Raw genomic sequence first — 119580 nt, 5'->3', positions numbered from 1 at the left:
TGCCGATCACAAACTCCAGGAGCACCAGCAGTACAGAATCCCTTTCTACGGTAGAGTGTGGGAATGGCTCACAACCGTGAAACAGAACCAGAGCAATTCACAGTTTACGTGTGTTGTGAAGGGTCCCAACTCAATCTAAAACATTATCAAACTGGCTACTAACTGAGGATTCCTTAGCTGTCAGTCCCCCCCATCAACAACCCTGGCTTTATGGAAATGCGTACATTTCTTTCTTTTTTTTTTTTAACTGGAAATTTAATTTTATTGGGTTAGGTTTTACCAGAAGATCTCACTGGGGGGCATTTAGAAAGTTTTAATTAGCTAAAAAATTGCTTTAAAAATTAGATGTTTTGGGGCGCCTGGGTGGCTCAGTGGGTTGAGCCGCTGCCTTCGGCTCAGGTCATGATCTCGGAGTCCTGGGATTGAGCCCCGCATCGGGCTCTCTGCTCTCTCGGGGAGCCTGCTTCCTCCTCTCTCTCTGCCTGCCTCTCTGCCTGCTTGTGATCTGTCAAATAAAAAAAAAAAAAAGTTAGATGTTTATTGGGGCACCTGGGTGGCTCAGTGGGTTAAGCCGCTGCCTTCAGCTCAGGTCATGGTCCCAGGGTCCTGGGATCGAGCCCCACATCGGGCTCTCTGCTCAGCAGGGAGCCTGCTTCCTCCTCTCTCTCTGCCTGCCTCTCTGCCTACTTGTGATCTCTGTCTGTCAAATAAATAGATAAAATCTTAAAAAAAAATTAGATGTTTGTTAAGTATTTGAGTAAATCAGTTGAAAGGTGCTATAGCTTACTGTATAGGTAAGATTTGGTGTCTTGGAATTTCAAACACAAACCCCAAGGTATGGGTGTAGCTAGAATGTCATTCTGCATTTCTACTTACACAAAACTAGCGTCACTGTTTTAAGGTTTTAATTGGAAGTCATGCCCTTTGTGTCTCACTTCTATACATACCCCCCCCTTTTTTTTTTAAACCAAACGGTAAGGGTTAAACACAAGTGCCGTTTGGTTCCCTCTCTGCCACTTCCAGCTATTTTCCCACCGATCGCGGTTCCACTTGGAGCAAGGACTGCTGTGCCCTGGGCCCTGAGGACAGTCCCCCAGGGGAAGAGGCTGTGCTGCAGAATCGGGACTGCCTGGTGTCGCAGTCCCGCAGCTGGAGCCGCACGGTGAGGTGCTGGGACGCTGGCTTAAATCTAAGACAGGACAGTTCTCATCAGCCCCAAGGACTTCCGTCCCCCAGACGGTCCAGTGCATGGATGCACTCCCGTGCAGTTAGCGGCTGATTATGCGGCATGCACGTGATCCTGAATACGATCCGCTCTCCTTGGGCCAAAGCGTTGCCGAGGCTGCCAGCTCACGGCTCCTCGAGGGAAAGGGCCCGTCTCTGGTCCTTCATGGCACTTTACAGGTGTGAGAAAAAGATGGTATGAACTTAACGTGACGACAACAGAGTAATGTTCTAGCACTTTCTCTTGGACTATTCTTTTTATTTTGGGGGGAGGGAGCAAATAATTAAAAAAAAATTTTTTTTTTTTAAACAAATACACTACAGAGAATCCTGCCACGCTGCCAGCCCTGGACGCACTTCTGGGCCACAAGTCTGCACACTCCTTGGTGGCTGGTTCTGCAATGGCGGAATCTTTAATTTTGCCTTCATTACTAGGACCATCGTGTTATCCTCACAAGAGAGAAACACACCATCTTTTCTCCGGTGTGACTTTTGTTGTCCAGTCCCCCACTGCTGGATGTCCCTCCCTTCTGACTCTGGTTTGCCTTTCCCACTGTGGCCACCACCACGTCACCCCCACCAGCAGTAGGACGTCTGTTCGGCGGTCCCTCCATCCCCTTCACACAGACAATATACAGATTTGGGGCTCCTGTGTTGTCAGCACAGTTGATAAAGGCTCCCACCAGAATACCCAGGGCAATCGGGAACTTCGCCCCAGAGGACCTACCGTGTCCTCGCTTTGACACTGAATGCTAGGATGACTATTATCTTAGATGCGACGTGTCTACAGTATTCTAGGTACTGAGAAATAGGTTTGCCTTTTTTGGTGTTGGTTAAGGGATAGGATATTTTGAGTATCCTTCCCCAAAACACAAGCCAGCATGGTTCTTAGGTTAGTTTCTAAGGTTGTAACAAGAATCTTTGCTACCAGCATTTATAAGGCCAAGTTTAACCTCCAACGCCCTCACAGTTAATGCACCGAACGAAACAACCACCGTCGAGCTCCTAGATGGCCAGGCCCTCTTATCGCCTGGTCACTAACCTTCCCAACTGCCCTGTGAGCTCTGAGTAGTACCCTCTGTTCTACTGATGAAGAAATGGGCTCAGGAAAGGTGGAATGTCTTGCTCAAGGTCACATGGCTGGGAAGCCACTTCTGTCCCGAGCTATGTCAGGACTTGACCAAGCGTTTTATGGACAGTCTCATTTGACCCACGGGACTCTGTGAGGTCGGTATTAGACTGGCGGCCCGACATTTTACACAACAGAAGAAAGAGCCGAACTTCTGAAAGATTAGAGAGGGTCCAGCCAGGCTATGTTCCAAACCGGTGGAGGCGGCAGCGCCCCCCGCGCCCGGTGTGCGGCTCTGGTGGGCTGTCGTCCCGATCTTCCTCCCTAGTTTCAGATGGGAACATGGTGACTGCTTTCCCACGGGGGAAGAGTCACACTTAGTTTTTTTCCTGCTATTACGAAGTTTAGTTTTAAACATTGTCGGGCTGTATGGCTGCTTCATCAGCATTTGCTCACCGGGATACAAAGCGGCTCCAGCTGGGCACAGGTTCTGAAGAGCTTATTTTAGATTTTTTGACCTATACGGTGATACTGCACATGGACTCCAGTATCAGCATTCTAGAAAGACACCACCTCACCAACTGTGCTCTGCTTCACCCTGGAGAAGGCCTGAAACAACGAAGGTAACCTTGAAACCACTGGTTTACTTAATTATTCTGGGAGGACTTTTTTTTTTTTTTGGTACCATGTTAGCTATAGAAGATAAATACAGCTTAAGATTTGAACCACGTCCTGCTGTACTTTTTCTCAAGCCTGAAATAGAATTTTCTAACACCTTTTGTGGTTGGAAATGCTGAATTTAAATAGGACTGCAGATATAAACAAAAAGAGCAAGATGTGGATTGATGTGCCTATTTCAGTAGAATGCAGCCACATTATTTCTGAAATACAGATACAAAAATTGACAAACTGACAAGTGGGAAATACAGAAATCTGGAGATGTGCACTGCAGTGACAATAGGCCTTTAAATAACGCTATTAGGTACTAATAAAAGACCTGAGAAACGAGTAACTTATGTTGTCGAGGGTCTCTCCAGGTCACAGTTTTTAAGAATAGTAAAAACCCCATTTCATCATTATTCATACCAGTGGCAATGACACGGATAAGTTTTCTTTTCATTTTTCTTTTTAACAAAGGATAAAGCTGAGAAATCAGATGACGTAACTAGGTGAGTCTGAGCTTGTGGTCAAGGATTCATTTTCTTCTAATTTGTGGAAGTCAGACTCCATCTACCTAACGTGCAATGTCCTTTCCAAACAAAGGACCCAGGTACCTCAGTATTACCGTGGAAGTCCCTGGCTTACGTTCGGTTTTGCAACGTGTTACGCGATGGTAGCTTCACTGTCTGGTTGAAGTGACAATTGGTGTGAATGTGGTTGAGTTAGGAAGCCAAAAGACAGCAACATTTGGTAATTTAGTTATGAAATGGTAAGAATTTATATTTAGGTGCCTAAAATCAAACTCTTTAATTCAAAGGAAGATCTACTATCTACTTTTGTAAGGCAAACAAGTGAAGTGGTGATTACCCATTACTTGGAAAAATACTCAAGGAGACCAGAAAAACTGAGTAGGTCAGAATCTTATACTTAGGGTTCATGTAGGAAAATGCAGCGCCACAACATGAGGTCCAGTCCGCAGTGCGGTACACGGACTGGGTCTTGCTGCGCAGGTGGGACTCCGGAAATCGATCAAGAACCTTACTTATAGTCATTTGGATTTTAAGCTATAAACCCAAGCACACTACCTAAGCAAGCCTGTCCTATGGCATCAGTGAGAAACTTTTCTAGAACCTACAGGGCTGAAAATGTCCGTTTTACATTTTGGCGGCTGACGTGGAAGACATCTAGGAAGGAAAGGACTCTTCACTCTGCCAGTTAGGTCAACAGACCGACACTCGAGCGCGCCACAACCTCCGTGAACGTGGCATTAGACTCGGACAAGCTATTCTCCATCGCCAAGAGGCGCATCAAACACTCTCTTCTCTGGATCCTGGATTCCTCTGCCAGCTGCCGGCAGGGTGAGGGGCTCAGGTCCCGCGGTTACCCGGTTACCAGGCACAGTGGTCAGCCACGAGGGTGGAACAGCCAGGCCGGCTGAAGCGCCCAGGCCGCCGAGAGGGTGACGCAGGCAGTGGACGGGCAACACTGTCAGGCCGTTGGGAGAAAACAAGGCAGGACTTTTTATAGCAGCATTATTTAGTTTCTTATTTAATCGTGCACTGTTATTTTAAACAAATTGTGTGTGGCTCTAAATAGCAGAGATGATGAAATAGGTTAAAGTCATAAATTATGGATAAGGGCTGTGGAAGAACAGGAAGACTTTATAAAAATTACAGAGGGAGAAATAATAATGATTTAGCTAGAAAACAGTGCTATAAAAAGCTTTCTCTATAAAAAGGTTTTTTTTCCTTTTTTTCTTTCTGGTAGTTTTAAAGCACGGGTCATACCATTGTTCCAGCTCAGAGGTCAGCCAACTTTTTCTCTGGAACCATTTATTGTCCGACAAATGGTACGTAATTTGGGCTTTGTGGGCCACACGGTCTCTGTCTCAACTCCTTGACGCCCCTGTTGGACCTTGAAAATAGTCATGTGCCATGTGGAAACCAACGGGTGTGGCTTCACTCTAGTCACAAACACAAGTGGCAGGCCAGAACAGAAGCCAGAGTGTAGTTTGGTCCAACAGACCAGCACAGTCCAACAGGAAAATGATGTCGGCCACACGTGGAATTTAAAATCTTCTGATAGCTACATTAGAGAAGTAAAATCAGGTAAAATTATTTTAATAGTCTACTTTATTTAAACCCAAGTGTCATTTCAACATGTGCTATAAAAGCTATTAGTAACACTTTACTGGGGTGCCTGGGTGGCTCAGTTGTTAAGCATCTGCCTTTGGCTCAGGTCATGATCCCAGAATCTTGGGATTGAGTCCCACGTCGGGCTCCCTGTTCTGCAGGAAGCCTGCTTCTCTCTCTCCCACTGCCCCTACTTCTGTTCCCTCTCTAGCTGTGTCTCTGCCAAATAAGTAAATAAAATCTTTAAAAAAAACCCACCACTTTACCTTTTTTGTACTAAGTTTTCAAAACTGTGTGTACTGTACACTCACAGCGTATGTGTCAGGTCTCAGCTGCTCGAAAGCCACACATGGCTCGTGGCTACCAAGCTGCAGTATTATGTTCTGGAACTTCCATGCTGGGCTTTCCACAACCAGTGTGGGTTGATGACAAAGTACTGGCATTTGCTTCTTACAAAATAGGGATGGAATTACGTTGCTGCAAGGGACAAAGGACAGGATTACAGCTACTGAGAAGAAGCATGTGGCCTCAGACACTTTAAGCTGAGCTGGCCCAGGATGCTGGGGCACAAATGGGTAATGAGAGCAACGACAGAGTCGGATGATGTTAGCATCACGTGTCAAAGCAACAAACAAATCTGGTTTAAAAAAAAAAGTCGTGATATAGACCACAAAATGATCAAGGTGTAAATACACCACTGTAGTTTTTGGCCTTCAGTAAAAAAAATGCTGATTGTAATTAACATAGCTGGTCTTCAGCACTGTCACTATCAGAATTGAAGGTGTCTAAAAATGATTGGGAAGATAAAATGGAAAACTGTGTAGCAGGGAAGAAAAAGAGCTTCAAAAGTAGACTGAATTTTTAAAATGATTAAAATGATCTAAGTGCTTTTCCAATTATTTTTGTATAACAGGGTTTAATGCTAGTTGATAATTTACCAAGTTCCCAAAGGGTAATCTTAAGCCATAATCGTAAGCTCAAGCCTTGAGAAGTTCTTCAGTATTTAAACCTAACTTTCCAAGTGATCGAATCAACATTTCTAAGATAAAAATGGATAGAATCTTTTGGTAAGAAAACGTAGAGGCAAGTGTTTTTAACAAAAAATTTATTACCAAAATACAATATTAAAGTCAATACATGACAAACTCCTGTAAAGCAAAATAAATTATTCTAACATTGTAGAGTATTTCCAAAGGTAGTTAAAGAAGCACTATAGACCTTGCTTCACTGTTTGTGGAACAGATGAACTGTTCTACCATGAACACAATCCTAGAGTTTTAGGCTTTAAGGCATGCAGCTCGATGTGCAGGATAATTTTACAAAATGCAAATCATCCTATTTTAATAAGATACAGTGTCAGAATTAACTGTAGTCTTTACATGTCAGTGTTCCAGAAATTTTTAGACTTTGGCTATAGAAGCAATGCCATAGTGTTACACAATACTCATTTCTTAAAAAAATACATGTATTCATGTCCATGAATATCAAACTCAAATTTCTATTAAATATATTTTATAGAATATTACTTAGAGCACCTTGCTGTACAATAAAAAAAGATTAAATAAGTGTCTATGAAAACTAAAAATATAATAAGTCTCAATAGAGAAGCCTGCTTGTCTTTGTCAAGCCAAGTACATTGTGGGAAGATACAATGTAAACATGGGTGCCCACCATCTGCTTTGTGAGAAAAGACAGAAAATAAAGAAGCCACCAATAACTACCTCAAATAGGATGAGAGATCTAGAACAAAGGCTTCCATCAGTGCCTGTACACTGCACTGGCTGGACACAGAACTAAAGTCTACAGGCAGGGCACTGGGAGAACAGTGGGGCCGCCCATCACCTTCTGGGTTATTAGAGGAGGAGAGAAAATGCTGGCCCCCTGGAAAGTATTACTTGTAATGATCAGAATGCATCATTCTTGCCCCCTTTCCACCTTTGCCTCATACTTAGTACATTTCTTTTAAAAACTATTTTTACTATCAAATCTTAGAACTCCAAAGTGGAAAAACAAATACTATGAGCTATATTATGGCAAAAGATCTACTACAAGTAAAATGTTATTCCTATAAGGAGAATTCCTGCTGATTATTGAAATAGCTATCTCTTCTACAATTAAAATTTCATACTTAGCCTTCATTATTACTTTCAGAAATGTTCAATTGTTTTTAGTAGAGACACTGTTCACTTAAGGCTTGCCACAAAATGCTAACAGGAAGCTACAGAACACCCATGCCTTATGGGTCCCCCTGTTGTCCTGGGGGAAGCGTGTGAGGATATTCTAGGCTAGAATCAGATGAATGTGAAAGATTCTGAACTTCTGGATTAATTTTTTCTCCATGAGTTAGGTAAATTTCAAATCCATGATTCCAAATGGAAAATTTAAGTAACAATCAATGGAAGTGGTTTAGGGAACTGAAGGTAATTTAGAAAGTCACTATTGATGTTTTTGGGATTTTTGGGGGTTATTAATATTTTCCAAATGATTACATGAAATTAAAACCAAGGAAACGTTATAAAACAAAATCTGGCTACTAAGGTTGTTAATTTTCAAAGTAGGTGGTAAAAATGGAACCACTTAAAATACTTAAATTTGAAATGAAATATGATTGTATTTTAATTCTGAAAACAGGAGAAAATATAAATCCACATGCAGTGAATTTGGGTAATATAATTTAGTATATACATAAATTCATTTTATCTTTTTAAAAACCAACTATCAGAAATGGAGTAACTCTCATAAATAAGTTAAAGCTACCTAAATCAAACAGCTGCAAAGTTAGGATCAATTCTGTTTCAATATCATCAACATGAGATTTAAAAAAAATTTAAACAATGTTTCAAGATGGCCTGGGCCCACTTGAGTAGTTTCTGATGTGACCTTAAAAACATTCATTCATTCAACCCATACCTGGAGTTTGGGAATTCTCTCCTAAAGGTGTCTACAGAGTACTCCACTCAAGAAATTGTTTTCAGTGTGTTCTAAGGTTATCACAGTCACAGCCTCAGCACTAGAAGGTGTTAGAAATCAAGTTCAGGAAGAGCACCATGAAGATGGTGCACTGCGTGGTGCACCCGCCTTTTGACTTGTGTGCGGAATTTGACAGAACAACACAAAAATAAATGATCAGCACTACAAAAGCGAAAACAAAACTCCCCTGTTCTCTTCACTTCGAACACACTATAGGAAAACGGTGTAACTGATGAGAAGCTTACATGTATCCCGTGGCGAGTTTTAGAGCAAAAGCACTGGTAGTTGGTCTTCCACATGTCCTACTGCCCACTGACAAAATGGAATATCCGAGCTGGGAGAAACCCTGTGGACTTGCCAAATGTTTGTTATTAAAAGTTTTATAAACAACCTGAATTTTCACTAGAGTTTAGCCACATCTGATTATACCGCTCATGCTAAGTACAACTAGATTAATAAGCTTCCGGAAGGGTCAGATCTCCGCAGCGGTACTCATTTTAAGAGGATTCTGAATTTTACCACTCTTCCCCCAAATGATTTTTATTTAAGAGTTCCAAGTACTTCCAAGGCCTGATGATCAAATGCAGCTTTTCATACTTTGTTGCCTGAATAGACCTTTGTGATACCACACTTGGTCTGGTTTGGGAAAGAGGACTACAGAGCCCGTGTAGCTACGGAGAAAACTGTGGTGTTCTGTCAGGCACTTTGAAAAGAGCCTTTGGGAATGTGCTGCGCTAAAGGAGTCCCCATTTTCACGAACCTTCTCATTTGGTTTGAGGCTGGTGGGAACTCACCTATTTTCTCCTTTGCTCACAAGAAATTCCCTGTTAATTTAAGACAGTAAGTTATGTCTTAAATGCCTACTTACACTCTGGATTTGGATTCAGAGGTTTCTTTCTTTAAGAAGTAATGTTTCTTAAAAAAAAAAAGAGTAGTACTGATTGAGCATAGGATTAATTCCTATCAATTTGGGGGAAGATTTAGGTAGATCATTTCAAAGCCCTCTGGTGATCTTTTCCGTTGACTCTGTTGGTGACAGTGAAAACCCCTCAGAAAGCAGCCTCCCACCGCCCCCAAGAGGCCTGTCCCTCTAGAGCTGGCACGTCCAAGTTCAGAATGAAGAAGAAAAACTAAACTCTGCTTAAGATTGTGACACTTCTAAAACAAGTTTTAACATAGTTCCAGAAAAGCTCTTTCTTAATTCTTTTGCTTGCATTTCTATACTATGATAAGCTTTGAATAATAAATACTCAGAAGAGGTAACAGGGTTAACACAGGGTTACGTCTTTGCTTCCTCCTCAAACCACTTCCCCTCACTCAGAATATTTAAATATCACTAGTGTGTATCCACTTGGAATTTTTTTAATTACACTGCAAATTTGGTTCTGAAGTCACATGCATCTCCTCAAAAAAACCAAAACCCAAAACCCAAATACCACACCAACTACTTCTTCTGTGTCTAGTAAGTTACTTCAGTTACTTGACAGCGCAAAGGGGAAACCGTGCTTTAAAGGATTTCTCTTCTACTGTGTTCCTCTTCAAGACATTATTCAACCTAATTTGTGTTTAAAGTGGTGCCGTGGTCCTTATTTAGGATGATGTTTACAATCTCACCCTCATGCTCTTTCATGTGATCCAAGAGATTTTCTTTGCTGGTAGATTCGAAGCCGCAGATACAACAACAGAAGAGTAAGACACAATACTCCATGCCAGGAGGCGCCAGACTGGAGTTTTTTTCTAAACTATATGAGGTATTACTTGTAGGGCTCAGTTTCTCATTGTCGTTGGAAGCAACGACTTCACCAGGAGCCTGGGAAATCAGCTCTGAGGATGATACCAAATTTTCCGAACTTCCAGTGACAGGATCGGCTCTTTCCTCGCTGCTGTTTAAGAGCGTCTTTGTAGGGGATCTCCCCAGAACTCTTAAAAACAAAACACAACACACCAAACGCTGAGCTGGTTATACTGTAAGACTAGCATGTTTAATGCTCACTTTAGCTTACGTACAATAGGGGAAGGGGTAGGATCAGGTACCTGCCGCTCTGTGAAATGGCGTCATTGATGGCCTTGTTCACTTGTTCGTAGTTGTAATTTTGGTCACTTGCATGCTTCCACATGTGAGACTTCAAAGACGGAGGATGGCTGCACACGTACCCACACAGAGAGCATCTGAAAGACACATGTGAGAGGCAGAACGATCCCATGACATCACTCGAAGAATTACAGTGATTCTGTAACAGTTATGAAATTCCTTTTCCGGAAGCCTCATGAGACATCCTATCTCCCTAAACCTAAGACGTTACTGATTGTAAGAGACATATTGATTTCAGAGGCTAAAGTGTCCTAGAAGAGATAGCTGAGAATCAATAAAATTAAGTGTTTTCTGTTATAAAAAATTTATTAGCATCATGACAAACATCCCAGATTACTTCGGCTATTACAGTTATTTGGAAAGATTTCTAATATAGTAAAATACAATATCTTTGCTCTAAATTACCTAAATAACTACACAAAGAAAGAAAAATACATAAAATCAATACTCTATACCACTCTATCTTTTAAGAAAGTAGAAAGGAGGGCACCTGGGTGGTTCAGTTGGCCAAACGTCTGCCTTTGGCACAGGTCATGATCCCAGAGTCCTGGGATCGAGCCCAGCATCAGGCTCCTTGCTCAGTGAGGAGTCTGTTTGTCCCTTTCCCTCTACCCCTTCCCCCCGCTCATGTTCTCTCCCGCTCTCTCAAATAAATAAAATCTTAAAAAAAAAAAAAAAAAAGACTGTGAAAAGGAATTAAATAACTTTAACATGAACTCTGCTTATTTACAGATACACAGAAAATGGAAGTAGTCCTTAAAAGCATCAACAATTTAGATTTCATAAATAAAACTGTTAATTAGTTATCTTTAAAAAGTTTCTATTAAAAAAAAGTTTCTATTCAAAATAACATTTGTTTCACATAACTGGTTATACTTGGTAAAATCGGAACAGAATGAAGTATTAAAAAAAAGACTTTTTGGGAATAAATTCTTTTAGCACTTTTAGGTTTATCCCTTTTCCCCTGCATCCAGTTCCCCCTCTGAGTAACATCTTGCATTAGCGTGAAGTACCAGTTAGAAATAGTGAACCAAAATGGATACACCATTATTAACAGCTGACTGTTCACTGTTGGTGTTACACAGTTCTGTCACAGTTCTGTGACAATGCATAATGTCATGTATCCACCATTACAAATCCTAAAGGATAATTTCCCTGCCTGAAACATCCCCTGTGCTCTATGTATTCAGCCCTCCCACCCTCTTAATCCCTGACAGTCGCTGAGTCTTTGGCTATCTCCACAGTTTTGCCTTTTCCAGAATGACACAGTGTTGGAATCATACAGAATGTAGCCTAAGGACTGGTTTCGTTCATGAAGCCACATGTAGTTAAAGTTCCTTCACGTGTTTTCATGCCTGAGAGTTCTTATCACCAAATAACAGTCCACTGTCCAGATGCACCACAATTTGTTTATCCATTCACCTTCTGAAGGATATCTGGGCTGCTTCTGTATTTCGGTGATCATGAATAAAGTTGCCGTAAACATACGTGGGCAGCTTTTTCGATGGATATGAATTTTCATCTTTTGGGTCAACTGCTGGAGTGGATGGTAAAATTATGTTTATTTTTTATTTCATTTTTATTTTTCAAGATTTTATTTTTAATTAATCTCTATACCTAATGTGGGGCCTGAACTCCCAACCCTGAGACCAAGAGTCACATGTTCTATGGAAGGACCCAGCCAGGTGCTCTGCAAATATACTTTGTAAAAGAAATTTTTGTAGAATACTTCAGCAGAAGCCTAACAAATCAGCTAACTTAGCTGAACTCTTCACAACAGTAAGAGACATGCTCACTAATAATGAAACACAAAGAAAACAAAAGGGCACAAGTAAATACAATTAAACAGCCAAGGTCTGAACTCTCCCTCTAACTTGCCTTCAACTTTATGACAGATGCAGCAGTATTAGCTTTTATTACACATCCTGAGGCATCAGGTCCAAGGCCAGTGAAGGGCCTTCTACCTCAGGAAACACCAGGCCATTTAAAGGCAATAAATGTGCAATTCCTGGAAGAACTTCCATAAATTCAAACATAAAAAAGATGTCCAATTTTCATTAATAAGCAGAAAAATGCATCATGCCCACAAGTCTGACAGAGGTGAGTAAGTCTGATAATGTCATTTTTTTTTTAAAGATTTTATTTATTTATTTGAGAGAGAGGCAGTGAGAGAGAGCATGAGCCCTCGAGGAGAAGGTCAGGGGGAGAAGCAGACTCCGCATGGAGCTGGGAGCCCGATGCGGGACTCAATCCTGGGACTCCGGGATCATGACCTGAGCTGAAGGCAGTCGTCCAACCAACTGAGCCACCCAGGCGTCCCTGATATGTCATTTTTGTAGAGATGTGAAGAAATGGAAATGCACAAAGTGTGTGTCTGTAAGCACCACACTCTGGAGAGTAATTCTGTTAAGACTGAAAAGGGGCACACATCTGTGACCATGTAGTATAGTTCTAGGGGGCTACCCTAAAGATATTCTTGTTTTTACCAGGGCACATATGCAAGAATCATCACCACTGTAGCCATGACCAGTTTAAAAAAAAAAAAAAAAAAAAGATGCAACTCACAGCCACTGTTTTCCCACAAGAAAATGGAAATAAAATGGTTTATTTTCTTCCTTCCTTACTCCTTCCTTTCTTTTTAAAGATTTTATTTATTTATGTGGCAGACAGAGACACAGCAAGAGAGGGACACAAACAGGGGGAGTGGCAGACTGAGAAAGAAGCATGCTCCCCGAGAAAGGAGCCCGATGTGGGGCTCGATCCCAGGACCCCAAGATCATGACCTGAGCCGAAGGCAGACACTTAATGACTGAGCCACCCAGGCGCCCCAAAGTGGTTTATTTTCATATAAAGGAACATTATACTCTGCCTAAAATGAAAGTACTAGATGTATACTTATCACTATGAACCAATGTCAACAATGATCAATGAAAAGAACAAGTAACAAAAAGATTTGTTTAGTATATCATTTAAATAAACTGTGAAAATACCAAAACCAATATATATTAATATATACATATTTGTATACACACACACACAGAGTCTTGAAAAAATGTTAGGAAATGATACATATTAGTATCAGGACAATGGGAAGGAAGAGGAGAAGTTTTAGCTGTCCCTGTTTTACTTCTTCAAAATGTGGGAAGATGTTTAAAAGGTTTTAGTATTTAAAATATTTTAAAACTGGCAGGCCCCACTGGCCTAATGGATAAGGCACTGGCCTCCTAAAATATTTTAAAACTGTTATCCCAATCTCTTTAAGACTTTATAGCTTGCATAATAATTTTATGATTGGCCACACACAAAAAACTAGCCTTAAATCATTTTATATCTGGGATGCAGTACTTTTCTCTTTTTAAGTGGTCTCCACACCAGAGCCCAAAGAGGGCTTGAACTCACGACCGTAAGTTCAAGACCCGAGCTGAAATGAAGAGTCGGACACTCAACTGACTGAGCCACCCAGGCGCCCCATGAGCGCAGTACTTTTCTGACACATCCCAATAAATCTGTTTCGCTAATATCTAGAAAAGGGCCGGCAGCTGGCGATCACTCCCATCTCTAAGCCATTAAGCTCAGCGTCCATGTCTGACTATACTTGTTACACTGTGGGCTAAGTGTGCTCTGGTACAGTCCCTGGACTGGCCCCTCGAAAGGAGAGACTGCCCTGCACCACTGTGGCCTGGCGCCCAGGTCCACACTGAGCAAGGAGGACTGAGACAGCCAAGGCCAAGAGATGCCCACTCACTCCCACCAGAACTTTCACCAAGCACAATGCCTCGGTGGATGTCAAACACTTCCATAGAAATTTATAACATACACACCTTTATATTTGTATTAGAAAAGCGGGAAATATACATAAACTTCGGACTCTTCAGATTACTTGTCTCCTTGTATGGATTAAGGCTCCTGCCCTGAAACCTCCCTGGGAAACTCCGTACCCAGATGAACGGCAGAGCGCTGCATGTCAAAGCGTCCTCTGAATGAAAAGTCAGTCTTATCCAATGAGAACTTTATACTTTGAAAAAAATGGGCCAAAAATAAATGTCAGAAATTGCAAATTTATCCCACTGGAACGTCTCCAATGTTACTCAAATTTTTAAAAAATAAGAGCGGGGAATTATTCAGCTAAAGAATAGATTTTTTTTTTTTTAAAGCAAACTAACTTTAGAATAGTTTTAGAGTTTTACAAAAAAGTTGAGTTCCTCCTATTGTTAACATCTTTTATTGCTGAAGTATATCTATCATAAATAAGAAGCCGAAGTTGATACATTATTATTAACTAAAATTCATACTGTATTCAGATTTCCTTGGTTTTCTCCTTTTTCTACTCCAGGATCCTATCTAGGACACCATGTTACATTTAGTCATCATATATTCTCTGGATCTTCCAGACTTTAACAGTTTCTCAGACTTTCAAGAATACTGGTCAGATATTTTGTAGAATGTTCCTCAATTTGGGTTTGTCTGATGTCTTTCTCATGTTTAGGCTAGGGTAATGGGCTTGTTGGGGGAGGAAAACCAAGGGGGATAGTGCTATTCTCATCACATAATACTGTCACAACATGAACAATGTTGGTGCTGACCTTGAGGTCAAATTTCCCCACAGGAAAGTTAGGCTTTCTTATCCCCTTTCCACCCTGCACACTTTGGATCAAAGTCACAACGTGCAGCCCACACCTCACTTAAAGGAGCGGGAATTTATAGTCTACCTCCTGATAGCAGAGTTATCTATATAAAATCATGGGGAATTTTGCACAGGAGCTTTCCCTACTCTCATCCATTTATTTATTCAATCATTAATGTCAGTATGGACTGCTGCATATTTTATAGTCTGGGATATAATTCAATACTACATTATTTATTTTACTGCTGAAATCACTGGGGGCTCCTCCAACTGGCTCCCATGTCCTGCTGACATACTCCCATTGTTTTGTCTGTTGAGCACGTCCCTTACTTTTTGGCACTACGAGATGCTCCAAGCTTACTTATCTACCTATGTGGATCAGTCATTTTTCTAAGCCATTTGTCTTTTTCCTTTTATTGGTATTAGAAACCAAGATTTGGGTGTTGAACCCCCCCCCTTTTTATAGACTTACTTATTTTAGAAAGAAGAGAGCTTGCAAGGTGGAGTGGAAGGTGCAGAGGGAGAGGGAGAATCCAAGCAGACTCCCCACTGAGCATGGGGCCTGATGCGGGGCTCGATCTTACATCCCTGAGATCATGACCTTAGCTGAAATCAAGAGTTGGATGCTTAACCGAATGAGACACTCAGGTCCCCCTGAATTGCTTTATTTTTATAAATAACTTATTTCCTGACTTCAAAAATTCACTGTAGGAAATTAGAAATACACAAAAGTATACAAAGAGAACAAAAATCACTCATAGCTTAACCATTAGACGTAACCAGTATTATTTTGATGTGTGCTTCCCCATCTTTTCCTCTTTTCTTTTTTTAAAGATTTTATTTATTTATTTGACAGAGATCACAACTAGGCAGAGAGGCAGGCAGAGAGAGAGAAGGGAGGAAGCAGGCTCCCCGCTGAGCAGAGAGCCCGATGCGGGGCCCGATCCCAGGACCCTGGGATTATGACCTGAGCTGAAGGCAGAGGCTTTAACCCACTGAGCCACCCAGGTGCCCCTGTGCTTCCCAATCTTAAAATAGTTTATAAAATTGGAATCATGCAGGTTAACTGTTTTGTTAATATTCCTCAATATGACTTAAATTTTCTACGATAAAATATTTATGGCTGCCCACAATTCCATTCCTGATGGAACTGGTGAAATCCCATCCACAATTCCCTATCAAGTTATGCAAAAAAATGTAATTCTAAAAAATGACAATTGTGACCCTCTGGTTTCAGGTCCAGCCCATAAGAAGACTGACAGTAACTGATGACTTGCTGGCTGTTAGACCCAAGTATAAGAGTTAAAAACATGAAGGGACGCAATCACAGGGGGCCCTCCATACTTTTTTGAATTTAACTCCTGGATTTCCATCAAGCCCTTAGTGAATGTTGGAGAAAAATCCTTCTATGTTTTGGCAGGTGGAGAGTTAAAAGAACCACTTCAAAATATGCCACATCATTCTGTCCTTAACATGGTCCAACCCTAGGACAAATGCTTTAACCAGAGCCTCACCTGCTGGAGTTTACCGAAGCATCAGTTGCCTGAGGGGAGGCAAATACCCAACTCCAGCTCACTCCAGCTATCTTGTCCCACAAAGATGGGGACTGAGAAGCACACGTGAAGTTCTGTCCGGAGGCACAGACTCACTACACAACTGACACCCAATCACAGGACTATAGAATGCATCCCCTTGCCCCACATAGTACCCACTACTAGGGGCCTATTTACAGCCCTGCTGTTTACCTAGCTCATCATGCCTGGCTATCAAGAAAAAAATGACAAGATTTAATACTAAGAGATAAAAACCGAAGCTTAAAGAGACACAGCAAGCATCAGAACAAGACTGACATATGGTAGGACATTGGAATGATTTGTGATTTACACAACTGGTGATTTACACAACTATGATTAATATGCTGAGAGTGCTAATAAGTACAATACACAGTGTGCAATAACAGATGGGTAGTGAAAGCAGAGAGATAAAAAGTCTAACAAAGAACCAAAAACACACACAAAAACCTGGAGATAAAAAATATGTCACAATAATGAAGAATGCCTTTAAGGGGCTTATTAGTAGACGGGACATGACTGAGGAAAGAATTTCTGAGCTTAATGATATCTCAGTGGAAATCTCCAAAACTGGAAAGCAAAGAGAAGAGACACTGGAAAAAACAAACAAAAATATACAACCAAAAAAGGTGTAACATGAATGTAACAGGAATAGAGAGAAGAAAAGAAAAAAACAGATGAAATATTTTTAAACAATAATAACTGAGAATTTCCCCAAATTAATGTCAGACATCAAATTGCAAGTCTAGGAAGCTCAGAGAATACCAAGCAGAATAAACGGCAGAAGAACTACATGTAGGCATATTATTTTTGAACTACAAAAAAAAAAAAAAAGAAAAAAAATCACAAAAGAAGCCAGAGGGAAAAAGTACTTTAACTATAAAAGAGTGAAGGTTAAGAATTTTATCTGACTTCTCAGAAATCAGGCAAACAAGAGAATGGAGTGAAATATTTCAAGTATTGAGGGAAAAAACAACCAACCTAGAATTCTGTAGCCAGCAAAATTATTCTTCAAAAGTAAATCAAGGCTATCTTAGACAAAAAAACTGAAGCACTTTGCTGCCAGCAGACCAGCAAGAAATTGTCTTACAAGAAATGTTAACATTTACGAGTACTTCTTCAGAAAGAAGGCAAGTGATATAGGCCAGAAATGTGGATGTACATAAGGAAAGAAAGAGAAGATTTAACAAACCCTCACTTTTCTTATTCTTAATTGATCTAATAACAATTTGCTCAAAATAGTATCAACAATGTACCCGATTATATATGCTTATGTATGTGTACACACACACACACACACCCCATTATGTATAAATGAAATTTTTTTTCTAAGTTTTTTTTTTTTTAAGATTTTATTTATTTATTTGACAGACAGAGATCACAAGCAGGCAGAGAGGCAGACAGAGAGAGAGGGGGAAAGCAGGCTCCCTGCCGAGCAGAGAGCCCGATGTGGGGCTCCATCCCAGGACCCTGGGACCATGACCTGAGCCGAAGGCAGAGGCTTTAACCCACTGAGCCACCCAGGCCCCCCAATTAATGACAGAAATGATACATGGATGGGAGATAAGAATTAGATTATTATTATGATTTTTAAAGATTTTATTTATTTATTTGACAGAGAGAGACACAGTGAGAGAAGGAACACAAGCAGGGGGAGTGGGAGAGGCGATCCCAGGACCCTGGGATCATCACCTGTGCTGAAGGCAGATGCTTAATGACTGAGTCACCCAGCTGCCCAGAATTAGGATTATTTTATTATAAGGTACTTGTATTCCCCATGAAGTTGGTATAATGTTATCTGAATGTGGATCTGGATTAGTTGTAAATGTATATTCCAAAGTCTAGGGAAACCACTACTAAAAAGTAAAAAAAGAAGTATAACTGATAAGCTAAAATAGAAAAGAAAATGAAATCATACCGTATCTTCAATCAAAAACACAAATGGCAGAGAAAGAGCGAAAGAAAAAAAACAGGAACAAAGAACAAAGGCAACAAACATAAAATAGTAACAAATATGGTAGATACAAATTCAACGATAGCAACAATAATTTTGAACAGCAGTGGTCTAACAATACCAATTAAAAGACAGGAGGTAGTTGGGAGAGGATTAAAGACAAGAATCAACCACATGTCCATAAAAAAACCATTTTAACTACAAATACACACAGAGATGAAAAGTAGATGGGTGGAGATACATATACCACACTAATAATCGCTTCTCGGCCTTTTGGCTAAGATCAAGTGACATATACCACACTAATACTAATTAAAAGAAAGCAAGAGTCCTCTATTCATTTTAGACAAGGCTGACTTCAGAGTAAAGAAGAGTGATCATGACTTGAAGAAAAAGAGGGGTACTACATAATGATAAAGGGGTCAATTCTCCAAGACAGATGGTTGTTAATACGGTGTGCCAAACAAAAGATAAAACTCTATAAGGCAAAAACTGATAGAACTGCAAGGAGGAACAGATGAACCCACTATGGTAGTGGAAGACCTCTCTATCACAGATCGGCAGACATCACTGAACTCAGTGCCGCCACTAATCAGCTGGGAATAACCGATATCTATAGACTACTTCACCCAAAGTGGCAGAATACAAATTCTCAAACTCACATGGAATATTCACCCAGACAGAGCACACCTTTGGCCATGACACCCCTGAACAAATTTAACAGAAGAGAAACTATGCTGCCAAACCACAATGGAATTAAGGTAGAATAACAAAAATAGTGGAAAATCTCAAAATATATGGATCTTAAACAACACACTTATAGTGAACAAAATGGTATAGTATTTTGAAATAATGAAAAAGCAACTATCAAAATGTTGGAATCCAGCAAAAGCAATGCTTGGAGGGAAACTGACAGCACTGAATGCACAGATTAGAAAAAAAGAAAAATCTAAAATCAATCATTTAAGTTTTCACTTTAGGAAACTAGGGGAAAAAAATAAGAACATACTAAACCCAAATAGGTAGGAAAAAAAAAAAAAAGACAGGAAAAAGATCTAGAATAGCCAATAGATACTGAAGGAGTACCAAGCTGAAGAAGGGACACTGTACAACCATGGAATCAGTTAAGAGATCAGTGGTCACTAGGAGTTTGGAGTGTGTGTGTGTGTGTGTGTGTTCGGGGGGGTTGACGAGCAGGGGGAGCACAGGGGATTTTTAGGGCTATGAAACTACTCTGTGTGATACTGTTATTACTGTAATGGTAGATACATGTCATTATACATTTGTTCAAACACACAGAATGTCCACCAAGAGTGAACCCTAAAGTAAACTATGGACTTTGGATGATAATGATTTGTCATTGCAGGTTCATCAGCTGTAAGGAATATACGACTCTGGCGGATAATACTGATAATGAAAGAGGCTATAAATGTGTGGAACAGGGATTATATGGGAAGTCTTTGTACTTCTGCTCGATATTACAGTGAAACTAAACTGCTCTAAAAAATAAAGACTACAGTCTTTAAAAAGACTGACAGTCCTATACTAAGAATTTTAGGCACTTAAAGCTTTTGATACAAAAAGTCACTGAGAACATTGCCTGTAAACTCTAATATTTGTACCAGTATGTGATCATTCTTTTAGAAGAAAGATACTTAGACTAGAAATTAGGGAAAGAAATGAAGTATCAATGTTCTTTTCAAAGGACTACCAGGTCCTATGTCTAAAGTCAACAGAAAACAGCCAGTTTCTTTGCATTCAAATTAGCTTGGGCCTTCAAGTTTCAGAGTTTTTAAAAAAGTTATTCAAAGTCTTTCTACAAAGTTAGAATCACACTGATATGGAAACTTGGCAAGGACAATTGAAAAAAACAACTACATACCAAATCTCAGTTACGGATATCAACACAGATTATTCTGAATAGAACGCTGGCAAAGAGATTCCCACAGTGCATTGAAAGAATAATATACCATGACGAAGGGAGGCTTATTCCAGGAATACAGAGAACTCAGTATTAGGAAATTTATTATTATCATTCACCATTTGAAAGGATCAAAGAGAAGTCGTATTTTCCCTGTTGTCGCTGAGACTTAATCTAAAGAAATTCAATAACCATTTAAACAAATTTTTTTTACTATAGAAATCTTTTTTTTCCCCCCGAGAAAGAGTATGCTTGTGTGTGTTGGGGGACCGAGGGAGGAGGAGAGAGAGAATCCCAACAGGCTCCATACCCTAGGCAGGGCCTGATACAGAGCTTGTGACCCTGAAATCATGACCTGAGCCTAAATCGAGAGTTGGACGCTTAACCAACTGGAGCCCCCTCAATATCTTTTAATATGAAGAAGTCCTTAAAATCTTTAAGAGAGGAAGAGAGAGAGAGAGAGAGCGAGCATGTGCAAGACCAGTCTATGGAATGATTAAGCCCTAATCCTAGGAGCATCGACCTTAGGTTGGTAGGGATTTTTTTTTTTAAGATTTTTATTTATTTATTTATTTATCTATCTATTTATTTATTTTATTTGACAGAGAGAAATCACAAATAGAGAGGCAGGCAGAGAGAGAGAGAGAGAGAGAGGGAAGCAGGCTCCCGGCTGAGCAGAGAGCCGGACGCGGGACTCGATCCCAAGACCCCGAGATCATGACCTGAGCCGAAGGCAGTGGCCTAACCCACTGAGCCACCCAGGCGCCCCTATTTATTTATTTGACAGACAGAGATCACAAGTAGGCAGAGAGGCAGGCAGAGAAAGAGAGGAAGAGAAGCAGGCCTCCTGCCAAGCAGAGAGCCCGATGCAGGGCTCGATCCCAGTACCCTGGGATCATGACCTGAGCCAAAAGCAGTGGCTTTAACCCACTGAGCCACCCAGGCGCCCCAGGTTGGTAGGGATTTTCTGAAGGGACACAAACAATGGTAAATATTCACAGAAAGATCCAAATATGAAAAAAGTGGGAAAATATTGGCTAACTGGTAAATAAGGTTTGCACTTATTAAAATAATTTTCAACTGATTAGAGAAGAAGGATACTATAGGAGAACCCCAACTTTGAAGTTTGGTATAGGCAGCTTACACTTATTTCTACCCGCTTTTTAAAGAACAGGTTTGGGCGCCTGGGTGGCTCAGTGGGTTAAGCCGCTGCCTTCGGCTCAGGTCATGATCTCAGGGTCCTGGGATCGAGTCCCGCGTCGGGCTCTCTGCTCAGCAGGGAGCCTGCTTCCCTCTCTCTCTCTCTCTGCCTGCCTCTCTGTCTACCTGTGATCTCTCTCTGTCAAATAAATAAATAAATAAAAACTTAAAAAAAAAAAAAAGAAAAAAAAAGAGCAGGTTTCCTTTAGCTAAAGCACTATTTCCCCACTTTCCATTCCCTCTGCATTTTTCCTCTACAATTCCATGGAGGAAACCAAATTCTCCTAGTTTACAAAAATGAGAGTGAACTATTATTATACAATCTTGTTTTATTCACTTTGCTTACCATACACTTATTTTTCTGAAATTCTGTTGTTTACTTATTGTCTATCTTCTTTCATGAAGGTATTGTTAACATAAAAAAAATAAAGCTGCCAGTTATTTATCAGGGAAAAAACTGGGTTTATTCAGGAATAACAGAGAATTGCAATCCAGGGCAAATGAACTTTGGCAAAACCAAGTCTTTTGAACAAAGGATAGGGATGCCCTTTCACAGAGGAAAGCATGAAGTTAGGAAGACTGTTATAAATAAAAAATCCACTGGAGTAAACTGGGAACTGGAAGCATAGTGGCTTTTCAGTGGCGGAGCTGTGACTATCTGTCACTGCCTGTGCTGGCTGGGTGGTGGTGAGGAGGTAAGCCTTTCTTTCTCCTGCTGGGAGAGTAAAGTAGTATCCACCTGCAAGGTCCTTGTCTTCCTGCCGGGGTCTGCAACTGACAATGAGCGGTAGGGCCCGAGAGCTCCCCCTGCTGAACCTGCAACTCCATTCTAGTGAAGCTTCCCTTTACTGACCTTCCCAGTATAAATGCCATCAGATAGAAAACGCACAGGTGACCCTGTACCAACCTGACCAAAATACATGCAGTACCGCAACAAAATATGTTTTGAAACAGAGGGCTATCTATGTCTAACAGATCATTTCTAACCATGTTACCAGGAGACCATCAACATCCCTATTTTCCAATTACTCCATATACTGGCAGAAAAAAAAAAAAAAAAAAAAAAAGAATAAAACCCAAAAAGCAGGGACGCCTGGGTGGCTCAGTGGGTTAGGCCGCTGCCTTCGGCTCGGGTCATGATCTCAGGGTCCTGGGATCGAGTCCCGCATCGGGCTCTCTGCTCGGCAGGGAGCCTGCTTCTCTCTCTCTCTCTCTCTCTCTCTGCCTGCCTCTCTGTCTACTTGTGATCTCTGTCAAATAAATAAATAAAATCTTTAAAAAACAAAAAACCCAAAAAGCAAAGCAAAAAACCCTACTGACACAGGAACAGCAGCATCACACTTCCATGACATCGCTTATCACAATTTTGTTTTGCTTTTTTAGTGGACCTACCTGATGCTCTGATGACAATCCCCTTTGGTACCTCAGTTATTCCAATCTATCAAGGCAAAGTGTACGTGCAACATTCGGAAACAACGAGCACCCTAACAGATCAACTGCTGGTGCAGCTTCTGAATAAGGCTGGACCAAAGCTCTGGAATACCAGAAAGAACCCTATTACTCCGTAGGCCAGTAAAGTCACATCCACATTTGTATGAAAAATGAGATTTCTTCCCAGTGCAAGAAACCTACATTAAAACCTGTGATATTGTGATTTCTAGTCAGAAATATATATTTGGGGGACGCCTGGGGGTGGCAGTCGGTTAAGCATCTGCCTTTGGCTCAGGTCATGATCCCAAGGTCCTGGGATTGAGTCCCACATAGGGCTCCTTGCTCAGCAGGGGACCTGCTTCTGCCACTGCCCGCTGTTCTCCCTGCTTGTGCTCCTCTCTTCATCTCTCTCTCTGACAAATAAATGAATAAACAATCTTGAAAAAGGGAAAAAAAAAAAAAAGATATATTTGGTCTTTGTCCCCATTCCTAGCAGAGTTCCAAAACTCTTGGAAGTCAAGTCGGGAGAGGAATCTGATGTCTTTTGTTATGTTAATGACACAATCTTCTGACCCCCTCAAGGTAACCTAAGGATGGGGGCTGGTTGCCAGAGGAGCCAAGCATGGGATTGGAAGGTGAAAGGTTGGAACTTTCAGTCTCCCCTTCCCGGGGGAGAGGGGCTGGACTAAGTAATGAAGCCTCCATAAAACCCAAAAGGATGTTCTGAGCGCTTCCAAGTTGGTGACCACATGAAAGTGCTGGGAGAGTGGTACCCTGAGAGGAAATGAAAGCTCTGCCCCTCTGGGGCCTTGCCCTGTGAACTTCCTCATCTGCCTGCTCATCTGTATTCTTTATATCCTTCAAAAGAAACTGGTAAATGTAAGTAAACTGGTTTCTGTTTTGTGAGCTGCTCTAGTTAGGAGCACAGGTGATGAGGAAGTGGGGACAGTCTTGTTGAATGGAGCCCCTCACCAGTGAGACCTGATGCTATCTCCAGGATTCAATTTGTAAGACCCCTCGCCCAGTCAGTGTCTGCTGAGAACTGAGTTAATTGCTTGATGGTGTAGAAAAACACGCATGGCTTCTCATAATTTGGCTAAAAACCTGAAAACAAAAAACAAAACAAAACAAAACAAAAAAAACCCAAAGACTGAATTTTTCCATGGGCTTTCTCTTATTGCTCATGGGTCAGTTACCAAAAAAATAAGAATGTGGTTCACTCTCTTTCCCTGGCCTGGGACTGTACTCGGACTTACTCCAGGTCTGATTCAATCAGAAACAGCAGCCTTGAGGGATCAGGTAGAAGAAGCAGAACTTGGGGATGTTCTACAAGATCTGAAATGACCTGAGTAGGATTTGAATACGCACGAAAAGATGTCGATAAAAATTCTGCAGTAGGGTTTGTCTTACCACATTTGTTTCCTATGTTTTCAAAAGAATAAATAACTAAGGTTCAGAAAAGTGGCCACTTTAAATTTTGTGAAGAACCCAAGAAATCTTTATGCCACTGTGAGAAACAAACTTCTTTGGTCCTTCCCTTTAATACAAAACATATTGTTTTCCTTCAAATTAAACTATCTGTTCTGTTTCCTTAAAAGAAATTCAAGTTTTTCAAAGACTTGAGCTTTTCCCCAAGTCAAGAAAATTGACTGAAACATGCCTTCATATGAGACTGAAGAAGTTTGTAACTAGTGGAAGTGATGGTCTGTGACTTCTAAGGGGAGTTCATAAAAGTAGTAACAGTGCCTGCCTACTGGTAATCTAAGCATTCACTCTGGGGCACTGGCACAGCTGGGATGTCCTCATGGAGAAATCGTGCATATGGTTCCTGAGGAAAGCCCTGGCCGAGGCCCTCGCCAACAGCTAGTAGCAACCACCAGCCTGGGGAGGGAGCCTTCAGATGGGGTCACCTCCAGCCTTCAAGTCTGTGCTAAGGCCCCAGACCTTCTGGAACAGAGACAAGCCATTCCTGTAGTGCCCTTTCTGAATCCCTGAGCATAATAAAACTGCTGCTGTTTTATACCACTAAATTGGGGTGGTTTGGCATGCAGTGGCGGGAGGCATCTCTAAGAGTTTTCTGGCATACCTGAGATAGGCAGGGTGGCACAACGTGTACAAGCAAGGGCTCAAACCCTGACTCAGCCACTTGAGAGACCCGGGGAAATTTTAATCTACCCAGGTCCTGTTTGCACATCTATGAAATTGGGACAGTAATATTTCTAAGTTCGGGGCCATTATAAGGATAAAAAGTGAGCTCACAAAAATAGAGTGCTTAGCACACTGCTTGCCCCATGTTAAAAAAAATGTTGACCGTTATTATAATTTCTACTATTTTTATAATTATAGAAAGACCAGACTTTATTCAATGACTGACTATAAGGAGAGGCAGCCTTGTCATTCCAAAATGTCATTTCCACTGCTTAAAACATTCTTGGATTTTGGGCGCCTGGGTGGCTCAGTCAGTTAAGTGTCTGCCTTTGCCTCAGGTCATGATCCCCACATCAGGCTCTCTGCTCAGCGGGGAGCCTACTTCTCCCTCTCCCTATGCCCCTAATCCAGCTTGTACTCCCTCACTGTCTGTCTCTCAAATAAATAAAAAATATCTTAAAAAAAAAAAACAACTCAAACTTTCCTGGATTTCGCTTAAAAAGTATTTTTCTTTTAGTTTTAGTGTCATATTAGAAAACTAGGCTCATTAATACAAAAATACAGTATTTTAGATCCAGCTGATGTGCATCCCCGAAAATCAGAATCATTATCCTATGAGCACACATTTTCACTTCTAATTATGTACCTCACAAGGCTATTTCAAAAACACCAATATCAGTTTCAGAGTATAAAGACCCAGAAGTCTTAACTACAAAGAAAAAGGTTAAAAAATTTGACTGTATTAAAGATAGAAATTTGTTTGTCAAAAAGATCACTGTGAGTAGAAAGATAAGCCATAGTTTAGAAAATATGAGCAATATACGTAACAGACAAAGAACTTGTATTCTGGACACAGAACTGCAACAAACCAGAAAGAAAAACGGCAGATAATCCAATAAAGAAACAGACAATAGCACACAAATGAAAAGATACTCAACCTCACAAATCATTAGGGAAATGCAAATTAGAACCAGAACAACATACCTCTCCACACCTACCAGAATGATCAAAATCAAAGAGTGACAATACAAAGTGCTGGTGCGAATATGAACTGGATTGTCATTGTACATTTTAGGTAACTGCTGAGCATCTGCCAAAGCAGAACATATATCCGTGTCTTATTACCCAGATACTCTGTTCCTAGGCATAAACCCAATGAAAATGGCCTTGTTTCATATATTCACTGAGAAACACATAAAAGAATGTTCAGGGCACCTGGGCAACTCAGTTGGTTAAGTGTCTGCCTTTGGCTCAGGTCACGTCCTAGAGCTCCGGGGATGAAGCCCTTCATCAGGCTCCTTGCTCAGTGGGAAGCCTGTTTCCTCCTCTCCCTCTGCTCTTGCCCCTTTTCATGCTCAATCTCAAATAAATTAAGAAAATCTTGTGTACATAAAATAGAATGCTCAAAAGGCATTATCTGCAATAAAGAGGAAACAGGGCAATAATCCAAATATCTACCATTAGTAGAATAAATGAATGAATGCTAGTCTTACACTGGAATACCATACAGCAATGAAAAGGAATGTATTAGTACCACATTAAATTATACATAGTGATGATGAGTAAAAAAAAGCCAGACATAAAAGAATGTGCACTGGGGCAATGGGCTGGTTCAGCTGAAAAAATCTTGAGGTCGTGAGTTCCAGCCCCATGCTGGGTGTAGAGCTTATTTAAATAAACTTAAAAAAAAAAAAAATAGATGTACTACATGATTTCATTTCTCTTAAGTTCAAAGAAGGGCAAAACTAATTTCTGATGTTAAAGGTCAAATGGATGCCTAGATTGGTCTGTCAGTTACAGCGTCTGACTTTTGCTATCAGCTCAGGTCTTGATCTTACAGAGTTGTTGAGTTCAAGCCATGTGCTGGGCTCCACTCAAGTCAAGATGGTTAGGGTGTAGAGGCTAAGGGAGAAGGGAGGAGAAAGGTAGTCAGTGCCTGGAAGGCCCCAAGAAGAGGGTGCTGCAGAGGAGCTGGCAATGGCTTATTTCTTGGTCTGAATAGTTATAAGGAGAAGTTTAATTTGTGACCCATCCATCAAGCTGTACACTTCAAGTTTATGAAATTTTCAGGATGTATACTACCTTAAATTAAAAAGTATTAAAAATTTTAAAGAGAGAAAGACCATCAACCAAATGCAATGTTTGGACCTTGTTTAGCTGCTGATTTGAACAAACTAACTTTGAAAGTATATTTGAAACATTTAGGGAAATATTAGGTATTTTTGGCCTAGGTATTAAAACTGGACTCTTAAAAAATTCAACATTCCTATCTGGGCAGCTCTTCTTCTTAAGGAGGAAAAAGCATAGTAATTCCACTATATGTTTATTTTCAAAACACAACTTACAGAACCAGAGCCATTTCATAGATGAGAAAAACTATCAGTCAACATTTACTGAGCACCTAGTACACGCCACGCAGTGTACCAAGTACTTTATTCCAAAGCCTGTTCCTTCTTTGTCATGTTGCCTCTCCTACCTCTTGCCATGCCATGGTGTAGTTTCAAAACATAAGAACTAATACAAGTGTGTTTATTTTTTTATTTTAATTTTTAATTTTACGGGGGAGGAAGGGCAGTTGGAGAAGGAATTCCATGCCCAGTGCACAGCCCAATGTGGAGCTCTGTCTCACAACACTGAGATCGTGACCAAGATTGTGACAGCCACTGTGCTCCATGCCCAGTGAGTGCACAGCCCAATGTGGAGTTCTATCTTACAACCATGAGATCGTGACCAAGCTGAAATTAAGCATCAGATGCTTAACAGACTGAGTCACGCAGGTGCCCTTCAAGTGTCTATCTAAGGGAGAATTGGTTCAATGTTAGACAGTGAGAAGGGAACTTGGTAACTTGAGGAAAATGTGTTATCATCCCATCTTCCATCTCCAGCCAGTCACAAAAGTAATATTGGGGGATGTAAACCAGGAGGAATTCTAGAACTGTAATATTAAACTTAAGAGGATATCTACCATTTGAAAATCCTGAATGGAGCCCTTTAACTGTGGGGTCAATGTTATAGACATCAGGTATATGGTTTACATGGAAATTCCTTTTTTTAGAAAAAATTTTTTTTAAAGATTTTATTTATTAATTTGACGGAGATCACAAGTAGGCAGAGAAGCAGGCAGAGAGAGAGGAGGAAGCAGGCTCCTTGCTGAGCAGAGAGCCCGATGTGGGGCTTGATCCCAGGACCCTGGGATCATGACCTGAGCCGAAGGCACAGGCTTTAACCCACTGAGCCACCCAGGTGACCCTACATGGAAATTCCTTAATGAAGCACTGAAAAACAAAGTTTGTTCCATTTGGTAATGCAACATTTGGGGTGGGGTGATGCCTTTTTCATCTTTCTGTGTCCTCACACAGGAATGGCAAATAGCTCTCTTCCTTCTGTGACAGGGACAGAGTTTCTGAGATGACCCTGGAAGCAAAGGAGCAGCAGAAGAAAACCAGCTCCTTTGATGCCCCAGGAAATATGGTGGGCGTTTAATACAACTGACCTCACTCAGTACTCACAAAGCTTTATGAGCAAGGCAGTATTCTCCCATTTCATATGGGATAGTAGGCTTAGCCTTTAATAACATCCACAATGTCACCCAGCTGGGCACAGGTGTGTGGCCTAGGCCTGAGACTCAAAAGCACGAGTGCTACACAAGACACTGGGTTGCCTCTAAGGCAACACAGCACAGGGATCTCAGCTGTGACATTTCTACTTGGGAGTAGCATCTCTCTTGTAAAAGAAATAAGCTATGCCTGTCTATCCAGAAACAGGATTACTCTTCGTTTCTAAAATGAGAGGTTAATAGCATTTCTGGGGAGGGGGCTAGGGGAGGTGATGTTACACAATGAATCAGTGACAGAGGACGAGGATAGAAACTGGGCCCAATGAATATTACTTACTGGGTGCTTAGTTTGTGACAGGATGTTGCATATGGTATTGAATTTAGTCTTAATGCCTGCCCTGTAAAGCAGGTGCCTTAATTATCCTCATTTTAGAAAAGACAGGACCAAGCATCATAGGGTGAAATAGCTTCCCCAACGTAATATGTGCCGTTAAGTCAGAGAGCTCAGATTCAATCGCAGGACTATCTGCCCCTGGAACCAGGCTCTTCTTAACTAGTACATGAAGCGGGACTGCCCAGATCACACAAATGGGTTCCATGAAGGACTGGAACGGAAGCATAAAAAGGAAAGGTTTGTGCAAAGAACAGTTACACATACTGCAGAAAACCTATTACATAACAGGCACATTAAAACACCAACGCACCTGTTCCGCCCTTGTGCAAAGACTAGAAGTTGCGCAACAAGGCACTCTAACTCCATAAAAAAATTCATCACTGCTCCTGGTAAGCGTGTTTCTTAACACAAAGTAGGTAATCAGAAATGTATCTGGCATGGATTCTGAGAAAAACAGCCCAAACTCTGACCAGTAAGTGTATAAGGCGGCAAAACTGAACGAAGCACACATGCAACTGGCCAGAAAGACTGCGGTGATTACTCGGGTTCAATGAGACTTCAAGAATGCGATGCTAACTAGCTTGAGTCAAGCAGTATTGACAAGGAAGAGGAAGTCCTAGAAGCTTACTGGAATACAGTGTGTTAATTCACAATCCCATGTGGATTTAAAGTATCTACAGAAGGTCAAAAAAAGAGTCACAAGATTTGACTGTTTAAAAATAAGACTTATGAGAAAATGTTCGTAATTACAGGGAGCGGGACATATGACATTTCTCCTAAGACATAAGCACTCAGGCTAAACCCAGTGACCAAGTATAGTGCGAATAATCCTGGAAAGTAACACACGGACGCCACTTTCTTGTAAGAGGAGGAGGATTCTCATAGTACATTGCCCACTGGTAGGAAGACCCTAGGACAATCACAACCAACCCCAGAAATCTGTGAATATCTTAAGAATATGAGAAAACATAAACTCTAGGACACCAAAAACTATCAAAATTCATTTTTAAGCTATAAGACTAATCTACTCAGGTAGATGTGAAGACTCCTCTACAGAGCCAGAATCTCTCATAAACTTATCATAACTGTGTATTTGAGAGTTCACTTATTTATTGTTGATCTACAAATTTCATGAAAGAGGTATAATAACCTTTTTATCATGACTATACTCTAACAGCCCAGCACAGCTCCTGGAACGTAGTACTGCTCAATAAATACGTCTCAATGAATCTAATTCTAGATCCAAAGAATGTTATTTTATTCTTGCCTGGATCACATGAATCTGGTACAGTATATCATTACATTTAAAAATAAAGATACCCAAAATATAAAGGCAAAACTTTCTCCTCTTATCAGATGAACCAGTGTCCCGTTTCCATCATGTTCTTCTTTTTTTTTTCTTTTTCTTTTTTTTTTTTTTTAAGATTTTATTTATTTATTTGGCAGAGAGAGATCATAAGCAGGCAGAGAGAGAGGAGGAAGCAGGCTCCCTGCTGAGCAGAGAGCTCGATGCGGGACTCGATCCCAGGACTCCGAGATCATGACCTGAGCAGAAGGCAGCGGCTTAACCCACTGAGCCACCCAGGCGCCCCATCCATCATGTTCTTCTAAATTCTTCCTAGTGTCAATCATAAATGATACACGCTAAGTACCTATTACTGCTCATCTATAATTTCTGGCCATGAAGTTGCTGATAATGGTTAATGGCCTTCATTGTATTCTGGGGAAAAATCTTTCTTAGGGATCCTAGTTTTAAAAATGTTTGAAATAAAAACACACTGAGGTAAGGCCAAACACCTTCCATAGAGCTATGAGACTCGGCAAATGAATATACTGAGGACTGATTATAAACAAATAAGAATGATTATAAATAAGTTTGCAAATGTTATACTATAGCATCAAATAATGGCATTTTCAGGCACAGTCTGTCAGGTTTTTTTTTTTTTTTTTTAAAGATTTTATTTATTTATTTGTTCGAGAGAGAGAGAGAGAGAGAGCGAGCGCATGAGCACAGGCAGACAGAGTGGTAGGCAGAGGCAGAGGGAGAAGCAGGCTCCCCGCCGAGCAAGGAGCCCGATGTGGGACTCGATCCCAGGACGCTGGGATCATGACCTGAGCCGAAGGCAGCTGCTTAACCAACTGAGCCACCCAGGCGTCCCGTCTGTCAGGTTTTCATTTAGCTACTAATACAGTGGGCAAGTTTCCCACACACTGTGTCATACCTATATGAAAAACTGGGGAGAGAAGTTAAAATGTGAAACAGGTTTTGATAAGCCACTGAAAAGTTCATGCCATGGCCTAGCGCAATTAGCCACGGTGACGGTCTCAGCTTTGAGTAGGATCCTGATACTCCATTGTGGCTGCAAGTGGAACAGATTGCCTTGGGACAGGGGGACCTTCTGCAATAATGTCTGTACTTTTAGCACACGAACAACATGCAGCTTATTCTCAATAGCTGAAGTGTACTTAAGAAATAATGATTTCTATCTATCTTGATCACCTGAGAACGTCTTTATTTCCTGGAAATAAGTATTAGTATTGGCTTTTGTAGAAAATCAAGTAACAAAATTAAATGATAGCTTAATTTAAAAAAAAAAAAAACCTCTTTCATAGGGCATTTTATTGCTTTTAAGTTTTAAGCATCTTTTGTTGGAATATGGAGCAGTTAAACCTCCAAATTACTGAAATGTACTCAAAGCACTGAAGATTACTATGGTAATTTATACCCACATGAAACTGAGAACATCAAACTGACAGATGTAGATTCTTCCTCTATTTCAACTAGATGAAATGCTGGTTGTCCTAAGACAAAAGCTTAAAGTTCATATTTCTTAACAAACTAGACAACACTCACCAGTAGTGAGTTTCTTTGTACCTACCTTGTGTTTAAACAGGTGTTATGAATCTTTAATTCTATTTTTTTCTTTACTGTAAAATATTCTAATACAAGCATTAAAACTCTAGGATAATCACACTTACCTGTATGGCTTGTCAGAGTTATGGATTCGTCTGTGGTTTCTGACTCCAACGTATGTCGTACTTGTATAATCGCACACATCACATCTATACTGTTTCTGGACTGAAGACTTAGTCCCTAGACAAGGGATTGGAGAGCTTTAGCGACATGCACTGATTAGATACAAATGACACAGTTTCCACTGTAACTGAATATTTATAACACACAGTATTAATATTTCAATCAAGGCTTTCTCATTTATTAAAATTAACAAGTGTGAACATGGCTTTCCAGGTTCTCCTGCAACTAGACTATCAGCAGATATAAACTGAACATCATCTGACCTGTAAACACAGATACATTGGGTTAGTTTATGCATAACCTTGTACAAAATGCTAGAATGTAATGAACTTGATGCCAGCTGCCCTGCTGACTGTACAGCAGCTGAATTAACCAGAGATACACTGTTGATCTGAAAGGTGGTCTAACTGATACTGGATACACTGTCTTAAGGAAACACTGATTTGCCAACAAGCTGTGATTTCATACTCTAATACAACATTACACAGTATGCTGCAAGGCATATATAACAAACTCTAGATAAAAAGACTAAAGCTTTTTTACCCTGCGGGTTTCCTTTTTTTACAACTGAAAGCCAGCTATCAGTGCAACAACGGAAGGAAAAACCAGCACGAATTATTCAGTGCTAAATAATATCATATAATCATACCCAGCAAACCGGCAGGTGACTAGGGTAAGTGTTATCACTAACGTGACTGTGCCACTCTCTGAAATCCAGAGACATGGATCCAGTGGAAAAGAGGCCATGTTACCACCCTCACTCTGCAGCAACAGGGCTGGGTAGTTTTAATCAGGGTAAGCCTGAGACAAAACAAGCTGGATGCCTTGATCATGTAAAACTGTTCCCGAAGATATTCAACACTCTCTTTACTCTTCTGTAAGCACAAAATCTGCAGGCCATTCACAGCCTGACTGCTTTATATTCAGAAACAAAGCAAGCATGGAAAGCTGGAGAATAAGCCAGAACAGGAAGGAAGCTTAGGTAGAACACTAGCACACAGTACAGAATCGTAAAATTGGTGGCACAAAAGAAACCCACGCTGAAATTTCAACAAAGAAAATCCTTAAGCTAAATTTAAGCTTTCTAAAATTGAAATTTTCTTTTGCCTGTAACTACTTTTGCCAGGCAGAACAAAATGTCCTAATTTCCTGGTGTAAGTCTACAACATTAATATACACACTAATCATAATTATAATTTAAGTATTACTCTTAATTGGTAGGTTAAAAACTTGGACTTGATTATAAGTGGCACTGTTCCAAATTCAGTTTTTTAAAAAAACCCTGAAAAAAATGAAGTGTGAAATATTGGATAATGGTTTTGTGTGAGAAATATTACAGATCAATGACAACTAATAAAAATGACAGATGGAAAAACTTAATATAGCACAGAATGAGAGCCCGTGCTACTTCAAGCAACTGTTTCCAGTAGAAAGAGTATTAGATTTAAAGGTTCAAAACTCTGGGCTTTGTCCTTGCTCTTCCACCTAGTACCAGGGTGATCATGGGCAAAAGCATTTTATCTGGTGAGGACTCAGTTTTCTCATCTATAAAATGGAAATTCTAGAACCTCCCAGCATGGTTTACTCAGAAAGCAGAGAACCCTCTATTCTTCCTTCACTGCAGTCTATGTGTCACCTGCATGTTTGTGTCGGATCTCTTGACCTGTCCCTAGCTGTAGACTCCCCTGAGGGCAGAGACCCGTGTGTTCTGTTTATGCCAAATTTCCAGAGCTTCACGAATTTTATGTTTGCAATAAGGAACAATTTAATTAAATTTCACGAAGGAGCACCATATGAAAGTGCTTTGCCCATGGCTCTAGGAGAGCACCTGTGACGTTAGCTGACACCCGTCGGTACTGTTCTGTCTTCCTCCCCGGCTGCAGTCCATACAGGCACTGGATGCCTTCACTGGACTGCTGGCAGCAAGCTCAGGATGGGCCCTCCACGCCTTTTGGCAGAAAGAATGTCTGAAAATCCATTACACCGGGTCTCAGAGTCAAAAACATGTCCTATGTTATCTGTGCCATCAGAGTGGGGAGAGGTGGAGGCTGGGGACCACAGAAGCATACATCCCACAACTTGTTCATTAATTTTATTAAATGGCTAAAGAAGTTCTAGCAAGACATGAATTTCTTTGAACTTCTTTGTGAGCTAAACACTTTGTTTCTTGGCCTGACAACCAGATTTCTGAAGATCTAATACTGAATTAATAAAGTGTCAACATTTAAGTATGCAGGAGGTTATCAGTCATCTGAAGCGTTTTACTATTATCACAGAGAAGAAAAATGGAATGAAGTGAGAGAAAAACAGACATGGCAAGCAGTTTAAATCCATACATTTAACCCCAAGAAACAGCAGAATGCACTAAGAAAAGATGCTGTAAAATGGGGATATGGTGGACAGATGCTATTGCTGTAAAGCTCAAACTGGTTACTTTAATTTTGAGCTGACATTTTAATCTTTTTTATTAAAATTGTGAGTTCTAATTTGTTAACCCATTTGGACAGTTTTATAAACTACTGCTTTGGAAGATGGTGCTAGAAAAGCCATTCCACCACTAGTATTAACCGCAGGTGGTGCCACTGAGTAGTATTTACTTTATTCCTTCATTAGGGATTTATGGTCCAACGACATCAAATGTTTTAATGTCTCCTTTAAAGGGGGATATGGAAACATAATGAATTAAAATAAAAGGAGGCATTTAGGGCTATTTTGTAAAAAGGAAACAAAACTGTTTTAGCTCAGCCGTCTATTGCAGAAACAGATGCTATGTCATAAACTCCTTTTGTTTTGGATAGTTTTATAGGGTTGACATCTGTTTGACAAGGGAATTTTGGTGCTACAGCGGTGTCAAAATCAGTTCTTTCAGAAACATTCTTGAATCAGTTATGCTTTCTGGGGTATAATTTAATGAAACATTACGGTAAAACATTTTACTCTGCAGTTGTTTCTAACTTTAATTCTTGGGAAATCTAAAAAGGAAAGTCACCCCAATATGTTTTATTTCCCATAAAAACTATGTACCGCACTTGAGACACTTAAAGTATATCAATTTAAGAGAGCTGATGCACGGAAGCACGGTTTATTATGCTTTATCCCTAATTCTCCGGATGTGGCATCCGCCTTTTCATGTAACTCTAATTAAATCTTTTGATTCTAATATTCCTATTAGCAGAAACTTGGCCAAGTAGTACCTAACTAGTGCATAAAAAGATCTTGTGTGTGTTTTTTTTTTGAATAATGCAGATGAAATCTGGCAGCCATACTTGGATAAGAATAAGATCTCAGCAGGAAGCCTCACTTAAAGTTTGAGGTGAGAGCCTGCCGTCTGCAAAAGCTTCCCCAGCTTGCTGGTATGTCACCCAAGGGTTTATGCTGGACTTGGCTCTGACAGGGCAGCATAAATTTCAACCTATTATTTACCTACAGTGTTGAAGCCGAGAACTTACTAATAGTGTTCATTCAATACCTCAGAACACAGGTTAAGATTCACTCCGCAGTATGAAAAGAGAGAATATAGGCAGCTTTAGTCCTGAAATTAACCCACATGACAACTAAGCTTTTTAAGAAAACTTTCTATGCTACTCATGCAGCCTGGACCAAAAAAAAAAAAAAAAAATGCATGGATACCTTCCTGAATACATTTTCCATCAGCTGTATCACCGGCGATCCTCGACTCATTAGAAGTTGCTACTGACAAGGTATCTGGAAGACTGTGTTGCTCTCTCTCATGGTTCCTCAGCTGACTCTAAAAAAATTGAGAAATATTCACATGTAACCTTCAATAGATACACCTGCACTGTTACTCAGAGACTGGAGAAGCAGTTAATCGCTTTCATGGCCTCGTACCTAAAACACATCATCAGTATTTTAAAATCAAATGTGCTACAAGATTACCTGACTTATTTGACAGTTCATGGGAAGAAATACGCTAGGGAAATCACAGTCTCATCAAAAAGGCAGCTCTGTGCCTTTTCTGAGAGGAATCCCCTGCTACCCCCTGCTTACACATGGCACGTGCATACTTACTTACACACTGGCCTGCCAGCGGAGGAAAGAGCAGAGCACTCAGAGGAACCCAATGCTTTCATAAAAATAAATCCAAACAGCAATTGTTTTGCTGGACTCCTGGTAATTTTTGTCTTTCAATATCAACTAAATGTGCCAGAGAGACCTAAACGGAACCGTTCCTCCAAGGATCTTTGTCCTCCACCTCCACCAATCAAGCATGCAGGAGCCAAAGGAACTTCGGGAACCTGCTTTTGCTGCCCATTTGGATGCACTGCTTCTCTGGTAGCCTGAGACCACTTCGGATTTTCATGAGAGCAAGCCAAGTAGGCAGTGACTCAGACCCAAAGACTTTTTTATTCCTGAGCTAGACCCCCAACTCTGGGGAAACTGAGAGAAAAAGCCTACATCCCCAGCTACCCTTTAAGCGCACTTTCCCCTACCGTAATAGTCAACTGACACACGAGAGAAGGAAAGTTTGAAACCAATGAGTCAATCCGGTTTCCTTTACAGAAACAGTACCTCATGCTGGTTGTTGGTTTTAAGGTAGCATGTAAGACGAAAATCAGTCAAAATAGTCCTTGAAAGTCCCTTACACTGCCCATAAAACAACACATGTGGCTCTGTTTCCACTTTACTATCTTTTATTAAGTCCAAAATAGCTTATTTTCCCTCCTGCAGTGACACAGATCACTACTGGCTGGTTGTGTAGCTCAAGTGAACGACATACATTTTGGGGCCATGGAAGATGAAAAATAGCTATTTTTTTTGCGCTGATGATGTAGGATTACATTTGTGTAAATCAAATATGTGTACGTCCCTCCACCGTACATTCCCTTGTAATTACCCTGCAATTTAAAATCAACACATTTAAAAAAAGATATCCACGCTACAACTAAAGCAGTAAACACAGAAACTGTTAAGGAGGCGGTCGGCAGGGAAAACAATCCTACACCAGAAATTCTGATGACCTAGATTTCAGTCCCAATTTTAATACTAATTCAGTCGGGATCCTCTGGGCAAATTATCCAACTTCCCTGGGTCTCAGTTTCCTCATCTATAAAATGAGGTGGTCGGGTTCTCTCTACCAAGCTCCCTCCTGACTCTAAAAATTCAAAGGTTCTCTGAATGATTTCCTGAACCAATACTTACCTTATAATGAAAAGACTCTTCGCACTGCTTGCACTGGTATATTCTTGTTTTACAGTGGTTGATCATGTGGTTCTCCAGATCTTTGCTGTTGTCAGCTATGTGCTCACAGATAGGACACTGATACGGCTGTCTCTGCCGATGGACTCGCAAGTGCTGCTTGATGTAGCCCTTGTTCCCGCTTGCGTAGTGACACAGGCGGCACCGGTAGGGCCGATCAGCATTGGGGATGTACTCCACCACGCTGCTTCCCGACAGGCTCACCTCGCTGTTCGGTTGGCACTGGGCGTTGTCCTGCAACTCTTTCAAAATGTCGTCATCTGAAGCATTTTGGTCTGTCCTTTCCCTCAGCTTTTCAATGACAGTCAGTAAGGACATGCTGATGCCTGTCTTAACTTGCCCATCGGACAGTTCCTGCCTACCCTCCGGGAGTGCTACCAACGTCGAGTTGCTTTGGTTAAAAGTAGTTAATCCATCTGCGGAGTTTTTGAGTGGTGACATCATTTTAGAATATGCCGCCAATGTGCTATCTACTTGCCTTTGTCCGGTGTCTGGATCTAGAAGGTTTATGTTCCCGTAGTGCCCGAGGTTGGCTCTCGTCAGTTCTGCAGCTCGTATGGGCATCGTGACGAGGGCTTCTGCGGCTAATGAGTGTAGTCTGAGAGACTCAGAATTTGTTCTCCTTCGGCCTGGTGGGGCATTCTCATCAGCAGCCAGTCCTTTGTTTATTAACTCACTGTCTTTCTTCTCTGGACTGCTCCAGCCTATGATTAGCCCCCCAATATCAACAGTACATTTATCAGCTCGATAAACTTCATCTCTTCCTTCACACCCAATCTGGGATTCTGTTGGGCTCAGGTTTTTGCCCTCTTCCATTTCAGCATTCATGAGGAAATGCTTCTGTGGAAGAGTTTCTTCTGCACTCGGGAGACGCTCCACTATCACGTTAACGTGGCCTTTTTTGTTTGGGCTGCTACTAATGATCTTCTGTGCAGATGAAAGCAGACTGTCGGCAATTAGATTCTCCTCCACATCCGAAATCACCTCCAGCATTTCTTCCTCGTTAGGGTCAAGAGTAACCGACTGGCCTAGATGAACTCCCCCTTCCGCACTCTGTTCCAAAGGAGATGAAGAGGATAATGTTTCTGAGCTGCAAATCTGTACTTGTACTGAAGGCCCGTTGTGGATACTCAGTTCATTGTCTCCAATAGCAATGACTACTGCGTCCAGCCCACCAGGCTCAGCAGCCACTGAAGAGTCCAGCAAGCCTAGGGGCTCGTTTTCATTTTCGAAGATTGGATAGGAGCAATCGACCTCCCCGGCATGCTTCCAAGCATGTGTTTTCAACATTCTCTGCTGGCCACAGGTGTAACTGCAGAACAAGCAGCGGTACATGCCGTACTGTTCATATGCGTACCACTTCCTCTTACCCATCTCTGTCACGGGTGCATTTTGGGTGGGGTGAGCTTGCAGACTGTCCACACTCATGGCGGTATCAGAAGTGGTTTCATTCTTTCTTTCCGCGGGTCTCTGAGACAAAGAGTTGGAGGGGCTTATACACTGCGGGGCTTTGGGTTGAGTGCGACTGTTGGCATCATTTTCATGGTCATTTACCACGTGAGCTTCAAGTTCCTCTTGGCTTTTAGACGTGATGTGGCACTCCGAGCACATCAGAATCACTTCATTCTGGTGACCATGCTGCTTGATATGATCTTTTAACACAGAAAACGATGACGACAGAAACTTGCAAAGGCTACACTGGTAAGACATAGACTTCCCATCATTCTGGGCAAGAGAGCCAGGGGTGAGGTGTATCTGTGACATCTCCGTCTTCCTAATCTCGCCAGCAGGTGACGGGGTTACTTTAGCTGGAATCTCGCAAAGTTCTTGGGCTTCAAGGGAGTGTGCTGCAGTACTGGAACGTGTGCGTTTCTTCCCAATTAAGAGACATTTTTGTGACTTTTCGTGTTCTACGATCTTGCTTAACTTCTGGATAACATGGATTAATGGATCTGTTTTAACTTTTCTTTGTTCATCAATTTCCAATGATGAACTGATGACAGTTTCAGCAGTCAACAGAGCCTCTTGTTCTCCAATATCTGGCACCAACATGGCAACACTGCTGCTTTCTTCCATATCTAGAAAGGAGAACATACAACAGAAAGAAATAACCAGATTATAGGTATCCCAGGTATGTAATTACAGGAAATTGAAACTAATCTTAGAGTTTAAGCTAATCTCTGTATTCTCTAACCTGGGAGCTCCGTATCAGTATACCTGGGTATGCCCAATAGAGACTGAAACTGTTTACAACTTCTCTTTGAAGTGCCGTTCCCTATCAAGACTGATGATGATCTTTCCATCAATTTCTTTCTTTGGAAATGACTTTAACAATTTGAAACTCCTTTTTCTTCACTTTCTTTCCCCTAGACATCTAGCTGGGTCCAATCAGTACTCCTCTCTTTTGCCCAATGCCAAAAAACAGGACTCCTATTCTTTGACTGAAAGAACACAGGCATTCTCAGGGCGTGTGGAACCACCTCAAGTTACTACAAAATACTATTCTGTAAGGCCAATACGTCATCGACACAATTCTTGGGAGGCAACTTCTTATACCAAATATAATTATAATTTTATTATTAAAACCATACAGTTTTTCCTCCCCAGATCTTTGGAATTATGAAAATACAGCCGTGAACCTCTTGTAAAGGGCAGAGTAAATTTTGAGAAGTACTATGCAAACGAAACTACATAAAAGCAATGATCCAGTTCCTTCTTTTACTTCCTTCCATTTATCTTCCTGAAGATAAACCACAAACCATGCTGTGGTTTTTTCCTAGAGGCCATATTAGTGGTCAACTACTACTCATACACATGTATGTTCTTCTTCTTTTCTTTTTTTTTTTTTCCTTGAAAGGGAGAGGGGCATCAGAGAAGGAAAGCAACCGGTGTTTCAGGTCTACATATACAAAGTCCTTAAAAGGGGTTCTCTGTAAGTTCTAGCAATGCACTACAGCCAAGGAAGTTACAAAACAAAAAATACTCACAATATCTTTCCGCCTAGATCTTGAATCCTCTATTTCCTGGCAGTATTTTCATTTCAAACATTTCCTTTGGCTCAAAGTGAGATTAATTTGTTGACTTGGATCACATTTTTCAGTTTAGGCTTTTTTCCAGCAACAAGTTTTGTTTTTCCACATTTTAGGTGCATTCTGGAGTCTTACTCACAACATTCAATAAATGCCAGCAAAATTTTTAGTGGCACCAGCTATAGACCAAAGACCATACTATTCTTAAACTCCAGTTACAGGCTCTGAATTCTTATTTTAGGAGGTGAATAATGGCTTCTCTCCCCCCAGGTGGCTGAATCAACACGGAAGGGCCCTTCAGCCCTGCCAAGATCAGACCTAACTCCTGCTAGACCCTACCAGTGTTCTGACCAGCTGTGGTGCCAGTCCTCCCATATCTACTCTTGGCAACAGTGATGGCTTTTCCTCTCTGATTTTTCTGCTCTTTCTGGCACACAAACTTTCTATATCTAGGTCCACATCAGGCAAAAATACAAACATTTTACTCTCGGTTTCTTTAGTACTACTTCTTCCCTCCTTCCCTGATAGTCTGTCCAATGTGATCAACTTTCTTTTCTTCTCCATGTCCAACTGCACTCGTGGCAAGGAACGCATTCTGTAGCCATTACAACAGTGACTGCTACCCCAGCTCAGACTGCTGGCCCTTTAGCTACTCTCTGCCTTAAACAACCTGAGGGCATTACCTCTCAAAAGACTGGAGTCCCTTTCCATCTTTTTCAAGTAGGAAGAGTAGTATTTTTAAATCCCTATACTCAATCTTAAGTCACTAATGAAGGGATCAGTATGGGAAAAATTTGTTTCTCTGGGAAAATCTTTTATGACTTCGTAAGTCACCTTACTGCCTGAGAATTTCACATTTTTAGGCCAAAGGGCACTGTGGCTCTTTCTGTGACTACTGATTTCCTTTTAAGGTCACTCAAGGCTTTTTTTCTTTCAGTTCAATTATTAAATGCAAATTAGTTAAGTAATTGTTAGTAACAGGAATCCTTGGACATTTAGTCTCTTGCACAAGATCTGGTGGTCTACTGTAGACCTAAGGTGTCCTTCTCAATGAAATGTGACATCCATGTAGGCTGACTGATAGTCTGCAAGTTGACAAGTGACTATTGGCTCAACAGACTTTGTATACCCACAGGGTTACAAAGGTGATTCATGTTATCCCTCTTCTACTTAATGACAGAATAGGAAAGAGAGCAGTGCAAATTGCTCCCTGTGGCTATTTCAGTGTGTAACCTTAAAAAGAAAGTAAAATGAAGAGGAGGAGGAGTTCATTCTATCTGAAGAAAAAGACTAATACAAAAGAAACTGACAAAACATTCCGATTTTAAAAGCGGTGTCTGCTCAGGCATTAAGAGCTAATGGAAATTTGCAGCAGATGCTCCAATTTTCCCTGAACATTTATGTAAGTACCTCATTTTAGAGGCTGCATACATTTGGGGATAAGTACAGAAATGGCAGCCATAAAACAGATATGACAACATAAAATACATCATGAAACACCTGAAAAACCAGTTTGAGTCTGCACGGCAGAATCGATGTACAAGTCTCGTCTCATTAACCAAAAGTCTCTGTTAGAAAAGGTTAGATAAACAGTTCATAATAAAGTATACACAAGAAGGGAGTTAAGCTGACCTTAAGGCCAATCCTTTAAATTTTCACAAAAATTTCACTTTGGGCCACCAATGTGCACATATATATGGGATTCCACGTCAAGTGAAGTAAAATTTGGGGAAAAAAAAAAAAAGAGATGAAAATAAGGAGTACAAATACAATCCCAGTGGCTCAATGATGATGACAACATGGATTACGAACACATGCCTACTATCCATGACCTTCAACAGATCAATGTAAATGAAACTTAAAAAAATGACTATGGTCAAAGGGGTGGGTGGTGGGGGGATAAAGTAGGAATGGCAAATTTTGTAACTGAAGTTGAGTGATGAGTACCTAAGAATTCCTCATACTGTTCTTTCTACTGCATACATGTTTAAAACTTTTCATAATAAAAAGTTGTAGTAAAAACTGTTACATGCAAGGCATTAAACAAAACATGATTATGGAAAAAAAAATCACAGTACTCATGGTTTAAAACTGAGTTGACTGGATAGGACAAACATATTTAGAAGTTAAAAGAGAATTAACAGCTTTTAAATAATGAAACAGTACACATGATAAAATAGTCAGAAGGCAACAACTAATGACCAGACCCTAATAAAAACTGAAGAGGTAGTTTTGGTCTAGGAAGGTAAGGAAAAGCTTTACAAAGAGGTGGGAGGTACATTGTATTCCAAAAGACAGCTGTGCCAGATGTCAACCATCTGCCCCTCTGGGCTCCGTGTCTCCTTTTCTCCACTCTGTTCTCTGCCTCAGGAGGTATTACATCATTAGACTCCCATGCCCTCTGGTTTCTGGTTGTCCGAGGGGACCCACAACAGGAGATCAGAGGGAGGTAGCAGAGTGAGATCAGGATATTCATGTCCTTGGTTCCCTCCTTCTAGGTCACCTTGGATTGGCCATGTTCAATGGAAGGCCATTCTCTCCAGGCAGGGGCTCTGCAAGACTTTTCTGCTTCTGGTAACTCTTCCTTCTCCTGACACTACTAGCATCAGGTAACTGCATTATCCCTATAGTTTGCCTACATCTTTATGAAGTCCTACATCTTTATTAAGAGTATCTTTGTAAATATATCCTCCTTGAATCATCCTAATTAGGGTGCTTCAGTTGCTCTTTTGGAATTCTGTTAACACAAGGGTAAGACTGACAAGGAAAACAGCCATAACATTATTATATTTTCATAAACAAGAATAAACCTGCTATTTAATTATCTGGTTAGTGAAAAGACCAATATGGCTGAATAGGAAGGTTTACAGAAAGAGGAAAGACTAGAGGCATCAGCAAAGTCGGAGCTCCTTGTTTGGAATCTTTAGACATAACGTTAGACAAAATATATCAAATTGTTACAAATAAATAAATATAAATTGCATCCCAAGCCAGAAAAGTTCTACAATCCTTCCACTCAGTCTCAAATCTTTCCTAGACGACAGGACAGGTTTCCCCAGCTACCTGAAAGTAGAAACTTCCTACGAGATCTTTGAGAAGCCAAATGATGTCAAGTGAAGAAGGAATGACCCTGAAATTATATGGAAGAAGTTTTGCGTGTTCCCCAAACCAAAAAATAACCTCTTAGGCTTTTCTGATACCTCAGGACACACCTTGCTAACGAATGCACAAAACAGATCAAGATAAAGCACAGATGCTCACAGACACAGTTCAAAGCTCTGGCGCCTTGATGCTGAGATGCTGAGTGCAGTTCCTGGGCAGGGAAGGAGCTTGGTGGGGCCACTCTTGCTGCTGGGGTACGTGCTGCCTCTATTAATGGCTCACTGCAAAACAAAGATTAAAAACTACTTTTGGTTTTCATCTTTTTTTTTTTTTGGAGAAGTGAAATCTTCAGAATTCTTTCAGTTAGAGAAAATAGGTATTTTTGTAGGTCCTTCATAAAAGCGAAGTGGCAGAAAGCAAACTGAAAAATGGGGGAGTCCTGTATTCCACAGCCTAAGCTTGTAATTAATGTCTTTCCCAAGAAAAGAACCAAATTATTTCTGTTGTCTTTCTTTCCTTATAATTTACTACTTGGTTTCTTTGTACATCTAATTAGTTCCTTTCAGTTATAGCATATGGTTATCATAAGTAAAATCAAGTTGAACAATTCTTGTGGGCCTGAGGGGAACTGGAGAAAGGCTGTAATTTTCTGTGTGCATGCAAAGGCAGTTTGCTATTTTATAAAGAACTTTTTCTTTCAGACTAACAATTTTCTTCTTTCCCAACTAGACAAAGATTGTGTGACGTAATGACCAATTTCCCATTCTATCATAATCCTAAAATACAAAACATTTTGCTCCAGTCAAAAGGCAGAAGTTCCTCTTCTAGAGTACCCTCAATCAGTTGTGTGACCTTAGGCAAGTCACTGTTTCTGTGGGTTTTATTCAGATTCCTCAGATGTAAAACAAGAGACTGGTACTGGATGAACTTTCATGTCCCTAAATTATGAACTGTCTATAAAAAATTACCTTGAGATTGCTTACACATTATTTATAGATTTATCTTACTGTCAGCTATAATTTATTTGAATTAAAATCTCCTTAGCTTAATGTGATTAATTGCCACTAAGAAAAAAAACAGTATCAATATCACAAGTACACGAATTTCATAATCTAAAATTTCTTAGTTGGCATCTAGCCTGAGAGAATATTCTAATTTGGCAGCCACGGCAAAGACATAAGGTCTAACTAACATTAACCAATATTAAGATTTAACATTTATTGAGCACCTATAATGTGCCAAGCACAGTGCTGGAGACTACAAAATAAGTAAGAAGAAATCCTTGTCCTTGAAGTGCTCACCATCCAGGGGGCAGTGCCTATGCAGACTTGTGTATTCGTGTTATTTCTGATAAAAGTAGCCTCTTTTTTGCACTTAAGGAATCTGAGGCTCACAGATGTAAAGTAATAACTGGCTTAAGAATTGGAATCCAGACCTATCTGATTCTAAATCTCCTTTCTTAATACACCAATTTCCCTCTTACATCTCAGTGAGAACATATATGTATAACAATCAATACTGAAAAGAGTAACAGCCCCTTAGAGCAAGGCTATGTCAAACATGTTAGCCTGTTTGATCTTAGTAACAGTCTGGATCAGGCCAGGTGGGTGTTACACAACTTTACAAATAAGGAAACACTCAGTGTGGTTTAAGTCACTTACCCAAGGTTACATGGCTGTCAAGTGGCAGAGCCAATGTCTTTCAAATCAATTCCTGAAATTAACACAGTCCCTTGGATCAATCTTCAGAATTCAGCTGTGGCCAAGAATGAAAGTATATAGTATCAAACATTTCTCTTTCTTGATGAAACAAAGTAATGATTTCTTTTGGCAGTGAAAAATTTCCCAATATTCTATGTGAAAAAGAAATTCAGAGGAATGTTCATGCAACCCAATCATGTGATGCAAATTTGCATAATTTCCCTAACAAGTAGACTATGATTTTGCACAAGTTTGGGGGGAAAAAAAAAAAAAACTGCTCTGGAAACTTCTCCCAATAATTGTGTATTTTGTTTTAGCTCAGAATTTAACTAGTTGACTCAAAATACTATTGGTTTTACTGATACCTTTCTAATGAATAAGGATCTATAAATTGTATACTGCTATTTTAATCTTAACCAAAAATGCAATCTAAAGGATGATTCTGCAAACTTCAAACAGTTCTGCAAGCACATTGGGCATGAAAAGAGAGGACAGATTGACCTATATATATATCTTCTAATGCAGTTTCCTGCCCTGGTCCTTGCTGCTGTTTCTTATACCAACTAGACTTAATCTCAAAAATCGAATAATGCCTGTCCGTTTCTCCTAGAATGCAGCTATCTTATCGATTATGGTTAAGTAAATAGTTCGTTGCCAGGGCAGAAAGCACGTCTTTGGTCCTCCCCTGAAGTTAATTTTAAACGAGTTAGTGAGGTAAAGGAATGAAGGGCCAGGCTTTCTCTTTTAATCAATAACACAACCCATACACTGAGTCAAAGCAGAGTACTGAAGAAAGTACAAGCTCAAGGAGGTGATAAATCCAGTAATTGCCTGATAAAAGAGATGCAGACTGATAGTAAATTACACCCCACCGCAGTAACTAAAAAGATCGCCTACGGGTTGGGATGATGGCCTCCGCCTAATTAATCATCCAGGCCTTCCACACAAACCATTCAACTCCGGATGCCCGCAGGTCTTAAAAGGTGGGAGCTTTTTTTCACTGATCTCAGTGATCTCTGGGGACACCAGTTCACCGAAAAGGTTCGTAATAGGGGCAGAAGGCTAGGATTTTCTGTAGTAGCTTTTTCTATACCAAGAATTGGCTACAGGGCTGGGGCGATGGGGCCTGAGAAAAGTAATCAGGAGATGCGGTGAAGACACCGTGGTGAGCTTTATCGCGGCTGGCCTAAGCGGTTTCACATCTGCTGGGGGGGAAGGAAGCAAGGAACGCCTTGCAGGCCCGCCTGCAGACCAGGCTGGTGACAGTATGCGGAGAGCGGCAGTTTCCCCCCCCACCCCCCATGGCAGGGCAAGCCCGGGGTCTCCGCTGGCCTTGCTGTGGGCGGCGCAGAGCACTGGAAGAGGACGCGGAACTTAGGGCATGCGGCGAGCACCGGGCGGTGTCGCCCCGCTGAAGAGGAAGCGGGCGCCGGTAGAGGCCTGAGGGGAGGACGCACATGGCCGGCGGCGGCGCTACCTGCGGGCGGAGGGGCGGCCCCGGGGCGCGGTACCTGCGGTCGGGCGGCGGCTGCTGCTTCCGCGAGCCTCCTTTGGCCGGCCAGGAGCCCCGCCGTGCCCTCGCCCTCGTCCTCGCCCACCTCTCTCCCAGCTCTTTTCCCTCTTTTCCCCCGCTTTTCCCCTCCTCATCCGGAGCTCCAAAATGGCGACGCAGGGGACGGATCACGTGAGCCTCGGGCAGGTCAGGTGACCCGAGTGGCGGGCCGCGGGGCGGGGCGATGCGCAGGCCCCGCCCACGGGCATCCTGGGGCGTTCCGGCTGGGCCGGCGCGGAGAAGGTACTTTGGCGGCTCGGGGTAGTCCCGGTCCTGGGTGGGTTCGGGTCTGGGGCGTCGGCCTCCAAAGGCGTCTACGTTGTCCTCTCAGTGGTTGCCTGGGCCCAAAAGTCGGTGTGTCTTGCCACGTCGCCCCAGTCTGCTGCTAGCTTCATCACTCCATCTCCTCCCTAGTTGGCTTTTCACCATGATCACAGGCACTCTTTTCAGCCCTATGCATATGAATTTGTTCCTGCGCTTGTGGGGCTATGCTTTTTGTGGCGTTCTTGGTTAAAATGGAGAGGTCCTAGCTGGGTTTGTGGCTGGACTTCAGGTGTGACTGGTGAGGGGCAGGGCTAGCCCTGGGTAATCTTTGCTTGAGAGAAGATTCCCAGGGAAAGAATTCATCCTGGGGGTTATGGCCTGACTTGGTAGCTCGAGGGAGTAACACGACCTCAGTCCTTCTGCGGGCATCATGGTGTTTGTCATTTGGCTCTGTTTTTATTCGTGACATACACACCGGGGTTATAAGCAGCCTTGTTTTGGTTCACCTGCGAAAAAAGTAAAATACAAAGGAACTGAACCATTTCATCCAACTTCACAGAGAATGCGGGACTGTTTTGGTACATTAGGAACTACACAGCAGGGTGTTTTGGTCTGGACTCAGTAGGTGGGCCAGGAGCAGTAGGAAGGGAGCAAACCTAAGATTCCCGTCACAGTAATGGATTGGACTTGTTCATTGAGATAGCCCTTGGGGACTTCCGGATGTATTAGAAGTCTTTGCAGTTGGCTGGGGTCTCAATTATCAAGTAGGAGAAATACCTAGCAAAACTTGGGCTTGTTCAGACAGGTCAGTAATTCTCCTCACTGTATCTCAGGATACAAATTCGCCTGAAGTGGCAGGGTTGGGAAACCAGGAACGTTAGAGTTCTGCTAATCTACAAGACTCCTTTGCCAATTGGACCAAATAGCTAAGAAGAAGGAAAAATAAAGTGTTGGGCAGTTTTTTTTCGATAAAAGAGATTAAGCAGGAGATGACCGTGGAAGGGGAGAAGGAAAAAAATAAGGAAAACCAGGAATATATGAAAAGGATAAAGGGAGAACAATTAATGTGCAAATTTCTTTCCTTTTCTTGATCTATATGAATAATCCTAGTTTATAACTATCTGAATAGAAAATTTTCTTTAGTAATAACTGTAACATCCGCGAATCCAAAAGTGGACAGAAGTCAGAGAATTATTTGATCAGGGAAGAGGGCAAAAACAAAGTGGGGAAATTGTGATCTAGGGAAAATAAGGGACTTCTCAACAAGAGAAGATAAGTGTATCTGTCTGATGTTTCTGTGGTAATTTTTCTGGAATACACCAGTTATTTTTCAATGTCCCTCTTATAGGACAAGGTTAGATAGAACTTTGTGGCCCTTTTCCTGCCTCAGAGGTATGGCCCGTGACAGGTGCTGGCTCATGAATTGTGTGTGGTGGGAGTGTCACCTCTATCCTGGGAGCATTTAGTTGCCAGTGCAGTTGCTTCCAGGGTACCTTTTTCCCCGCTGACTTGATGACTGGCAATGTTCAAAATGGTGGCCACCTTGTCAGCCTCCATCTTAGCATAGCAACAGTGAGTCGAGCCTCCAGCTGTCCCATGGTGGATATGTAGGGTGAGGAAGTCACCAACCCTTGGGGCTGTTTGTTACTGCAGCATTGCATGGCTCCTGCTGACTGACATCTTCTTCCTCACACTGATGTAATGGGAAGAGGCAGAACCAATAGAAAGAAACCAGTCAGATAGCAATGTTAATGAATTAGAACCTTCATTCCTGAAGACAGAGAAGGTGTAAGACACAGAACTGATAGGAAAACATTAGCAACTTCAAAAAGCCACTGGAGCAAAACCTCAGTATTTTTTTTTTTCCTGTACGAGAGCTCTCCAGAGAATTACAGTAAACATTTTAAAGTCAGAAATGCAAAGACACTCAGATGTAGTAAATGTCTTTGAACCACTGAACTTGTGGTCATCTCACCAAACTGCTGAGCACCTTCCACTTGCCACAGAATGTTATTTGTCATGATTTAATTAACCGATCATAGATTTAGATTTAGTGTTACAGATAGGAAACTTGCTTACTCAGTTCTCTCGCACCTACTCTGGAATCTGATTCTGTCTCCAGATGAGAGATGGCCAGGATAACTGGATCCCTATCTCCACGTATCTCATCATTCCACTTTGTGATCATTAATTAGTGGAGGAGCTTAAAGATTTTGCTTCTACAAGTATCATGGGTCTACATCTTCTAAAATGACCGGGGTGTTTGATAATACGTGGCGTGTGTTTGACGACTTCAACAAGAACACTGTTTAAATTTTGAGAATGCTAAGGGCAGTGCAGCGAGTAAGTTCCCAAGGTGATGACTGGTTGTAAACTGAATGAGGCATTGAACCAGTCAAAACTAGAGAACACCAACTTGTTCCCAGCCATGATACTTATAAAGGACACCTTGTCTTTGGTGTAGTAAGATTAGATTAGATTTCTTTTGACAGGATTAATCGTGTAAGTCTTTGGCACAGCACAGAAAATTGGAGGAGACATGTTAGCCTGTATTTCTTTTAGTTGTAATTTTTATCTTGACCTTTAAAAACATATCCTTTGAATACACTGCCTCAAAAAAGGAAAGATGGTGGAGGGGTGGCAGGAGGCAGTGGGGGGGGTGTTATAACTAAAAGGAGAAAAAAAAAAAAAGAGAGTAGTGGTGTGAACTGAGAAGATAAACACAAACATTTCCCCCGACTTTCTGTTTAGCTCCAGTGGGACTGTGAGCAGGTGGGCTCCGTCTTTCTGATGTTTTTTCATCCTGTCTGTAAAACAAGAAGTTCAATTTATCTTTTTTTTTTTGAGCTTCAGATGTCTGGTATATGGAAGTACAGAGTTTAATTATAGGAGTCCTCCAGATTCAAAATGGGACTTCATCATTAAGAATAATGGCAAGGCTTGATTTTATTAATGAATGAAAGGATTGCTTGATGTAAGTCAGAAGGAATGTAAGATTAAAAGACATGATATATTATTATATATACAGCTGTCAGTAATAAATTAACATTAGCTCTAGGTTCCTTACACTTTGCATCCTGAATATACACCTAGAAATACTTCATAATTACAGTTCAGATCTTGAGAATCATCATAAATTATCTATCTGTCATTCATTCTCTGCTAAAAGCCACAGACCTACATTATTTCCGCAGCACACTGACATCTAAAATCTCTGGTGCTACGAGACACACATATTAATTTATTTCTTACCGAGGACCTGAATAAACCAGAAGGATACCCAGTGACCGGTGATGGCTAGGACAGATTGGAGGAAGAGCAGCTGTTGTGAGAGTTAGGGGCTACTCTAGCTAATAACGCTCATACTTAATTCCAGCTCAGCTGTTTGGGGTCTGAGCCACTGACTAGTTTAGAAGAAGCCCGCCGAGGAGCTCAGACCGTCCTAGCGTCTAAGGCAGCCCTGCCGTCCAGGTAGTGATGGGATTCTGTATAGACTTCCCTTAGCCCCTGGTATTGGCTTCTAGGCGGGCCCTGGGAATAAGGACAGGAATCCACAGTGGGGACATCTAGTGGCTTCCCTGGAAGGTGCATTCAAGCCCCAGAGCCCTCCAGTGGGAAGGGGGACATGAGCCTTGTCAAGCTAACCCAGGTCCGACCTCTGGGTCCCTGAATCGGCCTACACGAATTTGGTTTCTGGCAGAGATTCCCTGAATTCATGTTGATTTATGGTTGGGATCCAGGAAAGGCAGCAGCAGGCTGGGAGTGGAGGTGGAGAGGGGCTGCTTCTGAGGACGTTGGGAGGCTCCTTCCAGTCTGGTCTGCATATGCGCAGGCTGGTGCGCAGCGCAGCGTGGCTCAGCCGAGCTGCCACGGAGCAGGGAGCTCGCCTCCGCCAGACTGTCTCTCTGCTTCAACGCAGACTGGTTATTGGAACGCTCAAGCAATTTTCAGTCGTCTTTGTCAATAAAGTCAGTCTCTTTCCCACAAGAGGAATGAAAATGAGATTCTGAGGCCTCCGGAGGGCTGTCTCCTTTGGTCACTTTATCTGCCCGGGAGCCTCAGCTGAGGTGGGCAACGGCTATTTGCAATGTCCAAAACCCCGTTGACAGGTAATACCACCTGCTTCTGAGCAGACGAGGTGATTATAATAGGATACTGTTAAATTCTTCTTGGAGAGGCGGTTTCCTTAACGCAGTGACCTTTATTGATGAGAGGGGCAGGGGAAGAAAATGAAAAGAAGGAGAAGAAGATGAAGAAGGACGCTAAGAGGAAAAGTAACTGCTAATCAAACCAAGAGGGCCTGGCTAAGGGGTAATCCGGCGACCTAAAAATGTGTCGTTTGTTATTTTGACAGCTCTTCTTGAGGTGATAGACTAGGATAGGAGGCCAGTGGCAGCATCATTAGCTGGCTGGGAGCTCCACTTCTTGCTTCCCGAAGACGTCCATAAATGGACACCCATAGACAGCAAGTCGTCTCCCTCCTGGGGTCTCCCAGCTCCGAGGGAAAAAAACCAAGCCTAAAAGGCATTGTTTAGTTTTAGACCCTCTGGGAGGCTTCTTTTATTGACAAAGAAACATGAGCGAGAAAGGAGAGGGAAAATGCGCGTGGCTCCCAGGGATCACCCATGCTGCGGACTTTTATGCCCTTTCTGGCCACCAAGCTCCAGCAAGTCATAAGGTTGGCAAGGCCCAGTGGTTATCTGTTGTGAGTTGGAAATGGCACGTCCAAGATCAGGCACGAGTGGGGCTCCCTGAGCAGGTAGCAAGACTTGCATGTCATCCACTCTCCCTTGCATCTGGAAGGATCCCTCGCCACATGGAAGGAGAGCCATATGACCAGCTGATGTGAGGGAAAAGTGGCCCGAGCTAAGTTTCTGAACAGATCTGCTTGGTATGTGGAAGGAAACGGACCAACACGAATGGAGGTGCGAAGTGGGAATGGACACAGGGCGTCTGTCTGGGTCGTGGAGGCAGCTCTGCCTGGCATGGGGGGCTTGTGGTGGGGAGCAGGCTGAGCTCTGGCTTGAATGGCACCCTGGGGCTGGGGCTGGCCCAGGCACAGACAGGCATCGAGCATCTGCCGAGGGCCTTCCTGGGCCAGGGCCCTGTGTTAGGGGTTCTGTTTGTCTTATTTCACACTTCTTTGTGGACTGAGCTCTGTGGTCATTAATTACATATGTAATCCCTGCCTTACCATCTGTCTACCCTGGTGGAGAATGAGTTCCAAGAGCCCAGGGAGCTTGTTAGTCTTGTTCATTGATATTCCCCCCTGGCTTAGAATAGGGCTTGGAACATAGGTACACTCAATACGCATTCATTGATTGAATGAAAAAGTGATTTCATTTAGCAGAGACACTCCTAGGCATAGACTTTATTTGAGAGCAGCCTGAAAGCTGTCTTTTGGGAAGATCCCGCATTGGATTGGGAACCGAGGGCTTGGGAGAGAGAAGAAACATGGCATCCAGTTAGGGACCTGAGAGCTGGTCTTGGAGAAGCCCTCAGAATCCGGGCTATACCCTGGGTTTCACCCTGAACTCAAAATCTATTAACTGTTCACTAGCTGTGTGAGCTAGGGCAAGTTACTTAACCTCTCTGTGCTTCTGTTACTTCATCTGTAAAATGGGGATAATGACACCTATCTCACAGAGCTGTTGAAAAGATTCAGGGACAGAATGTATAGGAAACCCTGATGCACCTGGCCTCTAGGAAATGATTAGTAAACAATAGGCATTATTATTGCAAAAGTTCAGGTTGGAACGATACTAAATGGGAGGGAGAGATGGAGACAAGGGACACTAAACGAAGAGCATGTCGCATTGGAGACTAATTGGAAACAGGGTGTGAGGTGGAGGGCCAGTGAGTGTCTCTGTTCACTCAGTGCGCCCTCGGTGGGAAGCACAGACAGCTCTTGGCTCCAGCACCGATGACAGAGTCAGGCGCAGAAGTCGGGGGACACACGGAAAAGAAGAGGCCAGAATCATCCAGCTACTCTAAAATCAGCTTCTCAGTTGTAGAAGTTGATGTGAGCCCAGTTAGTCATGTCACATATGACTACGTGGGTTTTAAGCCTATTTTTCCTAAACGCGGATTTTCTTGGCAACGGAATGCGTGCTAACACCCTAAGATTTAGTTACATTTTGGTTAAGAAGTCCAGAAGACTTTGGACTTGGCTTTGAAAAATTGAAAGTGAATTGAATTTGCATTATTTAAGTGGCTTATTCAGATTAACACTGCTATCTCTTCAGATTTAAAATTTCAAAGACTCAAAGATTTGATATTTCAGCAGCAACAATGACATCTAGGGGTTGGTTTCTACAGGTTTAATCTTAGATATATAGCCTCTGCATTTTGAAGAATGAGGGTGCTAACATGTTTATTCAATCCAAAATGATGTTGATTCAATCCAAAATGTCTGGACTGTGTGAACTTGGTTGATGGCTAGGGCAACATTGATGGATCAGAGAAAAGAAAAATCTGGAAGTGGTTTCTGCTGTCATCTAAGAAACCTACTTTCCTTCTAAAATTGCAAAACTTCTCATTTTGCTTAATATACTCATTTATATATTCATTCCCTCCCCTCTCCCCCGACCTTTTAACCAGAAATATGCCATGTTCCACTTTTCCCTGTGGGAGACAGAATTGCCTTCCTTTCATGGGGAGGGGCTGGGGCCCCGGGTTCTGGCTCCTTCCAGCTTTTTCTGTTTCCATTCTTGGATGAGCCAGTGGAAAGAGTCTTCGACAGTTCTCCTCATCTCTACCCTATGTTTTTACCAGATTCTTTTAATATAGTTTTAAAAGATTTTTAAATTTATTTTAGAGAGAGAGAGAGAGGAGGGCGACAGTGCCCCAGTGGGAGGGGCAGAGGAAGAGGTAGAGAGAATCTCAAACAGACTTTGCATTGAGCATGGGGCTGGATGTGGGGCTCGATTTCATGACCTTGCGATCACAACCGGAGCTGAAACCAAGAGTGGGACACTTAACCGACCATGCCACCCAGGCTCCCTGTTTGCCAGATTCTTTTAAATGAGGCCTCGATCCTTCTTTTGACTTTTTGGCTTTGACTCTGCAGTTTAGAGGCAGCCTTTGTGCTGTGTAAGTTAGTCAGTCAGGGGGCGCCTGGGTGGCTCAGTGGGTTAAAGCCTCTGCCTTCGGCTCAGGTTGTGATCTCAGGGTCCTGGGATCAAGCCCCGCATCGGGCTCTTTGCTCCGCAGGGAGCCTGCTTCCTCTCCTCTCTCTCTGCTTGCCTCTCTGCCTACTTGTGATCTTTGTCTGTCAAATAAATAAATAAAATCTTAAAAAAAAAAAAAGTTAGTCAGCTAACAGTGTTGGTTGAGCACCTGCTGGATACACTCTTGTCCGTGTGTGTGTGTGTGTGTGTGTGTGTGTGTGTGTGTGTCCCACTGGGGTTCAGGGGGGAATGAGAGGGACCTACAAGGCAATATACATATGTTAGCCCATGAAAAACAATTTATTTAGAGGACACCAAACATACATGTTAATAGGAAATAAATTATACATGAAAACATCTATGAACATACTGGAAAAATTCACAAATATTCAGATGATATTTAAAGTTCCTTTCAGCATGAAATTCCTGTGATTTTTGTGTAGATTAAAATTAGTACCCTGTTACACTGATGCATGATAATGTCGGTGTCAGCACAAGAATTATCTTTTTTTTTTTTTATGGTCTAGTGAAAGTAATGCCAGATAGAACCCATCTCCATGGGTGAGTATGAGTTGACCCTCAATGTTACCAAGCTGTGAAGGTCATTTCTGGTTTGTAGAACTGTAGGCAGTGGCCTGAGGGTAGTGAGACCCAACTGCACCCCCTTGGGGATGCAGTACCCTACTATTTAACTTTCTGATGATGGGATGATGGGCCAGATAACCCTTTTGTTTCAACCCCTGCTGTTGACCATTTCTTTTCTCTCCTATTCTCTCCACCCAGTTTCCTGCCTTAGTGAGTAGAGTGAAGTGATGTGTCACTGGGCTGTCACTGTCACCTTCTGAACAGTCCTCAGATCTTTTCCTTTCCAGCAGATCTCCCCCAGATCTCCAGTGGCTTCTGACAAAGGTCCAGACCTTTATCCAGACTTGGGGTCTGACCTCATGTTCCCGGCCACTGCCCCAGCCTCATTCCCTCTCAGCCACCCATTCTCACAGCTGGTTTCCCAGCTGCACCAAGCCTGGTGTCCTCCTACCTCTTCCCTGTCTTCTCCTGGTCTCCATAAAGAGCCAGTGTCTCAGGCAAGCCTTCCCTGACTACTGTGACCAGGTTGAAATGCCTTTGTCCTCTCTTTGGTGCCTTGTGCTTTTTGATTGCAAGCTCTCACATCAACCCCCTCCCATAAATGGCAAATTCTGTGAGGTCATCTGACGTGTGTGTCAGTGTGGTACCTGGCGCTGGTGGGTGCCGATGAGAAACAATGAATGAATGAATGAATAAGTGAATGAATGATGCGTGTAGTGGAGTCTGTCTTGGGTGACTGAGATCCTTGTGGTGCTTCAGGTTCCTCAGCCCAATATCAGATCGCTCTGTGATGACTTGGTGCTTCAGGCTGCTGTAACAGAAAGCCATAGATCGCAAGGCTTATAAACATCAGACATTTGTTTCTCACGTTTTAGGAGTCTGGGAAGTTTAAGGGAAGGCACTGGCAGCTTCAGAGTCTGGTGATGGCCTGCTTCCTGGTTTGTAGACAGTTGTCCTCACACAGCAGTAGGGGCCAGGGTGGTCTCTGGGGTTTCTTTTATATAAGGCTCTCATTTCATTCACGGGGGCTCTCCCCTCATGACCTGATCATCTTCCCCAAATCCCACCTCCTGATACCATCACCTTGAGGAAGGTCTCAACATAAGAATTTGGGGGCATGGGTTAACATGACGTTCCATCTGTAGCCTTCTGTTTGATTGTGTAGAATGGAGAAGTAGATGGCAGACAACGTGGGTCCCATCTCTGTGGGTTCTAGGCCTCGTTGAGGAAATTCTGATTTAAATGAATACTTTACATTACATTACTGGACCTCAGTGTTGAGTATAGAAAGTTCCAGCTCTTTGAGTAAGCTCATTAATCAAAGCTCCTCCTGCACATGGACACTAAAATGATGTAGAAGAAAAGGGCCCCTGTGGGAAAGAAAAGGGCCCCTATGGCCAGTTTTGCATCTATGGGGAAGTTTGTCTGTGTTGGCCGAGCCCTCCCGTAATCCAAACCCAGGCGGAGCCCCAGAGGGGGACTTGCCTTCTCAGCCCCAGGGAAGAACTGCATTCCACTCCCTCATGGAAAGAATTTTCTGAATCATTTGCCTCGCTATCCTCAGGTTAAGCATAGTCTTGATGTTTAATCTATAAGGGAGAGATTATCAAGTGACATCTTGATTTGGAGCAGAGGTTTGTAATTTGTAATCTAGTTTGAATGAAAAATAGGAGTCAACTCAAGGAGACATTGTGTTTGGGCCCAGAGACTTCTTCCCTCGGGGTATCTTTCTAATTATTACTATTTTTTATTTATTTATTTATTTTTTGTATTTATCCTAGATTTCAAAGTCAAGAGAAATAGCGTAACATGGAACACAGAGTCTGGGCTGGACTGCCTGCACCTATTCCCTAGATCTGTCATTTACTTAGCTGTGTGACCTTGGGCACATCACTTTGCCTCTCTGTGCTCTAATTCCTGACCTTTGAACAGTGCCCCTGCAGAAAGCACTGTTTCCGTGTTGGCTGTGATGATTCCTTGAAAAGAGTTGGAGGTGTGCTCTTGCCTATCCCAATGCTTTTGTGGTTTGCAAACTCTCATCCACTTGTGTAAGTTCTAAAGCATGTAAGGTGTGCGCGGTGCTGAGTGAGATGCTGGGGGGACATCCCTGCTTTCAGGCACATTGTCTAGTTGAGGAGAGGAGGGCCAAACCTCTAAGCAGAACATACTGACTCCATTTATTCCTTCAACAAATGCTTCTTGGGCATCTGCTGTGTGCCAAGGGCTATGCTAGGCACTAGGAACATGGCGATGGGAAGGGCAGACCAGATCTCTACTCTTGTGGACCTTAGAATTGAGTGAGGGAGGTGGAAGCAGACAGGTAATCAGGCAGACCAGTAAGTAGCCTGGCCACACGGCACAAGGAAGGAACGAAAGCAGTGGAGGGCGGAAGGCCTGCGGGGTGGGAGTCAGTCACTGTTTTCGAGAAATGGAGTGTTCCGGAGGGGCTGCCTGGAGGAAGACCAGAAGGATGAAATCCAGGAATTGGGGGATTGCAAAGTGGAAGAGTCCAGGATGAGCTACCCTGGGCTCAGGCAGGCCAAGAGGCAACCTGGAGAGTCTTGAAGAAAATGACAAGCGTGGGTTGGCAGAGACCCAGAGGACGGTGTCAGGAGAAGCAGGTCTGCTCACTTTTGTGAAGGGCATTGTGGGGGCTGCTCCAGGTGCCTATAGCCCAGGCCCTAGTGCTGAGCACTTGCTGGTTTCTGCAGCTGGTGCCCCATCAAGCTAAACCCCTTCCCCTCCCCCTTTCGGTATTGGGAGGCTGAAGCAGGTGCGGTGACACCAGTTGAGAGCCCAAGAGCAAATGGGATTTTAAAGTTGTTAGGGCGTTTTGGCATCAGTTCCCCGAGATGAACAAAGTGTCTTGTCTGGTAATTGCAATTAATGGCTCTGCTATTCAAGCATATCCGTCAATAAATCTCCTCTAATAACTGATTGGGCACAGTCGTTGCCATAGTTATGTCTCTAAATTGAGCCCAGGGTAGTTGGCCACGACACTGACCTTCCTGGGGTCAGGCCTACTTCCTGACTGTATGACTCCATATCCCAGGAATTAAAGTTACCCTCCAGATGACTGGCTTTGAGCCAGCTGAAAGACAAGCTCAGCCCGTCGCCTTAACCGCCTGGAGATTTTCTGTAAGTCTCTTAAATGCTGAATGAAAGTCTTTGAAAGCTTCTAACGTCAACAGTTGTAGTAATTAGTCCTGTCCAATCCACTTTTGTACAAGCCTGGGATGTAGTCAGTAGGGGCACCACACATCAGCTCTGTGATCCTCGGTGTCATTTATGACAGGCCTCACCTCGGATTTCCTGGCTGACGTGGTCAGTGCCTCACCAAGGAGTCCTTGACTTCAGATCCTCCCTTCTAGAGAATTCCTTCCCTCAACCCCAAGTTCTGTCTTCAGGAGCCTTTCACTTCTCCCATGGGCCCTTATCTTGCAGTCACCACACTGGCTCACTTGGTTAAGGGCTCAATTTCCTGAGACCAGATCCGCTCCCTTTCCTCCTCAACTCATGACATGCCTTGCGTCCTCAGGAGATCTTGGATTTCTAGAAGCCGAGTTGGGAACACCTGATGAGGTGGGGGTATTTTTAAATGTGTCTATTTATATATTTGAGTTGATTGCAGGTAATAACACGGAAGGTGGAAGAAGGGATCTGGAAACAAAAATACTCAGTAAAATGGCCTTGCTTAATTCCTATCAGTATAGAACTCTGGGAGGGGGAGGGAGGGAGGGAAGACAATGGAAGCTTCTTTCCTGACTGTGGCTGGGCCCAAGCTTGACTTAAGCTGTCCAAACTCTTGTTTCCATTTCTTTCCGTTTTCACTTCCTTTTCTGCCTTCACTGTTTATCTCAGAGTGAATGCTGGAGACTTCTAGAGCTGAAGGACCTCAGGGATGGGAAGGACAGTGAGGCGGGGCCACTGTGGGGTTCACGGGGTAGATGTGAGCCCAGGTCCCACACCACCTTCCTTCCTGGTGGATCCCTCTGACAATAGTGCCACAGGGTTAAGCGTGTTCATCGTTTCTCCCTGTGTTTCTGTGAGCACAGGGGAGGGAGATTTCCACACAGCGTCCCTTTTTATATAACCCCTGTTTATCATTTCGTCTCTAACTTTTCCATAACCTCTGAATAGAATAAAAATGACGGTGTCCTTTCAAAATGGGTAAAGCTTGTCAAAATTTGCTGGGTCAGTGCGGGAACACTCCCAATCTTTTAAACCGTAGCATTTCGAATTATTACCAGGAGAAAACTAACCAGCCCACACGTGTGGGTCTGGATGGGAAACGTGCATGCTTTTAAAATGCTGCCGCTCCGTGGCTTAGTGTTTTGATGGATGTTTGATGAAATTTGAATGATTAAACAATGTCAAATAGAATTCTGGCTTCCCTGTTAATGACGTGTCATTGAAAGGAGTTATAAAAATAGCAAGAGGTTTGTTTTCATAAAAGAAGGAAAAGGGAAAGGCAAATTAAATCCAATAAAGGCAGGAAACTCAGCAGCTGGAGGCACCCACCTCCTTTCTTTGCCTCCCTCTCTCTGAGCTGTGCGCTCCGCTCTGCCTCTGCTGAGCTCTCCATGCGGCCAGCCACTTGGTGCTGGGGGACCCCAGTCCATACCCAAGAAGTGGCAGGTGGACTCCCCACCCCATGGCCTTCTCCCAGACCATGGAATATCCCCAGTTTCCAAATGCATATCTTCTGCACCCTGGCGCTATTTAGTGGGCAGATACGGTGTTCATCATTGTGGTACCTGGGTGTGGGAAGGAGTGGAATACCCACAATTATTTGCTGAACCTTGAGTTCCCGTAGAGGGCAGATGGCTGCTGGGGCTGTTCACCGCAATGCAGCTTCTTCACACTGTGTGCCTCGAGTGCACGCAGCGTGGACCTGGCAAGCCCAGCCATGGGCTGGCACCAGGAGTAGAAGGACTGGCTCTCATCCTTCTCAAGTTGAAGACTATGGAGGCAGAGGGTCCCCTAGAAAGAGACAGACAGAAGCCAAGGAATCACAGAAAAATTGAAATGAGAATTATCTAGAAGAGTCAGAAGAGAGTGAAAGGCACAAGGAGACTAGGGAAGAGATGCAGGTTTGCGCTGGATCAGAGCAGGCAAACCAGCGAGGGGTAGGCAGTGCCTCCAGCGAGCCCTGACCCCTGCGCACCTTCCCTTAACCGACCTTTCCTCCTCCTCCTCCCCGGGGGGGGGGGGGGGGTCTCCTTTGTCTTTTCTCCCTAGGTTTGATTTTTCCCTTTGAACGGCGGTCTGAAGAGGTTTTTAAAACATTTAATTTTTATTTGCACATTTCAAGTAGTTAATACATATATGCAGTATAAAATTTAAGACAAAATGGGTATACAGTGAAAATCGTCTCCCTGTTCTGGTTACTGGCCCCCCCAACTCTTCTATGAAGGGAACCATTGTTAATGGTTTATTGTATTACAAAGAGATTCTAGGCAAATACATACACACAAAGCATATGATACACACTATTTTGCACATTGCTTTTTTTTTTTCCCTACCCAACCATATGATGTTGGAAATCATGCCATATTGGTATGTATAGAGCTGCCTTGTTGATCTCAAAGGCTGTACAGTGTTCTATTTTATGGATTTACTATAATTTACTTTACAAGTCTTCTGTTGATGGACGTTTAGTTTGTGTCCGATCTTTTGCTGTAATTTCCTGGTACGGACATCTTTGTGTCCATGTATGTATATGTCTAAAAAAATAAATTTTTGGAAAGGGGATTGCTGGTCAGAGGGTACATGCATTTTAAGATTTGAAAAATATCACCACATTTCCCTCTCTTCTCATTTACATACCACCTTGCCAAACCAGTGTGATCAAAAGTTGATCTTTGACAATCTGTTAGGCAAAACATGTATCTCTCTGAGTGAGTCGGCTCATTGGCATTTCCTTCTCTGTAAACTGTTTGTTCATGCTAAGGGTAGTTTTGATAAATCCATTTGGAAGAGACTCAGGTTCATAGAGGTCACCAACTGGGAAAGATTGAAGGAGGAGAGGAAAAGAGCCAAGTGAGCTTTATGGAGGAAAAATAAACTCGAGGACTATTTCTTTTTCTAAAGAAACCACTGTGCCTGGATTATGCCCTGTCAATATGCCAGTTATGCACAGATGGCTCGACAGTTTGATGAATTGACATTTCTTCCCCTGGACTGTGATAGAGGAGCCTTTCCTCTCATAGACCTGGTACTCACAATGGCTTCCTCCCATTCCTGGAGTTTGTTTCTGCTGCAAATGGCATATAGAGCCCATTGTTTCATTGCAAATAAAAGTTTAGATTTACCGTGACGTGACCACGATGTGATATTTTCATCCGTAAAACCCTTGGTTACTTACTTGCTTTAGTGCATTGGACTGAAGTGAGCCACCTCATTTTCAGTGAGTGACCTTGAGGTGGCAGCAACATTACATTCAATTCGGTGATGCACCAAGTCCATTACAAAGGGAAAGTAAAAATTGCAATAAATCAGAATAATACTGATTGTTATAATTTTATTATCAGAGCATTAAGTCAATAAAACTTATCTGAAATGTCATTTGCATTGTATACAATTTTAACTAGTTATCCAGTATGTCTTAAAAGCATGTTTAAAACAACAAAATGAAGAAATCAGTGATAAATTGTGCACAAGCTGGGATTTGTCTCCTGCTCTGGTAAAACTAAATTCTCGTTTGATTCCTTGAATTCTAAAGTATTCTTTTTCAGTCTTGAACTATATCATAATGCTTTAAGTCTTGCCCAACTGTATTTAGTGCCCTATTGTCTGATTACTTATTTTCTTGCAGGTTGTCTGGCCCTTTTTCATTTATGATTTTATATAGGAAGGTCATCTAATATACGGTATCCTTTCGGAAGAGGAGAATGTGGTTGTTTTTTCAAATAATGAGGAATAATGAAACTTATTTATGAAGGAAGTCAGAAAAATTTATTGAAGAATCACTATAAGAGAAAAATGCAAATTAAAAAAAGCTGCTTAATAGCATATTCATTACCAGGGAGCTTCCAAGTAATAAAATAGTTGTGTAAAAGGCAGGATATTAGGTGATGTACAATTGCTTGTATCAGGTACAATACATGATTACTATGCATTTTAGTCTTGTCAATTGCTATTACATTATCATAGTATTACTGTGTAATTACTTAAGATGCAAGACACTAAGAATCTTTGGGCCTATGTTTTTGCAATTTTTTTTTTTTTTGCATTTTATGCCATGGATTACTGACATGTAAGTTATATGAAGTTGGAGAAGTAGATTCTGAATGTGTCCCTGGTTGATAACATTAATAATGTTCTAGTGATAGATTTGGTCTTGGTCTTTGATTAAACCCTTTTAAAAAAAATTTATTTATTTGACAGAGAGAGAGATCACAAGTAGGCAGAGAGGCAGGCAGAGAGAAGAGGGGAAGCAGGCTCTCTGCTGAGCAGAGAGCCCAATGCAGGGCTCCATCCCAGGACCTGAGATAATGACCTGAGCCGAAAGCAGAAGCTTAAGCCACTGAGCCACCCAGGCGCCTCCCCCACCCTTTTATTTTTAAAGATTCACTTATTTTTTAGAGTGAGAATGTAAGTACATGGATGCAAGAGGTAGGGGAAGGGCAGAGAGAGAGAGATGACCTCAAGCAGACTCCCCACTGAGCACGAGCCCATGCAGGGCTGGATCTCCTTGAACCTGAGATCATTACCTGAGCCAAAACCAAGAGTTGGGCACTCGACCGACTGAGTCACACACGCACTCGTGATTAAATCTTTTTAAGAAAATGCCAAGTTGCAGCACTGTGCTATAGTGGGCAGGCACTGGGCTAGAAGTCAAGAGGCTTGGATCCCCCTTCCAGCTCTGCCACTGTTAGTGGCTTGGCCTCTCTGAACTTTGATTACTTCGTACGGCATATGGCATTGGAGTAAGTGCATGTATGCAATAATTCACTCACTCAACAGACATTCATGAGTGCCGGTGGCGGGTCAGAAACTGTGTTGGGGGCTGGAGATCCTGAGATGAATGAGACACAACCAAGGCTGCGAGGGTCTCACAGTATGGTGGAGGAGGAAAGTGTGTAAACAAAGCCTCATAGCAGGCGTCATGCAGGGTGTGGTGATAGGGGTCTCAGTGGGTGATCATGGCTCGTGTAACAGAACTGAGCACTTCCTCTCTACCAGGTGCTTGGTGAGTGCTCTGTATGGGTTACTTCTTTTAACCATCCCCCTTACCCGTGCTGCAGAGGAATTATGACCATCCCGGTATTACAGATAAAAAAACAGGCGCAGAGGATTGACCCTTACCAGGAACATCTAGTTAATAGATGATGAGCTGGGAGTTCGGCACAGGCACTTCTCGTCTGCATGCTATACCACACACGGGTTCCTTTCCTCCCCCTTTATTCTCACTCAGAAAATACCCTGTGTCTAAAGAAGAGGATGGACTGCTGCGTCATTTCTTATACAACACTCCTAGAGAAGGGGCGAACATCCTCGACAGAGGGAAACTGAAGCACCACAGAGAGGTGACTTTGACCTTATTCGGGGACTGGGTCATGTTAGATCCATTCTAGCACAACCCTCTGATTATTGGCTAACCCAGAGTGGAAAGGAATCTTAAAGACATCTCCACTTGGAATTACTCATGTGGCTAAGAAGTGGAGCCAAGTAGTGGTTGGAAGCAAGCCTCTCAAGTCAGACTTGGGTCAAATCTTGGGGATAAGTCACTTCATGTCTCAGACTCAGTTCATCATCTCTACAATGCAGATACCACTCATGGCTTCCTTGTGGACTTTACTCTGAAGATTAAAGTAGACAGTCCCAGTGATGGCTTGAGCCCAGAGTCTGCCATGTTCGAAGTGCTCAATAAGTATTTTCCATAACTATTGTTATTACTGATGGTCTTTTCCTCTTAGGCAATTGACATAAATAGGTATGTCATAGGAAATCCAAAACAAAATTAAATTAGAAGCTCAAATTTTATCCAAATGCAACTGATACAGAGATTAGAGTAATGTATAGTTAAATGTAAATAATTGAAAAATGCCTTTTGGTAATAGCACAGCATTGTGAATCCCAAATAAGTTGATTATTAGATACTTATTTGTCTTTCGTAATAAGTATTGATTTAATTTTGGTGACAGCATCAATTTGAGGGAGCCGATTGAATATGTTGGGCTGTATTTGTGTGAAGTGGTCTAACAAGACAAGTTCTTTGAATTGCATGGACAGTTGTATGTATTTATAAATTTCAGAATTGACCTGCCCCCCTGGATGCTCTTAGAGCTCGGAGTCTGGCCGTAACCCAGTCCTTTGTATTGGACTCCAGGGTAGCTCTTGTCTGTCAGTTTTCACAAAGCTACATATTGCCTTGATAAAGCTTGTTTTATATGTTATGGAACGATCTCAAAAACACATCACCAAACAGAAGATAAGTCCCAAATGACTTGCTAATCCTGGGTTCTTTGAGAGAGACATTGGGGAAATATCCTCTTTTGGAAAGTGATTGTATTTGCCTGAAATATTAGACCACAGATATTAGATCACAAAACACGTAAAAACAATTCACAGCTCTCCGAGGCCCAGCTTTTCAATGTGCACATGTTGGTGTAAAACCAATGAGCTCTGTAGCTTCTGGGCTTGGCCTAAGGGGTCGCAGGGCTTGGGAGAATTATTTTGCTGTGCTGGGATCAGAAATCTCACTGTGATCAATTGCCAGTTCGAGCTGAATTGGGTTCTCAGGGAGGCCTGGATGTGCACTTCCCAGGCTTCCTGACAGTATTTTCCAGCTCATGGTCATCTTTCTGGTTTTGGTAGTTTAAAAGGACCATGCAGCTTGTCAGAAAAGCAATGGATGGTTTGGCTTCTGGTACTTTGAAGGTGTCACACACACATACACACACGCATGCACACGTGTTCTTGTACACATATGCACATGACACAAAACATATGTGTTTGTGTGCACAGCACATTCTTTACTGTCTTCTTCTCCAAGGTAAGAAGGCCTTTAATTTTCTTCGTAAGTCAAAAACACTAGTCATGGGGCGCCTGGGTGGCTCAGTGGGTTAAAGCCTCTGCCTTCGGCTCAGGTCATGATCTCAGGGTCCTGGGATCGAGCCCCGCATCGGGCTCTCTGCTCAGCAGGGAGCCTGCTTCCTCCTCTCTCTCTGCCTGCCTCTCTGCCTACTTGTGATCTCTGTCTGTCAAATAAATAAATAAAATCTTAAAAAAAAAAACACTAGTCATTATTGCCACCCAAACCTTTTATTATTGTCACTGAAGTTTCATACATTGATGGAGTATAGCTTTTATCATCTCCTCTGAGGAGCTCGGTGGTTCTGATTAGCTCCGTGCAGTTCTACCGAAACTTAGAGCACCAAGGTTCATCTTCCACAGAGACTGTGATCACCAGTTCCCTTGCGCTGATCTTGTGGCAAGGAGGTTTGAAGGTGAGCTGTTTTACCCAGCAAGTGTCCCATTGCAAAAGGAGCAATGACACACTTGACTGAGCACTTGTTGGTATCAAAACGAATGTGCGCTTTTCTGGAAAGAGGTAGGAGCAATGTGGGGAGGAAAGCCACGGACTTTTCAAGGTAGGTGGCAGGCTTTAACGGAGCTTCAGTGAGCATGCTCAGTACCGCTTTGGGTTAGTTTTAAGATTTGTACAAACAAGAGAGAGTCCATGGACAGACTACTTCTGCTGGTGATAGCGCTATCTCTGACCCCTGCGGAAGAAAATTCTTACTTTCCTAGTGCTTTCATGCAGAATTTCTTGTCATCTATAATCAGGATTTCCACCCCCGCTGGCTTAGTCTGCCCCAAGTAAGACTCCCAAGTGCCTGGGCTCTAAATTATCTTGAGCTTGGAAGGGAAGAAATGGAGAGGTCTAGTTCTCCCAACAAGAACAGAGGGCAGAGAAAGGTTGAAAAATGGGTTGAGCTCTTGCCTGGAATGATCCAGAAAAGATTAAAAAAGGCCCATTATCAGGGTCATTTTAGTTCGATGAGTTCAAGATTTCAAGATGGTAACCTGATTGAACTCATCTTCTTTATCGTCATCATCATCATCACCGCCATCACCTTCACCTTCTTCTTTTTACTTCAAGCAAAAAGTGTTTGAATTGCAGTGAGGGATTCTGCTGTCCACCCAGAACCATAACTCACCAGGTTAACAGGCTGCAGTGCTTAATGCAAAACAGATCGCCAACCTGGCACTGAGCAATGTGAAATCCAACTAGCTAGAAACTGTGTCTCATTAGAGGCCTTCCACGCAGCAAGCAAATGCACTTGGAAATAGTCATGTGATTCCTTCACAGGAACCACAGAAGTGAAATTTGCTGCTGGGCAGCCCATCGATTCCCTTGAATCTGTTTGCAGTTTCTCTTCTTTGATATTCTGCCTCTTCTAAAATCTCATCCTTCCCCTGCACCCTCAGTTTGCTTTTTGCCCACTCGCCTCCACCAAACACATTAACATCCTGCACGAAGATATTCCATTAAGTTGGCCTCCGGACCCACTAGGATAAGTGTAAAGTCTGGATCTCTCCCTCCCCCAGACAGTTGACTTAAGGCCTCTCCTGCACTTTGCAGATTAGACACAAACACATTTGTGGCAGAGAAAGGACCTGCCTTTGGTTGAGTCTCCACAGAGTGGATGTTTACATTTATGCCAAGATTTGTTCCTAACCTCTGCTCGGCATTTGTTTTTCTGAAGAAGTAGGGGAAGAATCATCATATGCAAACAAAAGCTATTTCTCATATTGTAGAGCTAAGTGTTACCAGCACTTCTATTTCTTATGAGTTGGCTCCAGAGGCTCCTAAGACTCCTCCTAAAACCACGAAAACAAACTAACAACTCCCTTATCTCCCTCCCAAGGATATGGGAAAGGGTTTAACATTAATCCTGACAGACTGATCACTCATTTCCATCAAAGAGTTGTTAAAGCCAAAATACTCCAGGAGTCACCCTGAGTTTCTTTCTTCACGTTCCACTTCACTCATTAGTAGGACATGTTGGCTCCATCTAAAATAAATAAATAAATAAATAAAAATCCCCAATCCAGCTGCTTATCTCCATTCCCATCATCCCAGGTCAGCATCATCCTTTACCTGGCACCCACAAGAACCTCCTTCCTGGCCTCCCTACTGCCACACCTGTTCCCTGCAAACATTCTTCAGACACTGGCCAGAGCCGTCTTTAAAAAGCATAAAGTCAGGTCATGTCGCTACTGTGCTTGAAAACCCTCAGGGTTTCCTGATGCCCTTGGAACAAAATCCAAACTTTTTGCCAAGGCTCCTGCCTCTTAATCTCATCTGGTACCCTTCTCCCCTGTGCTTTAGATGTATAGACATTCTTTGTGCCCTGGAAGTCACTGATGGGCCTTTGCATGGGCTGTTACGGATGCTTGGAATGCTCTTTCCTTGATGTTTGCCTGGCTGGCTTTATCTCAGCCTGTTTGTGTCCATTTAAATGTCGCCTCCTCAGAGAGCCCTTTTCTGACCACCTAGGCTATTCTAGACCCTATCTCTCTGACCACCTAGGCTATTCTAGACCCTATCTCTCTGACCCAAACAATGTCTCTCAATCCTGTTTTGTTTTCTTCATAGTATTTAAAGTATTCTGAGTCTTCATGTCTATGATATGTTTACAACTTGATTGTTGGTCTTCCCTTACCAGAAAGTGTCAGAGGAACAGGGACCCTACCCTGTTGGCCTATCCCTCCTGTGTGGAGAGTCAGCACCTGGGACAGCGGCCCGGCCTTTGTGCCGCCACTGAAGGCCTGAGTCATCCCCCATTCCCCAGGCCAATACATTAAGTGCTTGAATCCTCTCTGTTTTTGTTTCTCTCTCACTGTGGTCCCTGGACTTATTTCCTGCCCTCTTGAAAGTTTCTAGTGAACTAGTCCTTCCAGTTATACATTTTAAAAAAAACCAACTTAATTTTTTATGTTCAGTTAGCCAATATACAGTACCTCATTAATTTCTGATGTGGTGTTCAGTGATTCATTAATTGCATATAACACCCAGTGCTCATCACAAAATGTGCCCTCCTTTTTTTTTTTTTAACATTTTATTTTATTTATTTGTCAGAATGAGAGAGAGAGATCGCATGTGCGCACACAAGCAGGGGAAGTGGCAGGCAGAGGGTGAAGCAGGCTCCCCATTGAGCAAGAAGCCCGATGTGGGACTTGATTCCAGGACTCTGAGGTCATGACCTGAGCTGAAGGCAGATTTTTTTTTTTTAAAGATTTTATTTATTTATTTGACAGAGAGATCACAAGTAGACGGAGAGGAAGGCAGAGAGAGAGAGAGGGAAGCAGGCTTCTTGCTGAGCAGAGAGCCCGATGTGGGACTCGATCCCAGGACCCTGAGATCATGACCTGAGCCGAAGGCAGCAGCCTAACCCACTGAGCCACCCAGGCGCCCCTGAAGGCAGATATTTAACCGACTGAGCCACCCAGGCATTCCAGCACGTGCCCTCCTTAATATTCTTTGTAAAAAATAGCCATCCTTTTGCTCTGTCATGGAAGGCATTCCATGCAAAGCAATCAGCAATTATTCTCCAATGTCAGAGAAGGAGTGGTGTCCAATGTTAATTTCCTAGTGTTTGTATGCAGGGCTAATCTGTCCTAGGATGATAATGAATCAGAGGCAAAATGCTGCAAAGAGATCTCAGTTACCTGGACACCACTTGCAAAGTCAAGAGAGACCTCTTTTGTCAGAAAACCAGCCTGACTGCCCTTCTGGGGAGCTGGTGTTGTTAGAAGCTGCACAGTCCAGTTACTGTAAGGAAACACAGTTAAAGGGCAAAATCAGTGGGAAAGTGGGTTCTGGAAAAGTCTCATGGTGAAGGGCTGCTAGGCACTCCCCGGTGGACAGCCATGGTAGAGGCAAAAAACATTTGTGCTTTAGCAGGATAATTTTTCATAACAGAAGTTGTTCTCATTACTATGTAAGAACAGTGTGTATGCATGCATGACTGGCTCTTTACATGCCATTGAAGGACACCTAGTGCTCTGGCTGGAGAAATTTCTGTTGGCTCTGGGAGGTCAAAAGCCATCATTTCTCCAAAAGGAAAAAAAAAAAAATTCTATCCAAACCAGTTTACTTTCTCAGACTCTGAAGTTCTGAGATTTTATGAACTGATTACTAGGAAGAAGTGGCAGATTGTTCTGCTGGGTAAAATCAAATTGGGGGATGGTTGCGCGGAACTCAGGGATGGAGAAAACTAAAATAATGAAAATCAATAGTGCATCTGCAGTGATCTTACAGTTCAACCTAAGCGGTTCTTTGCACATGTAATTTGTGGGAAAATTCATTATGTTGTTGTGGCAGCAAACACATTCCATACAAATGCACAAATGCTGTGCTAATAACCACCACTAATCCACGTTGGGTTGTGGAAAGTGTTGCGCTAAAATCAGAGTCCTAGGATGTTAGGGTTGGAAGACTATGAGCCCATTTTAGGATTGAGTAAATAAAGCCCAGAATGAGGAGTTTATCCAAGGTCTCAAAAATCACTGGCTGCAGAGCTGGGCCTGCACCCAAGCCTCTGGCTCCTACTTTGTGCTCTTTCTCCAGCACAGATACTAGCTCTGCCTTCATCCCCTGGCTGCTGTGTCTACGCATGCTGTATGCATTGCCTTTATACTCGAAAAGTCTTTACCCACAAAGGTACTCATGAGCAGTGATGGCAGGGAGCGTCATTGCACAAAGACGCGGTAGCATCCTCAATAAGAATTTCTGCTTACCTGTCACCACTACTGGTAATTCCCAACTGTCCTATATGCAGTGCCCATCCACCTGGTTCTTCACTGTGTCAGGAGGCAAAACTCCCCCCACCCTTCCCTTAGTTTTTTTTTTTTTTTTTTTGAGGTTTTATTTATTTGAGAGAGAGAAAGAGAGAGAGAGAAGCATGAGCCAGGGAGAAGGAGAGGAAGAAGCAGACTCCCTACTGAGCAGGGAGCCCCATGAGGGGTTCAGTCCCAGGACCTTGAGATCATGACCTGAGCCTAAGGCAGTCACTTAACTGACTGAGCCACCCAGGCGTCCCTCTTTCCTCAGTCCTACCTTCAAACTCACTAACTCAAATCCAGTGACACAAAGAATCCTAACTTACAGAATACTCTAGAAGGCAGGCTGCTTGCCATCTTTATTATTTGAGCATTACTTGAGCTCCTGGAGTTTCAAGCCCAAACAGCAGGCAGCTTATCAAAAGTATTTCCTCTAAACAGATACAGTTTTTCTCTAGGAAGAAGTCTTTAGTGAAAAATTTCCTTCTTGTCCCATATTCCTATCACATCATGTAGATTCCTAAATGGCTTCCAGAGGTCTCTTTCAATCTCTCTTTTCTGCTCTGGGAAACTTATTGGCAAACTCTCCATTGTGTGTTCAATCTGACCTCCTAGACCAGCACTGTTGCTAATGATAGTCAGCATTTCCAACTGCCTGTGTGAGTGCCCCACCCTGGGACACCAATATCCTCTCATCCCATCCCTACTGAGAGGTGGGGCTCCTCCCTACGACCATACTACGTACCTAGGGGTCCCCTTTGGTTTTATAATAGTCTTAGAAGATGCTGCAGGGAATTGTTCTTTAGGGGGACCTGGCTGGTAACTTGTACCACCCACCCACTTAGTGACTGGGCATATGTGTGGGGTCTGCTGCTGAAGACCCACCATGTGAAGATTGATGGGTGGAGGTGAGAATTCTGTCCCATGAGTTTCCTAGGTGCCTCAGTAATGTCCCTCATGGTTCAGTCACCATCAATTTCTCTCTCTTCTAGCTGGGGCTGTGGGACAGGGTAGCACAGGGTTTTCTTCCTTTCCCCCTCAACCCAGGCCTTTGCTAACTGCTTCACACCACTTTATCACCCGATCCCACTTCCAATGTCCCTGAGTCTTCTCTTCCATGGACTTATAGAATACTCTTTATTGCAAGGCTGTGATCCTTAAAAGAAGCACCCTGGTCTGATCTCTGCTTCCCAGAGGGTCCTAGGGACGGTCACCCTGAAACAGAAGAAAGACCACAGGTAGACTGTTTTCCTACTCAGTGGGTGACCATCAGTTTCCTCTTCCCCTTTCCATGTGCTGCACTCTTACTGAACACTAAATTTTTTATACACATTGTCTTTAATCCTCACAACAAACTCAAGGAAGCTGATGGTATCACCCCCAATTTAAAGATTAAGAAATCAGTGGTCTGAGAGGTTTCTGAAACCCACTTGAGGTCACCCAGGCACTGGTGGTGGAGGCAGAGGTTGAGCCCAACCCTGTGTGTTGCCAAAGTTGCATTCTTTTTTTTTTTTTTTAAGATTTTATTTATTTATTAGACAGAGATCACAAGTGGGCAGAGAGGCAGGCAGAGAGAGAGAGGGGGAAGCCGGCTCCCTGCTGAGAAGAGAGCCCGACATGGGCTCCATCCCAGGACCCTGGGATCATGACCGGAGCCAAAGGCAGAGGCTTTAACCCACTGAGCTACCCAGGCACCCCTAAAGTTACATTCTTTCCAGAGCACCTTGTGTGGTTCTCAGTAAGAGTCCCCAGGAAAGGTAGGTCCCCTCTCCTTTTGAAAACAGATAGGCACAGGCAGTTTGAAACTGAGCTGTTCCAGAGATCGTACCATGGCACTTGCTGGAAGACGGGTTGTGGATGAAAATGTGGGTCCCCTTGGAGGAGCAGTATCTGCTCTGGGGTTCATGTCCCAAGGTTCTTCCCCTCTGGACATTAGGTCTGTCCTTTCTGATACACGACCTGTTATGCAGACCCTGGGTACATGTCCCCCCATGGGCAAGCCAGGCCTGAGGAAGGCACAGATTTCCCCATGTGGTTGCATAGTGCCCAAAGCCTTGGTGGACCTTGACTAGACCTTGGACCCCTTGGAGGGGATCAGTGGGCATCACTCTTCAGCCGGACCCCCATTTGCCACTCCTGGAGAGTGTGTTGTGCTATTTAAAGGTGTTGAGTTGACCAGGAAGATTCACATGTGACTGATACGTGTGTTGGTGTGGAATCACATTGATGCTGTGTGCTGCTGAACATGTGTTAAGAACGTTGAGAAGGGGGAAAATCTGAAGCCACAGCTATTGATCTTTCTGAGTGTTTGCTTTGCTGCGGGTGGAGAAGGAAGAGGCTACTGTGACGGCACCAGCCAGCTCTGCTGTCCCGGGTTCACACTCCCCGACAGCCTGTGAAGGGAGTGCTTATGGTCGGGATCACGCGTCTCTGAGCTGGGGCTCAGCCTGCTGGGAATCAGAGCCCTCAACGAGCCCCTGGAGTCCTCCTGGCAGTCTCCGAGGCATGGGTTGCTGCCAGATCACGGCTCCCAGACGGATGTGTGAGTGAGTGAGTGCTCTAACTCAACCCAAAAGAGCTTTTTAAAAAATCAAAGGCAAATCTTTAGAAATTGAGGGCAAGATGTGTTTGTGAGCTATTGTGTTCAGCTCCTAGAAGTTACCCCAGATTCCCACTTGGACTCAACCTTCTCTGTGTGCTGACCACACCTTCCTGAGGTCCTAGGCCTGTTCAGGCCAAGCTGTTGCCAGTTCTGCCTGTGTCTGCCCTGGGTGTCTGATTGTCAAATACACAGAGAGGGCCCTTGGGACGCCATGACCTTATTCTGCCCCAAGTAGACCACAATCCCAATTAGACTAACATCCAGAAAGGTATCGCTAAAAATAAATAGTACAAAAATCTCAGGATCTTGTGATCTGTGAGTGAGACTGAGGCAGGTAATTTATGACTGTTAAGTGAATATATGAACCCAACATGGGGCTCCCTGAGCCTCTGGGATGGGGTTTCCTGGAAATCTCCACCAGCCATGGGAAGCTTATTAAACACAGAAGTCACATAGTATTTCTCCTCACTGTGGTTATTTGATTACCAGGTTTTCACTTTCCTACATTTTACCCAACATAATATTTCCTTACAGAGCTACGCCATGCCGAGATTCTGACAGGATCCCACAGGGAGAGGCACAATTAAGAATCTCATACAATAACACATTCCTTTGTCCTTATGATCAGCATATGTATGGACATCCACAGTGGGGAAAATAGTGCTGAGGTAGGTTCTCTGAGTTTAGCTTTTTATTTTTGTAGACCGTATTTGGGGATTTTAGTTATCCTATCATAAGCCAGGGTATTATATAACTCAGCATTATGGTCACATTAAGGCATTGACTTCTAGGATAATGACTATTGCTTCTGTAGCAATCTGCTCTTAAGGACACCCTGGGAATATTTCATACCTATCAGGTTTTTGACCTCTGAGGGTCTGTGTACTTCTAAAACCCACTGTCATTTCAGGACCAAACTTGAAAAAAGAAAAAGCAATTAACCAGTTGCCTAGTGTTGTATAGATAAAACGATCTAGATAATCAACCTAATCTTTGATTTGGCTCGATTGATTAATTAATTAAACACTTATTGAGCCCAGGCCCCCGCCAGGTGCTGCCATGCCATGTCTGATAGTCAGGGGCCAGAAGGTAATTGGCAAATGTTGATCCTGCCTGGAGGGGGCTTGGAGAGAGGAGAGGAGGCACCGAGCGCCCTAGTCAGCCATGTGGGGAAGGCCTTTTCCTCACCTATGCCTGCACAATAACACGTACCCCAGGGAAGTTAGAAGGTTCAGTAGTCAGCCATGGGAGTGGGTCTCTGTGTGGAAGGCATGTTGAGTATGGATGTATGCACACCTTTACACACACACAGCCATGAGGATTAAGAGGGGGCCGAGGGTGCCTGGGTGGCTTAATTAGTTGCCTGGGTAGCTTACTTGGTTATCTCCAACTCTTGATTTCAGCTCGGGTCATGATCTCAGGATGACGAGATCAAGCCCCATGTTGGGCTCTATGCACAGCATGGAGTCTGCTTCTCTCTCTCTCCCCCTCTCCCTCAACCTCTCTCCTGCTTGCATGCGCTAGCTCTCTCTCTCTCTCGCAAATAAATAAATCTTAAAAAAAACAGGGGAGGCCTTTTACGAAGATGGCGCCGAAAGCTAAGAAGGAAGCTCCAGCCCCTCCCAAAGCCAAAGCCAAAGCAAAGGCTTTGAAGGCCAAGAAAGCGGTGCTGAAAGGTGTCCACAGTCACAAAAAAAAGATCGCACATCACCTACGTTCCGACGACCCAAGACTCTGCGTCTTGGAAGGCAGCCCAAATACCCTCGAAAGAGCGCCCCCAGGAGAAACAAGCTTGACCACTATGCCATCATCAAGTTTCCCCTGACTACTGAGTCAGCCATGGAGGAAACAGAAGACAACAACACACTTGTGTTCATTGTGGATGTCAAGGCCAACAAGCACCAGATCAAACAGGCTGTGAAGAAGCTCTATGACATTGATGTGGCCAAGGTCAACACCTTGATCAGGCCTGATGGAGAGAAGAAGCATACGTTCGGGTGGCTCCTGACTATGATGTTTTGGATGTTGCCAACAAAATTGGGATCATCTAAACTGAGTCCAGCTGGCTAAGTCTAAATACAGTTTTTTCATGATTAAAACAACAACAACAACAACAACAACAACAACAAACAGGGGAGCAAAAATTCCACTCTAATAGTTGGTGGGAGTTAATTAATTTTGCTCCATGGAATATAATATAGTCACATCTGTGAAATTATAAGATACACACACCCTTTAATGTAGCCATTCAACTTCTAGGAATTTATCCTAAAGCTATACTCACACATGTGCCAATGATGAATACTCAGGCCTGTTCATTATTAATTCATTTATCAAATATTTAATGAGCTGCTGGTGCATTGCAGGCACTGTTCTAGGTACTGGAGAAGCAGTAGTGAACAAAACAGACTGTGTCTTACCCTCCAGGAGCTTATATTCTGGAGGGGAGTCAGGCAATATACAAATACAGACAAGGAATACGTATGTACCAAGTTCAGATGGGGTGGCCATGCATCCTGGTTGCCTGGGACAGTTACACTTATGTCCTAGTTATAACTGCTAATAGCGCCCCCTTCTGCTCTCAGAACTGTCCCGGTCTGCACGATAAATTATCTGGTCATTCTGACCGGGTGCTGATAAGCGCTACCAGGGAAAAAAAAAGTAGAAACAGGATAAGAGTGATGGAATTGGGTGCTGTTGTATGTATGATTCATTGCAGAGAGTTTGTAGTAGCAAAAAATTGGAAACAACCTGAATGTCCATCAACTGGAGACTGGTTAATAAACTACGCTACATTTGTGCAGTAGAATACTATGTAGCTGTCAAAAGGAACGAGACAGAATTATGTTTACTGCCACAAAACAATCTCCAAGATATACTGTTAAGTGAAAAGAGCAAGATGGAGGACAGATGTGTAGTTTAAACCACTGCATATAAAGAAGGGTGTATGGATGTGGATGTGTTTGGCATGCACAGAAAAGCTCTGGAAGCACATAAAATTCTGGTAATAGTGATTGCATTTGGAGGGGAAAATTGGGACACAGGAGGTTAGGGATGGAGGGAAACTTGCTTTTCACTGTATGCTAGCTTGTACTCTTCGACTTCTAAGAAACGGTATGGATGTATTACCTATTTACAAAATGACAGTAGGGAAGAGAAAGAAAATATCTCAAGTTCAGCTGGATAGAAAGTGCAGGAGCCTTCTATGGCTGCGGTTCTCACTCATGCCACTTGAGAATCCCTTGGAGACTTAAAAAAATGTATGTGTCTTGGCCCCACCCCCAGAGATTCTGATACGGTTGGTTATAGATGGGCCCAAGCATTGACATTTAAAAATGAAGCTTGTCCCATTGATTCTAATATGCAGCTGGGGCTGGAGACGAACGTGTCCCAAACTTTAATGTGCACGTGAATCACTTGGGAATCTTGACAAACTACAGAGTCTGGGCCAGTAGATCTGGGGTGGGTGTTTCAACAAGGTTCTGCATTTCTAACAGGTTCCAGCTGTCCATGGACCACACTGTTGTAGCACAAGGCTAAAATATCTCTGGTTCAGAACACATAGTCTCTGCATCTCTGCTTACACATCTTTGGAGATGAGCTGCTCACTTCTTTTTGAATGTTGCTGTTGCATGCAAGAGTGGGGGCGGATAATTAGCTTTCCTAAGTTGGAAGATCTGAATGCCACGGAAGTGGTCCGGGATCTGGAGCTTGAATCTTGTGTTTCTATTATCCCTCTAGGTCTCCTGTTCTGAGAGTACAGGGAGAGGTATAGTGTGATGACCCATCCATCCATCCCTTCACTGATTCATTCATTTCAAGAGCTGTGTTCCAGCACTCTTGCATAGCTGATCTCGGGGAAGCCCCTCTGCTGTGGGTAGTTCAGAGAGGGGCATTGAGAGCATGAGTGGGTGGCCTTGCGAGGCACCCGTGGAGGGCATTGTAGAGGAAGGGAATGTGGCTAGGAGGTAGTAGGATTTCCATCTGTTGGCAGGTATGGGGTTCCATGCCTGGTATAGGGTAGTGGCTTAGAACTCCTAAAAAATCCCCACACAGGAAGTCACCTTCCTGAGAGCAGAGGTGGCCTTGGCCAAGCACTAACAAAACTCGGGTTCCCAGCACCCAGGTAGAAATTTGAGGAAGTGTGCATTGGCAGGTTGTGGCATCTGCTCCTGGACAGCCAGGAGCTCTTGCCTGACAGTAGGAGTCTCTCATGAGCTCTGGATGGTGTCCAGGGTTCCCTTCAGCCTGAGAGTTCATTACTACGATTGAGTGAAACCTTAAGAAAGTGGGGATCGGTACTTTTCTTTGTCAGTTTCACAGCCTTCAACCTATAGCCGCTCAGAGTGACTGCCCAGTCACAGGACTTACCCCTTTCTCTGTGGGCAGGCGAAGCATCTGCATACGGACCTTTGGGACTCTTCAAAGAGGAATGGAAGCAAAATATCTGGGGGTGGTTTGTTGCTTCAAGGCAAAAAAAAAAAAGACCCACTTCTTTTTCTGCAGAGAGGCTGCCTCAACAAAGTTTAGGACTATGGGGTTTGCTGGAGCAGGTATGGGGGGCTACGGGAGATACAGGAGATCATTTCCCCACAGGCTTGCTTTTGCTGCTATCAGAGGATGCCTGCTGTGGAGGGCCGGGGGCGGGGCAGGGTTTGGGTCATTGCAAGAGGAAATGAAGTCTGTGAAGTGTAGAAGTCCCAGAGCATTTTCAGTATGCGTGTTTAAGCAAGGGTCCCAGGCGTCGCTCCTCAGGCTGCCCTGCCTTATCCTGTTATGCTTCCATGCCCATCCCAGTCACTGCCCCCTCACTGCATAACCCTCCCTGTTGTGAGTGTCACTCCTCCGGGATGCCTCCCACCCACCTCCCCCCCACCCCCACCCCACCGGAGCAGGAGCAGGAGGAGGCAGAGTCCACCCTGCACCTTCAGGGCTGCTCCTGAACTTGACCCTGCTGTTTACCCACACATCCCCTCAAGGCCTGAGCTCCCAGCCCAAGCCGCAGGTAGCCTGTCCCCTTCATCAGGGCTCTTGCATCCCTCATCCCCCAGCCCTGGCCCCAGAACCTGAGTGTAACATCACTCCTGGGTTTAATTGGCAATGTGGGCAAGAGGCAAGAGCAAATTGGAGGAGGCAAGCAATGCTTCCACTCACAAATACCAGCCTACGGCTCCTGCCTGGGGCAAGATCTGGATAGGCCAAGCTCTCTGTTTTACAATTAACAGAAGAAAACTGAGCTGGAGAAGTGATGTTCTGGCCCAGCCACAGGGATATTCAGTGTGCCTCTGCCTCGCCTCTCCCCATGTGACCCTCTTTGCTTGTGACTCAGATGGAGGCCAACCCCAGGGCAGAGACCTGTGGCCAGGGTAGGGCCCAGGCTTAGGGTGCAGGACTAGTGATGCCAAACCCAGAATCAGAAGCAAATTTGGACCTAGAACACAACTTTCCTTTCTTAGCCTTCTTTTTAGACCTATCCAGGACCCAGTGGATTTAGAATGCCCCATTGTATGTCCCCGCAGCCCCCACCACCTGCCTCAGACTGTGGGCACCATGGGCCCCTCCGTGTGTTTTTTGTAATTTTCATGTCTGTCTTCCATGATGTTTGTAAGCCCTTCAAGAATGGAGACCAAGTCTTATTCCTGGTACATCTGGCACGCAACCCAGTAGAAGCTCAATGACTAGTTTTTTGAAGGACTCTGAATTTATAATATTTTACATCAGTTGCAAGACCCCTGATTTCCTTTGCTTAATTTTGGGGGTTGATGTGTCTGACCCTGGACTGTATCCTGGCTTTGCTTATCCCCACCTAAAGGATTTGGTGGAAAGGGCCTGACACATCATACAGCCTAGGAGGAGGCATATAGTAGGCCCTCAGTATATGCCCGTGCATTCTACCTGTGAGAAAACATCGTCTGTGTTTTACTTGGAACAGGTGCGTATCACCTTCGCCAGGGTTACTGGTGGTCTCTTAAGGAAATTGCTTTCCTACCCAGCTGGATCCCAAATCAGCTAGTCCTCACTGACCCTCAGGACAAAATTGACTAAGTTACCTTGTATGGGCCCAACTCTTGAAAGATTCAATTTTCCTCATTTCCCTCCAGGTACTGAGCTGAGTCAGTGACTGATTAGCTCTGGAATAGTCATGTGCTGGTTGTATTTATAGCACTAATTAATTAATACAGGTAAAGAGCAAGGAAGATAGAGTGCTACCAGGGTGCAGTGTCTTAAAATGACTATTAGCTCCCAGGCTGGGGAACCTTTGCATGGGAGCGTGCGGGCAAAAAAGTGCCATCACAGGTGGCGCCTTTTAAAAAGCATCAACTTGATTACGGAAGACATAAATTAACCGGGGAAAGTAGTGCTGTCAGTGACAGACTGTCGTCAGGATCCTTTCCCGTTTGGTTTCCATTTAAATCGACACATATGGCGAGGGGTTGTTTAAGGGTTTCGAGAATATACGCGCACACTCCCGCAGGAATAGGGATGCCTCGGTTTCTGTGAACTCAGTGGGTGGTATGGTCTCCCAGACTCCCCTGCTTCTCCCGAACAACAGGGAAAGGAGCCGTGAACTCTGCAAGCAAAAGCGAGCCCAAAGAGGGTGGCTGGCTTCCTTGAACGGCATTCGTCGGAGTACCTGAAATGTCGTGTTGGCACTGGTGCCTGAGAAGGTCTGGCCTCAGGAGCATGGGATTTGGGGAGGACTTGGAGCTGCCTTCTGGTTCTTCCTATAGTGAGAGGAGCCATGGAAAAGAGATCTGTGGCTGTTGGAGTTCTCAACGTCTGGTGGCTCTGTGAAGGCAGGGATGGGTCACCCTTTGCTGTTTTCTCTCCGCACCTAACTTGGGACCATGTAAAGTGGGTTGGAGGCCTGGGGATATGTTGACCCACAGGAGACCAGATTTGGCGTAGCTTCAGAAGTCTTGTTGAGTCCTGAATCTGTTCTGTTCCGGTCTCTCCTGGCCTCTACCTGACTGGGAATGCCCATCAATCCCGACTGAAATGCTTCTCCTCTGAAATACCCCAGTCAGCCCAGAAAACAAACATGGGGATTTCTTGGGAAGAAGCTGCAGGCTTTGAACTTTTTGGGAAAGAGCCTGCCCCACCCAGGTTTGGGCCTGGAACTATTTCAGCAGGACTATCACCGGCCCATGTGTAACTTAGAAAAAGTAGGGCACTTTTGTGCAGTGAACAACCAGTACAACTGTACAAAGTGGCCCGTGTCTCAGGTGGAACTGGGAAGACCAGGGGCTCCCTCATCACAGTTTTCGCTGGGCAGAGATGAAGAGGTGGGGCCGTGACAGAAGGGCCACCTCAAGCCTCCTAGATGTCAGCTCTGTTAGTGAGTGTCCAGTCAGTCAAATGCTCCTGGGGATTTCAAAACAGGGAATTTAGCACAGGGACTTGGTCACAAACGTGTTGGAAGGATGGGAGCAGAGAGAAGGATGAGGTAAAGTTAGGCAATGATTCACTGCTGCTGGAAGTTGCTACCACCTCTGGGACTTGAGGAACAAATGCGGGAAAATGGTGTCCATCAGTACTCCCCATTTGGTGCCACTGCTGGGGCTGGGAACAAGGGGCTCAAGCAGGAAGCCAGGCCTGCACCTTCTGGCCTCCCTTGCTGCTGCCTCTGCGACTGGCTTGGCTTCTGTCCCCTCCCCTGCTGGCCTTCCCCGCCCCGCCACCACCTGTCCTTCTGCTGGAGGAGACGCAGAAGCTGGGAAAATGGCTTCTCCCTTCCTCCTGCCTCCCACTTTTCTCCCAGTGCTTCCTGACAGCAGAACCTCGCCGGGGCCAGCCAGCCAGGCAGCACAGGTGTGTGGAAATGGCAGCTTGCAGGCACCTCCCCCACAGGGGGTGTCAGGGAAGGGTGCCAGAAGGGTGACTTTTGCTGAGAGGCAGCATCTACGAGACTGCACACTCACCTGGGACTGGCTTGCTTGCCTCTGTGGCTTAAAACATGAAGACGAGAACCTTTAGCAAGTATTGACTGTGTACCTACTCAGGCTCAGGCCCTCTGCTAAGTCCTGCAGCTGTGGGGACCAGCAGGACAGAGATCCCGCTCAGGTGGGGCTGATAAGTCAGGATGAAAGGGCAGATATGGTGCGTGCGCTCCCGAGGCCAGGGACCGAGCCAGGTGCTGACGTGTGTGAGTCCACTGCACGCTCCGGAGAGCTGGACACATTTCCCAGTGAGGTAGCAGAGGCTCATGTAACTCCTGCTGAGACAGATCGCATCTATCGCATCTATCCCTGCGGTCCTTGGAGAATTCATGTCAAGTCCTGGCCGTGTGAGTGTGGGTTGGGGGTCTTGTCTGCACCCCCTACTCCCCAGGTCTTGCATCTTGTCTAATGGGCCCCAGGAGGGGTGGCACCCTTCATGGCCCATCCCCAGCACCCCCAGCACCCCACACCAGAGGCACTATTGGCACTCCCATCCGGACCTCGTGGGAGCGATGTAGCCATTATTCCTGACATTTCTGCGCTGGAGCCTTTTCTCTTGCTGGTGGGCGCCGGAGGAGGGCCCTAACTTATCCATCTTTGTATCCCTTGAATCTGGCATAGCATCTTACAGAGTGCTCAGAAAGACATTATTCATGTAAATCACCTGTGTAAAAAGACAAGGCCATGCAACCCATATTTGGCAGTCTTCAAAAGTACGTTCAGCCAAAAAAATGGAAAGCGGGGACTTGAACAGATATTTGTACACCTGTGTTCATAGCGGCATTGTTCACGATAGCCAAAAGGTGGAAGCAACCCAAGTGTCCGTCAGTATATGCACGGATAAACAAAATGTGCTATATCCTTACAATGGAATATTATTCAGCCTTAAGAAGGAAGGAAATTCTGACAGATGCTACAACACGGATAAACCTTGAGGACATTATGTTTATGCTAAGTGAAATGAGCCAGTCACAAAAAGACAAGTGCTGTGTGATTCCACTTACATAAGATACCTAGAAGAGTGAAATTCATAGAGAAGAAACTAGAATGGTGGTTTCCAAGGGCTGCGGGGGAGGAGGGAATGGGAAGTTCTGATTTAATGGGGCTGGAGTTTCAGTTTGAGAAGATGAAACGGTTCTGGGGATGGATGTGGTCGCACAATGGGGCAAATGCCCCTGAATTAATGAAATAATGCTACTGAACCGAAATGGTGAAAACGGTACATTTTATGTGGTGTATATTTTCGCACAGTAAAAACAAGTAAACTCAGGATTCTTCAGTGTGGCATCTTGGTTTGTGATGACCCCAGACTCTCCCATACTGTGAATCCTGTTTCAGGGGTGGGGGGTCCTTGAGAGAGTGAGTCTATCCCTGCCAATCCATAAAGATGATCGATTCCAAGGCTTATTTCTGGCTGTTGAAATAATGAACTTTGTCGTTCCTCAGGCCTTAATATGAAGCCCCAGAGAGGCACACTGGTCCTGCCAAGATAGAGTCCCTGGAGAAAGAGTGAGCATTTGCTTGGAGAGATGGGGTGTGAGTGCTTCCTCTGTTTGTCTTGGTAGTGCGCCCAGGGACCATGCCCATCTGTACCCATCAGCAGCTGAAACCCATCTTGCAAATATCAGCACATTAGGAATTTACTGGAAGGCCCAGACAGTTCCAGAAGTAGGCTAGAAAAGGGGTAGAAGCGGGGGGGGGGGCAAGACATCTGGGTGGTGGGGTGGCATCTGTGAGTCCAGGCACTAGGGCTGGGGTGAAGGTGTTCTTTCCTGTGTCACTTCCTTCAGAACTCAGGGCCTGAATTAAGCAGCCTGATTGGCCAATAGGACGACAGGCTTCCTCTTGGCTTGGAGAAGGCAATAGGCTCCAGAGGGAGAGAAGTTCTTTGAAGAGCACTGGTACCTGAGAAGAAAGGAACTGAACGTTGAGTGGGTGTGATGGCAACTGTGCCCTCACACGAGGGCTCCATCCCTGCTGAGACCTTATGGGAGCACAGAGGCACGCGGATACCCCATCATGCCCCTGACCCCCTGCTCTGGGCTCCAGGCAGGCCTGGGAAGCAGGAGCTAGTTTTGCAGGATGTCCCCAGTCCTCAGGCTGTGGGTGGGCACTGTTGTGTCTGCTTGCAGGGAGAGCTATGCCGCCATCTTGCAGCAGTTGCGTCCTGGTCTGTCTTGGGGAGAACGCTTACCCTTGCATTTCAGCGAAACCCCATAAATTTCCAGGAGTAACAAAACAGCAGTGTTTGGGGGGCCTTCATGAATCTTTACAGGACCCCGTGGGAGGGAAAACCAGCCTCAAACCAGTGCATGACCTCGTTTGCCCTAGAAAAATATGAATCTTGGCTAACTTTTCCCTTCTTCCCAAACATGCAGTAAAATGTTTACTTCCACATAGACTTTTAAATGCACCACTGATGCGCTTGCTCCCCAAGTATATCAGCAGATTTAAAAGGTTCATAAAAATTCCCTTCCTATGGCTACAGTAAACTTTTGTGCAGTTGTTCTTCTGTGAGATTAGTGGTTCACACACCATCTTTTTAAGTTTGATCACTGATTTGTCTGAGAGCTAATTATCAGCAGACTGGGGAATGATGAAATTTATTTATCACCAGAGCTGGTGAATCAACATAGCCCATGAAGCCTCCAGGGCCTTGTATCTCAAGGACCTTATTCCTTTGTGGAGCATGAAGTGCTATTCTCGCTCCCACTCCTTGCACTCTTGTCTCTAACGCGGTGCTCCTCGGGAAGCAGCTGTGGGTGCCTCAGTTCGGGACCAGCATGGCACTCTTGGGGCACCTGGAGCAGAGCTTGTTAATCTAGGATGTCATCTGCACACACAAGTGCTCCCCAGAAGAATGTGCTTTACAAGAAGCTTATCCCCAAACCCTGACCAGCGGGGGCTTAAACAGGTAGACAGTGAATTGAGTCTTGTCTTCAAGGAACTGAGGGTCTGACGACGTTAGCCACATACACCACCATGACCCATGGGCATGACATCTGGGCAGAAGCTGTGATTCAACCATGCCCAACATCTGATTACACTAGGTATTTAATATAAGTGGGAATCACACACGTGGACTTGGGGGAATTGTATGATAATTTTATTTTTAATTTTTTGAGGACCCTCCGTACTGTTTTCTATAATGGTTGCTCTACGATACATTCTCACCAACAGCACACAAGAGTTCCTTTTCTCCGTATGCTTGCCAGCACTTGTTTTCTGTATTTTATCTTATTTTAGTTTAGTTTTTATAGTAGCCATCCTACTGGGTATGAGGGGGCATATCACTGTAGTTCTAACTTACATTTCTCTAATGGTCAGTGTTGTCAAGGATCTTTTCATGTGCTTATTGGCCATTTGTACATCTTCCTTGTATATCTATTTTGGAAAAATGCCTATTCAAATCCTTTGCCCCTTTTAAAATTGGATTTTTGTTGTTGTTGTTGTTGCTGAGTTGCCGGAGTTTTCTTTCTTTTTTTTTCCTTTAACATTTTTATTTAAATTCTAGTTAGTTCCCATACTATGCAATATTAGTTCAGGAGTAGAATTTAGAGATTCATCACTTTCCTACAACAGTCATTGCTCAGCACAGGTGCCCTCCTTCATCCCCATCATCTGTTTAGCCCATGCCCGACTCAACTCCCTCCACCTACCCTCAGTTTATTCTCTATCATTAAGTCTCTTATGGCTGCAGGAGTTTTCTATGTATTCTTTATATTAACCCCTTATCAGATTTCCAATTTGCAAATATTTTCTCCCATTCTGTTGGTTGCCCTTTCATTTTCTTGTGTCCTTTGATTAACTGAAGTTTTAAATTCTGACACTGTCCAATATATCTGTTTTATCTCAATATCCATTAATTCATTTTCAAATCTAATATCAGGAAACTTTGTTTTCTTCTAAGTTTTTTTTTTTACAGTTTTAGGTCTTATGTTTAATTATTTGATCCATTTGAGTTAATTTTTGTATGTGGTGTGAGGTAAGGGTCCAGCTTCCTTCTTTTGCTTGTGGATATCCAGTTTCTCCTACAGCATCTGTTGGAGATACTGTCCTTTCTGCTTGAGTGGTCTTGGCATCCCCATTGAAAATCATTTGTGGGGGCGCCTGGGTGGCTCATGGGTTAAGCCTCTGCCTTCGGCTTGGGTCGTGATCCTGGGGTCCTGGGATGGGGCCCCGCATCAGGTTCCCTGCTCAGCAGGGAGCCTGCTTTCCCACCCCCATCCCCCGCCTGCCTCTCTGCCTACTTGTGACCTCTGTCTGTCAAATAAATAAATAAATAAATCTTAAAAAAAAAAAAGAAAATCATTTGGCTCTCTATGTGAGGGGTTATTCCTGCGCTCTCTATTCCATTGCTGTGTATGTCCATTGGTCTATAGGGTACAACCATTATGTCTTTATCACACTCTTGTTTACTATAGATTTTGTAGTAAGTTTTGAAATCTGGAAGTGTGGGGCCTCCAACTTTATTCTTTTTAAAGGTTGTTTTGGCCTAAATTTCACTTTCTCAAATAGGCCTGTTCTCCAGGGCCTGAGCTGGGGGGAGGTGCTGGAGGTGCCCAGGGAATGTAGCATACAGAGGGACTCACTCAGGTGCTGGCTCTGTGCTTGCACGACCCTGAGAGGGACCGTCTCCTCACGTGCTGCACGTAAGGTGAGGTGAGGTGATGCTTTCCCCACGCTAGTCCCTGCCCTGTTCTGCTGTCACCCCTTTTAGTCTGGTAGCCTACTCTCTTCCACCCAACAAGCCCCCTCACTTTCCTCTCCTCTATGTTTTCCAAAGCACTCAGCATCTGTTAGCCTACTATCACATGCAATTATTTATTATGTTATTGCTGTTGTCTGACTCCCTGGAAAATCAGCATCCCTATGGCAGAGATCTTTCCTGGTTTGGTTGTCCACATCTGCTGTGCCCAGAGCAGGGCCTGGCACATGGCAGGCACCAATAAATATTTACTGAATGAATGAATGAAAGAATAGATAATACTGCCTTCTCTGGGCGCTTGTAGCCTTGCCAGGCAAGCAGGACAGAGAGTCGGTTCTCAGAAGCTTCCTCCTGCCATTGACACAGCTGATGAGTCAGGGCCTCCTCCCTCCACCATCAGGCTGGGGAGGGATTGGAGGAAGGGGAGAGAGGTAAGCTAGCAGCAGCAGCTGGCTTTACGACTTCATGCTGCTTAAGCATTATGATTCTCTGATGGATAGTCTGGTCCCGTCTGCCTCATAGGACGATGCTGAGGAAGGTCCCCCCCTCCTCTGCCCAGTCCAGAGCACAGAGCAGCTGCCCACAAGCCAGCCTTGGCCTCCCCTTGCTGGGACCACCCAGGCAGCTCCTGGGCTCACCTCCTTTCACGTGCTTCCGCAACTGTATTTCTTACTCTATGGAAAAGTAGAGCCAAGATATTGCCCTCAATTTAAGACTGCTTGATCCCAATTTCATCATTCACCTTTCTTCCAACGTTGTCTTTGATGTTATTTTATGTTGGCCTGTTGAAGATCCTGCTCATGTTGACTAAGCTAAACGCAACCTTGTGTACATATGTATATAATTCCCCCCAACACTGTATTAAAAATGTTCCCACCATTGTGTATGTCAAGGAAGGGCCCGAGTTTTGGCTTCTTTAACTAATTTTCTCTTGCCACCCCCCCACCAGGCAATGTCCTCCTTTTGAAGTGCATGAAGACAATTTTATACAAAGTTTATAATGGATTTAACAATCATTAAGATAGTACTCACTCTGTTCCAGGCACTGTCCTAAGCCCTACCCATGGAATAACTCACTTGATCTTTAGACCACCCCATGAACTACATCTCTAGTTTTCAGATGAGGAAAACGAGGCATAGAGAGGTAACTTGCCCCAGGTCGCCCAGCTAGGAAGCAGAAACCCAACTGTCTATCCCCGTTCTGGAAACAAAACCATGTTTCTAACTGAGGGTCTAGTTCTGATCATTTGCTTTGGTTTTGGGGCTGCAGTCATCTTAAGTGGACTGACATTGTGACATTAACTGGTTTCTGTTCTGTTTTGATCATTTTCTCATGCCTCTGGGAGGACCTACCGTGGCTCAGGGGAGTGAGAGGGTTCTAGAGGGTCCTGGCAGTCCCGTGCATCCTTAGTCTGGCAGCCAGGGGCCCCTTGAGGAAAGTGTGGTGGTGGAATCAAGAGGTCTGGTGGTATCCAGTGTCGAAATGTTCCTTTTCCTTTTTGAAAGTTCACACAGAGGGCAAGGTGCACTGGAAAAGAGGGGACTCCAGCTCTCCCTCACTTCTCAAAGCCCTACAAACCTGAGTTTAATGAACTTCTCCTAAGAACTGTGGATAATGGGAAGGACTATAAGATTTTCTTAGGCAAGAACAGAGAAGCTTATGGTGGTGGTCCATGGGAAGGGAAGCAAGTAGCCGGGAAGAATATGCCAGCAATCCCTGAGTATCCCCAGGCCTATGTGGGAGAAGAGGAGGATCGTGATTTCCCATCTTCTCCTGAGCTGGAGCAGGGCAGGGAGAGCAAAGTGCAGAAAGGCATTGGGAGGGTGAGAACGAAGCTACGTAAACTGTATAGTCCCTGTCCTAGAGGGCGACGTGATCCCCGAAAGACAACAGCTTGTCTCCTACACAGATCTGTTTCTGGTCCAGATCCCACATGTCCTAGGGATGGATTGAAGAAGATGGATCGAAGCAAAAATGGAAAGAACTTTTTTTTTTCCCCCAGAAAAACATCATTAAGGACAGAAAAACCTTAAAACAGCCGAATGTCCGGGCCCAACAACAAAGAAACCTGATAGGACGCTGTCAGGTCTCACACAGCAGGGCTGCTTGGGAGCCTTCTCATATGCATTCCCCTGGTAGGGGCACATCATATCAGATAACCACACAGCTTCTATAGCTCAAGGGGCCAGGGCGATGTGTGGGCATGCAACAGAGTGGGAGCCTGCAGAGGTGGCAAGGACAGCAAGGCCAGGAAGGGGATGCCTGCAGGAGCCACAATGACAGTCAGCAAATGCTTGAGGAAGCACACACAATGTACTCTGGGTAACTTCAGAAATCATTGCGCAGACTTAATATGGTTCTGGAGTTCTACATTAGCCAGATTCAGTGACAATGGTATGTGTATTTACATTTTTAAAAATCGGGGTAACATTTGCACACAGTGAAATGCACAACTTGAAAGGACCTAAGTTTTGACAACCATATACACCTAGAACCAACACCACAATCAAGATATGGAAAATTTCCATCGTCCCGGAAATCTCCCCATGCTCCATTCCAGTGAATGCCTACTATCCATAGCCAAGTCCTGCTCTGATTTCCATCACTATAGATAGTCTGATCTGCCTTGAGCTTTAATAATATTAGATTATATAAAGTATACCCTTCCCTGTCTGGCATCTTTCATTCAGCACGTATTTGAGAGGTATCCATGTTATTGCATGGATCAGCTGAGTTATATTACATTGTATGAATACATAACAATGTGTTGATCCCTTCTTCTGTTGGTAGACATTTGGGATTGTACTTAGTTTTTGCCCGTTATGCATAAAGCTCTTCTAAACATTTGTGGACAGTTTCTATGTGGGCATCCATTTTCATTTCTCTTGGGCAAACATCTAAAGGTAGAATTTTGGGGTCATATGATACATGTATATTTAAATTTCTAAGAAACTGATACTTTTCAGAAGTGCTTCTACCGTTTTAGCCCTCACTAGCAATGTGTAGGAGTTCCAGTTATTTTGCATCCTCGTCCACATGTAGTGGTGTCACTCTTTTTCATTTTAGCCACTCTAGTTGTTGTCAAGTCGTGTTTCTTTCTTTTCTTTTCTTTTTTTTTCCAAAGGGGTGTTTCATTGGGATTTTAATTTGTAGTTCCTAGAGGATTAATGATGTTGAGCGCTTTTCCTGCTGCTCGTTGGCCATTCGTATATCTTTTGTGAAAAGTTTGTTCAAGTCTCTTGTTCATTACAAAAATGGAATTGCTTAACTTTTTATTATTTATCTGTGTAAGTTCTTTATGGATTTTGAATACAGGGACTTTGCCAGATACATGAATTGTGAATATTTTCTTCCCATTTGTGGCTTGCTTTTTTATCTTCTTTTCAGTGACTTTTGATGAGTGGAAAATGTGAATCTTGATGACTTATCAGTTTTCTTTTAAAGTGACTGCTTTTTGTATCTTCTCTAAGAGACTTTTACCTACCAGGGATCACTAAGATATTTTCTTGTGTGTGTGTGTGTGTGTGTGTGTGTGTGTGTGTGCATGCGGCATATGTTTTAAAGATTATTTGAGAGGAAGAGAGAGAGGCAGAAAGAGGGGAAGAGGAAAAGTGTCTCAAGCAGACTACCTGCTGAGCACAGAGCCCGATGTGGGGTCTGATGCCATGACCCTGAGATCATGACCTGCGCTGAAATAAAGAGTCAGACGCTTAACCAACAAAGCCACCCAGCTGACCCTTTCTTGCATTTTTGTCTAGAAGCTTTAAGGTATTGACTTCTCTAGTTAGTCTATGATCTATATTAATATTTTGTGTATAGCCCGATGTAGGAGTTGAGGTTCATTTCCCTCCCTATGTTTATTCAGCTCTTCCAGTGCCACTTGCTGAAAAAGCTTTTATTCCCTCCATGGAAAGGCACCTTCGTACCTTTGTTGAAAGTCAGGATGTGTGGGTCTATTTCTGGATTCTCCATTTTGTTTCACTGATGTATTTACCTATTTTAATCCTAATGCCATATTGTCTTGATGAGTCTAATTTAGTGATTAATTAGGTAACATCTTTTTACCAAATTATTCTTTTTCATTCTGGTTTTATCTTTTTATAAGTTCTTTTCATTCCCATAAAAATTTTAGAACTCACTTATCATTTCCTACAAAATTGATTGAGATTTCTTTGAATCTGTAGATCATTATTGACTCTTTTATATCAAGGCTTCTAGTATCAGAAGACTAATTAGGATATCAGTCAATGTTGTTGTCTTCCAAGCCATGAGCATGATATACCTTTCCATTTACTTAGGTCTTCTTCCATTTCTCTTACTGATATTTTGAGAGAATGGTCTTGCTTGTCCTTTGTTAATGTGTATTTTGTGTTTTGATGCTATTGTAAATGGCATTGTTTTAAAATTTTATTTTCGGTTTTTTTGCTGCTGCCATTGTATGAGAGTACCATTCACTTTTGCATATTGACTTAGCTTGCAACTGTGCTAAATTTATTTTTGGTTAGCAATTGGTAATTGCAATGGTCCAGTTTCATTCTTCTCATGTGGCTGTCCAATTTTCACAACACCATTTGTTGAAGAGACTATCTTCTTTAGGAAAGGAAAAGTGAATTGGGGGAAATTGGAGGGGGAGATAACCATGAGAGACTGTGGACACTGAGAAATAAACGGAGAGTTTTGGAGGGGTCGGGGGTGTGAGGTTGGGTGAGCCAGGTGGTAGGTATTAAGGAGGGTACGTATTGCATGGAACACTGGGTGTGGTGCATAAACAATGAATCTTGGAATACTGAAAAAAAAAGAGACTTTTTTTTTTTCTCCATTGAATATTCTTTCCTGCTTTGTTGAAGATTAGTTGACCATAGAGTTGAGAGTCCATTTCTGGCTTCTTTATTCTGTTCCATTGATCTGTGTGTCTGGTTTGTTTGTTTGTTTGTTTTGCCAATACTGTACTGTCTTGATGATTACAGTTTTGTAATATAGCTTAAAGTCAGGAATTGTGATGCCACCAGCTTTGATTTTCTTTTTCAACATTCCTTTGGCTCTTCGGGGTCTTTTTTGGTTCCATACAAATTTTAGAAGTATTTGCTCCAGCTCTGTGAATAATGTTGATGGTGTTTTGATAGGGATTATGTAGAATTTATAGATTTCTCTATAGGCATAGGCATTTTAACAATATTTTTTCTTCCAATCCATGATTTCTTTGTGTCTTCCCCAATTTCTTTCATGAGTGTTCTGTAGTTTTCTGAGTATAGATCCTTTACTTCTTTGTTTAGGTTTATTCCTGGATATCTTATGGTTTTTTTGGTGCAATTGTAAATGGGATTGATTCCTTATGTGATTGTCTTACAAATAAACTAAGGGAGGAAACAGAAGTCTTTCATTTTTACCCACATATTTACCATTCTGATGTTGTTCATTCTTTCTTGTAGATCTGAATTCCAGTCTGGTGAGAGATCAGCTGTCAGTCATATCATTGCTCCTCTGTATGTTGTGAGCCTTTATTGAGTGGCTGCTTTTAATATTGTTTCCTTATTTTTAGTTGTCAACAGTTTGACTGTGACATGATCTCGGTGTGGTTCTCCATGTATTTATGTCTTTTGGGCTTCACTAAGCTTCTCATCTCTGTAAATTCATGTGTTGCACAAAATTTCTAAAGCATTTGCTTATTATTCCTTCACATAATTTTCTATTTTCTCTCTTTCATTTCCATCCTGAGACTCTAATCACATATATGTTAGACCAATTGACATTATATATATATATACATATATATATATATACACACACACACAGAGCTTTCATATCAGGCATTGTATTTTTAAGTTCCAGACTTTCCATTTGGTTCTTTTTTGCATATACACACATATGTGTGTGTGTGTGTATGTGTGTGTTTGTGTATATATAGGTATGTGTATATATATATATATATATATATATATAAATTTTTTGGATGTCTTTGCTGTCATTTACGGTTACTTTTCCTTATAAATCCTTCATCACATACATATTTATAAAGCTGCTTGAAAGAACTTTTCCTGATAATTTCAACATGTGGGTTATGTTAGCGTCAGTTTTTATTGAATTATTATTATTATTAATCATATTTTTTTTAAAGATTTTATTTATTTATTTGAGAGAGAGACAGTGAGAGAGAGCATGAGTGAGGAGAAGGTCAGAGAGAGAAGCAGACTCTCCGTGGAGCTGGGAACCCGATGCGGGACTCGATCCCGGGACTCCAGGATCATGACCTAAGCCGAAGGCAGTCGTCCAACCAACTGAGCCACCCAGGCGTCCCTTATTAATCATATTTTGATGCTTCTTTTCATGTCTAGTAATTTTTGAGTGGCTAATGGACATTGTCAATGAATGCTCTGTGGGGATTCCAGATTATGTTATTTTTCTTTAAAGAGTGTAACTTTTGTTCTGTCAGGCAGTGACATTACTAGTGGATACTTTCTGTCCTGTTGGGGGTGGTTTAATTTGTTGCTAGGACCTATTTTAATTTTGAACTTGTCTTTACTTTGGACTGTCATTCTTAATCTGAAGGCATGGGCTTCTGAGATCTCAACTGGAGACTGAGCTGTCACTGAAGCTTCTCTATTTTAGCTTGGCTGAAACTTGGAGGTCTTCCAGCAGTTCACAACCTCTGGTATCACCATTCCATTCTCTGCTCCATAGCAGGAGACATCTACTAGGCTTCCTGGAATCTCACCCTGTGATCCACATCCCAGTCCTCAGCCGGGGAACCATGGTGAACACCTAACTGGATGCACAAGGCCTCTCTTTATGAAGTTCTCTTTTGTTATTCTGCTCCACAAAATTCAACCACTTCAACAGCCTAGAACTCCAATTTCTTCCTCTTTAGCTTAGTACAACTACTGGATTTGGATAGAAATTATGGGATCCACTCCATTATGCCTTCTCTCAAAATTACAGTCCTGCACTGTGTTGTTCTGTGTCTGAAAACAGTTGCCTCATACTGTCATCCAGTTTTATAGTTGTTTTTGGTAGGAGGGCAAGTCTCATAGCAGTTATTTTGTCATGGCTGGAAGAAGAAGTTCTTCAATTTTTTAAAAAAGAGAGTATGTTATTTAAAATATAAATGCTTCTGGTTTTTGTCTCTGTCAGTGCTTTAAATTTTAGCAGGGCCTGTTTAGTGTTTGGATGAGTTAGATGTGATTTGATACTTTCTTTGATATTTGAAAGGCTTTAATAAAGAACCAACTATTTATTTATAATTGGAGATACAGATTAACATTTATAGTAAGCCTCTGAAGGATGAACCCTGGGCTGGCTGTTAGGACAGCTGGACCTCGGCCCCAGGCCTACTAGTCACCAGTGGTGTTACCTTGGTTTTCTGGCCTCGGCTTCACCATATGTAAAATGAATTAAATGAGTTGTATGCCCTCAGGTTCCTTCTAGCCTGGGTAGGTTGGGTCCATGAATGGTTGAAACAGGCAGAAAACAAAAAAGGGGTTTCTTGAGGCATGAAACCCAAATTTTATCAATTGGCAATTTTGCATAAATTAGGCTTTATTAGGAAAGATGAGAGGATCAACGAAAAAGATTCATGGCACCGGAGTGTACCATATTTCCTAGATCTGTAGTAATGAGGCTCATTTCTTGAGCACCTACTGTGCTCCAGGTACCGAGATTCTCTTTTTCTCTCAATCTTGCTGTCACTCTCACTCTTTTTGGATACATTATGCCCTTTTCCCCCTTACAACAACTATCAGAGAAGTCTTACTACTCTTATTTTGCAGATGAAAACACAAGATCAAGGAGATGTAGTGACTTCTCAAAGGTCATGTAGTAAGTGCTGTGGACAGGATTTTAACTCAGGCTTTTCTCACTTGCTGTTTACTGTATTCCCAATGTACTGGGAGATTTCTGTCTCAACACCAGGCAACTGTAATATTGGCCAAGAGGACCCACGGTTTCGTCCTAATCCCTAATGTAGGTATATAGTTGAATAGCTTGCAAAGCACTTTTAGGTACAAAATCCAATTTGATTCTTACAACAATATTATAATTATGGTCCTTTCACAGACCAGGAATCTGAGGCTACATGAAATTCTCCAAAGAAGCACTCACAGCTTAGTAAGGGGTGAAGTCAGGATTTAAACTGAGCTCCGGCTGCCTCGCAGAGTCTACACGTGGTTGGCTTTAGTTGGGTCATGTTTAGGAAAAGAGCTGAACTGCTCAAGGTGATAACAGCTAGTGGTTGAAGGTGTTCAGGACAGTATGACTGCTGCTGGGAGCATAAATTGGTACATCCCCTTTGGAAAACTGTTTGCCTTTATTTACTAAAGATGAACACATAACCCAATAGTGTTTCATGTCTGCATGTGTATCCTAATACTGTCTCACTGGGGTTTAGGATTTCAACATGTGAATTTTGAGGGTACGTGAACTTCAATCCACTGCATAGAGATTGCAGGATATTCTTATAATGGATTATTAAAGCAGCAATGAAAACAAATGAACTACTACTACATGGGAGGACTGAGTAAATCTCTTGAAAGAATGAGACCCAAACAAAAGAATATATACCATATGACTCCATTTTTACGAAGTTCAAAAAATAGGCGAAGTTCCTCTATTAGAAGTCAGACAGTAGTTAATTTGGAGTGGAAAATTAGGGTAATGATTGGTATTGGGGGTCCAAAAAGGGACTCTGGGGCCTTGGCAACCTTAATAGTAGTTACTTGGATGGGTTTACTTTGGGATAATGAATTGAGATGTACACTTACGACTTGTGCGTTTGTTCATTGATGTATGTTGTGTTTCAACAAATAAAGTTTAATGAGCACAAAAAGGAAGATATTGAAGTTGAAACTACGTGGTTTCTTAAAAAAAATCTTGGTGTAGCTGTCTTTCTGGGTTTATCTATTTTCTAGAAAGCAGTTACTTAATCTGACTTGTAATCTTAATTAAAAATTTAGAAGATACATAAAGTACAAGTGGCTTGGTTCTACAGTTCACCTTATTGCTCTGGTTCTTGACGAGGGAGTTTTTAATCATCTGGTCTAAGCTTTATAACTCGAGAGTGGCTATTAAAATTTTGACCACTGGTGATGATTGAGAAGTTCACCTCCAGGAATCATTTCTGTGAACCCATCAGATTCAGGAGATGGCAGGAGCCATATGCAATCTGGATGCTGACAACTATAGGGTATTCCACACAAGTTAGTGGCTATATCCTCTACCCAAACTGTGAGTAAACTGTGGGCATGCAATAGATTGGAGATTTTAGGTCCAACCAAAGATGGGGTCTTGTGATGCTCTGAAGTAGGCATTTGCTGCATTTTTACTCCCAACATCCATTCTCTTGATTTTAATGGATGGGGCTTGCACATCACCTAAGTCTGCACTCTTTGGCAAAACTTTGGCTCAGAGAGATGCATGAGGCCCAGTCTCGGCCAATCAGTGAGCTCCATCCCTCTGGCTTTAGTGATTGGTTCAGGCAGGTGCACCTGACCTAAGTCAGATGGAGCATGGGCCAATCAGTTTCAGTTCTGAGGTTTGATTTGGACTCCTCTTACTCTGACCTAAGTGCTTATAGACAGGAACTTCAGGCTACCAGGGTACCCCACCCACTGAGCTGTGGAAGAGAGCTAGGAAGCAAAGGCTGCCCTTAGGAGTGGTAGGTCTTTGATTCATTTCTGCCCTAAACCAGCTCACCTTTTGGATCCTTCATTTATGTGAGCCAATATACTCTCTTTCACCTTGAACCTTTTTGGCTTGGATTATCTGTCACTGGCAACCAAAAGTGTCCTAATTGCTATGCTCACCTATTCTCTGCCTTGCTTTTATCTCTGGATCTTTTTTTCATATGAATGATGGAGATAGTTCTGTTCTGTTCCTTTCTTCCTCCCTCCCTCTCTCCCTCCTTTCTTCCCTCCCTCCTCTCTTTTCCTCCTTCCCTCCCTTCCTTCCTTTTCTGATGGAGGTAATTCTAATGACTACCCTCTCATGGCTGTTGAGAAAAATCCTAAGCACAAGTGCTTGGAAAATTTCTTTGGCTTGACAACGATGATGACAATGATAACAATACTGGCAAAACCCCAGGCTTTCTCCAAACTTCTCAGCAGTTGCGTGGCAAGTTCACACCATCTTCTGTTGGCAAGATGTGGCAAATATTGCAGCTCTGCGGTAAGAGCGAAAAACCCATGTCCTGAGCAGTTGGGTGGCTCTTCTTGTTAGCTGCTCTTGCTCTATTGAAACCTCCCAAACTTTGGTCTCTGTGTGTGTGTATGTGCGTGGCATCTGTATGTTCATGTGCATGCGTGCATGTGTGCGTGTGTGCACGTGTGTGTGCATGTAGGAGGGTTTGGACTCTCTTCCTCTTTTGTTATGAGGGAGAACAGGGAGCAGATTGGAACAGGTTGTAACACTTCCGCACGCCAGTGTCCCGTGCTTATTTCATAGTACCGTCTGCCAATTGGCGTCTGGATCCCATGCCTCTTCGATTTATGTATTTACTGTAATGCAGCCAAATTTCAGAGAGAGGAGAGGATATTCTAATTTAATAGTGAGAGCAAGGTGTAATTTCTTATGAAGGGAGGAAAATACACCGCCTTCTTATGTGATGTCAGAAAATAAGACTCTGTTCAAGGCTTTTCCCTATCCATTTAAAAATTAAGACATAGGAGGTCATGTAAGAGCTGATCATTTTACTTGTGCATATGTGATTTTAAATGAGGTACACATTATATTAGGAAAGAAAGATAAGCAGCATAAAAAAACCCCACAAAAACCCAGCCCAATCTTACAGACAAACAACCAAGCAAACAAATCCCCTAAATCGTATCACCAACCACTATTTTCCTTTTTAAGTTGGTTAAAAATATTACCTAAAGGCCAAGAGTTTGCATGCCAGAGTTTGAGGCCATTGCAAAATGTGGGCCAAGGTGGTGAGCACCTGTGATGGAAAAGCTGGGAGGCTCAGGATGGGTCTGCAGAAGGAACTGGAAGGTGAAGAAAAAAGATGTCTATAGTGTAAACCACTCCCCGAATTCCCCCGGCACTGGGGAATGCACTGGGGTGCACTGACTTGCTCCAAGAACTTCCCTCCCCAACCCACCCCCTCCCCCATATGGTCCCCATTGCCTTTGTAAGAATGTTTTCCACCTCAGATTCTACCCTCGATACCTCCCTTCCAGGCTTCCCTTGACATATGGTAAATGTGTTCGATCAGGCCGACCAATGCTGCTTAGCAAAACGTCAGTATGTGATGGGGGTGATGGGGGTACAGGCATCAGGGACACAGCAGGGCCCAGGTCAGTGGGCTCAGTCACTGTGTGCTGCAGCCCCAGAATTCCATTTGTCTGGTTTTGAAATATGACATTCGGTGTGTCTCCGTCCTGCCCCATCTCCATGACTCCTACTTCCGTTGGCACCTGCTCCCCTTGTACACTGGAGTTCTTGAACCCTCCCAGGCACTTCTGGGCAACCTGGTCTTGTCCTGCGTGCGCTGTGACTTCGACAGGTTGGTCAGAGAATCCAGTTCTAGCCCTGATTGATTGGAGAGGATCTCAAACTCACACCCTGACTCAGTTTCCTCCTCTTTCAAAATGGGTATGGTAATATTTCTCTTTTTACCTCTTGCAGACATTATGAAGTTAAAAAGAAATCATAAGTGTGAACGTAATCAGGGAAAGGGCTCTACGCAAATCCATCACTGTGATTAGCATTATTGTTATTACTTTTATTCAGGCTCAGAATGATCACATATTTCTGTGAAAGACATGATCTGGGGACAGAAAAAGAAATAAAAGCTGCAACTACCTGCAACCTTGGAGTAGAAAAATCCCCTTATTCGGTTTCCTCTTTCAGAATAGGACTTGATGTGATCGGGTCATTGCATGTAGAATGCTTTAAGAATGTGATCTGCACTTCATCATTTTAAAATTCAAACATTCCTGAGCCTTTTTTCCCCTCACCCCGTTCATATTTATCTTCCCGGTCTTGCCTTCATTGGGCACCACATTTGTATTGATAAATTGTAGGTGGTGGGAGATGTATTGATGGGATTGAGACAGTTCCGAATGTAGAGAGCTGGGGCTTTGCATATCATTACACCTAGCTAGCTTTTTGCCTCCTGAAAGCTGTCGATTTGTGCATTATTGCTATTCAGGCTGATAAATGACAGTAATTGTTCTTAAGTTGAAGAGCCGGTTTAATATGCTGTCTGGCCTGGGAATTTCCTGAGCACCAGGGTTAAACTAGTGCTCCACTCGAGCTAGCAAAATGGCCCTTTTTTCATCTCAGACTATAGAGTTAATTGAATTACTCGCTATTCATGCAGTTTGTAGCCTTGATTCTAAAGATACCATGAACAGTAGGGGGAGGGACAGGCTTTCTAGGAGGCTCAGGGTAACCCTGGGCCCTGCGTCAAGGACACGACCTCCTTCTCCGCGTGGAGGGCAGTTGGGGTTTGACGGCGCAATTTACATCTCTGTCCATTTGCTCGCTGCTGGTTCTTTTGGGGTAACCTGCAGACCTGTTTAGGTCCTACAGTCCTGGAGGGCAGCAGGATTCCCAGCGCGGTGAAGATGATTTCTCCAAGGCGATATCTGCATACTTCTAAAAAACTTAGCTATCAGGGCCCTTGAATTGCTTGCATTTACTTTTTTAACTCCTGACTTGGGAACTTATGTTATGATCTAGGTGAAGTCGAAAGTGGCCAGGTGCCTGTGAGACAGCCTGGGCTGTCAGGTGATTCTCACTCAACCGTTCCATCCAAAGGGCTCACTCAAGCCATTTGACCAAATGTGGGGAAGGACTTAATTGCAAGAAGCTGGGGAGGAGGATCTGCCCATCAAGGAATGTGTCATCTGAACTTGGTGAGTGGGCAGAGGTTTCCAGAAACATAGCCCCTGGCCGGTTGAACCAACAACCAGATCTTCATGGTGTTTATGGACTGGTTGTCCGGGCCTCCCTTGGAAAGAATGAACATGAAGGCAAATGCAAAGCCAATGAGAGACCGAGCCCAGAGTCCTTTACCCCAGCAGTTGGGATGACTTTTCAAAGTACCAGTGGGATTCAAAATTCCAGACTTGTTTCCATTTGGGGACCTATGTCCAATTTCCCCACTTGCATAGTTGTGTTTTGGCAGGGGAAAACCAGATCATTTCTCTTACACATTTTTATGCTTTTGTAACAATTTTGGGTTTCATTAGTGGGTAACTCTCTCTCTTTTTCTCTCTCATTCTTTCTGGATGGAAGACAATGTTTTGTACCAAGTGGTGTTCAATGTCTTAATCGGAAACATCTTCCCCCTTTAGGCCCAATTTAAAAGAAGTTTGGAATGCTCTTTTCAAGTGCCCTTTCTCTGATCTTGGCTCTCATGTGTGCCCACTGAAGGAAGACTGAGGGATGGGACCCCACGCCGGAACAGCCGGTGGAGGGAGAGCCTCCCGTTTAGGGGCATTAATCATTTCTCAACACAGAAACCATAAAAATCCATCTTTTGCTCCCCGACAAGGTATGAGATAATGAAAGAAGATTGCTTAAAATGTAAATCATTTGGATCTGTTGGTAACACTGTTTATAATTAAATTCATGTGTAATAGAACTTCCGATCAGAAACGAACGGTTTCCCAGACAAAGCCATCATACGTTCCATAATCTCCTATGGATGCTTCCAACGTTAATGGAGCTGGTGCAGCTCACATGATAATGCTCTAGGCAGGAAAGGATCATTTTTCCCAGGCCTGTAACTAGCAAACATGACTGCAAATCATTCACTCCAGTTCTTCCTGTCCAGCATCCGAAGGGTGCATTATGCACCTATATGGGGCTTGAGAGAGGTGGTACCAGCTGTGCTACGTCCCCTGCCTATGACTCTTCCATACTTGGAAGAGGATGACTCCTTGAGATCTAAGGGTGACCTGCTGAGTTGTCAAGGTGATGGTCCCTTCTTCCTCTCTGGGCCTCCTGTTGCTCCCTTCTGTGCTGTCCCATGCCTGGGGAGGGCTGGCTCAGAGCTCAAAGGGGTAGGTAGCAGGCACTAGTCTAATCCTTGGGGCTCATCTGTGAAACCCAGTGAAATCTGGAGCTTGAAACATATACTGCTCATGACATGTAAATACTCGTGGGTACTGCAGGGACATGGCAATAAAAGACACTGAATCAAATGTCAGTCTTCCTTCAATTCACTTTTAAGCCTTCTGATTATATCTAAGAGGGAGGGCTATTTGGTACAAATATATTTAACACTTGCCTCTCTTACATCTGGTAACCTCTTTTTATTAAAAAGAGGACAGCTGGCCTTGGATTCAGGACCTTCTTTAGGGGACAGTATCTAGCTGGAACTAAAAAAAATTGCCACTTTAAAAAAATGATGTTTATTTTATAGTTACATTTTGTTTGTGGCAAATGCTACTGATTTCCCTTTATGGTAGTGAAACAGATTCCCTCAATACATTTTTTTAAAAGAGTGAAATTAAGGCAAATATTAAGTAAACAAGAAGATGAGTGGTTTCAGTTTGTGGGGAAAATCCTGAAGGTGCTGTGACTAGGGCTGGAGTCGGGTGACCTCCCTATCACTGGGGGGCCCTGGAAACAAGAGGGCAGTGCGCCCCCTCCCCGCCAACACTCCCTCACTGTTTCAGAAATCATATAGTAACTCAGCACAGATTCCAAAGTACTTTAAAAATACCACTGTCTTCTTTTCTGTTTGAAAAGGAATAGATGTTCTTTGCAGAAAATTTGGAATATATAGAAAATACACACAAATATAGAGGACATAAAAAAAGGCAAAAGAAGGAAAGGAACTATCCCCTAATCTCACCAGAGAGATAGGCCTTGCTAATGCCTTGGTTTATTTTCCATTAGTCTCTTAATACGCATACAAACATACATTTTTTTCCTCCTTTAAACAGAACTGTGGTTACAATGCACATACAGTCTTGCAATCTGTTTTCTCTTTATTCCGAATGTTTTCCCATATCACAATTTTCTGTGGTGCTCAGAGTTTCATCACTGAGTTCAGGTTAACCTGATACTATTAATTGAAGCTCTTTCTAGACTTTGGGGACACTGTGGGCCCGAACAAAGACCCCAGCCTGCAGGAGTTGGCATTCTAGGTGCATTTGGAGATGGAATGCAGTCGCTCAACCAATCCTTTGTGGTTGGAGACATAGAAGCTCCCCATTTTTTTTTGTTTTTGTACGTAAATAATGCTGCAATCAACATTCCGGATCCTGCCATCTTTTTTGCACATTTCTGTTTCCTTTGGAGAAATCCCTAGGAGTAGCATCTCTGGACATAAAAATATGGGCCTTTCAAAGTGTTGACATGTCCACTTTCCTTTTCATGTGATTATTTGCCATCTGTATATCCTTGTCAGTCAAGCGTCTTTTAATGTGTTTTGCCCATTTTATAATTGGACTGTTTGTGTTCTGATAACTGTTAAATTTGAGGGTCCTTCATGTATTCTGAATACTAGTTCTTTTTGGACGTGTGGTTTGCAACTATTTTCTCCAGATGTGGACCTTGTCTTTTTATCCATCTTCAAGTGGCTTTTACAGGGCCCCAAATTTAATTTTGATGAGGTCCAGTCTGTCAGTTTCTTGTACTTTTCTTTTAAGTCTAACTGTATGCATGACTTAATAATAAGCATAAGAAGAATAAGAATATGTATTTCCGGGGGACCTACTAGCCCCAAGTATTTGTTTAGGGTGGAAGATACCATGCTGAGTAAAATGTACAGTTAGTTCTTGCCCATACAGAGTTAGACCGGTAGTAAAAATGTAATTTTTGATATGTAGTAATACATATAATTTAATATATAGTATGTTATTTATAGTATCAGTACAGTATGGCATTATATACAATATATTTTTATAGTATAATTTAATATATAGTAATTATATAATTGTGCTGGGTGAATAAAGCCTTCAAGGGAAAGAGGAGGTATTCCAAGAAGGTGAAGTAGATGGCAAAGACCGCGTCCCTGAAGAAGGATGGTATGTGTGGAATGAAGAGAATGAGAAGCTATTGGCCAGTTGGAGAGAGAGGAGCAGACCCAGGGCCCAGTCTTGGAGTAGCAGGAGCTTGACGTGTTTGAGCTCTGGAAGGCCCAGGGAGGAGAGCCCGGCAGACGTGGCCACTGGGAGGCAGACCAGGCAGGTGTGCCCCGTAGGCCTTGGGGGGGTTGGGACTTTATCTCGACACCAGTAGGAGCCAGTGTAAGGTTGCTTGGGCTGAAGGTCCTTGCGAGCCATTTACTGAACTTTGGGAAGAACAATATCATATTCCTTGTTTTGCAGAAATCTCAAGTCTGTATTCATGTGAATAAGCAGACACTGAGATTAGTTGTTGACTTTATTTACAGATCCTGAGGTCTAGAATCTACCGCAGTAAAAAAAAAATCATTTTAGAAACTTCCACTTTATGTCTAGGATATGCAAAATGGCCTATAAATTATGAGGGAGATACAATGGCCCAAAGGAAAATGAAAACAGCTCTGGCCCCCTCTGATAAGTTGGATGACATTAAGGATTTCCAGGGGCTTGAGGTTTGGTGGGCATAGGAACTAGGGATTGGACCGCCTCTGTTCCTTATGCATGAAGTGGGGGCGGGGGCCTGGCTGTGACTGACTGACTGGCTCCGATGAGGCTTGGAAGTGTACGGGGTTCCCGGGTCTTTGTGGGGCCACCTCAAATTTGCTTCTGCATGTAGGGACCATTTCTTAGCACCTCGGACTCAGCAAAATTCTGGAAATGCTCGCTCCCTGGAAAATGGATCACCTTTCTCCATCTTGTTTGCTGGGCCAGTAGGAGTCTTAGGGGTGTGTTGAGACAAAAGGACAAGATTAAAGAATATCAGGGACTCCCAAGGGGTACCCGGTTGCCTCAGTCAGTGGAGCATGCAACTCCCCATCTTAGGGTTGTAAGTTTGAGCCCCATGTTGGATGTGGAGATGCCTTAAAAATAAAATCTTAAAAAAAATAATAAAGGCCTCTCAAGGCATTCTGTGTACCCAGAATTCTCATTTGTAATGCCTGTGGGACACACATGCGCCATGTGACTACTCCTTAGTGGCACTGGCCCTTAACCCGGGCCTGTTGCCTGACCGATGAAGTGAGGAAGGCATCTCCGTGGCATAGAGTGTATTTGGGACCCTGACAGTGTCCCCAAAGGTGTGTATTGGAAAATGGGGGCTAATATTTCAGCAGTGGTTCCGTGCTGCCCTGGGATGTCCTCGGGGCTGTGCGAGGCCCCCACAGCATCCTTACCAGCTTCTGCGGCTCCCGCCCCCTCCCTGGGGAGAAGACGGCTGTTGGAACGTGCGTGAGCTGCTCGGAGGCCGTCCACCCACCGAGCTGGCTCTCTGTGGAGGTGGGAGGGAGTAGGCCAGTTGTAACACCAGCTGTCAGCACACAAACTGCTTAATTCCAAAGCCACGCCACAGGCAGAATTGAAAACACCACACTTGAGTTAAAGTAAGCTCAGGAAACAAAGAGAGGAATTTTTGACACACAACAGAGGGACAGCGAGTAGGAGGGACCCGGGAGCCCCAGAAGGGGGTCTGTCTTGGCGATGCCCAGGAAGCCTGTCAGACAAACCAGGTAACTCTTCGCCATTTGCCCACCGCCATCTTAGAATGACCAGTGTCCGTGGGCTCTCTGAGTCGTCTTTTCCCTTGCTGGTCTGACATGTGAAATGGGACAAATTGTGGACTCAAGGAGGGTGCAGACCCACCTTTCTTTCAACTGTGTAGAAGATCCGAGAGGGTGGGCAAGAGAAGAATGCTTATGCCCTCCCTGCCTGCCTTCCCCTATGAGGGACAGGCTTCTCATCCCTCTGCATCTCGAGGACTCAGCCCTGCCCGTGGTTAGGATGTTCGGTACGCAGCTCCAAGCAGAGGGGACTGGCAAGCACTTAGATAGGCCACTTTACCATTCTGTGTATTTTAAAAGTAGACACAGCTTCAGAGGAAATGCAAAACAGCAGCTCTGGGTGGTGGCAGTCCCTTTGCCTGTCACGGTATTTGGGATGTGTCTGAAATACCTAATGGGGAGGGAGCCTTGAGTCCTCGAGTCTCCAGTGGAACTGGAAAGTTTCCTTTCATCCGCTGGGTGGGAGTGTGGGCCATAGCCCGTGGCACCATACCTTCTTGTCCATAATAAATTTCCCCCACCCTGTGCTCCTTTTGACACTTGACATTATTCCTTGGGTAGGTCCCTGTCACTTTATCATCCACGTTCATTCCACGGGCATTTGTAGGTGCCTAGCCTTGGTTCCTGGGAAGACCAGAAGTAAGACACAGTTCTCATTTACTTATTTTCCCTGCTTCTCCTTTCCCCTCCACTGGGTGGGCTGTGCCCATCTTGAGGGCACAGGTGATGTCTTATTCATCTATGTCTCCCCTGGGCAAAATAGAGCACCTGGCCCTATATGGGTACCTGGCGGACCCTGAGTTGGAAAAGGCATTAGGAAGGCTGACCTTACTTCTCTCTTTCTTTGCTCTGTTGTCGTCTTGGACTCAACATCCACTCCTTCAGCCAGCCCGTTCTGAGCGCGTTGCCAGATGCTGGGGCTAGGTGATGTGGTGAAATCAGATGTGTGTCTCTCTCCTCACCATAGGTGGGATGTCTGGCTGTCTGGGCCACTCAGCAGGTGTGGCCTGCTAAGCCCCCCAGGTATGGAAGGAGAGGTGGTGGGATGGAGACTTAGGATCCCTGCCCCTCCCGAAAGGAGACAGTAGGCTTCTGGATTTCCAAACACTTGGCGGATCCAATGTATATCCGGTTTACTAGTCAGGAAAGCCTCTAATGGGTGAGCCAAATGCTCAGATCTTTCACTGAAGAGTTTAGTTTAGCTGAGGGATTCATAGGTGGGCACAGCCATTGCTCCCAAGGAGAGCTGAGTTATAATGCCAGGGTTAAAGCAAACTTCCAACATGTCTCCTGCTCTAGTCCCTCAGCCAGAGATGGGTCTCCATGGGGTGTCTATCAGGGACCAAAGCAGACTTCTGAACCCACCCTTGATCTCCCCTTTTTTCTTGATGCTATCCTTGGGAAGCATGGCAAGTTGTAGGAATAAAGCACAGGGATGTGGAGCTGCGGAAGGTGAGTACATCATATTCTAGAGTTTATGGGACTTTCAATCTGTCCTCAGGGAGGATTCTGGAAGCACCCTGAGGCAACCCTCCAGCCTTGGCACCCCAAGACCTGCTCCTGGCCCGGACAGGGGTTTGCTCCCCGAGGTCCCTGTCTCCAGCCCTCTTGGCCACGTGGGCATGAGGCTTAGGCTCTGAGCTTCCTTCCCCTCTCCCCAAGGAGCTGCTTCCAGGAATTCTCACCTTCTCCAAGCCACTAGGGGAAGCCCCTTCTTGCCTCCTCTGACTCGATTACATTGCTGCTTCTTTGAAGCTCAGAACAGAGAAGTACACTGAGGAGGAGAACTTATTTTTTCTCTCTTCACTCTGGAAGCCAGCCTTGATCCGAATGTTCCTATAGCAACATTAATTCTCCCAAGTTGCACCTGCTGTATGATAAGTGATATATATAGAAGGCCCAGTGGGGTCCAAGTACCCCATATGTGCAAGCGAATGAGTTAATGCTGCCTTGAGAATTAGCAATGTTCTGCTTCCTGATTTTCTTGCTTTCAAGCTACAGCCCGTGTTTGCTGGGCACGCTGGATGTGGGGTTTGGGGAGCAGTAGGTGTGGGTGCATTTCTGGCAGGGACCCACCTCCACCGCAGAGGGAAGGGCGTTTGCAGAATGTTTGAGTCTCGAGATGGAAATAGACTTGGGGATGCCAGTGTCCTTCCTAGTCACCACTGAATGATTCCTCGAGCTCAGCTCTGGCTGCCTTGGCCTCCACACTTCTCTGACGGCAAAATTCCACAGCCCAGGCTTTGTGAAGAGTGTGGGAAGGATCCCAGGATGACGCGCTGGCAGACGGGGGCCAGCCAGGGCCAGCGTCTGATGCTGCCTGAGTCCTGGGGGTGGGGTGGGGAGGAGACGTAGGCAATCCTGGGCCAGGGTTTGTGCCTCTTGGTGCAAAATGTAGATTGCTTGGCTCTGGGAAGGTTTGGGCCCTTTGTGGGTCTTCAGGTTGTTGTGTATATTGGGTAGGTTATATGCAGTGTGAGTGAGAGAGTTAATGGCCACGGGGCATCCGGGTGCCTCAGTCAGTTGAACATCTGACTCTTGATTTTGGCTCAGGTCATGATCTCAGGGTCATGAGATTGAGCCCTGCACTGGGGCCCCGCGCTGGGCATGGAGCGTGCTTAAGATTCTCTTTCTCTCTCTCCCTCTGCCCCCTAATCTGCCTTGCTCCCTAACCCGGAGCCCACAGTCTGTCTTTTGCACAGAGGCTAATCCTTTGCTGGTGAGATGCCAGGGTAGGATGAGACCTTCTGAGGCAAATGGTGAGGTGCTCCAGCACCCCGTGTAGCTGGTGGCCCGTCTGCTCCAGAGCCCCTACCCCCATGGCTCTCAGGAGGCCTTGGCCGTGGCTGGGGGCTTCAGGCCACGGCTGCATCTCAGGCTAGAACTTAGAATGCTGTCAACTGCCACACAGCATCGCCCTGCTGGTTGCTGCCTGGTAGGGACTTGGGAGTTTTTCCAAGAGTTACCTTGAAACCAGAGGGTGAAGAGTCCAACTCATTTCTGGCTGTTCCTGTTTCCTGCATTTAATGAAAGGCCTTTTTCTACTCTGCCCTCAGCCCCCAGATACCCTGAAGGGGTATAAAACTCAAGAGACACAGAGATAAAAACCCCTGTAAAAGTTCTTGGTTCTGAACCTTCTTTTATGGCCCGGTTTGGGAATGTTCCTGGGAGGCTGTTTTGGGACATGAAATGGTCCATTTGTCCCCTTGTAAAGCCGAGGATGCCCTGTCCTCCCACCTGTGCCTCTGGTCCTACCACCCAGCAGAGGGCTGGGCACAGCCGTGGGGAACCTGCCACGGATTCCGTAGGGCAGGCATCCCTACGATGCAGCAGTGAGGAGCGTGCCGGGCTGTGCTGGGGCTCCGGAGCTCGGGCTGGGCACTCTGCATGAATTAGCACCCACCCAGGGGACCAGCCCCCAGCATCGCTGTGTGTGCCCCATCTCCCACCCTGGAGGCACAACCCCTGGAGACATATGCCCGTGCCAAGAAGCCCCCACCCCGGAGCAGACACATGGTGCTGTTCACCAGGTCTGTCCTGCTGACTCTGGCACCAAGGTGCAGAACCCGCTGGAAAAGACGTGGCTCAGCTCAGAGGTCTCAAGGCATAGTGAGCAAGCTCAGTGGTTGGGATGGTGGCCGGGGGTGGGCCGAAGCTCTTCCATCCCTCGCTTCTTCCCCCTTCCTCCCAGTGACCAACCAGCTGGCCAGGATTCACCTCGCGGAAGGGATGGTAAGGCAGAAGGCAAGAAATTGCAAGTTGGTTCCTAATTTTGGGGATTCAGAGGTATAGCGGTTTGCTCAGGCTGCTGTAACAAAATCCCGCAGACTGGGGGTTTGTGAATCTATTGTTCACAGTCCTTGAGGCTGGAAGTCCGGGGTGAAGGTGTTGGCAGGGGGTGACTTCTTCAGCGACCTCTCTCCAATGTGGTGGCTGTCCTCACGTGGTCTCCTCTCTATGTGTGTCTGTGTCCTAATTTCTTCTTATAAGGACAGCCGTCACATTGGATTAGGGCCCACCATTAAGAACTCATTATAACGGGGCGCCTGGGTGGCTCAGTGGGTTAAAGCCTCTGCCTTCGATTCAGGTCGTGGTCCCGGGTCCTGGGATCGAGCCCCGCATCAGGCTCTCTGCTCAGCAGGGAGCCTGCTTCCTCCTCTCTCTCTCTGCCTGCCTCTCTGCCTACTTGTGATCTCTTTTCTGTCAAAAAATAAATAAAATCTTTAAAAAAAAATTATAACATAATAACCTCTTTAAGGACCCTATCTCCAAATATGGTCACACTGGGAGGTGCCAGACGCTGGGACTTAAACATGAGAATTTTGGGGACATGCAATTCAGCTCAATAGTCCTTAAGTTTGATTAGTGTAGCTTCTTAAGAAAACAATAAAACTGTAGTAGTAGTTTCAGTAGTAACTGAAATTATTTTTTGCAGCAGTATTTATTATTATAACATTACAAGATTTAGTGACATTTATTGAGTTCTCCCCTGGGGCCAGGCACCGTGTGAAGTGCTTTCCCCACGTGCTTTTCTTTGATTCTTATGACCACTCGATGGATAAAGATCATAATATTCTTGATTCCACATCTTAGAGAAGTAGGTCAAACTCCGCTTATAACTTGTAGACAACTCATATACAAGTTAAATACAAACAAAATGATAAAACCAATGAAATTCAAAATAGTGACATTCACTTCATGGAAAGGATGATGTTGTTTTGCTGACGCTAAATCACAACTTGCAACATGGGTCTAGAACTGACCATATAACCCAGGTTCTTTGCAGATGGGCGCGCTTACATGTCTGGGCAGTGGGGTGGGCTGGGAGCAGGGTTGGCTGAACTTTTCCACCATTTTTCATCTGTTCGAACCATCACTGGTGCCAGGACAGGGATTCCTTCTTTTCTGGACCCCTTTCTTCCCTTCCCTCCCTCATTCCTTGTTGAAGAACCAATAAAGAGCAGATACGTGATTTGCCTAACAACTCATGAAAGTTATGCTTTCAGATCTGCCAAGATTAAGAAGAAAGGTTCACTGTGACGGTCTGAAGAATCTGAGCTATCTAAAATCTCAAACTAATACAGCATCTGGAAGATCTGACCCTGTCCCACACCCCAGTGTGGGGTGTGGATCCAGAGGGAGGGCATAGGATGGAAAGAAACCTAGAGAGCTGTAGCAGATCAGAGAAACCAGAGAGTGAAGATAGCAGGTGTCCGGCTGGGGAATTGAGAGGTGACTCAGTGGAGAGCAGTGTGGACATGTTATATGCTATGCCCTGCATTCTCCTGATGGGTCCCAGGTCAGTCTATCACAGCACGCGACCCCTTCCCCCACACCGAGGTCGGAGTCACTCAGGGCTTGCACGCCCATGAACAGAATTCTAGAAATTCAGTTGGCCTTCCCTCAGCTGCATTGCTCCCTCAGCCTCCACCGCTTCAGTCTTAGATGATGGCAGAAGTGTGCTTTGATACCCACGGGATGCAAAACATGAAACCTGGCATGGAAATCACACGGTGGTTGGCCACCTACCTGATCTGGAACATGTTTACACTCATTGTGTCTCTTAGATGGATTTTCACCAATGTAAAATGGTTAAAAAAAAAAAATTAAAAATTACCGCAAGCAGTTGTGGACCCCCTGAGGATATATCCATGGGCCTCCATTTGAGAGTCTTAGAGTCTGTCCAAAGGAGGACAGAGTGCTTCCTGAAGGAGCGCTAGCCCTAAGGCAGAGGAAGTGGATTTTAATTCCATGGTGCTATTCACTGGCTTGCATGATTTTAAGGTAGAGACTTCATTCCTTCAGACCTCTGTCTTCTGAAAAATGGTGTATTCACAAGAGCAGTGGTGGGGGCCAAATGTGACCATAAGGACACCCTAAAGACATAGTGTGCCTTTGTCAGCCAGGGTGGCCTGCCCACCTGGACGGTGTGGTGCATGGTACTAGTGGAGGGGACCCAGGGGCAGGTGCCCAGGGTCTAGGGCTGATCTTCCTGGTCCCAGGGTCTGGGTGTGGGGGCAGCTGGGAGGGTGTTGGAGGTGCAACCCTGTTAGGGTATCCTCCTTGGTAAAAAGGTGGTTGGAACCCACTTCAACTATGATGCTTGACTCAAAGGGCAAAGGAACTGAGTGATGGCTTCTGAGGAGGGCAGGACTGGTCCTGAGGCAGGGCTTGGGGGCGGGGCACAGAAATCCTGCTTTGTACTCAGAGACTCACCTCCCCCACCCCCAAAGCCCTGAGGGCCCAGCTTTTCCGTAGAGCCCTTCCCCTGCTGGGACAACTGGGACAGAATTCCCCAACCAACGAAGGACTGAAGAAGGCTCTGGGAGTGGGTAGGCATATCTCCCTGGAGGTAACCTTTGGAGTCTCCATGAGTAGGGTAAGCAGCTTTGGTTCCCTCCAGTGCTGGAACACAGGCCAGAGCTGTGAGTCCACAAGGCTGCGTGGGCTGGAAGGGACCCTTAGTGGGAAGTCAGGTGTCTGGAGAGGGGAGAAGGCAGGCAAGATGAGGCTACAGAGGTGGGTGAAAGCCAGAGCCCCTAGGTAGGGCAGGGTCTTGCTCTCACAGTAAGACGTGGCTCACTGGGTATTCTACTCCTTTTGACGTGGACAGAATAAATGTAGGTCCTGGATTAAGAGCCTGCATGGCCTCCTCTGGCCAGCATGGCTTCCTTCTCCATCTTTCTAGAACTCTGGTGGGCTCTACCTGCAGCTCCAACAAGGACCTGCATGGGTACCAAGCAGGGTACCCCTAACAGGGTTGCACCTCCAACATCCCCCCCCAGCTGCCCCCACACCCAGACCCTGGGACCAACAATGAGTCCAGCTCATTGCCATACACTTGGTTGTCGCCCAGCCTCCCAGGCTTTGCTAGACTCAGCTCTGAACGTGTCCATGTGCCACACGCATGCGTTTGTCATATGTAAATAGGTACAGGGTGTGGGGGGGTTGGGGTGGGAAGGCCCAGAGAAAAGGACTGGACACCTGTATTTGGGTCAGGTATGATGGGAGGTTTTCGGGGACCAGCCTGCAGCAGGCACCGTGTGGTTAGTCCCTATAACCACAGGGGAGCTTGGACATGCCCTCCCCTTCCTGCGGAGAGTCTCTGCTCCTGCTGTGACTGGGGCTATTATCTTACGGAGCCAGGTAGCTGGCCGGATGTATGTCCATTGAATCAGAGCTGCAGAATGGGATCCCCCAGCCACCCTGCTTCCCTCTCAATATGGGGTGCTCTGCGACCCAGCTCAGGACAGTTTCCAGCCTTGATGCTGCTGGGGTCTGGGGTTGACTTGGCGACTCTGGGCCAGTACCACAAATTTACTGTTATCCCTGTTTGGTAATTAACACCCTCGCTGTTTGCTCCAGCAGCAGATGGGAGAGATATAAGGGAATATTTTAATCTGAAATCTAGCAGCATGGAGACGAGAGTGGCATGGGAGACAGGGCTGCGAGCGGCATATTTATCGTCCGAGGCCGACCGTCCACCCGAGTGAGTTCTGTTCGTCACTTCAGACAGAGAGCTCATCACTCTCTGTGTTTATGATTTCAATGCCTGTCCTTCAGCGGGGTTGCGGTGAATTAGCTCGGTGCCATTTTCTAAAATATCAGGCATTTTTATACATTAGGTAGAGTGAATGGCAAATACTTGATGTAAAGTCTGCAGTTTTACTCCATAACCAGATTGTAAAATATGAACTGAATTAATCATAACTGCGAAGACTAATGGTACGTTTTCTCTTATTTTATCTTTAGTGCCTTTCAGATCATGTTTTAAAACCTTCCACGTCTGGCGTTGGGAACGCAGCCGCGGCTTGGTGCTGGATAGCAAGAGGCAAAGGTCAGACCAGAGGCTGTACAAATATTGCGTGCTGGATTTATTGTTTTAATTAAGAGTGTGGCAGTTCATCATAAACTGTTTATGGCGTTTCTGCACAGTGCAGCATTTTGAAATCAGCTGTTTTAATGAAAACATAATGTCATATCTGTCAAAGTTCTAAATATTTTGAAAGTGAAATATGGAAACAAGAACTTTAATTCTGGGTTTACTGAGATTAGCTCATTGAATTGCTTTTAAATCCCTTAAGAGTGTCCCATCATGGGTACCACATGGTTTCGTGTAGGTGACTGGGAAGAAAAAAAATTCCAGGAGGCTCTCAAGCTGGTTATTTAATAGTGAAAATACAAGTTGAAGGTTAATGTATCGAAAAACAAAACCATTACAGTTGGCGTTGGGGTTTGAGATTAAAGATGTAATCATGGGTGTGCAGGGGGCTTGGTGCCCAGTTGTTTGGGGAGACCTGATTGTGTCGAGAGGGAGCCAAGAGCCTCCCAGGGCGGGAGAGAAATGGAGGCGCCCCTGTCCTTTTCCAGTGGTGAAGCTGCCACATCGCCGTGTTTGCAACTAATTATTTATAATGACCTCAAAGATGATGAGGTTTCATGGACTTTTCAGGCTGAGCAGTTTGCAATCCTAGTAATTCCCTCTCATGGTCACTGGGCATCTGTGTAGACATGTCAGCCATTCCCGGTTACATTTGTTAGGGAGTTGGATAAAATATTTGTCTAATCTGGAAATTGTATTTTTAGCTGTACCCTCATTGGAAACAGAAATTAAGCTTGTCATTAGATGCCGGGCCACAGGAGTTGACTGAACAGGGTAATGTATGTTACATTCTGTGCTATACTTGGTCAAGTTTCATATATATCGTATTCCACATTATTTTATTAACTTTAATATCTGCACTTCCTATTACCAGACATGCCCCTCATTCAAAGCACAGAGGCACAGTTCTCTAATCAGAAGTGACAGGCTATATACTTTCTCTCAGCCATTACTCGGTAGCCTAGAGCAAAGAACTCTGTTTCCTTGAAAATGTTTTGAATTGGGTTATTTTTATTGAAGTATTAAAGTAATTCTTCAGATTTTAGGCTATTATTTAAGTACTTTTGGGAGAATACAATAACCTCCGGATTCTATAGGCTTTGTTACTTTAACAATCCAAGCTGCTAAATGCATCTTTTTAATGCTGGTTATATAAGTGTCTCAGAACTCATCTGACCAGCGGAATCTAAGAGCATGCAGGTAATTATAGAAAATTAGTAGGCTAAATTAGTTTAGGAAAGCACAAAAGTATAATATTTAAACTGCTTGCAAAACAGAGGCCCTGCCTGCCAGGATTGCAGTGACAAATTAGTATTTCTCATTATTTTATCTTTGTGGTTTTTTGTAATTTGGTTGAAATAGCCAGTGGACTGGTTAAGTAAGTAAGCCGAACTGGGCATAGGGTGGTATGTTCTGAGAACGGACCCATGATTCAATACAAATTCTGATCTTAGTGATATAGGAGGCAGCAACAGCAATGGACAGATTCTGACTGTGAGTGTTGGGCAGGAAAACCCATGGTTGGAAGGGACTGCCCTGTTGGAGTGCTTCTTGGGTCAGAAATCAAGCCACAAGGATGCCTTTCTGGAAGCATCTCCCTTTTACCAACAGAGAGGTGTAAAGAAGAGACGATTCACAGGTATGCCCTAAACCAGTGTCTCTGTGACACTCAGACGGGGGCACAGTCTTACCGCACTTTGCATGCCCAAGGGTGAGTGTGTCACCAGAGGTTTGAGTAGGAGAACTGGATTTCACTGAGAGCTCCATACTCACCAAGCCACAGTCTTTGGCATGTTGTTTGTGGAACCCTCCCCTATACCATTCTCCTGCCCTGCCCGGAGGGGCCAAAGAAAGGGCACCATTGGCTCAAGACCAAGTTAGCAAATGGTGGAGTTAAGACTGGAACCCAAGGTCAAAGTCAAGATCTTCCACTCTTTCATGCCATGCCATCTCCACTGAATCAGTGAGAGAGGTTCCACCTCATTTTTTCCCTTTTGTCGAGTCTCAGGGTAGTTTTGTTTGCAATTGGTCATTTCTGATGTGACCTAGAGATGATAAGGTATCAAGAAGCTTTGGGGAAGGATAGTTTGTAATACAGGGCTAAGCAAAAAACAAAACCCCCCAAAAACCCAGTGAGAAAAATGAGCATTAGACCTTTGGAAAAAGAGCGGGACCCGTATCCTTCTCACATATCCATTAGAAGTACCTTCCCAGTGTGAGAAAACTAACAAAATGAGCCCGTTGCTAAGTGCAAATCGAAGAATCCAGCAGGGGATCTGAGCTGCAAGGTATCCCGGGGAACTGTTGGAATTCATCTAAAAAGCAAAATTCTGGCCAATAATCTAGCTGTTCTGCTGCAGGATCAAGTATATAGAACCCAGAGTTTCTGAAACTTGGTAAGAACTTACATACAGGAGATGGGGGAGGAGAGGTTAAAGCAAATGGGAATACAGGGGGCATTAAAAGCAATGTGGTTTCCAAAGCAACTAGGTAAACATCAGATAGAACCATTTGGTGACTACTCTGGGTGCCATGGTTCTAGTCATTGAACCAGGTCATGTCCCAACATGCTAAAACACTGGTTGTGGATGTCATTTCTACTAACCTGTATGTGTGCATTCACAGTGCACAGTTTAAAATTCATGAAGTCTTAGGGGCACTGGTGGCTCGGTCTGTTAAGCATCTGATTTCAGTTCAGGTCTTGATCTTGGGTCCTGGGATAGAGCCCCGTGGTGGATTCTGTGCTCAGCGGGGAGTCTGCTTGTCCCTCTGCCCCTCCCTCTACTCGTATTCTCTCTCTCTCAAATAAATAAATAAAATCTTTAAAAAAATTCATGAAGTCATAGATCTTTATGGTAGCCCATTAGACTGGCATTGTTACCCCCATATCATAGATGAGGAAATGACTTTGCTGTAATCTCTTAGGCCAAGGAATCCAGTTAAGCAAAGCATAGTTTAGTTGGAGACAAAGGGAGGAAACAGTTTTTTTGGAAAAAGTGCTTGGAATGACCTTCATTATATGTTCTGCTTAGGAGCTGTCTTCCTTCTATAATGATCGATTTTCTGTGAAATCATTTGTTAGCAGTGGTAGAGACAGTGATGTTCACCAAGCATTCCTCTCCATTCTCCCAAAATTCCCAGTCTCCTTGCAAACACAGAGGGTGTGTCTTCTGCTGGGGCAAAGGGCTGCTTCCAGGTAAAAGCACAGAAGAGCCTGTGTGTGGCTCATCATGACCTCTCTGGCTTCCTCTGCTCATAGAAACCTATGCTGAGATGTAGGCTGGACCGCTGAGTCACATGGGATGTAGCACAGCTGTCCTGGGATCCTCCCAGACTCTCAGTGGGTTTTGTGAGAGTGGGAAAGTAACATTGCTGTGTTAAACCACTGAGATTCTGGGGTTGTTTGTTACAGCAGCACAGAACTATCCTATCCTGGCTGACACATCCCCGTAGGCACCTGCCTGGGCAACTTTTCCCCTCTTTCCAAAAGTGGAGGCTCCTCTTCCTCTTCCTTCTACCTGGTTGACTTCCCATCCTATTGGGTTTAGCTCAGTGATGACTGACTCCACGAAGCCATTTATGATCTTCATATCAGGGATGTGGTATAAAAATGAATTGTATTGTTTGTGTAGATGTCATCATTGGCTCCTCCTTGTTGAAATTGACTGTAACAAGTGGTTGGAGTGTCCACTGGAGGGTAATTTATATTTATTTGAGCTGCCACCAACTCTTACTTAGTTTGCATAAACTCTCTGGGACAGAAGAGGAGTCTCCCCGGACCCTGTTTATCTTGCGAGAGTAAGATATTCTAGAGAGTGGGTCACTCCTCACGTGGACCTCCCTCCATCCCTTTTAGCGATGAATAATCAGTCATCAGGAGAGGGGATTAAAAAATAGATTTATTGCTATTTCTGAAAGTCAGAACTAGAGGATGAGTAAACACAACAGATGTATAAGAATGTAAGTAGAAACACTATTTTACAATAACATGTACTGGAGCACATTTATGTACTGGAAACTATGAAAAATAGCTCTCTTTAAATGATTTAACATTCGCTCTTCCTTATATACAGTCGAATTTCCAGCGGGAGAACAAAGATGCGCATGGCTCTCTTGGCCTTCCTGCATGAAAACCCTTCCTTAAAACCTCTGGAATGCTCCACGAGAGCCAGTGTGTGGTTTTAGCAGGATACAGGGACAGTCCTCAGGGCACACGTGTATGCATGTCCTGTCTTCCTGACTCCCCTCATGCATATGGGATCCTTACTTTTCATGGGACCCTACGGACAGTCAAGCAAGAAAGTCATTTGGAATAAAGCTGTTAATGAGGTTCCCTTCTGGAGAAAATAAGGGAGTGTGCCTTTGCATGAGGAGATCTACGTTCTGTGTCTGCAATGGTTCTTCTGTGAGAAGTCTGTGTTCAGGGTGGTTCTGGATAAGTTGTTTCTTCTGTTGATGGGTGTTAGTTGAAAAAAAAATCAGCTTTTGCTGATTTCGCAGCATTGGCCCTTTTTGTCCAGAGGCCGCATCAGGTGGGCCATGTAGTTGGCTGGATGATAATACAGAAAAGGATTCTCATAAAAGGTGCTGATCTAGGGATGCCTGTATAGCTCAGTCGGTTAAGAAGCTGACTCTTGATTTCAGCTCAGGTCATGATCTCAGGGTTGTGAGATCGAGTCCTGCATGGGGCTCTGTGTTGGGCATGGAGCCTGCCTGAGATTCTCTATCTCCCTCTCCTTCTACCCCTCCCCCCACCTCCTGCTCTTAAAAAAAAAAGATGCTGATCTGGACATCTAGGCATACTTCAAGGTCCTTGAAAGTGGATGATATTTGTAGTGTCTTAAAAGTGGATTGGTTGGAAGGGTATTGCTTTGAGGTTGAGGAGCCTAAAGACCAGGAGGACCTGAAGCTGACAGAGTGACCTGTGGAGTGATATGGTCCTACAAAGTATCACAATGGTGTAGAAATGAAGAGCTGGCTGACGGGTCTAGTTTGGTTCACATACTGGGGATGGGCATCTTTTTCTAGAAGGGACCTCTTCTTAATGCATAAGCTGCTTGCTTTGACATCTGGGTGGACTGTGTAGTCTTCTTTAATTTGGTTGAACCCAATGACTGGAGAACATAAGGGAACAGAGCGATTTAGAATAAAAGATGAAGTTGAGGACCCTGATCTCACATCCTCTGTTACAGTCTCTCTTTCACATTTGCTACTGGGCAAGACTTGGATGCTGGAGGTCTGGTTTTTATGACCCTTACCCTCATCCTGTTCTGCTTTCCTTAAGAAAGCAACCTGAGAGGTGCCTGGGTGGCTTGGTGGGTTAAAGCCTCTGCCTTCGGCTCAGGTCATGATCTCAGGGTCCTGGGATCAAGCCCCGCATTGGGCTCTCTGCTCAGCAGGGAGCCTGCTTCCCCCGTCTCTCTGCCTGCCTCTCTGCCTACTTGTGATCTCTGTCTGTCGAGTAAATAAATAAAATCTTTATTTATTTATTTTTTAAAAAAGATTTTATTTATTTATTTGACAGACAGAGATCACAAGTAGGCAGAGAGGCAGGCAGAGAGAGAGGAAAGGAAGCAAGCTCCCCGCTGAGCAGAGAGCCTGATGCGGGGCTCGATCCCAGGACCCCGGGATCATGACCTGAGCCGAAGGCAGAGACATTAACCCACTGAGCCACCCAGGCGTCCCGATAAATAAAATCTTTAAATAAAAAAAAAAAGAAAGCTACCTGAATGAAATGTGATCACAAAAGTCCCCTTAGAAAAATAAGCACAGAATTTGCAATATTTGGGAGTGAGAAGTAACATGCATGGCTTGTAATCTTCATTTTTACATATGTCTAATCACAAACCCGTGTGTGTGTGCGTGTGTGTATTTTCATGTACGCACACCTGGAATGCCCAAGTTGAACTGCCGTGCTTTGGAAACCTGTGATAGAAAAATAAGATCATATAGGTGTGTGCTGGTTTTCTGTGTGTGTTGAATCTCTGGTTTCAGTATTACCGAACTGGCTTCTATCTTTCCCTCTTCCGCAGTGTGGCACTGAGCAACCTCCGTACTAATGCAGTATTAAGGACCGTATAATTAGCCACCTTAATAAATTTTTCCAAGATGGATAGGCGATGTTTGTCTTTTCTCAGAAGAAAACATTCCTCTAATAGTATTCTGTGGGAAGCTATGGAGAGAACAATGCACAGAAATATCTGGAAATATATTAAGATATATGTGCATATATTGGACATTAGCACCATACACTAAGCATATTGGGAATATGCTTCAAAATATTTCAAACATTGTTGACCTTTGTTATATAATCCCAGGCTCAGGGAAACATATTTGCATAGACTTAGCAATATATTGTAAATAACTACATAGGACAGTGTGTATTTTTCCTTAAGATGCAGTATTATAAGCAAGACATTAAATTATGCCTATCAGACAAAGCAGCCAGATCTCGACATTTTTTTATAGCGCATTCTATTGGGAAGACATCCCTGCTTCTAAAAAGCACATGCATTAAGAGCCTGATTCATGTGGTGACATGTGGCATATCCAAATGCATTATGGATCTCTCAGGAATAAAAACAACATAGCAAAACCATCACCTTGGGATGTTCATTGAGTGAATATTTTACAGACACACTCCTTTTATATTTATATAATAATTTAGTGTTATGACAATTTTTTTAGCAGAGTTGGCAGTTTTTCTTTTTTATAATGGTATTATATTTGTGAGCCTATTAAGTGCATATGGGATAAACTACAGAAAAAAGTATTTTTCATAATTCCTCAGGGTGCTTGTAGCAAAAAAAAAACCATATTGGTTTAGAAAAATGTTAATAAAAGGTCAAACAGAACTTTCCAGTGCTTAGCATGACAGCAATGGCAATTTTGAGGCCTTTTTTGAATTGTATATTGAGGAGACGTGGGGATTTATGGGGCTTCCAGGAGGAAAATGGCACCTAATGTCCTTTCTGAAAGGGAGACTGACCCTTTGTCAGGGCTTGTGAGTCTTTAACAAAGAATCACAACAGCGTGTTGCTTCCCCCACCTGCGTCCATCCCCTCCCCTGAACAATGAACCGGCTAGTTTCCGGCTTGGCCTGGGTCCCTAGAAGCCAGCAGGGCTGGGTTGCCAGCATCAGGGGCTGTGCTTGGGTACCTCTCTAGCTGGGCATCCTTCCAGGAGCCAGGGGTGTGCATGGTGAAAACTGGGATACTTCTCCCCTTTTCCATCCTCCCAGGAAGAAAAGCACAGCACTTCTCCAGACCAGAGGCAAAGGCAGGTGCATACAACGGCCACCCACAGAGCAGCGGTATCAGTGGACGGAGGTGTGTCCGTGGCCCTCGTGGGCTGCCCAGTGCTGTATGGGTATCCCCATTGCTCATGCCATCCCCAGCTTCCTATTTCTCTTGCAACTGGGACATCAGGTAAGAACACGGAAAAACTCTGCATTTCTTAATTTCCACCCCCCTACCCCCCGCCCTTTTCCCTTTCAAAGAACTTGTAAAAATGCAAAAATAGAGCATGGTTATTTGGGAATTTTTATTTAGCCGTTGTCTGAATTTTAGCATGTTTCAGGCAAACCTATACACTGTGATTCCAGACCAGCCTCAAACGACACTTCGTCAAAATAGAAACGTTCTCCGTGAAGAAGTGGACAGAGTGACGGCCTTGGAATGGATCCCATCTGGCTCCCCAGCAGCAGGAACCCAGGCGACCAGCGCCTGGAGCGGCGGGACACACTGTCCTCCCACGGCCGTTAGGCGGTGGACTTCCGGAAAGGTGGAGAGAAGTCTCAGGATCCACAGGACATGGGTCACACATTTTCTCTGGATGTGCCTGATTGTTCTCCTGAGGCTTCACTTCATCTATCTGGTCAGATATTATCCTGCAAATGACAGCAAAGGGCTGCAGGGGGCCCTGGGTGGAGTGGGAGCCTGGAGGCTGTCATGCCCTCGGAGCAGAAAGGAACAGGTCACAGCACGGTTTTGGGGGCTTTGTCCCACCTGTGGTGCTCATTCTGGGGTTCCTGGCACCTCTTCGCCGAGGCCAGGTGCGTGAGGGCTGGTGAAGTACGCTGCTTTTGCCTTTGTGGGCACAGAGACTAATCCACCCATCAGTCCAGCGAGTATGGAATGTCCCCACGAGGACACAGGGCTCAGTGCCATGACGGTGTGAAGAGGTGGGGGTTTGGCAGCTGACGCGGGCTCGTGCTGTACCAGCTCAGACCCTGTTTCTACTGAGAATTTTGAGATTTTTGCTCATATCAATTTTTTTTCACGTCAATTGTGATTTTTTGAAAATGTTGCACTTACCTTGATTGTTGAGTTTTTTGGTGCCTCCTTAAAATTTGAGGTGAGTGTCTCACTGTCCTTGTCGCTGTGGGTCAGAGACTAGGTCAGGTCGGGGGTCGGGGGTGGTGGTGGAAAACATGCCTGAGGAAGGGGAGGGGGTGGTGATCTGCTACCAAGTGCATGACTAGCAGGTAGTCAGGGATAAAATCCCAGAGAGAAGAGAGAGCACACACTCAGTTGTAGATGAGGAAGAGGGCTTGGTGTGTTCAATGTGAGGCAGGAGCCGTGTGGGATGGGGGCAGGGGGAACCCCCAGTCTTTAAGATCTACTGACCCCCTCCACCCCCCCAGCAGGATGCCCTATCACTTTTGTCTGCGGCCTGCTGCCCCTCTCCCTTGCCCTGGCCTAGTTTCCAGAGGCCAGAAGTTCACGGCCTACTCCTTCCAGGATGTGCCCTTGCCTGCCCAGCCTGTATGGGTCTCTGCCATCAGTCCTGCTAAGCTAGGCTCATTAGGGCCATTTGGCCCAGGGCACTCCACATTGCTGCCTCCTCCAGGATACCCTTGTAGCTTGGGTCTCCTCTCTCCACACACTCTATGCACTCCCTGGGCTGGAACTGCTTCGTTGCCTTTTGTGGTGATCTCCTCAGGCCTAAGTATGGCAGGTGTGGGGCAGGCCCTCAGGACACCTTTGCCCATCTCCAGCTGGGCAGTTTTGTCCTTGGGTCCCTTAGTGGAGCAGCTCGAGGGAGAGCATGCTGAGTTAAAATATATTGTATATCTTTGGTGAGCCTGAGGGTGGTGAAGGTCACCAAAGGGGATGGGTCAGCCCCTGAACATATCAGTGGGTGCAGGAGGTAGCTCCAAATTTCCAGAGTTCTGCCTAGGATGGGTTTGGTATTGGTGCAGGGTCTCATCCTTCCCTTTCCAGCCTGGAGCCCCTTTCCTAGTCATGGAAACAGTGAGACAGAAGCTGTTCCTAGAGCATGTGGCTTGGTGGCAAAAGAGCAGGGTCAATGCAACTGATCCTTTTGTTTCTAGTAGGTTCCGCACTAATCTCGTGGAGGGAGCCTGGCTGAGGGTCTGTTTAGGAATTTAATGTTGGGATAAAAAAAAATGTTTATTAAA

The 119580-nt window shown here is 43.9% G+C and overlaps 1 protein-coding gene and 2 pseudogenes across 7 annotated transcripts; 1 reads left to right on the top strand and 2 right to left on the bottom strand.

Moving 5' to 3' along the window:
- Positions 1 to 1279: 1279 nt before the first annotated feature.
- Positions 1280 to 4246, bottom strand: LOC125088540 (60S ribosomal protein L23-like; annotated as a pseudogene).
- A 1927-nt stretch (positions 4247 to 6173) lies between these two features.
- On the bottom strand, positions 6174 to 46699 carry ZNF507 (zinc finger protein 507). 7 transcript variants are annotated; one of them, XM_047711048.1, is made up of 8 exons: positions 46543 to 46681; positions 44993 to 45086; positions 43442 to 43612; positions 37144 to 39278; positions 35614 to 35731; positions 31926 to 32040; positions 10090 to 10224; positions 6174 to 9977 (listed from the first exon to the last, which is right to left on the bottom strand). In XM_047711048.1, the coding sequence occupies exons 4-8, from the start codon at positions 39274 to 39276 to the stop codon at positions 9611 to 9613; spliced, it is 2868 nt and encodes a 955-aa protein (XP_047567004.1). In that variant the 5' UTR covers positions 39277 to 39278; positions 43442 to 43612; positions 44993 to 45086; positions 46543 to 46681; the 3' UTR covers positions 6174 to 9610. The 7 variants fall into 7 exon arrangements, with proteins under 7 accessions (XP_047567004.1, XP_047567003.1, XP_047567005.1 ...); XM_047711047.1 differs by having other exon boundaries at positions 43491 to 43612; XM_047711049.1 differs by having other exon boundaries at positions 43491 to 43612; positions 44993 to 45183; positions 46543 to 46670.
- Positions 46700 to 73573: 26874 nt separating this feature from the next.
- LOC125089139 (60S ribosomal protein L23a-like) lies at positions 73574 to 74050 on the top strand (annotated as a pseudogene).
- Positions 74051 to 119580: the final 45530 nt, after the last annotated feature.

Source organism: Lutra lutra, chromosome 17 (assembly GCF_902655055.1).
Source record: "Lutra lutra chromosome 17, mLutLut1.2, whole genome shotgun sequence".
NCBI classification, from domain to species: Eukaryota; Metazoa; Chordata; class Mammalia; order Carnivora; family Mustelidae; genus Lutra; species Lutra lutra.
The sequence above is the reverse complement of the archived record's forward strand: the minus strand, read 5'-3'. Positions and strand labels throughout refer to the sequence as shown.

Bases quoted from the DNA above. Each gene is read 5' to 3' on its own strand.
- ZNF507 (XM_047711045.1), bottom strand. From the start codon at position 46,678: ATGAGGAGGGGAAAAGCGGGGGAAAAGAGGGAAAAGAGCTGGGAGAGA. The intron at 39,279-46,542 runs GTACCGCGCCCC...TCTCCTTTCTAG, and splicing joins CAGCCGCCGCCCGACCGCAG to ATATGGAAGAAAGCAGCAGT. The intron at 10,225-31,925 runs GTAAGTGTGATT...TGTGTCTTTCAG, and splicing joins AACTCTGACAAGCCATACAG to ATGCTCTCTGTGTGGGTACG.